General features: G+C 24.1%; 13 protein-coding genes and 1 long non-coding RNA gene across 24 annotated transcripts; 6 read left to right on the plus strand and 8 right to left on the minus strand.

Moving 5' to 3' along the window:
- Positions 1-21,576: 21,576 nt before the first annotated feature.
- LOC129615068 (eukaryotic translation initiation factor 4E-binding protein) lies at positions 21,577-25,894 on the plus strand. The gene is made up of 2 exons (XM_055530128.1): positions 21,577-22,273; positions 23,120-25,894. The coding sequence occupies exons 1-2, from the start codon at positions 22,129-22,131 to the stop codon at positions 23,341-23,343; spliced, it is 369 nt and encodes a 122-aa protein (XP_055386103.1). The 5' UTR covers positions 21,577-22,128; the 3' UTR covers positions 23,344-25,894.
- A 1,122-nt stretch (positions 25,895-27,016) lies between these two features.
- LOC129615494 (NADH dehydrogenase [ubiquinone] 1 beta subcomplex subunit 10) lies at positions 27,017-28,100 on the plus strand. Its single transcript, XM_055530747.1, has 4 exons — positions 27,017-27,108; positions 27,204-27,310; positions 27,524-27,799; positions 27,871-28,100. The coding sequence occupies exons 2-4, from the start codon at positions 27,223-27,225 to the stop codon at positions 27,993-27,995; spliced, it is 489 nt and encodes a 162-aa protein (XP_055386722.1). The 5' UTR covers positions 27,017-27,108; positions 27,204-27,222; the 3' UTR covers positions 27,996-28,100.
- A 144-nt stretch (positions 28,101-28,244) lies between these two features.
- LOC129615493 (ATP-dependent DNA helicase PIF1) lies at positions 28,245-30,658 on the minus strand. The gene is made up of 4 exons (XM_055530746.1): positions 30,436-30,658; positions 29,661-30,383; positions 29,446-29,606; positions 28,245-29,386 (listed from the first exon to the last, which is right to left on the minus strand). Exons 1-4 carry the CDS (start codon positions 30,494-30,496, stop codon positions 28,343-28,345), a joined length of 1,989 nt encoding a protein of 662 aa, XP_055386721.1. The 5' UTR covers positions 30,497-30,658; the 3' UTR covers positions 28,245-28,342.
- Positions 30,659-31,898: 1,240 nt separating this feature from the next.
- On the minus strand, positions 31,899-34,407 carry LOC129615230 (glutamate receptor ionotropic, kainate glr-3). Its single transcript, XM_055530337.1, has 8 exons — positions 33,939-34,407; positions 33,602-33,816; positions 33,313-33,473; positions 33,195-33,255; positions 32,791-33,005; positions 32,514-32,667; positions 32,226-32,454; positions 31,899-32,167 (listed from the first exon to the last, which is right to left on the minus strand). The coding sequence occupies exons 1-8, from the start codon at positions 34,405-34,407 to the stop codon at positions 31,899-31,901; spliced, it is 1,773 nt and encodes a 590-aa protein (XP_055386312.1).
- Positions 34,408-37,577: 3,170 nt separating this feature from the next.
- LOC129615371 (kinetochore protein NDC80 homolog) lies at positions 37,578-39,799 on the minus strand. 2 transcript variants are annotated; one of them, XM_055530534.1, is made up of 4 exons: positions 39,680-39,799; positions 39,539-39,614; positions 38,442-39,471; positions 37,578-38,366 (listed from the first exon to the last, which is right to left on the minus strand). In XM_055530534.1, the coding sequence occupies exons 2-4, from the start codon at positions 39,610-39,612 to the stop codon at positions 37,677-37,679; spliced, it is 1,794 nt and encodes a 597-aa protein (XP_055386509.1). In that variant the 5' UTR covers positions 39,613-39,614; positions 39,680-39,799; the 3' UTR covers positions 37,578-37,676. The 2 variants fall into 2 exon arrangements, with proteins under 2 accessions (XP_055386509.1, XP_055386508.1); XM_055530533.1 differs by having other exon boundaries at positions 39,539-39,787.
- An 864-nt stretch (positions 39,800-40,663) lies between these two features.
- On the minus strand, positions 40,664-45,016 carry LOC129615154 (sorting nexin-6). Of its 3 annotated transcripts, XM_055530244.1 has the most exons (8): positions 44,876-45,016; positions 44,269-44,694; positions 44,087-44,208; positions 43,582-44,026; positions 43,345-43,527; positions 43,226-43,243; positions 43,021-43,130; positions 40,664-42,969 (listed from the first exon to the last, which is right to left on the minus strand). In XM_055530244.1, the coding sequence occupies exons 1-8, from the start codon at positions 44,879-44,881 to the stop codon at positions 42,858-42,860; spliced, it is 1,422 nt and encodes a 473-aa protein (XP_055386219.1). In that variant the 5' UTR covers positions 44,882-45,016; the 3' UTR covers positions 40,664-42,857. The 3 variants fall into 3 exon arrangements, with proteins under 3 accessions (XP_055386219.1, XP_055386221.1, XP_055386222.1); XM_055530246.1 differs by lacking the exon at positions 43,226-43,243 and having other exon boundaries at positions 40,665-42,969; XM_055530247.1 differs by lacking the exons at positions 40,664-42,969; positions 43,226-43,243 and having other exon boundaries at positions 43,017-43,130.
- Positions 45,017-46,742: 1,726 nt separating this feature from the next.
- LOC129615404 (glucose-dependent insulinotropic receptor-like) lies at positions 46,743-52,266 on the plus strand. 2 transcript variants are annotated; one of them, XM_055530600.1, is made up of 5 exons: positions 46,743-46,887; positions 50,137-50,510; positions 50,667-50,804; positions 50,996-51,512; positions 51,601-52,266. In XM_055530600.1, exons 2-5 carry the CDS (start codon positions 50,303-50,305, stop codon positions 52,181-52,183), a joined length of 1,446 nt encoding a protein of 481 aa, XP_055386575.1. In that variant the 5' UTR covers positions 46,743-46,887; positions 50,137-50,302; the 3' UTR covers positions 52,184-52,266. The 2 variants fall into 2 exon arrangements, with proteins under 2 accessions (XP_055386575.1, XP_055386577.1); XM_055530602.1 differs by lacking the exon at positions 46,743-46,887 and adding an exon at positions 48,367-48,484.
- Positions 52,267-58,578: 6,312 nt separating this feature from the next.
- Positions 58,579-60,956, minus strand: LOC129615339 (L-2-hydroxyglutarate dehydrogenase, mitochondrial). Its single transcript, XM_055530485.1, has 4 exons — positions 60,624-60,956; positions 60,005-60,317; positions 59,239-59,783; positions 58,579-59,182 (listed from the first exon to the last, which is right to left on the minus strand). Exons 1-4 carry the CDS (start codon positions 60,716-60,718, stop codon positions 58,792-58,794), a joined length of 1,344 nt encoding a protein of 447 aa, XP_055386460.1. The 5' UTR covers positions 60,719-60,956; the 3' UTR covers positions 58,579-58,791.
- Positions 60,957-62,254: 1,298 nt separating this feature from the next.
- On the minus strand, positions 62,255-79,308 carry LOC129615496 (glycogen phosphorylase). The gene is made up of 5 exons (XM_055530750.1): positions 79,210-79,308; positions 76,572-76,870; positions 65,101-65,629; positions 63,411-65,017; positions 62,255-63,345 (listed from the first exon to the last, which is right to left on the minus strand). Exons 2-5 carry the CDS (start codon positions 76,815-76,817, stop codon positions 63,193-63,195), a joined length of 2,535 nt encoding a protein of 844 aa, XP_055386725.1. The 5' UTR covers positions 76,818-76,870; positions 79,210-79,308; the 3' UTR covers positions 62,255-63,192.
- Positions 79,309-83,920: 4,612 nt separating this feature from the next.
- LOC129615481 (uncharacterized) lies at positions 83,921-84,808 on the minus strand. The gene is made up of 3 exons (XR_008697460.1): positions 84,644-84,808; positions 84,467-84,581; positions 83,921-84,055 (listed from the first exon to the last, which is right to left on the minus strand). It is a non-coding gene; the product is annotated as an uncharacterized LOC129615481 (long non-coding RNA).
- Positions 84,809-87,236: 2,428 nt separating this feature from the next.
- On the plus strand, positions 87,237-88,375 carry LOC129615232 (early boundary activity protein 3-like). The gene is made up of 3 exons (XM_055530340.1): positions 87,237-87,541; positions 87,749-87,881; positions 88,082-88,375. The coding sequence occupies exons 1-3, from the start codon at positions 87,237-87,239 to the stop codon at positions 88,373-88,375; spliced, it is 732 nt and encodes a 243-aa protein (XP_055386315.1).
- Positions 88,376-89,201: 826 nt separating this feature from the next.
- LOC129615276 (homeobox protein 13-like) lies at positions 89,202-111,162 on the minus strand. The gene is made up of 2 exons (XM_055530403.1): positions 111,021-111,162; positions 89,202-90,835 (listed from the first exon to the last, which is right to left on the minus strand). The coding sequence occupies exon 2, from the start codon at positions 90,722-90,724 to the stop codon at positions 89,210-89,212; it is 1,515 nt and encodes a 504-aa protein (XP_055386378.1). The 5' UTR covers positions 90,725-90,835; positions 111,021-111,162; the 3' UTR covers positions 89,202-89,209.
- On the plus strand, positions 102,792-105,324 carry LOC129615275 (early boundary activity protein 1-like). The gene is made up of 2 exons (XM_055530401.1): positions 102,792-102,977; positions 103,508-105,324. Exons 1-2 carry the CDS (start codon positions 102,951-102,953, stop codon positions 104,417-104,419), a joined length of 939 nt encoding a protein of 312 aa, XP_055386376.1. The 5' UTR covers positions 102,792-102,950; the 3' UTR covers positions 104,420-105,324.
- On the plus strand, positions 106,899-112,832 carry LOC129615273 (uncharacterized). 7 transcript variants are annotated; one of them, XM_055530398.1, is made up of 6 exons: positions 106,899-107,049; positions 107,668-108,313; positions 110,001-110,766; positions 110,830-110,911; positions 111,045-111,161; positions 112,494-112,832. In XM_055530398.1, the coding sequence occupies exons 2-6, from the start codon at positions 107,854-107,856 to the stop codon at positions 112,554-112,556; spliced, it is 1,488 nt and encodes a 495-aa protein (XP_055386373.1). In that variant the 5' UTR covers positions 106,899-107,049; positions 107,668-107,853; the 3' UTR covers positions 112,557-112,832. The 7 variants fall into 7 exon arrangements, 6 of the variants coding, with proteins under 6 accessions (XP_055386373.1, XP_055386372.1, XP_055386375.1 ...); XM_055530397.1 differs by having other exon boundaries at positions 106,911-107,062; XM_055530400.1 differs by lacking the exon at positions 112,494-112,832 and adding an exon at positions 112,071-112,455 and having other exon boundaries at positions 106,939-107,422.
- The last annotated feature ends 543 nt before the right edge of the window (positions 112,833-113,375 follow it).

Raw genomic sequence — 113,375 nt, forward strand, 5'->3', positions numbered from 1 at the left:
TTTTCTATTATTATTTTTAGTAGAATGTAAAGTTTGGATTCTTTAATTTTCAGATTAACTGTGGTTCATTCCTTTTTAAGTTGAAAACAGAACAAGGGAGATTTTCCGCGACGAAATGTTAAAATTTATATAATTCATGTATAAAATAAGGCTGCCCAGAATGAAGCGAAGCTACCGGCGTGAATTCAACTGTCGGCGATAAAATATTCTGAATATTTTGCTGCCGGCGGGTTTTTTGACATCATTTGTTTCTTTGTGAGTGTGACATTATATGCAAAATATAGCAAAGTTGAAAATATAGTTTGGGGTTCTGAATTCTGGATATTTCCGTTTACTGCTTTTGTTTTATTTTTCCATTTCTTTTAGCTTCTTTGTACACATGCATCTGAAATGTAGTAATAACGTTTTACTACACAATTTCTGTACTTTGTAAGCTAAATTATCCATTTATACTGTGAGACTCCCGTCAAATTTCGGGTAATAAGTCCATATTTTATATATTTATTAAAATGTCTATAAAATGTAATTAATTCATGTAAAATTCTAAAATTGAGAATGTTACGAGAAAAACTTACAATTTCATTAATATTTGTTTACACTTGTATATTATAAAATATGGGTGCGAATACAAAAATATAATACATATACATATATTATAAATGTATCTATTTATTCATGTAATTGCAATATAATACTTCAATTAGTTTGAAATATTAGTTTAAGCTATTAAATGTTGAATGTTTGGTTAAGAAAACATTATGTGCATAATAAAAACTTATCACTATTTGTTAATATTATTAATATTGGCATACGTGTATTAAAAGTAAATAAAATTATAAGCACATACACATATAATAAATATTAAGTGTATACCGGCTACATCATCTATATGCACTGTAGAATTTATATTTTTATTTATTAAATCTTATTTTGAAATTGCTATAATACTTAAGTTAACTCTATTATGACCGGTTTAAAAAAAATAAGAAAAAAAACTGATAATTTTGTAGTACCTCTTCTGATGTGTCAATATAAAAGAAAAAAAATTTATAAATGTGACATTATGGCGTATTTGTATGTAATTAAAGTTTACAATACACTCTAAGTGTACCTGTCACTTTGGCACTTGAATTAGAATTTAAAAATTGAAACAATCTTTTTAAACATTTTAAATTGTAATCTATAATATTTTAAGCATTTTACAGTTTGAAAATTTGAAGAAATTCTCAAAAAACTTCCTTGTTCTCATACATTTTCATTACAATTGATTAATCAATCGTTGACTATTCTTATTTTTGCTACCTTTCCCAAAAAAAAACTGAAAAAAGGGCTTGTTAATTTCCTTTGTCTTTCAGTTCGTTTCTCCGGCTGTCCGTTCCTCCTTGTCTCTTCGCGACTCTGTTTACAAAATTTCTACCCCTTTTTAGAAAAAAACTGAAATTTTATAGAAGAAAAAGATTTTTATTAAGAACCTATTTCTGTAAAAGCAAATTTTTATCCCCCTCTCTTAAACACTTTTTAAATTCCGCAAAAGTAGAAAGGTATAGACACATCTTATACCGCGGCACATCATAATTGAATATTAAAAGTATACAATGGCCGTTAAAGTTAACACGTTTTCGTCAAATTTTCGATACTATATATTTTCTAGACAGCATTGTGTCGGAGTCTTAAATTTTAGCACATTTTAGACACCCCTGAATAAAATTCGTAAAATTTGAATTCTTCATTGTAAATGAGTAAGTTTCAATAAGTATGTTTACTTGCCTTAACTAACTTTATTAACCTTCGTTACGCTTTCAATTTTTTTCTTTTGATCATCCTAAATGTATGCAATAAATAGATATATGAAACAATATAATTTAAATTTAAACAATGTCATGTCGCAAGTAGTGTTTAAAAACAGTATTTTCACTTGTTCAAAAAGGCTTCTTTTGAATACTTGATTTGATTCAACTTTATTTCATGTGAATCTTGACCACGATTTAACATTTTAAGTGCTGCACATTCGAAGAACTTTGATTCGCTTTTGCGTACATTTTATCTGGAATATAATTAATTGTCCTTTCAATTATTTTTTCCAAGGCTGTAAGAAATGCTAGGTGGTCGATATACGTAGGAGAATTGTATATAGCTCTACAGAAAATAGTCGATAGCCGGTGGCTCTAATTGACAAGCGATCGAGTATGTCAGAAATGTTTCCCAAATAAAAATTTTCGAATTTTTTCAGAAATTTATGAAGCATTATTTTCTCAAATAGCTTCCAATATTTTTTTGAGTATACTATAATGAAAAATTAAAATTATATGAATCGTATATTTTTTTTACCATATGGTTTTATGACGCTAATATACAAAGATATTTTTTTTCATAATTGGATTAATATATGTGTTTATACATATGCATATAAATATATTATGTATGTTAATTAATTTTTTTTTAGAAAAAATTAGATCAATTTATTTTTCGAATTATTTTTAAATAAAAGAAATTTAAAGCCAATAACAAAACAATAGTATATATGTACATACATATGTGTATGTATAAGAAAAATTTAACGATGATTTTTAAATATTTCAAATATAAAAAAATGTTTATATAAAGTGCCACCTGTCGAAAAAATCGAACTTTTGAATAAAATAAATAAAAAGTCATAAATTAAGTAGTTTAAATTTTTTATTTGTTCATCTTTAGCTAATCAAAATTAAAATAAATACTAAAATTATCTATAGATATACGTTTTTAAAGAAAATTAATTAGCTTGAAATTAAATCTATTATAGGGTTCCAGCAGAGGCATGCAATTTTTAGTATTGCAATAATTGCTTGATTGTAAAATCATTGCGCGCACATCTAAGCAACTAAACTATTGCGATAATTAAAATCGACTAATTGTTAATGAAAAATTGTAATCAGTTTGTACAAAATTGCAACTGTTTAATTGTTTAATGGTATGCGATCACACAGCTGCATGTTAGTGCGTTTGAATATAAAGCTACGGAATACAAATACCTCGGGCCTTAGGTCAGGCCTTCAACTTGAATTTTTATTTTGAAATTTAATTAAAATTGAATTCTAATTTTAATTTAAAAATATTCACAATATAAAACCGCGTTAATTTTACCAGTTTTTACTAAAATTATGCAAGTAAGTTAGTTGACCTTACACAATATTATCCAACGACTTCATCTCATATTTTTTTTAAACTCTCAATCATATTTTGAACTGCACACAATTGTTATACTTTAAGATATCAATTTCATAAAATTTTTAAGAAAAATTTCAAAATTATACAATAATACATACATATGTGATTTAAATATAACTATACGTAGTTTGAGATGAACTATAATATTCTCTAGGAAAAATTTCACATCTACATAGAATATACGTACAAACAATAAAATTTTATTTTTAAAGAAATGAAAAAAGAAAATTTTTTTCAAAAATTTCAGCGGAAACTATTTAGAAATATGTAGTTCATGGAAAATCGAAACTATATTTATGAAAATTAATTATTAAAATTCACGTTTTCTGGCTCTTTGCCGTGTTAGAACACGCGATTTGAATAATATTATATTTTTTTTTGATAATAATATTTATAGTATATTATGGAGTAATTATATTAGTTTTTATGAAAAAGGATAACCACGTCATTTAATCATTGCGAGTTTTTTTTATGGGAAAGCATATAATTAGAATTTTCAATAATAATTCAATAATGATTATAATATGACATATTAAAAAACACATAATTTGTGATTCTTAATTAATTTGTGCATATTAAAGGTAATAAACGTTTTCTAAGTGATACTTTTGCGTTTTTCAATTCTAATAAGTTATGAAAATTAACATTTGAGCAATACAGTGAAAATGTTATTTATAAAGTGCAATGATAATTGAAGACAAAGTGAAAACGTTTCAGCCGGGTATAGTTCAGACTGAACTATACCCTGCACCTTGATAGTCTGAGTATAAAGACTTCTTTTTAAAATATTTAGAATTAGCTTTCATGGTTGTATGGCAGTTACTAGAACCTGCCATATTATTCTACAAAAACTTCACGAATATGTCTCTATATTGGACACACGACTGCCAATTCTCATAAATGTAACTTCGGTTATTATTCTAACTATATAAAATTAAGTTTTTGGAGTTGTACGGCAGCTACTCGAGCCATTGCAGCCATTCCATTAAAATTTTTAGAGCACATAATGTAAAATATAATTGAGCACACGTATGCAAAATATCATATTCTTTATTGGTTTTTGAAATATTTAAAATAGATTCGTCCTTGGTACAAAAGAAGCGACTTATGAAAGTTTGATCTTATTGACTTTGTACATTATCGTGCGATGTCTAAATCAATGCAGAATTTTATGCTGAATAAGAATATATATACATGTTCATTCCACCGATAACTTCTTTAAGTCAATATACCCTTCACAAAGGTGCATGGCATAATAAGTATTTCAACTGTTCATTAGTTTTGATTTTTTCAAAACTAATGAACAGTTGAAATTCATTAGTTTTCAACTGTGTTTTGCTCATTAGTTTTCAACTGTGAGCATTAGTTTTATATTTGCAAAAATTTTTAAGCTTGTATGTATATTTTGAATTTTACAAGTTTAATACAAGAATTTTTCATTTTCAGAAGTTGTATTATACACAATCATAACTTATTGCTTAAACGGACAAGCAAAACCCATGTGTTATAGTAATTAAATATTAAATAAATTAGTGGTAGGGAAAATAGATTCTCTTATATAAAACTTTTATCCATTTTTGTTTGTACGTGTGTACTATAAAAAAAAATATACAAAAAATTGATAATAATTTGAAAATTTAATACAAATAATTATTACATATCGAACATATGTATGTATACATATAAATTAAAACGTGTTAAATTCAAACCTGATTTTCGCTTAATTCAATCTGAAGTCTTCATATATGTAGTGTGATTATTAGCCTTGCGAAATCAACTCAAACTATCTATAAGTATGGATAATATTTCACTGAAGAAGGTTGGAGTAGGTCGGGTAGTATACACATACATACATTAACATCATATTATATTTATTTATACATACAATCAAATTTTATACTTATAAAATATTATTTAATATAAACTGTTAATTTTTTCAAAATGTGAAAAATAAAAGTTGTTTATTGCTTCATTTTTTTCTCCTAATGTCCACTTATTTATTGTATATTGTACGTATATATGTACTTATATACATAACGACGTATGTACATAAACGTAAGCGAATGTGGAAATGTGCATGTTGTGTGTAAATCACTTATATATATATATATGTATCAGATCATTGACTTTTTTCCAGTTATTTTTAATATTTAATTAAAAAAATTAAAATGATGGGAAATTTATAAACGTGGGAACGTTAAATGTTTTAAAACACACAAGTTTGTTATTTCTCTTTTTTTTATTGCTTTAAGCTAAAAATATTATAATATAAATATATATGTATATTAATATAAATTTTTCTTTTAAATACCTATATAAACAAACATATTTAATGTTCAGGCATATGTGTATGCGTATAATAGTGAAATTAGTGTTTGATCAACCTACTACCACGTGTTTTTCCATTTTTTTTTATTATCAAAATGTGCCGAAACTATTAAAAAAAAACTGTAATGAAATTAGATAGATTTATTAATTTTCAACAAATATACTCAGCCTCTACCATTTAATGTCATCATTTTTGTGAAGAATAGACAAAAAACAATATACTAAAATTTCCAAAGAAATTTTCAATTAATAATTAAATAGCGTGGAAAACACGCGCGTTCTCATTTTATACATATACTAGCGTTAACATATATACGTACATAATTATATACTAATTTTTTATTTCAAGTTTTTCGTGGAAAATCTTATTATATGTCTTATTATATCTAAATATATATTTATTTTAGTTTAATGTTCAAATCTATAGACGTAAGAAAAACGTAAAGTTAATAAAATAGAAACCAAAATTAGCCGAATATTGTCTATAGTGTTCATTTCCGCTTTTCATCTAAACTTTTTATAATTTTCTTTATTCTTCAATATTTTTTTCTTTAAATATTGCAATATTTCATTTCTAAAAATTAATTTGGGAATTTGGAATAAATTTTGTTTTTATTCAACATCCTATTTAAATAATAATATTTTTCCTTAATACAATTTATATATATTTCCTAATTAAATAATAATAAATCAAACAAAATAAAAATATTTTCAGAAATTAGAATGTCTACCCAAAAATGCACATTAAACTTCAAATTGATTTATGCAGCAATTAAATTTTGAAAATATTTTAAATTGTAAAAACTATGTCTGTATATTGTGGTGCTTTAACTCTCGTTGGTGAAAATTCTAATGAAGTTTTAAAAAAATTTTTAAGTTTACAAAAGATATTTGATTTACAGGTTGTTTTAAGAGGAACACAAAGTGAGCCATAAAAAGTTTTTGTTTTTTTTTTTGAAAATTTTAACCAAAATGATTTAAAATTGTTAATCGATTTTCTATTGTGAGATAGAAACTAAAATTTCGAAATAGTGTTCCGGTTTTTTATATTAAAAAGGGAAGCTAACAAAAGAAGATTGAAAAATTTTAAATTTTTAAATATATTTCTATTTTAAGGCTCTGCTTTAAAATTTAAAATTTGGAAGGAATTGTTATATTATAAAATAAAATAATTTTGAAAATCTCACTATAAAAAAAAAAACAAAAAAGTAGTGGATTTCGTTATAGCATATGCGAAATATCAACAGTCTTCCAGTTCTACTAATTCAACTAATCTCTTACATCAGCAGACATATCATCATAATTGAAAAGATTTCACAAACGCGATTAAATTTGGCATAATATCGCGATGAGCAATTTAATTTGATAATTAAGAAATTTAATGACAATATTAAAAATCTATGTCATTGTTTACCAAATTAATATTTACTATTATAATTTTTTAATAGGAATCTGTTTGTTTTCTATCTTTGTAAATAGAAACAAATTAAGAAATCATATTATAACAGTAAAGCTTTTAACAGTGTTCTAGAAAAAATTACATCATCATTATCATCATATCGTGAAGGAGCTGTTAATGTGCCTAAATAATATTTATTTATACATAATTTAATTATATTTAATATTTATTTTTATTTAGTATTTAAAATAAACAATTATTATAATAATACGTTTTCAATTTAGGTGAAAAAAAAATTTAGAAAACATACGTACGTGACTTCTCGCCCATAATTATCAAGTTATTTTTTTTTTTTTTTTGTGGCATTTTCAAAATTTTGGCAACAGGAAAATGTTTTCATAAATTTTCATTGAATAATATTTATAGAAATTTTTGGAAATTTCCGTGTCGTATGCTACAAGTCGTTCATAAACTCATTGCATATTGTGGGATGCGTAAATTTTATTACAAATTTATACTTTATATAATAATTTTTCATTTTAAAATAGAAATTTTTTTATAAATTTTGCCAATATGAGAACAATATTAACGTTCAAAGAACTCTAAAAATTTATTCTTGTTTTTTGTTTTTTTTTTTTTTTTAATTTTTACTGTAATACATATTTAAATTTTTTTTGCTCTTAATTTATCATGATTTGATTTACATATAGATGGCGCCTTGTGATCAAATTTAAACAGCATTAATATTTTAATCTTGTGTTTTGTTTTTAGGCGTTTTTTTTTTTTGGATTTGCTAAAAAGATATTGGATTATTGCGCAATTAAGTGTTATTTTTGTGTTCCATTTTTTCTTTTAGTATATGGACCGCGAATGGAAATTAAAAATATTCCCTCATGTAGTTACTTACATGAATGTTTACTTCAAATTTGCTTGAAAGTGAAGTGGATGAATAAATACTTACATAGGTCACAATTAGAACATCATACATATCAGGGGCAAAAAAAACTTGAGAAGATCACGACTAACATGGAGGAGGTTAGTCGCAAAGGGATTGAAATCGAATTTTGTTTTAAACAATATTATTTTTATTATTGATAGTTGGAAAATTAAGCTAATTTCAAAATATGTATGTAAACCGATTAACATTCATAATAAGTGTGGATGTATATATTCATGAGTATGCTAATAAATTTATGTACATATCTATATGAGTAAAAACATAATCTATACAAAATAACCCAGTAAACAAGATAAAATGCCACGTGCTGTCATTTAAATTAAGTTAATTAACATTTCAATCCATGTTTTAAATATTTTTCAGTTATTGTAATAAATTAATTCTCTATATATACATTTGTAGCCAATAGAATTTTTTAATATTTATAAAAAGTTTTGATGAAATATACAATTTACATAAAAATACATATGTATACGTATACATACTTCTTTATAAGTAGCAAAAATACTTGATTTTGGAGCTGCTGACCATAAAACATAATTATATTGAATTTGGAATAATGCAATTATATAATATGGTAGTTAAATTTTTTTGAAACATGAGCCGTTGTAATATGGTTTTAAAATAATTTGTTTTAATATGTTAGATTCTTTAGGATTTTAAAAACTCACAATTGTAAACAACAAAGTCATATGGACAAACAATTCTTCTTTTAGACAATAAACAAAGGAATTAAGATAAAAGTAATTTAAAATTAGGAGATATTACTTATCATGTGGAAAAAATTATTTTTAAAAGATATAAGTGCAAGATACTGAGTGGAAGCTCAATAGTATTTCAGAAGGAAACTTTATGATTTTTGTTTTCTTTGTTCATTTTTCTAAGGCAATTTCCTTAACATTATTAACATTATTTCCTTAACATATGCAAGTGAATTTGATTTCGGTTCCTCAATCATGATATGAAAAACAAATTTTAAAACAGTTCAAATTCAAACTAATTAAAATTGCAATCAATTAAAATATTATTTATTTTTCATGAAACTTAAAATTGTTCATTTTTATTGACTTCTACTGTACATATTTTTTTTAATTGTCTTTTCATTGTATTATAAATTTATGATGATTCATTTATGAAAACCAATTTGGCTAATTTATCTTCAAAAGCTCATAAAGTATATTTTAATACTTTTAATCTGATACTAAAATAAGCTCATAATTATTCATACTATTTTTTAGTGAACGAAAATCTATGAGTACACATCAAGGCTGTTATAGCTTAACTCTTAATATTTTAGATTCAATAATGTGAAGATTTCTTAACTTATTGATATTAAATGATTACTCATTATAATTAATATTTATGTATACACGTACTTATACTTAGCATTATATTATTATTTTTTTGTTTTTTCAATTTTTATTGTATACACGAGCTTTGCAAAACATATAGAGAACAATTTTTGTTTATACTTTCAGAAAAAAAAAAATCACCATTAGTTGATTTATTAATTTTCTATATTCTTCAGTTTAATTGTTTTACGATTGTTTTTTTTTTAAAAGCTGTTTTTAAGTAACGGCAAATAAAAAGGAAAAAAATAAATGTGTTTTTTATAAATCACTATTCTAAAGTGCTAGAAAATTTTGTTTTATCATGCAGATTTAAAAAAAGTATGTATAAAGTTTTTATATAACCTTAATATTGAGTAATTTTCAATAACATTAGGAGCTATCACATTCATGAAAATCTTTTTCAATATTAAGTATTTATACAAAATTGAACATTCAAAATTGAAGAAACAAAATATTATGTTGAATAAAATTTAATATTACTGTAATTTTGAAGTCAGGTAGGCAACTTCATTCTACTATTCTTAAATTTTAATAATAATATAATGTTCTTATTTTAGACTTTATGCTCCACCATTATTAAATTTTGTTTTTTGAGTTTAGTAATAATGTTTAGTAATATCTGACCATTGGTGCAGTGGTTATGGCACCGGCCCTTTAAACGAAGAGTCTCGGGTTCAAACCCCGGTCAGGTCACTATAAAAATTATATTCAATATTATATAACTTAATATGCAATACTAATAAATATTATACAAGTAATTTTCAAATATTCATAATATTCGATACTAAAGACTAAGAAAAAATAAACAGTAAAATATTAATAAATTGAAATATTTAATATAAATAAAAACTACGGTAGGCTAGTCACCTACCTAGCTAACTCTCTATGACTATAGAAACTAGGGCATGATAGATATCATACACTAGCCCTATACTCCTCCTAGGAGTGAAGAAGGAAAAAAAAAAAATAATGCGCCAGAAATGAATTGTATCATTTGGTTTTTATACCCGTACCTTACTGATCACCTAAATTTGCCTTACTGTTTATGTTTTTGAGTGTATGTTTTTGATCAGCGTCAAATTCTGGGTTGATTTAGCTTTGTCTGTCCGTCCGTCCGTCCGTCCGTCCATCCATCCGTCCCGACGATAACTCAAAAACTAATTGAGCTAAGTTCACCAAATTTTCACAAATGATTTATTGTGTGCCAGAACCCTATTTGAATTAGACATGATCGGGATACCGGTCCGGGTAGCTGCCATACAACTTCAAAATTTATTTGGCTATATCTCAGAAACTATAAAAGTTGTGGTATTGAAATTTCACAAGAACGAGTATATTAGTAGGGCTGATGTGCTTGATAAAATTCGTTAAAATTTCTTGGCTCTTTTTGGTAGCTGCTATACAGCTTAAATAGTAGTTTGGCACACACAGTATTTTGAAAAACACATAGTACTGAAATTTTGCATAAATTAATATGGTAATACGGCAACTTAAAGTCATAATCGGTCCCATAGTCAGTTATGGCATCTTTATTCGCCATAACTGACTATGGGACTTATTATATTTTTATTAAAATGAATACAGAAGGGAAACTGTCAAAAATTTTATTATGTCAAAAACTGATGGTTTTTCAGTTTTATAGCAAAAGATAATCAAAGAAGTGCTATAAAAGTTTAAGGATTCTTTTTCGAAACTTTTAAATAAATGGAATGATAATGGATTTTGGAAAATTTTCACACAAATTGTAATTAAAGTCGCTTGTATTCAACAAATTCATAATATCGTAATGATAACGTCACATACATGAATTTTTCTTACGTTATAATATTTTGATAATGAAATTTCTAACCACACTATACATAATATATGGAAATTCAATATTTTTTAAGTTGCGCAATATTTATAATAACTTATTAGTTATTAATTTTTGTAATTGCATTAATTTAATGACCAGCGAGTAATTCATTTACTATGCAGCAAGTTACACAATATCATTTCAATTAAATTATTATAAATATTCATTTGTTTTTTTTTCTTCATGTCGTAAAATTAGGTTGAATATGCATAAATTTATCAATAAGTATTTTCTTTTTAAAAACTTTTTTTTTTTATTATTATTACATATTATATTGGAATTCGGAATAAATTATAAAAGAAAAGGCAAATAGCGTTCATTACTTTATTTTCTATAACTTTGAACCTAGATTGTTGAACAATAATAATATGCATAAATAAACGTACGTATATACATATAAATATTTTGAATAGAAAATAATTAATAAGAAAATAATTGCAATATTGTATTTTATACAATATACTTGGTATACTTACTAAATAATTGCGTCATCAAAAGCTTATCGGATAAGTAATAAAATTGCATATTGATTGAAATTATTTTTAGTTTTACATTAATTATAAAATTAACTTTGTATCATCATGGCAGTGAATATTGTTTTTTAATTGGATTTAATAAATTAGAATAAATTTTTTTGATTTTTGTATTTAATTTTTTTATAAAGATGGGTTTTCAATCAAAAAATAATCGAAAAGGTACTTTAGATTTGAGTTTTATTCCGTTCCTTATATACGATTCCATGTATATTGTAGTCGCATTTACTTCAATTTCTATAAAAACAAAACATTCATTTTAACAGAATATGTAATATTAAGGCGCGTATTTTATTCTATTTATTTATGAATTCGGTGCCTGAAGCTAATGCAAAAATTTCACTAAAAATTTCTGTCAAACTTTATCACTTATACGCATATCAAAAATTATATTGCAAAATAACTTTACACAAAATGGATTAACTGACACTCTCTTGTTGATTTATAACACAAGGTAAATAAAGTCAACGTCATCAATTCATCAAGGAAATATTCCAAAATTTTAGATTGTACAAATATCTTGAATATGGCACATAACAGACATTTACTCATTATATAAACTGTAAAAAATTCTCAATTTTTTGACATGATAAATCTAATACTTGACATTTAGCAAGGTTAATATTTCAATTTCCAATGATTTAAAAAATATAAAGCAATTGACTTCTAAAAAAAAAAAAATAATAGTTTTAATGAATTTTCATAATGTCTTATACAAATTTATTGAATTAGATACAAGAATAGAAAGTGTGTGCTTATAAATAAAATTTCCTCCACAATAAAAATATTTATATATGTACATATACATAGTTTAGAAGTTAATCCAAATTGATTTGGAAAGTCAAGAGGATTAAATTTAAATTTTTATCATAAAAATAATATGAAAGAATGTTTATGTATATGCTTGTATGTATATATATTTTGTATTGCCATGACCTAAATTTTGAATTTTATGTTTAGTTCAGGTCAAATATTTTAATGTTTGTTTAAAAAGAAGGAAGTGATATTTTTAGAAAATGAAATTGTATTTAAGGCACTCTACAAATTATTTTATATAATGTATACCAGTTGTATATAATTTGTGTGAATTATTAATTTAAAATGAAAAATATTTTTAACAAATATATTATGTATGTATAGAAAATAAAAAGAAAAACTTTTCACCTTCATTTAAATTTCATTTTAATGCTCATCGTCATTAGAAAAGAATTATTTTTAGAAAATAGAAAAAAAAAGCAAACAATTTGAATAAAATAAAAATTATTTGGCGCATTAACTTTTGCCTCAAATACGAATAAGATTATTTTTCTTTGTATTTAAATGAAAGAGAAAAATTATAAATTTTTTTTTAAATTAAATAAAACAAGAACTATATAAATGAGATTTAATAAACTACTTTTGTTTGGAAACTCATCTCAATTTCTTTGTAATAACAAAAAATATTTAAATTTTCCTGTTATACACGTAATATGCAGAAGTGTTTCATGAGATTTTCCATTTTTCAATATAAAAATATTTTTGCTAAAAATACAAAATAATTTTTTTTTTTTTTTATTGTTTATTCACAATATTTTAATTTTGGCATAACGCTGAAATTTTCACAACTATATATAAATTTTGGTAAATTGTGCGTATATTTGAGCAAGATAGAAAAATTTTGGGAACATATGTATATGTATGTATATATAGGTATAATATGAAAATTAAAAAGTGCGTGCGTGCAAGCATTAGCGTTGTCCGTTTAATTTTACTTGAACTTTCGAAGAATATTACAAATTGTTTTTTTTTCTTACTAGCTATATTTATATGTACGTTTAGACTAATTTGAAGGCGTATATTAAAAAAAATATAATAGAAAATGAAGGTTGATAAAAAAAAATATAATTTATTTTGTAGTTTACTAATTAATAAGAAAATTGGGGTTTTGGTCTTTTACACGAAGCTGGAAAACAATATAAGTAAAGAAAGAAAAATAATTGTTGAAAATTAACAGGGAAAAAAATTTATCACGGTTTTAGTTTTATGCTTATTTAAATTTAAAATTCATATATAATTTGAAAATTCTATTTTATTAGCCTCCCCTTTAATACGGGCGGAAATATACAATAATTAGTGTCTTATATATAAGATAAAATTGATTTAGTTAAAGAGATGTGATTTATACAGATTTCGAATTTTAATTTTAACATTTCATTATATGACTTGGAAATTTTGCAATGTTTAATATACCACAGGAGTTTTGATCATAAATTGATGAACAGGTGTACATATATCTACATGTGCTCTTGATTATTTAAATTGAATTAAGCTATATGCTTAAGTTTATCATTTTTTTGAGATTTTATGTTGTGCGAAAATAATGGTAAACATTTTTTTGAATATCTATACATTTATATATAATTATACTTGTCCATATACATATTTTTATAAAATCTATATATAGAAAAATATTCGTTTATTTTTTTCACGTTTAATTTAAGTTCATTAACACAATTTATACTAAAAAATTTTTGAGTATAAATTTATAATGTATATTCACATATATTTATATACACGTATAACTAAAGAGACATGTTGTACTGTATAAAAAAAAATTACTTAATAGGAGATGTGAAGAACATCAACATATACTTATATTATATACAAGTACGAGCGAGTATATAGAATGTTCATAATAAATAAAATAGAATCATCAACTTTTTGAATGCCGAATTAAAAATAAAAATTGTTTTTACTCAAATATTTATAAAGCTGAGATATTTTTAAAAAATTTTATATGAAAAAAAAAGAGATACTTTACAGCTTTTATGTTGTCTCTTTTTTATTATTAAATAATTAAATTTTATTAATTGAATCAGACAAAGACATAAATAAAAAAAGAAAAACAATAAGAAAATAATAATAAGAACAAAATATACGAGAAGAATAAATATTTTAACAAAAATAATTTCGAGTGTAGCGAAAAGAAAAGCGTGCTAATTATCATGAATTACTAACCAGACAATCTTAATAATTGTATTTTGTACGACATTTTTGCTTTATTTCTTTTTTTCTTATTTTTTTTTGTGAAAATTTAAAATTTTTAAAAAGTATTAAAATAAAATTTTTCTGTTTCTGGAACTATTTGGGTCAATGACATTTTGCTATTTATGGGTTTTTCTTTTTGAAATGGAACGATGATCGAAGCTGATTGCAGTTGTTTATTTTTCACTACTATTTTTTAGAACACTTATTTAATTTAAAATGTAAAATAAAACAAAATTAAAAATTTAATATCAGGTGTACGTATGTTTATTTTACATACATATGTGAATTACACGGGTTAAATTTCTCACTTTATTATAATCACCTGTTTAATCAATATTAAATATAGGTAGTAGTTGCTTTTATTTAAGATTTTGTGTCACTTAGTATACATGTGCGTACTTAATTATAGGCTGATAGGCTCAAGATATGAAAAATTTTATAAAACATAACATGTGTTTCGATTATGTGCATTATAAAATACTCCGATATAGATCCGCACAAACAGTCAAATATTTGCTGTCTCGATGTACACCTGTTCAGGGGGTAATAAATTTAAAAATATAAACTTCTATATAATATTATAAATTTAAGTTAATTAACAATTAAATCATTTTCTAAGTATTCAGCAAATATAGTTTATAAATTGGTATTCATGCAGAATATAGTTTATAAATCTTATAGACTCTTGTCATATATTCCTGTACGATAACTAGAATTTTATCATAATTAAGAATTTTTTTTTTAAATTAAATATTGTTTATCATTTAAATTTTAATATTAGTTTAAATAGAATTATAAAATCAGTATCTAGCGATTTTTTTTTAACAATTTTTTAAGTGTGACAATTACTGCACTTAATTTTTTACTGCCTGGACCAATTCTGATTCAAGTGTATAACAACAAACCTACAAACACATATTTTGTATTAATATTTTAAGCAATAAATGTAAATGTGAAACTATAAGTATTTAAGCTCAGTGTAACTCCTATTTTTATATAAGTCCTTCAAAAATTAATCATAAAAAAAAATAAGTTTCATTAATATTTTTAGATTTCATTTGATTATTTTTAGATAAGCCCATTTAAAAAAAATATCAGAAAGTCTAGTCGATATAAGATTAATATAAATTAAAAAATATAAATCAAAAACAAAAGGTAACAAAAAAATGTTGTTCTAGAAGGTTCTCTTTTGAATACCCCCGATAAAGATAATTTTTTTTTTTTTTCTAATCTTGTTGATTTATCTTTTAATTCTACCCTATAAGTTAAGAAAGTGCGGATAAATTGTATGTGTACTTATTGTCAGATTTGATTTTGATTATAAAAAATACCAAGTGGTTACTTTTTGTAATCAGTTTTTAAATTCAATTTTCTGAAATGATTGCGAAAAAATATGTCACTAAAATGTCCGATTGAGACTATTTTCACTTCAAATGTTCACTAACAGAAGTAAAATGGTAGTTTCTCGTTCTCCAGTTGTTACTCAAAATATTCGGTAAACCATACATAATTTTTTTCTCCTCTTCTGTTTCCCTTTGGAGCATAGATAGCTTTAACCTATAATTCTTGTACAGGTATAGTCATATTTATTCCGGGTCAAATGTTGTGGTTTTTTCTATTCTATTTTGTTTTGATTTCTGTTACTTCTCTTTCGCCGTTTTTTATTTTTGAATTTAATAACATCAGTGCTCTTCGTTGAATGTTACTTTCCCGGCTTCCCAACGGATGACTAATTCTTGATTTGTTTCTATTTTTCTCCTATTTCTGTCCTAAGATTTGAGATACAAATTTTCCTAAACCTTTATTCTGCCTTGAGTGGCGTTTGTGAATAACATGACCATATTATTGATCATAAATTACGAGTATTAATTTCATTGAATATTTCTAAAATTATGACCAGTTACTGATTTACGACCATTGAGTATACGAGTTTATTCTGATATTCGTTATAAAAACCATATTGTATACATACAAATGTAAATGAAATTATATTTATTTATAACTGTGCATTATCTATAGTGAATGCGTTGTGTTATCTTACAATTTTGTAAATAAATTGATGGTCTTTTACGTGACATTACATTGAAATTTCTTACAAAAAAAAATGTAGCCCAAATTTAATATTTTTTAATACGGAAACATCTATACCTGTAATTTTGGTTTTATTGAACTTTAAGATTGAATTTAAAATTTACAATTTGTAGATTCGGTATAACATATACAATACTTACATCCATATGTACATATATATACTCATGTATCTGAGTATTATATATGTACATATTTATGTGTGTCTGCACGATGGTTATATTCAGTGGAAAATTGTTACAATAAATCTATAATCAAATGCGAAATTATCATAATCGCAACTAATAAAATATTTTATATAAGATTGTGTAATTTTATTAAGGTGATTTTGTTTTTTTTTCTTTCAATGTTTTTATTTTCTTTAATCATTCGTTTTTATATATTAATTCGAGTCATAAATTTTAAATTACGTGCAATACTTTTTGTTTACACATGAAAAATTTTTTAGTAAACATGTTTTTCTTGTTTAGAAAACAATAGACAAAAATAAAAAGATTATTTAGATTTTAGATGATAGCCATCGCGTATATAAAAGCACACATATGTACATCGCATATAAACTACTCACTTATATGTATATCGAATGAATATGCGTTGTATGCAAATATATCCGTTGTTTTATTGTATATATATATAGATAATGATGTGTTCTCTTTAAATACAAAGAGAAATTATAAAGTGAAGAAAAATAAAACTGCCACGTGACGAATACTCTTGATATCATCCCACAAAAATCAAACAGAAAACCATCAACACATTTTCATAAAAATAAATCTATACGCCATACGTTTTTCTTTTTTTTTTGTCTTTTTTTATCTTAAAACAAGAATTTATATGATGCAAAATAATATTATGTTTGTTTTGTTGTTGTATGGGTACATCTACTTTCATTGTACAATTTTAAAATTTAAATGATTTATGTAAGTAGGTACTTATTAATAGTAAGCTGTTACATGGCAGGATGTTCACTTTAACATTTTTACATTATTCATATTATAAATATGGTGAAAATGTATAGTAAGACAAGTACCAAAGTAAAGTTCTTTTTTGTTTTTGAATATTAAATTTAAAAAAATTTTCATTTATTTATGAAAAATTAAATTATGAAAAAATGCAAGAACTCGGAATATTAAAAATATTTAAATATTTTTATTTTTTAACCCAGTTAGGAAATTTCTTATAATATTACTATACAGGGTGTCCGAGACTCAACTGTACTTCCGTAGTAAGGTGATAGAATGGCTCCATACGTACCTTATGACATTTTGCTTTTCGGGTCCTTCTTCTCAAGGTGTGTAGGCATCAAAGTTCGAATTTTCGAAAACCGTATAATTTTTACTTTTTTATTCATGGAGGAAATACGATAAATAAAGCCAATTTTGTATATTCATTTTGAAGCTCACACAATTCACTTCTATATATCTATATATAAGTGCCGTCGAAGACTTTCTCATTTTCAGAAATATTTAAGTTCAAATTCGGAATCATATAGTCAATTACATAATCCTATGTTAAATTTTTTTTAGATTAAAATAACAACAAATGTTATGGTTTTATGCTTTCAGACATTAGATGGATTTCTACTCAATATCTGAGAGTCCGGACACAATTATTAACCAATCGAAAACTTTAATTTTATTAAAACATTAGGCAAAACTGGAAGTTCTTATTGTTTACTAAAACAAAATTAAACACAAATATTATTTATGCAAAATTATTAAATAAAATTTTATTTTTTAAAATAAATGAAACCAAAAACATTGTAAGAACATATAGTAAATTTTTCGGTATACTTATTCCAATAAATCTATTATTTTTTTTGGTAACCTAATTCTTATCACTTATTGGTTTTACTCTATCCGACTGTCTGTCAGTCCGCCTGTCCGTGTGACTGTTTGCAAAACTTCTACATCCTTGAAGTTAGAATGATGAAACTTATTACTTTACTGGAAACTTATTTCCGTAGAAAAAAACTTTTAACTATCTCTCACTCCTCTTAAATTCTAGCATTATGTTTAGGCCTCTTTAAATTTTTTTTCGTTTTACACAAAGATTGCATACAATGATAATCCTAAACGTATGCAATCTGTAAAATAAATTCTTATATGACTGGAAGTAATTTTAATAATGTAATATTGTAGTACGTAACTAGATTGTTTTTAAAAGCAGTATTTTCATTTGTTGAAGGAAAAAGTGCTACATTACATAACAACATTTGTTTGACCCAACTTTATTGTAATTGGATTTTACTCATTCTTTTATATACTTCTTTTACATGATTTTAAAATTTTATACATAAAATACTAACAATATACGACAAATCATTTAAATGTGTAAAAGGTCTAAACTATAAAAAGCTTTAAATTACGCAATACGTGAATAATTGTTAAATTTACAAAAAAAAAAAAACTGGTTTTGGTTATAAAATTTATTAATAACATTTTGTTTTAAATTCTTCATTTCTTTCGTTATTCTCATAAGTATGTAAATAAACCAATTATTAAAAAAATTTTTGAACTTAGACCTAAATAATAGTAATCTTGTTTACTGCCACTTCATAATTTTTCATTTATATTAAAATCAGCTGTCATTTCAATTTATGTATTTGTTATTATCTACTTAAATAATTAATAAAACGAAAAAAAAAAATAATAATCTTTAAATGATATCAAAAATTTGAACTACTTGAGGGCCTAGAAAATTTTAATTTATATATATGTATGTATGTACATTTTTATAATAAATAGAACGCAAATTTATTGTAATCATTTTTTTTTATTATTTTCAATTGTCAATTATTTACAAAAATAAAACAAAAAACAAAAGTATAACCTCAACAAGAATTGCATTATACCTACATAATAATATTATGAGTAATTTATAAAGTAGAAGTGTTATATCAGACGATGAGACCACTTTTTAAATTAAATTAAACAATTGTATATGTAGTGTCTATTATTTACCTTTCATTTGTTATCACTTTTTATACTAAGTATTTTTATAAGCTTTTCTATTCGAATAATTTAAAAATATGATCTGATAAGATATTTTGATATAATTTTTATCAGCTTGTAGTAATCAAAAACAAATACTAGTTATATAGAAATGAAATGTGTTTAATACATATAGAAATAAAAATTTGTAAAATAATTGAAATACTTTTTCTAATTATTTTAAAATGAAAAAAACAAAACAAAAAAAAAATACTTCAAATATTTTTAAGTAAATAATTAAAATTTAAAACAATGACTTATTTATTAGTCACCCGCAATTTTTAAATTTATACTAAATTTTTAAGTAAAAAATACGTATATACGAGTATGTATGTATATGTATGTATCCATGTATAGATATTTAGGTAGATATAATATTATATTTCTTAATCACAATCAAACTTTTCGTAATTCAAAACAATTTACTGAATATCAATGATTATATACAGAGTAAGATTATCAATTTTCTATATTGATAAACTAAATGAATCAAATTGTGAATAATATAAAATTTGAAAGAAATTTGTTGAATTATTTGTTTTTCTATAAAATTTTGCTAAAATTTTCATATCAAAAACAAAAAAATTGCATATGTGACGGCGCTAAGAATTTTATCCTTAAAAATTTTTACATGATAAAATTTGATTTTAAAATAAATTTTGGATAGTTTTTAATTTTTAATTGAATATGCCTGTAATTTTTTTCTAAATGAATTAAAACGAAATTAAATATTTCTAAATATTTCATAAATCTCGTAAAAAAATTTTATAAGTAGAATTACGCATAACATTTATTGAATATCATTTACGATTATACTCGTATAACAGTAATATTCAAATAAATTAAAAAATTAAATATTTTTTAATTTATTAATAAATTTAATTTCATTTTAGCCAAATTAAAATTCAATTGCTTACGAAATAACATACACACAATTAAATTAAAACAATATTAACAAAAAAATGTTTGTTATTAGAAAATTTTCAATAATTTTTTCGAAAAAACTTCATTTACAAAAACAAAAAGCAGAATTCTAATACCATTTCTCTAAGAATTTACACGTTCTTAAAAGTGCAAAAGCTAATAGCTAAATGGCAATAATTATAATCAAATTTTAATTGAAGAATTTCATCAGACAAAAATTTTAATTTCAACAAAATTTTCATCTACTTTTTTTTTTATTTCCTTTTATATACATACATATATAATATACAAAATACATACTTATAATAGAATGCCTCTTTATTTATAATGTTTTGCTTTAAAAAAAAATTTTATTAGAAGTGTAAGTGTACTTATGTATGTTATATTTTTTTCTACATATTCTTCGTATTTTTGTAGAATAGCAATACCGCTGCGACTAAAAATTTGATATACATACTATTTTTTTTATTTTATTTTCACTATCAAAATAAAAAAAAAAATTATTTATTCATCATTTTATAATATGCTTAAAGAAAACGTGGTCTACATGTATATTTTTCATAATATACTCTTATATACTTATAAAAATGGAGAATAAAAATATTGTAAATAATAAATATTAAAGCTATTAAATTAACATAATATCGCTACCTGTATATATATATATATGTCTATACTTATAAAATATGTTTACAATATAGAACTTTTAAAGCTTAAATATATACATGTATGTACACATATATATTTATACAAATTATATATATAAAGAAATAATAATATAAAAATATATGAGAATTTTGAAAAACAAAAATAAAAAAAAAAAGTGAAAATATTTAAAATACATAAGAAAGCTAGAAACGAATGCGCAATTTGTTTTCGTCAAGAATTCATTTAAAAGCAGAGCAGAGAATTTTTAATTTCAGTTCAAGTTAAAACGTTAAAGTATTAACAAGTAAAATAACAGAGAAAGAAAATTTTCCTAAAAGGCAATTGATTGAAAACCAGAATTTTTGAAAAAGGCCGCTAGTGAAGCTTTTCCAAACTTGAAAACTAATTAACAAGAACTCTTTAATATTTAAACCAAATAAGAAAAATCTTACAAAAAAAAAAAAAAAACGTTTTTTGTTTTTCGTTTTAAAATTAAATTAATTAAATTATTATTGAGTGTGTTCTGCAAAAGAAAATAATTGAAAAACATTACAATAGAATTTACAATATAGTAAATACACAAGTGCCATCATACTCGAATAAAATAAATAAATATATTTATAATTAAAAATCATATTAATTTTAATAAAATACAAAAAAAAAAAAATACAAATATAAGATTAAATTTGAATTAGAATAAAATTGATAAAATATTAATAACTTGACAAATTAGTTAAAGTTAAAAAATAAATAAAATTCAGTAAATTCGTCCAAGAATTATTTATAAAATATAAAATAAAATAAAATAATCTAAAAATGTCTGCATCACCAATGGCAAGACAAGCATGGTCTCATGCACAAACTATTCCAACAAGAAAAGTTCTTGTAACTGATCCAGCTCAAATGCCAGAAGTTTACTCATCAACTCCTGGTGGTACATTATACTCAACTACTCCTGGAGGTGAGCATTGTTTTTCTATTATTTTCATTTAATATAATACAATACTATAGCTTTAATAATTTAAAATTTCTCAAATCTCAAGATAATACAAAATTACAATTAAATCTAATTACATCTATTTTTCATGAATTTAGAAGAAAGAAATTCAAAATATGATTTCTTATACAATATAATTATTGACATTATGTTGACAAATAATAAATAAATTAATTTTGTTATGCAATTACACTATTATGCTATTATAAATTTATTTCTTATACAAAATTTTCGTGGTGAATCTTTTTATTATTAGAAATTTAAAATAAAATAACAATGTTTATTTTTCATTATATGCGCGTACAACACAACATAGCATATAAATTATACTGTATATGACGACATTGTATATATTGTTGTATGTGTTCTGAAATTTTGAATATAAGAGTATATATACATATAGAAATTACTACATATTTTGTTGATATATACTATTTTTATTTATTTATTTATATTTTAATGACCCAAATTTTTCACTTTTAATTTTATTATATTTAATTTGTTAAATTTCTTTAAATTTACTTTTAAAGCTTCTAATTTATGTTGACTTTTATGATAAATCTAAAAAAGCAAAATTAAATTTTAGAATTTCGTATAATTTCAACTTTTAATGTTATATACTTATTTATATGTATAACAGATTCTGTAGTTGTGTGTTTACAAGTATAAAAATATCTAAGTTTGAAAAAAGAAAAATTTTAGTTATATTATAAATTAATTTTGTTATATACACCGTATTTTTACATATATAATTTATATACCCTTATACTATAATATGTATGAGATTAATTTATTTATTTTTATTTTCAGGTACTCGTTTAATATATGAACGCGCTTTTATGATGAACTTAAAAAGTTCACCATTAAGTCAAACCCCACCGAAAAATATACCACAATGTCTGATTAGAGGACAACCAAATATTCCAATTAAAAAATGTTTAGCAACCCCAGTTGCAAAATCACCACCAAAATCATCATCACCATCACATAATAAACATAATGATCATGATGATCTATTTGAAATGGAAATGTAAAACAGGATGGTTCTTAAAATATTATTATTATTATTAATTTAATTATTATTATTATAATTTAATTTTTTTTTATTATTATTTGCATATAATTTAAAATAATATTAAGAATACAAAATTATATAGTTATAAAAATTATATTGAGGTTTTAAAATGTTACATCAAGTACATATATATATATATATATATATATATATATATAATTGTTAAATAGAGATATTTAATTTTTCACCTACTTTAATTAAGTTCTCATATATGCAAAGCAAAAAACAAAAATTTAAATGAAATGTGAAAAAAAAAATTATCTTTTTTATATACTTTTAAAAATTTATTTAAAAGGTTGTGGTTTAATGAATTTTGTGATATTTTCACATCTCATTTATTTTCTTTTTTATGCTAACAAATTGAAACTTAATCATTTTTTAAATGAATAATTAAAATTCATACATCTATTGAAAATTTTTGAAAAATGTAAAACGTAAAATTTTTAAAAGAGCTAAGTCCTTAATTTTAATTTAAAATCGCTACAAAAAAAAAAGTCAATATTTAAATGTTGAAAAAAAAAATTATATTCAATATTACACTTTTTATTTTATATAAATTATTAAAATTATGATGCATTCATTATTGGCAATAATCTAGAACAGAGAAAATAAAGCAAATTCAAAAATAATTTAAAACTGCCATGATTGAAAATAAAAAAATAACATTAATTAAAAAAATTGTTTCATAAATATTTTTACATGTAATTATAAATATAATTAGTTTTTTATAATCCATATAGAGAAATAATTTATATAAAAAAGAAAAAAATATAATAAAAATCAAACAAAAATTTTTGGGAAAAAAATATATATATATATTTAATATGTACAAAATTATTTTATTTTTTTTTTTTGTTATAAATTTTAGTCATATTGACTATTCAAACATTGTACACGTAAAATGAATTAATAAATATATATACATATATATATAAGCTAATTATAAATAAAAATAAAAATTAAAAAAATAAAACCAAAAAAAAATTTTTTTTTTATAAAATTTAAACTAAAAACTTTTAATATGTCCGCGTTCCCTTTTTACAAGAAATAAAAATATTAAAACGGAAGAGAAAGGAAATAAAAAAAATAGAATTTCTCAGTTTAAACAAAAATTTGATAATACACAAAATTAATAAATAAAATATAATAAAATATAATAAAATAACTCGTACAAAATTAAATGCTGCGAATGTGATAAAATTTTATTTTTAATTCTTACACACATAATAATTACCATTTTAAACACAAACCATATAAAAACTAACATGTTATGCCATAAATAATTTTCAATTTATTAATAATATACAATTTTAATAAAAATATAACTAATTTAAAAAAAAAATTTAATATGCCATAAAATTATTCAAATAATATTAGAATTTTTATATCTAATTATCATCATCTCCAAAAATCAATTAGATTGATTAATTTTGGTCTTTATGCATTATTTAAATAATATTAAAAATTTCCATTTTAATCCTAATGAAATTTAAATGATTTTAAAAGAAATAAAAAGTTAAAATATAAAAGATTAATTATATAACAATTTAAAAATATTTAAAAAAATAATAATTTAAAAATTTATCGGGTAAATTTCATAAAATAAAATTTTTTTAAAAAGCAAAAATTATAAAAATTAAAAACTAAGAATAATTAAATCTTTTAAAATACTCGTTACAATAATTATCACTATATAAATGAACAATATGTATATATATTTAATTAAATTTATTGTACATGTATAATAATAATAATGAGACGTGCACATACATATATGTACATAAATACGTATAACAATGATTTAAAAAGAATTCAGAAATAAAGAGTAAATAGCTAGTTTAATTACAATAAAAAAAATATACTTTATATTATTAATATTAATATTCAATATTTATTTTCAAATTACATAATATTTTATACAACTAAAATTTACATTATAACTCTCATTTTTTTTGTTTGATTTTTAATTTTCCATATGTGATATTTCTGTAGTAAAAAATGTATTTTAATATAACAGAACATTAAATTTGAAAAACTTGTTAAAATCATATTGTATTTTTAATAATAAAATATTTAGATAATTATAATTAGCAAAAAATATGGAGTAAAGAAACTCTTTCAATGGAAACATTAAGTTGGTATTAAACTAAAAATAAAAAATACTGATTATTATAGGAGAAAATATTAAAAAATATATAAGTAAACATAAAGAAATTTAAATTTAAAGAAAATTTGAGATGTAAAATTATTATTTTAAAAAATTGAAATTTAAATATGCTTCTCAATATTTTTTGTTTTTTTTTTTTTAAAAAAGAACTGAATATTATGGATATTTTTACTATGTATATAGTAGGTATTCATAAATCGATCTAATAATTAATTTTTAAGTTAGTAAAACTATTATAATATATAACATGATATAACATATTGGACAAATAACCTAAATATATCTTTAAGAATTTATTATTAGTAAATTAAATGAAAATAAATTTTTAATTATAAGAAGAAAATATTTGTTTTACTGATTTGAGAGCTAGTGTTAAAACAAAAACTTAAAATGAAAATTTTCAAAGTTTGGAAACTTTACGGATTTAAAAACGCGAAAAATGTATACATGTACATAATAAATTTTTTTTACAAATTATTTCTCAGCAAATATTTACTATCGGAAGTTACTACATTATAATATAATATTAACTAAATTTTTGAATTCATTTATGAAGTAACCAACCAAAATATATTCGCTTATTGTATGGATTGAGTCAAATTCATAAAATTTAATTAAACCAAAACTTTAATAAACTGTGATCTATAGTCATTCTAAACTTTATTCCGCTACTGTTCGTTACATACTAGAATAATACTTAGACGGGATCAAAATTGAAAAAACTTTGAAAAGAGAAACAATGACGAACTTTCTCTCAAGAAGAAAAAAAATTCTCATTTAAAAAAACAATAACCCAGACGGAAAACTTGAAAAAACTTTTAAAAAACTTTGTCTGTGATAACGATTTACTGTGATAAACGTCAAATTTCAAAGTATTTATAAAACATAAACAAATATTTTTGGATTATACCAAAAACGAAAAATTTTGATTTTGGATTATAAAAGTGTGAAACTTAGAAAAACCCAGTTGTACAAACTACTGGTGCACTTTTAACTTCCTGTTTTAAGTTAAGCAAGTTAAAATATATGCCAGAATTCATATAACATATACACATTTTCAGGGCTATTCTGATTCGCGAAGCGAACAGTTTACTCGAATATTGTCAAAATAATATTACGATTCGCGAATGGTTAAATTCGCTAAGAAAAAGTCGTTGCTATCGAGATCTTCAAAAAGCGACACTTGAAGCTAATAAGAAAGTAAGTAAAGTTATTAATGTAGTTTTTGCCACAAAAAAAGTAGGTTAATGACGTTCATTAGGTGCTACATAAATATTAATTATTAAAAACGTTTTTTTTAATTGCATTTACCTATTTAGTATAATATTAAATACAATTGCAATACTGTACAAATGATTTTGCTATCCACCGTTTTGGTTCTGTTTTTTAAAACTAGAGAGCGTAATGATTTTACTACTTCACGTAGCAAGAATCTATGACGTTTTTGCTATGTCGAAATTACTAAATTTAATTAGACATTTTATGTCTCAAAATAAAAATTTGACAATCAGTTGTTTTGCTTTCTCGTCTGTGGTGTTCTTATTTCCTATTAATTTGGTAATACACATTTAGGTTTTTATTTTGCAAATCTATTAATATTTAAAAAAGAAAAATAATAAACCCATACATTAATTTTGCTTATGTTGCCACAGGATCCAAATTAAATAAACAATGCCAGAAGCAGAAGGTCGGAGCCCTATGGCTCGTTTCGCAAATTGCGTTAGTAATATGATTGACGGACCCATAACGTGGTTTCGTGGTCAGTAATTTTGTAGATTATTTCTAAACCCGAAATATTTTTTAATATTTATTTCAAATAAATAATGATAATGAAAAATTTTTGTAAGAATGTTACATAATTAACCTATAACAATATCTAAGTTCAGCAGTGTTGAATATTTAGCAAATATTGTTTCAATAATGTTAGTTTATATACAAACATATAAAAAAGAGAATTTTCAATTATTTATAGAAAGCGTTGTTGAGCCTAACCACAAACATTATCCATGGTATCACCAAAAGTTTAGACGTGTTCCAACTATTGACCAATGTTACACTGATGACATTGTATGCCAATTCGAAGCTGACCAGCAATTTCGTCGTGATAGAATGGTTGATAACGAAGTCCTAAATATTCTCAGACAAAGATTTGAAGATTGCATACTATATGAAAAACCAGATCATGAAGTTAAATGTAAAGACGTTTTGGAACAATATCAAAAGGCTCAAGAAAATTGGTTTATCAAATGTAAGTTTTTTTATAATTTGCATTATGTTTTCCAAATTATCAATTTGAATTTAATTGTTTTAAATTTGAAGATGGTGATCTTGGTGCCTATGGTAACGCCAGAAGCTGTTACATGAAACAAAAACATAGAATGATTTGGGAAAGACGTCATGGACCGGTTGGTTCCGGTATGAAAACTAGTGAGCACGACCATTGAAACGGTCAAGTATTGTAGTTAAACTCCGATATAAAATTTTATTTGCTGTAGCGAAAGTAAAAAATTAAAGAAAAATTAAAATCCGTGGTGATTTATAAATCAATATTTAAATCTTGGTAGAATATTTATTTATTTTCTAATTTGAATTTTGGGAGGCTGACAAGAAAGAATAAATCAATTAATATATCGCAATTTCATGGAAAAATGAATACAAACCTCGCAATTATATATAAATAATTTATTTGTAAAAATTTTTGCACTTAGAATGTTATACGGTATGAGTCAATATGTTGAACTAAGTAAAATATTAAATCAATTTAAGAAAATTTGAACATATTAAATATTGATCAGCAAATTGATACTAATGGTTTATCCATCAAACTCTTTTTAAGTTTGGTTAAGGCAGTTTTCATCTTTTCTTTGTTTCCATTCGATGATTTGTTTCCCAAAGGAATTATTGTCAGATCATGTAAACGACGCCTAAACTGTTTGTAGAATTGTAATACTTCAGGGTTTGCCCAAACTTGTTTGGAATCAAAATCTAAAATTCTTATGCTGTCCAAACTTTTTGCTCTACTCAGCGCAACATACGCTTGTCCAGCCTCAAATACTTTTGACAGTGACATCTCGACACAATCCAATGTTAATCCTTGACTTTTATGTATGGAAAAAGCCCAAGCAAGTTTAAGAGGGATTTGTTTTCTTGTAACTGTAACACCCGAAGGAGTTTTTACTACCCATTTTTCAGGTTTACACAAATACTCATTATTATTTTTGAAACGAACCACCGGTAAGCTTTTTTCAAATTTGCATACAACACCGCGAGCTCCGTTTACCAAACCTGCGGATAAATTAATGTTTTTTAAAAGCATTACTTGTGCTCCAATTTTCAATACTAAAGATGATGGCACTTGGATTTGTGAATCTAACATTTTCAACATCGATGGATCGCTATCTTCAGCTTTGAAATTCATTTCAGCACCTGTTAATAAATTTAGCTTCGATTGATTAATTGAATCGGAATCACTTGTGTGAGAACATAATTGCGTTGCCAAAATTCCATTTCCCTCAATCTTTTGTTTTGAAGTATTTAGCAAACATTTTGTAACTTCTTCAGTAACATGACCGATTCGAATGTGGTTAAGAATTTTAATGAACTCTGAATCAGTTTGTCTATGCACTTGTTTAAGTTCAAAAACAACCTGCACACATTTTGCCCACGATTCCGATTGAAAGCAAAATCGTTTATTATTTTGATTAACCGCTACTCCATTTACAAAGTCTCGTTTAATAACCGGAGGTAATTGAAGAAAATCTCCACAAAGAATAAGTTGTATACCTCCAAAGGGCTTGTCATTACGCCGAATGTAACGTGCTACAGCTTCAATTTTCTATAAAAAAAAAGATGGTATTGTTTTAAAATAGTTATAAATTAATAATAATCCATTACATCAAAATATTGGCAATCAACCATTGAAATTTCATCTATTATCAGCGTTTTACATTTTCTCCAATTCTGAGCGGAAACTGGTTTGGAAGCCATCTCATAACATCTTTGCAAACTAGCTTCTCCACTTCCAATTCCAGCAAACGAATGAAGAGTCACCCCACCTTAGGATTAAATTATAAAAATATGGATAAAATTATATTTCTTTTAAATTATACCGACTAAGCAAGCTGCAACACCAGTAGAAGCTGTGGCAATAGTTGAATCAGGTGGTAAGGAAGATATAATTTTCCGCAAAAGAAAACTTTTACCCGTACCTGCAGATCCTGTGAAAAATACACTTTTTCCACTTATACACATTTGTAAAACTTGTTTTTGTTCGTCAACTAAGGCCAAATTTTCCTCAGCCAAAGGTGAGGTCTGATAAAGTTTTTTAGCTATGGGACCTTTAGAAGCAATGTCTTTACTTGATTTTAACTCCTCGAATTTTCGCTTTTTTGTCAATGGTGGGGAAGGAGTAGTTAAACTTGATTTTGGTAATAATCCAGCCTTCTTTTTAGCCATTATCATTTCTGCACTTGTTACAGGACTAATTTCTTCAAATTTTGTAGGTTTACCTGATAATAATTGAGTTCGTAGATTTTTCTGGATGGTCGCTTCATCAAGATTTTCATTCCCAGATAGCTTGAAGAACATTATTTTTAAAAAATCTACTAAAGATGCCGGTGGAGCATTTGATATTAATAACACACATTTTTCTGCTTTGAAAGTGATACTAGCTTTTCCTTCAGTCATAAATTTTTTATGAACCAAAACATCTTTTAATTTCAATTTTATTATTTGATTTTTCTCATTGTTTATTTCAATATAAACCTCCCTCACTGAGTTTCTTATTAAGCGTAACGTGGCAATTCTATACGACACCTTTCTTCCAGTCACACCTGTTAGAACATCATTAGTCTGTTTTCAGAAAAATAAACCGAATTTAATTACCTGCGTCATTTCTCCACTCCAAAGTGCATGCACAAGTAACGACGGCATCATTTAAATCCATAACTTATGTATGTATTTATATATAAATACCATAAGACTAACTTTCCTAAAATTTGCCTAATTTTTAGAAGTAATATGGTCAAATGATAGTTAAAAAGAAGCATCAACTACAGTACTCCTAATGGTCCAGTGAATACACTTTTCAAATTACATACATACTTACTTGCCCAGTTAACAGATTGGCGCCTTTTTAAAAACGAATTTCAAATTAAATTGCCAACTTTCAAAATATTGTGCCTGACAGTTTGTGTAATAAAAAGAACAGAGTTGCAAACAAGAAAAAAATTAAACAATAACAATTCACAATATTAATTTCCTAATAAAGAAAACGTTTTCATCGGAAATAACACTAGTAAGAGTTCTATTTAGCTCTTCCCCATAATATTTCGAGTCGCATTGAGTTCGTCCGGATGCAGCACAACCAAAATGCACAAAAATTTACAATTTGCATTTTAAAAATGCCTTACACGGCAATAATGTGCACATTCCAAGAGTAACGGCCTCTTTCAAAAATAAGGCCATTTTCATACAAAAAAAAAAGCAAAACTGACTTTTTAACAAAATTAGTCTCTAATATCCCACTCTTCTCATTTGTTCCCCTTTCTTGTTATTAAATTAGAAAATCGAATAAAAAAATAAGAAATATGAAGAGAAAAAAATGGCATACTGTGATAAGGAGTAAATATTAAATCTAAAGTATGTACTTATACAGTTTTTTCTTTAATATTGTGATATGTATGTATATTTGATATGTATAAAAGAATGTTATAAAATAGAAAAAGGATGAATATAAATGAAACAATAAAAATATTCAAAATTCTTAATGTTAATTATAAATTACAGATAACAGGTATGAATTGTAAGTCTGTTATATTCCTTTTTGAAGAAAAATCACTGAAAATGATGACGTTATCATTTTCTGAATATTTAAAAATTTTTCAAGTTTTGTAAAGTAAAATTTAGTGTTTTAAAAACTTTTAGCTGTGAAAAGATCAAACGTATGTACATATTTTATAAAACTTTTAACCTTCTAGTTTACTTTTTTTTAAATTTAAATTTTTTTTTGTGTATTCAAGAAATTAACTATGTATGTTTATATAAATTACGTCAAGTTTCAAAATATTTATCGAACATAGACAATACGTACAAAAGAAGAACATATCTTTCCAATGAAAATTGTACATTTTTGTGCATTTTGCTAGTGCTGCACCCGAACGAACTCTATGCGACCTCAATATTCTTTCGTTTAAATAGCTTACTTGAAAAAAATGTTTTTTTTTATTTACTGCTCATACATTTATTGTTTGCTGGGTTGTTAAAAAAATTACGTTAACAAAATAAAATTTCTCATAAGTGTTCTGATAACAAGTTTTCCATTTTTAATACATACAGAGTAGGACTCATTAGTATCTTTTGTTACTTGCTTGCTTCTTTCCTCTAACAAAATTATAATATTTTTTCGGATTAAATTTATCATACAGCGGATGTTTTTGAACAATATATTTAAAATGTAAGTGTTCATAAATCAGTGCTAAAAAAGCTAAAAAATACCCTATGCCTAACACAACAAAAGAACTCCAGAATTTATTTAAATCCATTAATGCTTCTTGAGGTGCTTCAGCTTCGACTGGCAAATCTTCTATTACTTCTTTTAACCATTTAGTTAAAAGACCTAAAAAAAGTTAATTATTCAAAATTGCTAAGCAGCATTATTTTTTAGTTAATCGAACCTCCTTCCATTAATCTTCTAATATATTTGTCAACTCTTGGTTTAAGCGGAGAATTTTTCTCCATCCCAATTGAGACTGGCATTTTATACACACAACTTTTCATAATATGCAAGGCATCTGCATTTAAGTTTTCTTTCTCAGTTTTTTCATTTTTAGTATTTGATCTAAGGTATCTTAAAAAGTATCCATTATCAAAATAAGCAAAATCACCTTTAAGAATTCTTAAAGTCTGAAAATAATATATTTCAAAATAGACAAAAGCTTATTATTCTAAGACCTAGAATTTACTACTCCTTCTGTTGTTTCTACGTGTTCCAAATAATTTCCAATTTTTTGAACATATTCATCGAACGAATCCTGAAATAAAATTTTATTATTAAAACCCAATGCTCCGCATTTAATTCCGCTTTCAGACAACTCCCTTACACTGTCAACGGTAATTCTGGAATAATAATTTAGTAATTAATGGCTTATGCATAAGTTACGTTTTAAAAATATTTTGAGAAAATTATCTTATAAGAATCTTATTTTATTTCAATAAAATTTATTATATAAAATTATGTACCTTGATGGAGGATTTGCCAAAATTGCCGTAAAACTAGCTCTATAAGTGCAGGCTATAAGTAGACAATAAGTCCAATACCATCCTGCTAATACTCTTAAAGACCAGCTTTTAGGCATTTTTGATAATGATACTAAAAGTAACATACTATAAGTAAGGAGAAAGCAGTTGGATAAATCGTCGAAAGTATCTTTCAAAAAGGCGCTTTGTGCTTTTAACTTCAAATTCGAAATTTTTTTTGATTTTAATTGATTCCTGGTCGAAAATTTTAAATTTGATTTTTTTAAAGCTTTCAATTTCTCTTTATTAGAAGTTAATAATTTTGATCTGAATGTATATGAGTCGTTGTTAATAGTTAAAATTGGTTTTTTATATTTCTTTAAAATATTTTTGTTCAGAAGGGAAATATAATAAAAAATTAAGCCTATTAAAATTTGTGAACTTATAACGCATGCCCACATTTCACCACTGAAATTTTAAACTCATTTTATTAATATCCAGTTAGTTTCAATGAATTTGAAGTACCTAAAAGGTGCAAATAATGTTTTCCAAGAATTATCTGTTGATGATTCCGGTGTCAGAAATGTCAAACATTCAATTGAATGTGCTATACTAAAATCCATAATTTTTAAGTTGAAAAGATTCGCGTATAAGTTACCAATAACAAAATGTGCTCTTCCATAAACCTGAATTTAATAAAAAAAATATTAAGCTATTATAAAAATTTAGTGTAAAGATATTAATATCAAATATAACACAAAGGCTATTAGATAAAACAAGATAACCTATAAAAACAATTCTTTTAAGTTATTACAATTTCACCAGCCAGTCCAGTAAAAGATTCATTGGGAAGTTGTCGACCCCATTTTTCAATTTTTGAATCCGAAGTTTCATAAATTTTCATTTTGAAGTTCATTTTTTTCTGAATTGCGTTTAAAATGTTGTATTCAATTCCTTTATATGGCTTGGAGTTTGAAGTTTTGATAACCATCGGAAAGTGTTCGTACATTGCAGTTTTTAAACGGACACCTTTTAAATAAAACGTAGAATATAATAAACATTTAAATAAAATCTTAAATACATGTATACATACATATATAAGTACATAGATGATCTTTTAATATTATGCAATTTTTAAATAATTCAATTACCTTGTAAATTTGTAGTTTTGTCGTTAAAGAAATTAACATTTCTACGCTGCATTTTTCCGTATTTCCATCGGTTTAAAAGTTTTCCATAAAATGTTTCTCTTAAAATGATATTTGGATATGGGACTGTCAATAATTCAAACCACGTTGACATATTTTCAAATTTACGATCTCTTTCAATTTTTTTTATTAAAACACAAGATAATATTTTGTTCCATATATGTAACATTTCTGAATTTAATATACGATAATCATGCAACATTATGTAATTAGCCTTCGTATTTAGAATTCTATTCTCATGGATAAAGTTTAAAAAATGTTTAACAGAGTATCCGTCCTGTATTATTATTATTATTAAATCACAATTAGCTTTTTTGATTTCCTGAAGAACTTTAACTGTTATATAATTTGGAGATCGTAAATTTTCATCATTCAATATTTGAATTAAAAACATTTGTCGAGGTGTTTCCATTGCTTCATATATTTTTTTAGTAAACAATTTAGCATGAATCTTATCATGAATAATACAGTAACATCTATAAATTTTTGTATTTTGAATAATTTTATATAGTAAATTTTCTAATTCAATGAAGTAATTATATTTTGGTGTATCACTTTGAAATTTCGTTATAAAGTTCGGTATCTTAATAATTGGAGAGAGTCTGAAGAAAACAAAAAACTCAATTCTAACATCTACAAAATATTTACAAATTAAAATATTTTTCAATTATAAATAACTTACAATTCAACTCTATTAAATAATATACTACAAAAAATGATAGAAAAATAAGAAAACATGAATTTGTAGTGAATTTTATTTTTAGTGTTTTCAATTCAACTTTCGTTTTAAGAATACATAGATTCTTCGGAACATAAAAAACAATCAAATATTTAAATTGGAGACGTCAAAAGGAGAATGTTTAAAGTAATTGATAATATACTTATTTAAAATACATACATTGTTCATATTTAACAAAATGCAAAATATCTAAAAGTTATGTTGAAAATATTCACCAATTTTGCCATACATACATATGTACATTTTTTTTGAAATTTTGTATATTTTTCTTTCACATGCAATTTTTCAGTCGTTAATGTAATTTTTTATTACAGTGGTCCCTTCATTTACCATAGAAGAAATTTTTAATCAAATTGATCATCAAATTATGATTTAAGAATTTTGTACAGCTACCTACAAAAAGGTAAATTTTTATTTTGTTATAAATTACTACAGTATGATAGTTTGAAGAAGGTTTTCACGATAAGATATCTTAATTTTCTGGTTTTAGAAATAAAAAAGAGCGTTATTACTTTAGTTGATCATTGGCAGATAAAAACTGTTAATGTGAGGCACGTACATACTTGCGTACATATAAAGAGATGAATAATTTGATATGATAAAATTATTCCTATTTAGTAGGTGTAACTTTATCATACCGAATAATAGTATTATTCCTATTTATTTTTGAGCCAAGAACCAAATTTTCCGAATCTATGTGAACTTTTTCGAACGTGTTTCGCGCTCGTCGTCATTGCAGATTTAGAGGACACCTCAAACCATCTACAATCTACGACCTCAAAGAAAACGTTATTCCCAAAATGAGAGAACAAAAAGTAGAATTACTGTTATATATTAAACTAGTAAATGACACCTGCGAGACACGCCTTCCATCCAGATAAATAAATAATGCTTTTTCTATATTACCTTTTGTAAAACTATTATGCATTTTTAATTTTAATATATAATTAAGATCCTAATAAAAAATGCAAATTCAATTACTAGCAGTACTTGGAAATAGTACATATGTATGTAAATGTACGTAAACGTGAATCTGTAAGGATTTTTTGAAGGTTGTTCAACAATTTTAATATTATTTTAATATTTACAGATTTAATAGGCTTACCAAGGCAGTATATTATAGTTTTATATTACTAACGTGAATTGAATAAACTTATATTTCTATATCTAACAATTCTTCTTTTATTCAAATTTTATTCTTTGATAATATAAGCTCTTAAGATTAATTTTTGCTTTTTGAAGTTGGTTATTCTTAGTTAGGAATACTTGTTTTCCTGATTATATATACCTTATGACTTCCATTCTTGCTTTTATGATTTTTCTGCATACATATATACATATATGTTCATATTTTGTTATATTATTAAATTAGATTTCAATGAACTCCAATTTTCATTGCTTGTTTTTGTTGTTTTTTTCTGTGTTCTCTTATCTTGTCCTTCTTTGAAAGTTAATTTCTATTTTTTAAAGGTAAAGTTTTTCAGGAATTTTTTCAAATATACTTAAGCCGTTTGTTGCTCAGTGTTATAATGTTATTTTTTCGTTATAGATGCGTTTGAAATAAATATGGAACAACAAAATAATTCAAGTCTTTAATGTAGTAATGCAATATTTATTTACTACGTGTATCCCAAAGTAGATTGGATAAACTTTTGTAAGTTTAGAAAAAGATTTTTAAAAGAATCTTATATATTTGATTCGTATTATTTTAGTACTATAAGAACTGTCCATTCGTAAACACGCACATTTAAAACCGCTCAGAATGCTTTTTTTACTTTTTTTTTTAATTGAAATAATGCCTATCAAAATGATTTCGAGTTTTGACCTGAGTAATGATTCCAAAGTTTTACTTGATCAACGTCAAACTGGTAAATATAATATTAATTTAAGCATTAAAGATGTTTCCATAGTTGAAATAGGGGCAAACGATTTTGAAGATGTAAGTATATGTACAGATGTATGTATGTAATTATAATGAGTAATAGTTAGTCATAGCTGTGTAATTCAATGTTAAAAATCCCTAAAAATTTAAAACAAAAAATTAACTAATTTTATAAGTATTCAAGTAATGACGAATATTATTATTATGATGATGCGATGCTAACTATTAAACCATGGGCAATATTAACTAAACCAACAACTGCATCGAGTCTTACATCACATTCAACGTTATCGACTGCGACATATGATACCACAATAAAAGAAAATACTTCAGATAAACGTGAGTAAACATGTACCATTGGAACTCTACCAATTGATATTAACATACTGACATTCATTAGCTTTATTATCAGACCTACAAAATAGAACAGAAGCAGATCAAATAAAATTTGATGAGACAACATTCCTTAAACCAAATGATTCCCTTTTTGAATATACAAATAATTTTAAAAGCATGAATAAAGGTTTGAGATTTAAAGCTTCCCAAAGAGATCCTTTTGATTTTCCTCTTCATAAAATCCATAAACCAGATTCACGAATAATAAATTTTCGCCCATATTCAAAAACTATATCAAATAAAAGGAATGGAAAGCGATACAGTGGAAATTGTAAAAGTGCATCGGATAAAATTTTATGCCAAATAAGAAAAAGAATGAATTCTTTACTTATGTAAGGGTTTTTTTTTATTTAATATCTAATATTTTGTAGTAAAATGAAATATAATTATACGATATTGTGATATCATACTATATTTTACCTTCTCCAGGGAGAGATTGCTTGATTGGTTTGCAAAACGTGTTACACAAAACAATTCTAAAAAGTAATTGAATAATACAAATTTTCAATAATAAAATATTTTATTAATGGTAGTTATTGTATAAGGAAAATGTAAATGAGTAGAAATACAGCACTGATAAATTCAAGTACTTTTCTCTTATTTTAATTTACTTCAATAACAAATATTTAAAATCAATAACAAACATTCCTTGGAAAAGAGATTTTTAAAGATTTTCCATTATGTTACTAAATTTATCAATATATTCCATAATTTCATCTACTTTCTTTTCTCTTTGTGTCAAAATCAGTTCAACCTCCTGTTCAAAATTTGTCCAGTTTTGTAAGTTGCACTTTTGTAGCTTTTTGAGGTTCTGTGTCCCCATTTGAAGTTCAGATGATATAGCATTGTTAGATAATCTAATTTTTTCTAAACGAAGTTCTTGATTTCTTACGTTTTCTTCAATTTCATCTAACTTAATTGAAGAGGTTTTAACAGCTTGATTAAGTTGTTTATTAAGGTCTTCTATTTGACTGCTATACGTTTCCAATTTTGGTTTGAGTATATTATCATATTCCATGTGTAATAAATCAATATGTTGTTCTAGTTTTTGTATTTTATTTTCGATTCCTGTAACATCAGATATCAATTTTTGGGAAATTTTCTTCAATATAACTTCAATATTTTTTAAGTTTTCAAGCTCACAATCTTTAGCCAAACTAAATTCTTCAAATTGTGATAAATTGGAAAGTTTAATTTCAGTAAATAATTTATGTATATATGTATTTAATTTTGATATTAATATCGTTTTTCGATGGATCAAACGAGCTGAAGCAATTTGATTTTCACTGCCCTCTTCTTGCAGCTGTGATATGTTATCTTTTTTTACTTTAAGTTCGTTATTAAGCATATTCATCTAAAAAACATATAAATATGTATAAAAAAAAATATGGATTAATAATAAAAAAACAATATTTATTCTGTGACTTACTTGAACTAAAAGACTGTCTCTTTGTTTAACACTAAGTTTTTGGCTTTTTACTCTTAGTTCAATGTCTTTAAATTCTTCTTCATGTGATTTTATTGATTTTTCTTGCATTTCTATTTGAGATTCCAGATGCTTTATTTCGTCTGCATCACTTCTACATGATTTAACTAATGTTTCAAATTTTTTCGATTTTTGCTTAAAATCTGTGTCCAAGTGATTAAACTCTTCAAAATTTAATTGTATTTCATCGTATTCATTTTTTAAAGACTTTATTTCATCATCTAAATGAATTAGACTACTTAAGCCACAAGCTTTTTGTATCATTTCATTTGTTAATTTAATTTTTGCTTCTTCTAAAACGTTGTCTGAACCGTTATTCCATGCTGAAAAAGCTTGACGAATGAAACTGAGAGCAAAACTTTTGTCCGGAAAATCTTTATTTCCTGGAGCATATATATTTTCAAATTCTTCAATTTGATCATTTGTTTTGCCTTGAGGCATAAATGTAAGAAGCCAAGTAAATAACAAAATTATATTTGGAAATGTATGAGGGGCTGACGGTGTTTTTAGCCAAGATTTAGCTATCGTATGTGGATATCCGATTTCATTAAAAATCTTTGACATGCTTTCAACATAATCCCCACCAACACATAACCGATTTCCACCAATTACTTTTAAAAAATGATTTACTATAACAATAAATTGCTTTGTGGACATATTTTTGATGCCACCCTTCTCGAAAAAACTCTTCTCTAGAATTTTTGGCTCAATTTCTTTCAGATATTCATTAATTCTTATTGATTCAGAAATGATCCAATTTTTGTCCGTTGATCTTTCAGATGTTAATGAAATTTTATTTTGACGAGTAGGCGTTTTTAAACGTAAAGGTGTTCGTTGTGGCGTTGCACTTATACTTCTTTGAGGACGTGTGGTTGCAATGGATAATAAATTTTTCATTTGTGCTGAGGACTCACTTGAATTTCTGGAACCTGAATTCCTTGTATGTTCTGATCTTGTCGGTAATCTGCTAATTCTGAAAATAAATATGTAGTAAACAAAAATAAGTAATAATGCTATAGTTTTTTTAAAAATACATTAACCTTGTGGGTTTACTGGTTGAAGCTGAGCCAACTTGTTGAACCAGTTCCGATATTCTTCGAGGTTTTTGTGCCATCTCTTGAATAATTAATTAAAGTAAATGTTAGTTCCCTTTCAATTTTCTTTTTACAAATTAGTTTTACGTATATTTAGAAGAAATATATTTTAATCGAATTTTTTATCCAATATATTTTAAATTTATATATTAAAAATTTTTATCCAATATCCCAATTTTCTAAATAATAATTGTACACTCCTCTTTCTTGTATAATATTCAAAATTTAAAAAATAAGATAAGTTTTGCCGTTTTGTTTTAAATTTTGACATTTAAATTGAATAAATTTATATTTATTCACAATTTCATATTTTGTATATTTTATTCACAATAGAAAATATATGATTTTTGCTGCATCTATTATCGCTGAATTAATATTAAATCTGTATGGTATAAAATTTTAGTATGCAAGTATTATATAATACTTTTTAGTAAAAACTAAGAGAAAATGACGTCTGCAATTTCACTATGTTTCAAGTAAAATTTAATGTTTAAAAAAATTTTTTAAATTATAAAACTGTCAAAATATATCTTTTTCTTAGTTACGTTAGAAGGTTTAAAAAAAACTTTTAAAAAAAACTTTCAAAAATAAATTGTTTGGTGGATGAAATTGCAATAATTGAATTTAAAATTTGTTTTTCGTTTTTTCAACTTCTGACTTATTTTCTTTTTAATATTGGAACTTTTTTTCACTTGCGACAAGTGACGTCATTGTTTTTTCATTAAGTTTTTTCAAATTTTATATCATACAGGCCTATTTGCTGTGAGAGGTGTTTTTCCAATGCAAATTGTACATTTTTTGTTCTTTTTGTCCCGGACTAAGTGTAGGCGACTCGTCTATCATACATACACATGGGCCCTTATTATGATCTCAAATCTGTCGAATGAAAATTCTGTGTGACAAGCTTGGAAAAATGAAACCAAAAATCAAAATAATACATAAGTGTTTTTTTTTATTGGATATTATAGTATTTATAGTGATATAATGAAAAAATCTAAACTATCTGTAAAGTAAGTTCATAAAATTCTACAAATTATTGTAAACAATATTGATTGTTAAATATTAATTTAAGCGTGAAAAAAAACGAAACAAAAATAATTCGAGCATTTAAATAAATTAATGGACAACAACTCCGACATTGGTAAATAGGAAAATTCAATTGTTTTTGCGAAAGCACTTTTAACAATGTAAATATGTGTAGATTAATCTCTTTATTTTTGGTAGGTTTTCTGATGCGGTAGCAACATTTTGCATCTGGCGAATGGAAGCATTCGCCGATCATAATTTAAAATGTCACTCGATTCGCCTGGTCCGTTTGACTCGCATAGCCATTCGCTTCGCCGATCATAATAAGGGTAATAAAGTATTTATATAAAAATGAAATGCTTTGCTAGCGTGACAAATGTACTAAATCACCGTTTTCTGGTTTCCCTTCCAAATTTGAAATTTCTACATATGTAAGAACACGAGAATCGATAAATGATCCTTTCAGCTATATGATGCCTATATTATTTTATATTTTTTTTCCAAATGAAAATTAGCAATTGTACAAATTATACTTTTTATTTATACGTATTTTTTAACAATAATGTAAAATAATACAATCAAAATAAAAAAAAATTATTTCATAGATAATATTATTAAATGTTTTTGAATATTCCATAGATTATATAAAAAATATATATATGTATGTAACAAACAATTTTTTGAATTATGGAAAAAAAATTAATTAAAATGGAACATATTAATAAAAAATAATAATAATAAGAAAGTAATAGCATGTTTTTAAATGATCTTATATGTAATTATAATTAAAGGAATGCTTGAAAGTTAATTCATTGTTAAATATTTAAAATTGAGAATATACAATTAACTCAAATACACGCATTCAAATGAATCTATAAATACAAACGAATATTTCATACAAGATTGCAAATCTATATAAATCTAAGCAAAAATATATGCATTTTGTATATATATATACATATTTTCGTTAATATTCTGATTATTTCTTTAATCGGATTATTGTATTTTTATATTTTAATTATCGCCTTTTTTATAAAATTTACTTATTTCTTTTATATATATATATATGTATTGAGGTACAAAAAATACGACAAATGTACAATATTTATTTCTCATAATACATATTAAAATTATAAATTTATAAACATTACTAACAGATATAGTTTTAATGGTAAACTGTTTTTCTTGTTGTTAAAAACAAATTCACTCAATAATTTTTTATTTTTTGGCTAGTACCTACATATTTCATTCAAATAATTACAAGAAATTAAAAAAATATAAAAAAAAAAATGAAATGTTCTCTAATTTAAATTTTAAAAAAATTTTTAGGTTTTATGCAAAATTTATCACAATTTTAAAAATTCAATTATTTTGTGCACTTCCGCATTTATGAGTAAGATATTAACAATATAACATTGGAATTATTAGGTTACGATTTCAACGAATTTGAATTGAGGTGCAATAGAAATTACTTTAAAAATAAAAAAATTTCAGAATACTTAAGCATATAACTATAAAAACAATGTTTTTGGCACAGTTTTATTTTTTTTAACAGAAATTACAATTCAAAAAAGCCTCACAAAATCTTTTTTCAATTGCAAGAACAATGTAAATTAAATATTATGTATCTTTTTTTAAATTTCTTGTATTTACTAGAATTTAACTTTTTTATACTTTCCTTAAAAGTATTTATATAAGTGAAAACCAATTTTATGTGATTAAATATTCTAAAACAATATAAGATGTAAGCATATAATGCCATTTACATTTTTTGTTCTGATGTAAACATTTTGTGAAAAAATATTAAGTATTATTTTACATTTTACCAGTACTTATATAAAGAGAGATTATGTCCTAAGGTGTAGAAAAAAATACATTAACAATGAATGTTAAAATATTACAATAAAAATTGGAAACTTTTAACTTATTTTCTCCCGAATTTATTACAAAATAATTAACTGATTACTAAAATGATCCACTTTTTTTGATATACAAATTTCTATTATTTTAATTTTATTTATTCAAAATGTGAGATTATTTAATTTATTCCAATTATTAATTCATGTGTTTTTGTTTTTCATAAGTTTATAGATATTAGATTTATTTTAAAACAAATTTGATAACAGCAAACATAAGCATGTTTATTTGCTAAGTGTATATTTTAAAAATGTTTTTAGACATTGATGTTAATGATGTATAAAAAGTAGTTTTTATAATTTTTAAATAAGTTAAAAATTATTCAATTTTTATTATTTTCTAGTGATAAATTTTCTAAGGTAAGTAATGATTGGCGAAGAAATTCATATTGCGCTTTAGCATGTTTTATTTCCAGTTCAGCTAGTTCTGTTAAACTAAAAATGAAATTAAGTTACTTTAAAAATATATGTATATATAAAGTTTACCCCTTTTTGAAAGCTTGTACACGACGGTTCCGGAAACCAACAAGTTCTTCTTTTCCACATGCTGACATTTTTTCAAATTTCTCACAAGCCTGTGCTTGTGCATTTTCCGCCTACAAATATAATTAAATGAAATTGTTTTCTGTTAAATTTAAAACAAAGAAAGAACGACGTCTTTATTTCAAATTGATTTTACTGAGCTAAATACCTCTTGAACTTCCAAGGGCTGCATTTTATTTTAGATAAAAGATAAGCAATGAAAATTGAAGCAATTTTAAGTAAAAAATTTACAGAAAGAAAAATACATTAAGTTAAAATTAAAATTACCGCATGAACATCCTTATTTTTTGACCGCGCTTTTTCTAAATTACGATTAGCCGCTTCATAACTAGCTAAACAACGTAAACGCCGAACTAATAAAGCTTTTGCTGCATGACTATCTCTTTGATAATACCTCAATGTATCTCCTAATTTTAAATCTTGATCGCTTGAAACTCTAGCTTCCATGTTCTAGAAATTGGAATTTATGCAAATTTTTATCATTAAGAATATAAAAAAAATTACCTTTAATTTTTCAAAAACATCTGCTGTTCTTGCTACAAATGTTTCCATTGGTCCTTGCTCTAAAGTTGATAAAATCATTAATACGTTTGCAACTTTTTGATGGTCGTCAGCAACATCTTTGTGCTTATTTGTCATTCTTTCAGTTCGTACCGCGCCCTCTTTCAGATGTTGATGATATTCAGTTAAGAATTGTAGTTCGTTCTCAAAGAAATCATTCACATCTCGAACAGTCGCCCCAAGGTATAATTCATCTGTCGTTTTTCCCAAACTTTTAACAAATCCACCGAAAATATCCATTTTCCTGCGTGGCCTGGCACATAAGTCTTGATCATATTCGAGGAACACTTTTAAATGTTGATCATTTCGGAACACTGGATGCGATGCCAGTCTTGTTAAGAATACTTCATGCATCGCTACTGTTTTTTTGAAAGTAGCCAAATATTCTCTAAATCATGCGAATTTAATAATATATTTAATATTTCAATAAGCCTTCTATTTTACTTACGCTTCGAGTTCCAGTTTCATTTTCTTAAACTCCTCCTTCGTCATATTTCCTTCTCCTTCACCTAATCTCTGTAATTTTTCCCTTGATGCATCAAAATCGGGCCGAGGCGGACATGGTGGAATCTTTTCCCAATAAAAATAATAAGTGGTAATTGAAAAAGTCAAACAAAAATATCAACTTACGATATAACCAGCATAATCTTCATTTTCTTCAAATCTATCATGTAACCAAACAAATTCTTCATGCTGTCTGACCACATACATGTCAGGTTTTGTATATCCTGGCAATGAAGTTTTTGTATGGACTGTAAATTTTACTTTATCTTTTTCACTTAAAGCATCTGATATATCAACTAGTAAACAATTATCGGCTAGAGGAATCGATCCAATTGATTGGTTAGACGTAGTCGCAGGTAACGTAACAGGTGGTATTGGCGATGGTGGAGGTGTTGGAGTGGTCGGTTCGGAGGCACTACCTAATGGTAATTTTGTTAAAGGACCTTGTTTTTCGTTTAAATCCACATCAGATATCACATTTTCACCGTTCTCCTTTTCATGATCTATGAAATTTTCTAATGGGCCAGTTGTTTCTGGTTCATCAGTTCCATCCTTAAAAACATTCAAATAAATTTCAGTACAAATATATTGCTCTATTTACAGAGATAAGATAAATGAGAAAAGGATATGTCAAATGACGCCCCTTAATCATTTCATATTAATTAAGAGCTTCCCGTAACACTACATTTCCCCATCTAATTCTCAATATAATTTAAGTTTTCACTAGACTTACCATCATTTTTAATCGAAAATTTTATCTACAAATAATTTTATTTTATATTTAAGGCGATTAGTCAGCATTAAATGCAATAAATTCCTATTTAACGGGTATTCGCAAATACGATAATGAAAAATTCACATCAATAAAAAAAACTATGACGTTGTAATGTCAAAGTAGTCGATCATAAGACTTCAAAATAAGAATGGATTAATTTATATGAGAGGAACTGATAATTTAATGTACCATACGGTTGTTGTATTTACTAAAATTTCAAACTCAATATTTCTTAAAATGGGATTTAGCCATTTGTACATTGTCTCTCTAAGTTATATACGTTTATATAGGGTTTTTCACATATATAGGTGGCAAACAATTTCAGGGATGTTCAATTTCCAGAAAAAAATTGTTAAAGTGGGGGGGGAGGTGGGGGGCTGGGATGCAGATATACTCGTTTCCGAGCTACAGCCTATTTAAAAAAAAGATTTTTCTTGCATATAAATGAATGCTTATAACTTCGGAACCATACAACATAGAGCTGTCATTGGGAGCTTGTTTTACAGGTGATTGATTTTTCTTTATTTTTGATATTTAAAAATATGCGAAAGGTGCATTTTGTATACATTTTCCATATAATCTACATTCACGAATATTTTTTTAGTTTAGTTTGTATAATTTGAAATTTTTATGAAATGTACACACATGTATGTTATATAAGTTCATACAAACATATCATAACAATATTTAGATACATAGTTTTATATAAGATTTTGATAGCTAGAACAATTTTTTTTAATTTTTATTTCCATGCTTTCTATTCTATGCTTTACAATAAAAATTTTCAATTTATACTACTCAGCAGATGAATTTGAATAAATCTGACATTTGCTGAATATAGTTAATCGACAAATATTTTCAATTTTGTATTTTTTTTTGACAAATTCCGGGCTAGACCAATAATATTATTAATTGTGGCATATTTATATACATATTTGAGCAATAATGACTAAAGCTACAAATATATAATTTATAATAAATCGTGATATGAGCAACAACTCTCTTAATTTAATTTTAAGAGTTTTATTTTGTTTTGCGTAGTCAAATTCACTAATTAAATGTTTTTAATTTTATTGTTTAGCCAGTAAGAAGAAATCAATAAGCCTGTGTTTTACATTTAAATCAGCAAATTTGGAGAGTTTGGAGAGATCCATTTTGTTCGTTCCCTTAAAATACTCGTATCGAAAAACTTTTTTCTCTCTAGTTTAATTGATCAAAACGCTTAAAATAATATTTTCATAGAAACGTAAGTATAATATCTTAAAATTAAAGCTTTTTATTCCGCAATTTTTTTCTTCATTTAACAACATTTTTTTCAAATTTATTTTTGAAAAATAGTTTTGAATTTACGTTTGTTAAATGTAGACTAGTACATTATGGATATCGTTTTTTTTATTTAAATTTTTTGACTGATAAGATACTAAAATATTTTTTGTTATAGTAAAATGTAAAACTTTGATAACAAAAATATGAAATTTGCCGGTTATAGTGAATAGTGTGTACATAGTTGAAAAATAGTTAAAATTAGGAGTGAAGTTACAATAAAAATTATTCATTAAATTTTGTTATTCGGCTTTAAGGACTCATGTAACCTATAGTAATTAAAATATATTAGCTATTATAATATATAATGTTGCAGATATAGTTTATTTATGATTATGATTTGGTATAATAAAAACTTAATTAGAAAATTTTATGTGCAACACTAGCAACATTTTCAATACATAGTTTCCGTAATTTGTATCCACATGACTTTATTATTTTTTTTTTCAAAATCAAAGGTTAATACAAAACAATTAAAATATCAAATATTTAGTGTAGAAAATTACATGAGAAAGTAAAAAATTTAATTTCGAAAAATACGTAATAACCTTGAAATTTAGAAACAGGAGTAATTAATAATTTATACTGTTATAATAAATAAAAGGGTAAAACAAAAACGAGTATCGATTCAGGAAAAAAACTTAAAGGTGGGGAACAATTTTTTATACGATATTTTAATAATTTATTTTTAAAAAGATTAAAGTCAATATAAAGTTTAAACAATAAATAACTTTTTATTGATAGTAGCATTTTAGCATTTACGACGATACAAATTTCTTTTTTCCACAATTATACGAATTTTTCTTATACCAATAAAATAAATATCAACTGATATTTAATTTGTGAAAGAAGGCAATCTTGACTTTATTGGTACTTATCATAATAAACTATTTGAAAATATGAAATTAAATGGATTTGGATCGTATATATTTTGCATTGAATTATATAAGACTTTAAAAAATATAAAAGTGATTTTTATATAAGACTGGACTGTTGGCAAATTTGATTAAAATGTATGAAATAACAATCTTAAACTATAAAGCATTTAATAACAACATTCCTGAAGTTTTTTGTTTTCCACCTCACCTTAAAAAATCCACTGATACAATATGATATTTAACAAATATTTGAAAAAAATTATTTAATAATTGTATGAATAGTCACAATTCTTATATATATTCTTAAGGGTATATTGCACCTATGTATATTTAGTATGGTCTTGATATATTTATATATGAGCAATTAAGTATACGCAAGAAATATCGTTTTATCTATATTGATTGTAAACAAAAACCTTGTTTATCTATATCAAAAGTTTAAGTGATTCACTTTTTTGTCGAATACGATCTTTTGGTTGTTTGATTTGGATTTTAAATTTATTTTATAATCAACATTGCATAGTTTGTAAAAGATTATTTTTTTTTTGATTTAATGTAAAACTTTGAACATAAAACGTAAAAAAAATCGCTTTTGTGATAGATTAGATACTATTTTACGCCCTTGAATTAAATTAGCCTTTTTCAATTTTAAAGTTCGGTAATTGTTTATAGGGGTCTAAAGCCTTTGAATTCTTTAAAAATTAAAATATGTATGTGTATACAAAAATTTAAATAAAATTTAAAATAATTAAAAAAGTTTTGTAAGAAATAAGAAGCAAGCTGTTTTGTGGGCAGAGCGAAGAGACAAGTGCTTTTTATGTAAATCAAAACTATCGAAAATAATTTCATTTTTGTTTAAATATTATGGGAAAGATCTTAGAAATTGTGTATAATGGTTTATTTTTATTTCTTTTGTTTTTGACCACATTAATAAAAGCTTTAAATACTTCTTTTCAATTTTAGATACTACGAGTATACGAGTATGTAAGTTTCTTCGTATAAAAGCATAGTAAAAGAAAAATTTCCTTAATGTAAAACAATATTTCATTTATTAAGACAACGACGTAAATAAAACTTGGAAAAGATCAATGAAAATAATTATTTATTTTATAGAATTATCTTTCTTAGTTCTTTTTCAAATAATTAGGCCAATAAAGTAAATCAAAATTAAAAAAAAAACCATAAATATCGTAAATATAATATGTATGAATATTTACGCTACTAGTCATAATTCTACAGCCAAGAGTAGAATTGGAATAATCGTGTTAATTTTTATTGGATAACAAATAATATTTTATAAAAACGAAGAAAACTAATAAATATTCAAAAAAAAAAAATTTATTTTAATGAAAGAGCATTTTAAAATGTAATCATTAGTATATTATGTACATAGTTTCCTTTTTCGGTGAAGAAATTTATAATTCTCTACTTAATATTTTTTATTAAAAACGCAGTCATAACAACAGCTTTACTTATTCAGCAATATAAACTATATTAAAAATACATATTAATAATAAAAGATAGCAGATTGTTTTTACATTTCTATAAAATTTTGAAGAGTTTAGTTAAAAGTATGTATATTGCTGAATAGATAAATTTGATATGAAATACGTATACATTTTAAGTAGATTGTCTAAGATTCCCAGGTTTCAAAATTTTAATTAGACTTAATATATTTATATAAACGGCTCCAAATAGAATTATTCTATGTAGAATTACAATAAATATTTTTTCTGCTTCTGTGAATGCCGAAAAACCATGCACATGTAACTATAATTTTTTGTGTACCATGCTATAAATTTTTGTGTAACTATAAATTTGCACAAATATAAATAAAATTTTTGTTGTAAGTTGGAGAGACTTTCAAATCAATTGTGTTTCCAGAGACTAAGTTGCAATAATAATCACAAAACATTAAATTTTTGTTAAAAAGAGTTACAATATTTTCATAAAAACTGCATTGGTTTACTTTTCTTACATTTGAAAACATTGCTTTTTATAATATGGTGTTTATACATAATAATAAGGATATACTGAAATTTGGTAATACCAATTAGAAACAGTTTGTCTATTATTATAAGTGTAAATACACTGGAAGTGTTATTTACTTCGCAGTTGCATGTCGAGCATGTCGAGTTACAGTATAATAATTGCCTTTATTTTGGTAATTAAAAGGAGAAAATTGTAATTTTAAAATGTTTAAAAAATTAAAATAATTAAAATTTTTACCAGGGTGTTTTAAGAAAGTTTTTTGAAATATTTGTTTACGATATCTTTATTTATAACAAAGTGAGAAGTTTTTTTTGCTCTCGTGAAAACCTGTGCTCTTGGGATACAATAGTTTTATTCGGAACCGTAATTTAATTGTACTACAGCATGCTATTACATAATTTGGCAACTACAATATTCGTAAGCTACAAATTGTGTTTTGCTGCATATTCGAAGTAAAACGTTATTCCTATAGCAGTATTAACGATATATGTATCAAATTTTTTCTAGAACAATAAATTGTTCATTTTGATGAATTTCAAAATTTTTATGTAAATTTAATTTTTAATTTTGTTTCTAAATTTGTGAAACTAATTAGTTTGTTAAATTAAATCAATAATTTGTAGTAAATTTAAGAGATAAAAAAAATAATGCTTCGATATGTTTTGCGATTTCAAACTTTTTGATACGTTTTACGATATCATTTAAGTTTGTCTTTTATGTAGAACTACCTGCTATTTGTTCTTCAAATTTGATTGAAACAGAATTTATCACAATAATAGATGAAACTTCTTAAAATGAAATTCAAGAATCTTCTACGTGGTTATACAAAAAAATTAGAATTTTTGTATGCAATTGTAACTAATATGAATATAGCTTCTATTTTTATCCCGCTTCTATGTGTAAATATTTTACAAGAAAAAAAAAATAGACTTTGTTGTTTATGTTTTGGTATTAAAAATAAAATTCCCAAACAATAACATAAAATTAATTAAAAAAAAAACTACTTATTTATTTTCATTTTTCTAGAATAACTACACGAGAATTAAGGAAATGCCTGGAACTACATATTTTCAACATGTTATTATGAAAATGAAATAAAAATGATTGAAATTTCAATATAATATTCCTGAACCAGTTCGAAAATTATTGCAATTCAACCAAAGAATATTTATAATCAAGAATATTTATAATCATGTTCCAAACCGATTCATACACTTCTTTCTCTTATACACCAGAACTTGAAAGTACACAAAACCATGAAGAAACAATATATACAACAAGACCAAAACATGTTGATGTTCAAATTTGGATGTTTAAAGTATTTATACCTTTGTGTGCTGTAATAATAATTGTAGTGAATTTTGTTATTGTTGTCTCCAGTGGCCTTATATTACATAGAGGTATGGTTATAATTATAAATATGAAATTGGCAAAAGTAATTAAAATTTTGTTTGATAAAATTCATTTTAAATTAGCCTGCATTTAGGTGAACGTCCTATGCATAATTTCAATTGGAATAATTTTTAGAAATCTTATAAAAATTTAAATTATTTTAGGTACTCAGCAACCTCGAAGTACATATATTTTTCTGGGAAATGTCGCCTTAACTGATCTTCTTATGGGAATAACAGTTTTATTTGGACTTTATTATCCAGAAATGCACAGAACTGAAATGATATGCTGTGTCATACTCGGTAAATATATCATGGAAAGCATGTTTTTTTTTAAATGGTTGCGTCCAAATTGTTACGTAATTTTATTGTTCAAATAGCTAAAGTTTTCGAAGAGTTTTTATAAAAATTTTTAACTAATGATTGGGTTCAACAAAATTTTATTTATCATGGACTATTTTTAATTCATTTTTATTTTTGATTTTTCTCGATAGGCTTTACAGTTGCATCCACACTTGTCTCATTTTATAGCGTTGGTTTGATTGCAATTGATCGTTATCTCTATATTCTGTATGGTTTACAATATCAACGTTATATATCGCCTATGAGAGCAAGATTAATGATATTAACTACTTGGATTTTTGGATTAATTATTGGATTCTTACCTGCAATGGGATTTCGTAATAATACAAATGATGGTCAGCTCTGTTGGTTCGTTATTCTATTTACATCCGAAATAATATTTGTAACAGCATCTGCTGGCATAATTCCATTGATTTGGATTATTGTGTTATATAGTATAATATTGAAACATGCATTAAGGAAGATCAATGAATTAAAAAAGGCTGGAGAAAATATTGAAGGATTTCAAAGTGGAAATTTAAGATTGTTTCGGGGCGGAAATAGAAATTATACTGTATCCGTTTTAGAAGATGAAAGAGAAAACTTTGATGATACAAATTCAATTGATTCGAAAAATTCCGGTAGAAAGTATTTTGGATTATTTAGAAGGTAAATATCTTTAAGTACATTCTCTTAGCCATACATTAGCCATTCATTGCAAATAATTAAATCAACACTTTATAATTTTTGTTTTTAGAAAACATAAGAAAAAGTATACAAAAGAAAATTCAGTTTATAATCCAAGTAAATGGAAAGCAATCAAAATTGTTTTGTTTACAACTGGCAGTTTTTTTATAACTTGGTTCCCATTTTATATAGCATCAGTTTTATATGCTGTTTGTAATCCAGAAACTACACCACGATATTGTGATAATTTACGTGTTGCTCTTGCTAGCCCATTATATATATTGGGATTAACAAATAGTATTTTAAATCCAATAATATATGCTTGGTGGCATAATGGTTTCAGAAATTCACTTAAAAATATATGTTGTCGTAAAAAATTGTATAAATCGACATTGTTACATAAAGCTTCAACTAGAACTAGAACGTCTGCTCTGTCAACAAATAGTTCATTAAATAGAAATAATCATAGTATAAGAGTTGAAGAGAATAATTCTGAAATACAACAAATCGAAAATTCTAATGTTGTTGGTAATTCAAGTGGCATAACTTCTGGAAGTGAATTAGAAAGTTCAGATATAGAACAAGGAACATCAGCAATATTAAAATCAAGGAAAAAGCAAATTAATAGAAATGTAAATCACAATATGGTTTAATTAATTTGCATTAAAGGATATCAATGATATTGTCAATGTTGATAAAAATATATTTATGAGCAGTAAATTTAGTAAAACTTATAAATTTGATGAATAGATTAAGTACATACATACATATACATATTTAAGCATATTAGAGTCTCATAATTTTTAATTTATTACTCATTAATGTTTTCTTTTTGTTAATTTTTAACTTATATTTGATTTGTTAAAAATAAATTTGTAATATGACAAAATTTGTAGGTATTTTTTCAAATTCCACAAACTATGTAATTTTAAAACCGGTCTATGTACATATATCGGAGATTTCTTTATTCAGCAATTTGATCAACAATTTAAAATAAAGTATTAAATAGAAAATTAATTACATTACAGGACAAAAAGAAAGAAAAAGTAAAAAGATAATAGAACATATTTGAATTTTAAAAAGGTTTTTATTAGATAGTAAAGTACAATAAAAATATCATTTAAATTTTTTTTTAGAAATTCATCTCGAATGGTACATACATAAAATTTTAATGAAATTTTTTATTCCGAAATACTAGATAGTTTTCTGAAATAGAAGAAAAATGTTATTTGATGTAAATTTAATAATAATATTGAATTTTGTAATTTTATAAAATAAATTTTTATAATTTGATTAGGTACAAAATAAATGAACATTTTCGGATTCTTTCGACTATGTAATTTGTCTTTTTTATACTTAATTATAGATAGATTTTATTTCTAAATACTTGCAACTTCAAAATTTCTATAGTATTGTACTGATACGCAATTCAGCAATTATAACTATGCAACTATGAAGTTGGAATATATTTTATATTTTATCTTTATAAAGTATTCCAAATAACAATAATAGAATAGGAGCTATTGAATTAAAAATTTCATTATTTGTTCAAAAATTCACAAATAATGCATTTATGTACAGGTGTTTGATGTGTTAAATTATTAATTAAATATTAAATGATTCTTTATAATTAATTATTTTAGGGATAAGAATATGTGGTTAGTTTTTAATAAATAATATTTTATTTTTAGTTATGAAGGAGATTTAGTTTTTGTTTAACTTAAATGCATTAGGGTTATTAATACGATTACTAATAATGTTAATATAAAAAACCATTATTCTATTTGTAAAAATTTAAGTAAAATAAATTTTGTTATAGAGTAATATCGTTATTATATAAGCAATTTTATATTATGTTCCAGAATTGAAATAGATTTTTAATTTGACATCCCTCAAAATTTAATATAGAACTTACAATTTCATGTTTTAAGTACGTTAATTTCATTTTCCAAACTTTTTATTATTTCATCCTGCTGTTTTCTTAGTTGCTCATTCTTAAAAATTTTTTCTTCAAGAGATTTAATTATTTTTTCTTGATTTGTAATTTCAGTTTGTTTATTTACCAATGTTGAATAAATATTTTGGAATTCATCAGTTTTTATTAATATTTGATTATTTAGCTATATTCAATGAATAATACTTTATTATTATTTTTTATTAAAATTATATTATTATGATAAGTGTATACTATTCACACAATTATTAATTGTTATTAACGTATATTTTCAGTTATTATACCTCAAAATATAAATTGTCCATTTTATTTCGTGTATTAACTTCTTTTTGTTGTAAGGAATCAATTAATTCAGTGCGAATTTTTAATAATCTTTGATGCATTAAAATTGTCTCTTCGTGTTGTTTAATTCCAATTTTACATTTATTTAGTTCACATTTTAAATTTTCAATTTCATGATTTTTCGAAGACTCAGATTCGAGTAATCTTTTAAGCTATTTGGAAGAAAATTTAATTTTAGATTTTGGATAGGTCCATATAAAATGATAATTATATTTAGTTGAATTTTATTAATTTCAAATTAATTGCAATTGCAATTAATTTGAAATTAATAAAAATTAAGTTTCTATAAATTAAACCAAATGAAATTATCATGTTCTATTAGAATACTATATAGATATATCAAATTTTGTTTAGATTTTTTTACTCCATTCATGTTATCATTTAAAAGTAGTTGCATTCTATTATCAAAATTAAATATAATTAAATTTTTATCAGAAATAATTGTGCATCTTTTCAAATATTTCAAAAATTTTAAATAATTGATAACAAAACAAAATAAGGGAAATAAAGATTAAAATATGGAGGAATTTCTACATTAGGAACATTTTTTATAAAGGAAAATTTTATATGAATTGTTCATGGTATTCTATTTGCTAAAAATGATTTAAAAAGATGTTCTATTTTCTTTTGAAATAATGCTATGTTATTCTTGTAAATGGTGCAACGCAATGTTGCTATTAAATGTCTCTTTTGAATTAGATTTATTCTTAAATAAAAATTTTATAATAAATATTTCATAAATAATAATAGCATATATGGACCATTAAATTATTAGAAATGCGTATAATTTCCGAGCAATGTAAAATTTTGAACAATGAAATTTTGAATGAAATGTACTTAAAGTCAATTTCTTCAATTTTCTCCAAAAAATTTGTTTTGATAACTTTCTTGAATAATTCATAGAATCTCATAACTTTCAACATATACTACTCGTATGTATTAAGGAAAAGTCTGACTAAAAGTTTTGTGCCAAAACGTATGAATTTTAATTTTACTCTTGCTCTCCAATTTTATGATTACTATAATTAAGTTTCATCCTTTGTTTATAATTACGGAGATGAACTAAGTATTAAACGCTTTTTAAGTTTTGGTTAATTATAATAAATAATAGGCAATGGTAATATTTGGTATTTTTTCAAGGAATTAGTACAGCTATTGTTAGTATTTATTTTATGTACAACAACAGATAATTCTAAGCACAAATCAATTAAATTATTCTCCGAAAAAAAAATATTTTATTATAATTATATTTTAGATAAAATATATTAAATATAAATATTTAATTACTAGATAATAGAATGCAATGTTAAAATGAAAAAATTCATATAAAATTCGAGAATTTTATAAAATATTTTACAAATATTAAAATTATTGTAAATATTCTAGTACTTATATTTACAGTTTGTTTTTCGGAACATTGTTTATTTTTTGTGATTTCTTCAATTCTATCCTCTAAAATTTGGATTTCATGTCTTAAATTTAATTCATTATCTTTTTGATTTTTTTTCTCTTGTATAAATAAATCGGTTTTCTCTTTCAGTAATTGTTCTAATTCTAAATATTTTAATTTTTGGTCGTCTAATTGTTGTTTATAAGTAGGTTGGTTGTCACAAATTTCCTTGGATTTTTGAAGTTCGTTTATTATTCCGTCTTTAATTTTAATTCTACAAAAAAAGAATATTGGAAAAATATTAAACAAAGTAATATTCTACTAAAAATATGCGATTAATGCCAAATAAAATTATTTCATAAATTTATAAGAATGTAAATTAGTAACACTCACTCATGTTTTAATGATTTAATTGTTTCAAATACATTTTTATCACAACTGGAATTCTTTGACTCGATATCTTTGTCCTTTAAGCTTTTTTCCAACAACTGAATTTTTCCTTCATAAATTTCGACCTTTGTCCCAAACTATAAACATAAAAATGGAACAGAAAAAAGTACAATCTTTTAATATCAAAGTTGCATTAGACTCTATTGATACACAATTCAGATTATGAATAATAATTGTTGAGTAAGATGTAATGATGCAGTATTACTACAATTTTAAAGTTATACGCATATTTGCCTTACATTTTTTATTAATATTTCTTTATTAATAATTTCCGTTTGTTTTTCATTTAGTTTTTGAGAAAGTTCCTTGATTTGTACTTCATATTCATCAAGCGTTTTTGTGAATTTATTCTCAAAATCTTTAAGTTTTTGCTTGTACTCCTACAAAAAATATATTTTATATTAAGAGTTTCTGTTATACTTAAAATTTCAGCGTTTAAATAGATAATTTAAAGATTATAATATTATAGTAATCAATTATTAAAATTTTAATTTAAATGTAATTTTCTACTTTTGATGACACTGCAAATAAATTATTTTTAATTTATTTCCCAGTGTTCCATTTAGGGCTCTTAAAAATGGGCATTAATTTGTGAAATAATTTTAATATAATTATATACGTAATTACTTTGACAGACTCTTCTTTAATTTCTGTTGTTAAGTTTTCCTCAAGATTTCCAATAAAATCATTCATAGATTGAAAATTCATTTTAATATTGTGCTATAATTACAATAAAAAGTTTTGGTATATAATTGAAATGAGACTCATCAAAATATAGTTCTAAGAATTTTTTTAGATAAACTTAAAATAAAATTATAAATTGTAACCAACTTGTTCTTTGCATTGCAAATCTATTTGATTTACTGTGGAAATTATTTTTTGAAGAATATCTTGTAAACTTTTGAAATTGTATTGATGTCCTCCCTAAAAATATATAGCAAGTTTTGGAATATATTCTATTACAACTTTAATTTGAAAGCGGTCTTATTTAATTTCACTAGAGGTTTCAACTGCTCATGATCTCGTCCTATTGGAACTGCAAAACACTCTCAGTTGGAATTATATAAGAGACCATTTTTTATTAAAATATTTTAAGTTTTGAAAAAAAAATATATATAAATCATTTGAATGCAGTCACCTCAAAATCATTTGATGACAATTTTGAATGCAGTTCCTTAACATCTTTTGTTAAAATTTCACAATATTGAAAATTCTTTTCTATACTGCTCAATAATTGTTTTTTAATTTCTTCAGTTTCTTCAAAAATAATGCCAATAAATAGATATGAGTGTAATTTAACATGAGTTTAAATATTTTTATAGATAAAGATTTTTACAAAATGATAATAAATTAATTTCTAAGTTTTGAATATTTGCAAATACCTTCATTTTTAGGTTTACACAGATTTTTTAAAATTTCTTCTTCTGTTGAGGAAACTAAAAGTTTACCGTTCATTTGTATTAATCGGAAATTATGAGCATTTGTATCACCAGCGTTCTGTCTATTATCTTGAAGTTTTCCAACAATTTTAATAAATTCATCCTAAAATTAAGGGGATGAATAAAGTCATGTCCATTTAATATACAATTAAAAAGAAAATTAATTTTTAAAAATGATAACAAGTGATGGATGAACCTATGTAAGTATTCAATTGTAAGTTGCAATAAAGTAGGTTTACTCAATTTATCTTAAACAAGCTTAACTCTTAATAACTTACTTGACATTGAAGTAACCTTTTTTTGGAAACTTCAAATTTCTTATTCAGATCTATTGTTCGATCTAATTTTGAAAATTTCATTGAAGCTTGGGAAAAATTAAGAGGTTGATTTTTTGGTGGCAAATTTGTGGTTATTGATTTTTTTGTTGTAACTGTGAAAATGTATCAGAACAATTTACCTATATTTAATTTTTTATTTCTTTTAATTAATTTTAATTTACCATTTGTTAAAGGTGCGCAACTTTCACTTGGTTTGAAATTTTTATTCGTCATTTTCCGAATTGTAAATTTTTTATCGACTGGAGGTGTTAGATCAAAACGTTTCTGAAAAATTGATTTAGTAAGAAGCTAATTGCAGAAAAAAAAATATCCATATGTATGCAGATTGTACAAATTTACATATGTACATACATGCACTAATTTCACAGGGACTTACTTGATTTGCGGAATTACTTTTTAAACTTGAATTTTTAGCATTGCAATTTGAATCGAAGGGTTCTAAAATAAAACAATAAATGGTTAATAACTTTCTGTAAGTATGAATACTTCCTCTAAGCATTTATGTAGCTTGAAATTGTAGATTTAATATTTACGATTACTTAATTCGGGCGTGCCAATCATTGAACTCATATTTGATTATTAAATATTCTTTTACGTAAATTATTTATAAAAATTAGAATATAAACTATATAAAACAGCCAAAAAATTTATTTAAAATTAAAATTTTTATTTTTGTTATTGATGACGGATAATTAAAAATTTATACGATTAAATTTTCTAAAAATTAATTCTATAATAAGCAAATTAAAAAATTTTTCTGACAGTATTAAAATCAAAATTTAATTATTTAAATTTTTTTTTAATTTTCTAAATCATACAGAAAATTTTAGCGTGGAGCTTCAATGCTATGATATTATTAAATTTTTAAATAATAACGACGGTGACTTAAAGTAAGGTTCGTAAGCAATATAAAGGGATCAATAAAATTTCTTAAAAATTTTTAAACAATAGGTCTCCAGAATTTTTAATTTGATCATCTCAACATGAATTTTAAAATGTTTTAATGAGATGTGTGGCTTTACGAAATTCCATGATACAAAACTTCATTTTTAATATTAATGTTATTACAATCATTGTTAGAAAATTAGCTTGAATTAAGTAAAAAATATTTATTCTTCTTTATAATGAAAAATTGTACATTTCAAAATTTTTTATTTTGAGTTTAACATATTACTAGAACAGTTATATAAACATTATATTACAAAAGTTATAAAAGCATAATATACAAAATATATAACAAGATTAATTAAAAAATTAATTTTATATAAAATTAACTTTTAGTTAACTTTAAAATATTGTTTTTAACCTTTGAGGTAGCTGTGAAGTACATTTTTTTTTGCAATTTTTCTTATAAATATTTTTTAATAAACTCTTCGTCAATCTTATTCGCAATCATTTTTGCAATAGCAAGTGAACTGGTTGCGCCTGGGGAGGGTGCATTACGGCAATGTAAAACACGTTTCGCAACTGCACTTTCGCCAGAACCACGATCGAAAATGAAATCATCAACTAAATTGCCATCTGTGTCGAGTGCTTGTGCGCGAACACCAGCTGGCCCTCTTTGAATATCCAACTCTGTTACTTCCGGAATATATCGTTGTAAATCTTTAACTTGTAAATTAATAAACACAGATTTCAAAAATTCTCCGACACCAAATCGAACATTTTTAACAGCCATTTTTAAAAAGCCGGGATAACGTATTGCGTCAAACAGCTCTATTAAATTTATATCACTATACCTGTGGAACAAAATTTTAATTGAAATATTAATTAATAATTTAACTACTTCTTGTACCTATATCCTTCACGCTGGAATGCAAGAACTGCATTTGGTCCTAGCCAAACACTTCCATCCATTCGTGGTGTGAAGTGTACTCCTAAAAATGGATATCTAGGATCAGGAACCGGATAAATATTTCCTTTAACCATATGACATTTTTCAGGGGCAAGAAGCAAATATTCTCCACGGAAAGGAACTATACGAGGACTTTTCGGACATCCTGTTAATTCAGCCAGCAGATCAGATTGCAGACCACCACATGTTAAAACATAACGTGCTTTAATTTTTTGACCTCTATAACTTTCAACTGTTACAGGGTAATCAGCATTTGTAGGTGTTTCATAAAATTTATTTGCTTTAAAATTAACGAAAATTTCTCCACCACATTTTTTAAAATGCTGCGCATAGAAATTAGTCACAAGTTGCCAATCAACAATTCCTGTATGTGGTGACCATAATGCTTTGATACCTTTACAAAATGGTTCAATTTCTTGTATTTTATCTCCTTCGATTATTTTAATATCTGGGCAGTTGTTTTTCTGAGCTCTTTCATAGAGATCCTAAAAATATAGTAACAAAATTATAAAACAAAAAATAACGAAATGCATGATATCTATTCATGCAATTATTTCTGAACATATGCATATACATTTTCGTTATGGCACCGCATTTATTACAATTTATAGCTCAAGGTCGTTTTCTTTAATAAAAATATTTTGTAGGTGGTTCTTTAAAAAAATATTTTGCGAACCTAAAAATATAAATATCCGGTTTCGCTTACCATAAGTCTTGGAATTTCAGACGGTTCCGTTGCCACTATTAATTTGCCCAATTTTTTATAAGGTACGTTGTGTTCATCACAAAATTTATATGTTAAATGCAAACCTTCAACGCATAGCTTAGCCTTCAGAGATCCAGGTTTGTAATATATACCCGCGTGAATTACTCCACTGTTATGACCAGTTTGGTGCAATGCTAGTCTTGACTCTTTTTCAAGAATTGCAATTTTGAGTTTAGGATTTCTTAATAAAATTTCACGAGCTGAAGCTACGCCAACAATTCCTCCTCCAACTACGACTAGGTCATATTCGCTGCTGAAATTGTTAAAAATAAATTTAAAAAACGTTATACAACTGGCTTCTTTATAATTTAAAGCGAAAATAAGTGTTATTAAAATCAATATGCATGTATGTATATAGATATATAATAATGTATCTAGTAAGCAAATAAAACAGTAAAAGCATTGCCATAGGTTTTGCTCAATGTTTTTTTGAAATGATTGTTTTTTTAATAGACAATGAAGGTCAAAGTTGTCAATTACTGTTGCCGAATTATCTAATTTGTTATTTAGTCATGTTTTTATTAACATTACTTGTCGCTAAAAAAATTTATAAACTCACTTTGTATTTGAACCATGTTGATATCTTTTCGGATTTATTAAATATGGTACAAATGCTTTTATTGGAATTCTATTAAGTTTCTGCACTAATGCCATTGTTTTTCTTAAATACAACTTTTTATTTTTTTCTAGTTTGAAGCTATTGGCAGAAACACTTGTTATGCAACTCTCGTGACCTATTCCATCCACGCACTATTCAGAACTAGATAATATTAACATGTTTATTTGCTATTCTCTTTAAAATTTTGAAAACAAAACTCATTTATTGCGCATTCCCCAACACAAATTGTATAAGAGCACTTTAAATATTTCAGATAAGTAACAAAAATGAAAAAAAAAACAAAAAACTCGCATCAAATTAGCTTTCTCAATTTTTGTGTTAATTTAAATTTGTAAACAAAAATCATATGTAATTATTTTTAATTTTCAGTTTTGACATTTAAACTTTCAAACAATAAAATCCATCTAGAAGACATGGCGACATCTAACAGTTCAAGCAAAAATTTTTTCTCTACCGATAAAATAAATTCAGCCTATTAAAATGAAACGGCTTAATTTTAATATGCTGAATGGTATTTTTGTAGAAAGTGACCGTCAACCGAAAAATATAGTAATTAAATTCTTTGCAGTTTTTAACCATACTTTTATCGTGTGGACAAACCTGCAAAAGGAAAACTTAAAATTTCTAATCAATATTCAGACCCATCTAGTGAATATTAGTAAAACCAGTACTAAGAAAATAATTTTGTCTAAAAATAAAATTCGAAAAAAATAATTTTTCGAATTTGATGTTTTTTTTTTTTATTCTGAACATATATGCTCTTAGATGCTCGGTAGATGACTCTGAGCACTAATCTAAAAATTTAAATAGCGTGAATTCGAAATAAGTAAATAAATAAATATTACTGGAATTGATATAAACTCAAACAGCATTTAAAACCGTATTAACGACTCTTATATTTTAACACTCATTAAAATTAAGTTTTAATGATTAACAAATTTTATTATAAAATAAAACATAATTTTGTTTCAAAACTAAACCAACGGAATATATGTGTATGTCAAAAGATTCAACTTTAATGCATTCCATAACTTTTTGCGCATAACTTTCCATTTAAAAAATTTTAAAATATTCTAAGTTCATACATACCTACTTACATAAAATGTATGCATTTGCATAAATACAATTTCCCTTAAGTTTTCTATTCAAATTATTAGAAATTCCTTTAATCTCTAAAATTTTGATGGTCGGTTGTTCGGAAAAATAAATATGAAAAGCAAAAATTAAGAACTTTCACATTTTCTCTTTTCTATTTTTATTAATTTTGTAGAACCTTTTTAAAATATCAAATTATCAAATTATTATTCAAATGTAAATTTATCTGTATTTTATTTTTCTTATTTAAACATTAAATTGCTTAATTTGCCTTGATTGCTCTAATTAGGTACAAGTGTTTTTAAAGAGAAAAATGTACATCCAATAGTATTTTAATATCATGTAAGGTTTCTTTTTCAATAATATCATATTTTTTTTGTAAATATTTTTTTTTAAATTTTAAATCTACATTTACGCGGAGAACAATAAATTTTTGGAAAATTTTTTTACAAATTTTAATCAAACATTTAAAATTGTTTTTTTGTTATTTAACAAATTTATTTATTTACTACTACATATATGAATTGTAAATAATTAAAAATAACTAACAATATATTATATAACAAAAATGTAAAAAAAAAAAATAAAAAATTAATTTTATTATATAAAAAATAGATAGATTCAATGATTAAGAAAAAAAACACAAAATTTTTGCCAATTCAATTATTTTTAAATATTTACATTTATTTAAAAATAATAACTAATTAATAGCGAGCAAAAATTCCGAAAATTGCGATTAATTTCATAACTTAGAAATTGACAACACTTTTTTTAAAAACAATTACTGGAGGAACTGAAAGCTAGAATAATTTTTATTGGGTTCATTTAAATTTAACAAAATTTCACAATTTTAATATTCAACTACTACTTGTAAACTTTAGCATATTTTTGTTTTACTCTTTCAATTTATTTGTGTTCAACATGAGAATTAAAATTTCTTATTTACAACTTAATTTTCTAAGAATAAGTTATTTATGTAATTATTTCGATGGCATAAAAAGTTGTAAGAGAATTTTTTTATTTATATATAAAACAAAATCTACACATCATGTAGATCAAGGAACTCCACAAAAGTATTATCATATAAAAAGTTTCTTTGATTTTCTCATAAGAAAAGATTATTGTATTTTAAGATTATTTCTATTTTAAAGAAGATTTTGTTTGTTCTATTAAAGAGTTTAAAATGTTGGCAGTTGTACAGGATTCAAAGTTTTATACTTTTGTGCTTTTGTTATTAATAATTATGTTTTTTCCTTAATATCTATTTATGCGTTATTTTAACATTTAGACAGTTTTTTATTTAATGTAGTAGTTATTTTTAAAGTGATTGTATAAATGGGTTCCTTTTGTATTTTATATTATATTGAGAATTTGAAATAATGATGATGATTAATATTTATTAAATAATAAAACTTTAGACAGTTGGTTCATGAGGAGCAGGTAATTTATCCCAAGAAGGTTCAACACCCCAGATTTCTCGAGCATATTCAGCAATAGTACGATCGGATGAGAATTTACCACTTGATGCAATGTTATTAATGGACATTTCGAGCCATTTAGATTGATCCTTAAATTAAAAACAAAATTTTGATTAGTTTTTTATAACATACTAGAATAATAATAAAAACATACTTGATAAGTTTTTGAGACTAAGTCTTGTGCTTTTATATAGGCTTCATAATCAGCCAATAAATAATAATGATCGTATTTTAATAAAACATCAGCAATATTTCTAAATTCATTTGGATTTCCTGGACTAAAGAAACCACCTTGAATTTGATCAATACATTGTTTAATTTCTGGATTAGAATTATAGTAATCATATGCGTTATAGCCTTTCTTTTTCAATTCATTGACTTGTTCAACAGTCATGCCGAAAATGAAAATATTTTCATTACCCATTTCTTCAGCCATTTCTACATTAGCACCATCTAATGTACCAATAGTTAAGGCACCATTTAACTGGAATTTCATGTTACCAGTACCAGATGCTTCAGTACCAGCTGTTGAAATTTGTTCTGATAAATCAGCAGCAGGCATAATTTTTTCAGCTAAAGTTACACGATAATTTTCCAAGAAGACAACTTTAAGTTTATCTCCAACAATTGGATCATTATTAACAACATTGCCAATAGCACAAACTAATTTAATAATTTGCTTAGCCATATAGTAACCAGGAGCAGCTTTTCCACCAATCATTATTGTACGTGGTGTAAAGTTGGCTGTAGGATCTTTCTTAATTCTATTGTATAAAGTGATAATATGTAAGCAGTTCAACAATTGACGTTTGTATTCATGAATACGTTTTACTTGAATGTCAAACATTGAAGCTGGATTGACTTTGATTCCATATTCTTTTTCGAGAAGTGCAGTTAATTTCAATTTATTTTCTTGCTTCACTTTAGCTACAGCTCTTTGGAAAGTTGCATCTTTTGCCCATTTCTTAAGTGAAGCCAATTGTTCTAAATGAACAATCCAATCTTCACCAATTTTTTCACAAATCAAATCTGATAAACCTGGATTACATAACAATAACCAACGACGTGGAGTAATACCATTAGTTTTATTTTGGAATTTCTCTGGTGTCATTAGATAAAAGTCATGGAAGAGTTCATCTTTCAAAATTTGTGAATGAATGGCTGCAACACCATTGACAGCATGTGAACCAACAATTGATAATGTAGCCATATTGATACGTTTTTCACCATCTTCTTCAACGCATGACATACGTCTCATACGATCAAGGTCACCAGGGAATTTCTTTTTAACTTCTTCCAAATGTAAGAAATTAATATGATAAATGATTTGCAAGTGACGTGGTAAGATTGATTCTAACATTGAAACAGGCCATCTTTCTAAGGCCTCTGGTAGTACAGTGTGATTTGTGTAGGCGCAAGTTCTAGTTGTAATATCCCATGCTGTTTCCCAGGAAAGTTTTTCTTCATCAATTAAGATACGCATCAATTCTGGAATAGCTAGAGATGGATGCGTGTCATTTAATTGGATGGCAACTTTGTCTGGGAAATGTTTAAAATCAGTTCGGACAGCATCACGTGATCCAAATTTAGATGATTTGTAACGTCTTACAATATCATGAAGGGTTGCAGCAACCATGAAATATTCTTGTTTCAAGCGAAGCTCTTTACCCTCAAAGAAATTGTCATTGGGATATAAGACACGAGAAATATTTTCAGCCAAATTACGATCTAATACAGCTTGAATGTAATCACCATCGTTGACTAAAATATATATCATTAATAGCAATGTATTCTTAAAATAACAAAAATATTTGCACTAAGCGCAATTGAAAATATTTACTTACAGAATTTCAAGTTAAAATCAATTGGTGATTTAGCTGACCATAATCTCAATGTGTTAACAACATTATTACCATAACCAGGAATTGGATTATCGTATGGCATGGCATATACAATTTGACAGTCAACCCATTTTTTACCTTCAGGTGTATCAATGACACGTCCATAAAATTGAATTGGAATCATAAATTCTGGACGGGCTTTCTCCCATGGATTACCATAACGTAACCAATCATCAGGTTCTTCAACTTGTTCACCATTTTTGATTTTTTGGGCAAAAATACCATATTCATAACGAATACCGTAACCATAGGCTGCCATACCCAATGTAGCCATTGAATCTAAGAAACAAGCAGCTAAACGGCCTAAACCACCATTACCTAAGCCGGCATCTTCTTCAAGATCTTCTAATTCTTCAATATCAAGACCAATTTGATACATTGCTTCATCGCATGTACTTTGAATACCCAAATTAATCATTGTATTTTGAAGAGAACGTCCCATGTAGTATTCCAATGAAAGATAATAGACACGCTATTTAAGAATAAATAAAAAAATAAAATATACGTAATAATTTAATAGTATAAAATAATTAATATGATTGTCAAATTTCAAAATTTTTTTTTTAAATTGAAAGCTTTTTGTAAAAATTTGTAAATTGAATAGAAATTGATGACTAGAAATTTTCACTTAAGTTTTGTACTAGACATGCATATACATATATACACGATTAACCACATACATATACTTTTGAATAACATGAATGCACATATTATGACTTGCAGCTCCCAATTTAAATTTAATGTTGACTCAATTATTACGTAATTATTTTAAAAACGAAATCAGGTGTTTTTTTGCATTATGTTAAAAAAAATTAATTATGTAAAAAATAATCTTTTATTTCTTCTTACAAAAGAACAAATCTTCAAATATTTTATATGGGGCCATGCATTTATGATTTTATTATCTTATAAAATTTAGCCTGGAGAACAAGAACTACGTCGGAAAAATTAAAATGTTTTTCTTTATTTTTGTTTTGTAAAATTTAATAATAAATCATGGCAATATTCCAAAATTAAATTACGATGCATCATAAGTGATTTTCTTTTGTTTTAAAATCGATTTATTTTAAAAAAATTTTTGTACATTCCAAAATCTTAATGACATGATGTTTCTTAAGATGTGAAAACATTTTATGTACATACATACATTCGTACATGAACTGGAAAAATATTAATTGTAAAATTTTGGAACAAAACAAAATATTGCATGTAGGTCATAGAATGGTAACAATAATTAATTTGTCTAATTTGGTGATAATTGTTATACGAAGCGAAGGAATTTTAAAAAATTTATTTTAATAAGTACTGCTTGTAGTTTTTGGAAATTATTACAATTATACACATTTAAAAATGCAATCTATCAACACATGGTTCCTAAAATAGCAAATTTCCTTAAAATAATTTAATCATAAAAATAGCATAAGTATTGGCTAAATGATGTTCTATAGAAATAAATTCTTCTACTACGAAATATATCATGATTTGCATATACACATACATATTTAAATGATATAGACTGGAGTGATAGTTTAAGATAAAGTTGCAGTATAGTAAAGAAATTCAATTTGATTGAATGAGCCTCTACTTTCGAGTATCAAAATTATGTTCTAGAACAAAAAAAAAATTAATTATTTATCAACACAACTCTTAGAAAGTGGCTGGAAAGGGAAAGACAGTACCTAAGCAATTTCTTCTACATTACCTAGACTACTGTACCTACATTATCCTAGCTTTCTATTTTTGTAGGCTATAGAACAAACGAACAGATAGGTTAAAACTTAAAAGCATATTTTTTCCTGATTTTTTTTTTGGAAATGTGCTTAAGGATTATTTTAATTGTGTATATACATATATATATATGTATACATAAAATATGCAACCATATATGATTAATTTTAAATAAAATCAATGTTAAAGTTCAAAGTCACCATTAAAATAAAAATAAATGTGATAATAAAGAAATTTCTAAATTTGTATACACACATACACTATATACTAATATACATAATTTATTTACTTATTAAAAATTGAATTAATTTAGTTAGAATTTCTATATATGTAGGTATATAAAATTATATAATGCGTAAATTTTTATATAACATTTAATAAGAGAGCATTGATATTATCCTCCTCCTATTTTTTCCCTTGATTTTCTTACTTCAAATCTAAAAACTTTCAATATCGTCAATTTTTAGAGCTTTTACAATATATTTTAATTTATGTTAAATTGAAAAAAAAAAAAACAAAATCAAATAAACTTGTTGACCTTGCCATACTTTCGTTTTCGTTGCTAATTTGAATTGGTGCTAAATTTGTGTATCTATATATATATTCTTATTCTCATGCAAGTTTGTTTTTATTTACAAATTATCGTGAAAATTCAATAATAACATTAACATTGCAATTTTACACTATGTTATCATTGCAATTTCAGATTTAATTTAAAAATAAAATTTTTATTCCGCCTAGAGGATTATTTTATGTTTAAAATGATAATGAAGTGAAGGAGTCCAAGTACATACGAGTAGAATGAGAGAGGTGTAAATTATTCATTTTTTATATTGTGGATTCATGTACTAGTATTAATGCACTAATCAATAAGCATTTTATAATGCTACAGAATAGAAATTAATTTGACAATAAAGGAGAAATTCAATTTACCAAGGCTTAAAAATATTTGAAAGAAATTTTGGTAAAAAATTTAAGCTAAATGAGTAACATAATTATTGGCTCAACTAATTTGTAAAATACATACATACATACATACATATGTATATAAGATTTTGCTATTATTTCAAAATATTGCTAAACATTAAAAAAAACACATCAGCATTTGAATTTTAATTGACATTACTGTGAGCAGGTGTTCAAAGCCTCATCAAAATAATAGTTTTCTATTAAGTATGCATTTTGTAAATTTAAGTAAAAATTAATACTGTTTGCTTATTATAATTAATTTTTATTATAAATATTTCCTTTGTTAAATATATTATATTTGTATACCTAGAAATTTTGGTATAAGTAGGTATTTTTTTACATTTTGGCAAACAAAAGTTTTTCATATTATGGTCTATATGATGAAATATATTTTAATTTATGAATAAATTTAGAAAAATCAGAGAAAAAAAAATGCTTTTATTTTGTTCTTTTGGTGACTTTAAATAACCTTCTAATTTTTTTTTTTTATTAAAATCTGTTGTATGCCCATGGTAGTGTGAATGTGTTTGTTCATAATTATCTCTATGCATTTTTATTTATTATGACTATTCCCCCGGTATAAGTATCTTATATACATATGTACGTATATGTGTATCTTATATCATTGCATTTCAAAACGGTTAACAGTTTTCGCTTAACATTTTTAAAAATTTTAATGGTTAATAGTTTTCTATAAAAAAACATTTTTAAAAATTTAGGAAAATTTTCAATTAAAGCAACTGGTCAAATATCGAATGGTCCAAGATATAATCAAATTGGTTATTGTCGAATTTGATCTTGGTATAAATAAATTACTAATTTTTTTAATGGCAATATCTAAATGTACAATGCAGTTTGTTGACAACTTTCATTTTACATTATTTAATGAGAGTATATGAGTCCAACAAAATCAAGTAGTGAATTTTTTTTTTAAAAAATAAAGAAATAATAAAAAATATTAATTTTCATAATTTGAGATTAAACATACTCAATAACTAATATAAGTATGCATACTCAGAAACATAAGTAATCAAATTCGAATTTCAACAACATTAATAAAAAATAAAACATGTGGCAATACCGTCCTAAATTTATCATGAATTTAATCAGTGATTATGCCGGCGTACATATATGTATGTACATGTTTATGTACGATAAAAAACTTTAATAATTTTAAAAAGACATTCATTATTTTATGGGGCTTGGGCTGTATTTAATTCTTATTTTATTGTACTGAAGTTCTTACGGAACATCTTTAAAATGAAACAACGAAATAAAATGACAAAATTTATTAAATTGTTTGTATGTATAATATAAATTGATACGAAAATTTTCGGTCCTTATTGTTATAAAATATTTATTTAATTGTCTTTTCTATTTTATTCAAATTATTTGTTAATTTTATTTCTTAATATCGTTATCAAATGAGGTGCTGTAATAAATCAATAAATAGGTATCATTTAGCCAAATTTTACCGACATCATAGTTATGTAATTCTTTTAGAACCTTATACATTGTAATAAATTTATTGTATTGCAATGTAAGCGCCTTGATAAATAAATAAATTAGACAATAAATTGCCATACAAAACAATTTGAGCACATGGTATAATTTCTGAGCGATATTTCTTAATAGGTTCCAATAATGTAAGTATATAGAAATTTTATTTTTGAAAACGATGACGGGACACGTTTAGAATGTAACAACGAAATAAAATGATAAAAGAAATTAAAAAAAACACATGATTTTACTTTTCCTTACGTTATGACTTTAAGTAAATAAATTTTCATGAAAAAAGCAAAAAGAAAGAAAAAACAAAAATAATAAAGAAAAAAAAGAAAATGTTATAAAAATATCTTATTTTCATTTTATTTTATATTTGACCTTTATAGAGGACAAATAATAAATATTTAGTTTTTGATGTTGGTGATCATTATTCAAGTAGTAGTATTTTACTAATATAGTGTACTAGTGTATTTGTGAAAGGTATAGCGACACTGTCATTCTATCACCCATTATAGCATAAATTTTTGTGGTTAAATTTAATTTTTTTAATTAAGTACACATATTATCATGTACATTTATAATATTGTATGTAATATCATTGTGTAACATGTAAAATGATATAAAATGAAAATATAAACATAAATGAGAATCGCTCCGAATACCGAGACGGAATTCATGCAAAAAAAAATAAAAATTGTAAGAATTCACAATACTATAAATACTAGAACAGTTGTAACGGAAAAATAATTTTCTTAAACAATTACAATAATAATTATGCATACCTACTCGAACCTGTATGATTCATGTTAGAATGAATGTATGATTGATTACAGAGAACAAATTAAAATATTTTTAATAATGAAAGATCATTTAACTGCGGTGGCCTTTCATTAAAAATTTTTAATGGTTATACAAAAATAACTTGATATTGTTTTTGTTTACACGATCATGTATTTTTTTTTTTAATTTTTATTGTGGATTAATGAAAATTTTAGATTAAAATAAAATAAGCATGAACACAAGTTGATAATGAAAGTTTAAGATTTAATTTGTTGCATTCATGCATTCATGTATGTATATATATATATATATTGCAAAAATCATCATAAGTTTAATCTAAAAATTTTATGTTAATTAAGATTTCATTTATATGTTGATTAAATTCAAAAATTAAAAATTTAATTAATTTTGAATTTAATTGTTTTTTTGCTTAATACATTCTAAGTATAATATTATAAGTTACAAGATCAAAGTTTTATAATATGGGATATTTAAACGATTTGCCCTAATATATTATTCATGTTGTTGTTAATATGTCATTTATATGTCATATTTTTCTATGCTATCCAATGATAGCAGCTATTTACGTTTTTGTAAATTAGCTATTATCATTTGTGTATATAACAGCGCCAAACAAAAAAAGTACTTCTAATGTATAATTACAAAAATTGTCTCCTGCATAACACTATAAACAATATACACAATGCTATTATGTACATATAGGTATGTATGTGTATTAAGATCAATATATAACGTATAACAGTATATTTTTATCGAATATTTATTAATAAAATACAAAATTTTAAAATAAAAAGGACTTAATATTTGAGAATAATTATTTAAATGAATTATCTTATATACATATGTATGTGTGTCCACTATGTAAATATGTACATTATTTAAGTTCCAATTTACTCTTGTGAATAAATACAAATTGGAATCACAATTAGCTAAAGCTTCTTTTAATATAGATAATGAATTTCTTCTCTTAAGAATTGAAGTAAAATTTCTTCTATGTCAAGAAATATTTGGCTAACAATAAAAATTTTTTAAGTATTCAAACTTATGACTATTTAACCATTTATGTACACATTATTTATTTACATATTCGTATCGTTACGAAATATAATTTATGATGTAAGCATGTATTTAATTCTGGAGGGGACAGTATCAATCAATGAAGAAAATAACTATAGAATTATTATAAGAATTTTGCTTTTAAAATGATAAGAGAAATTTTTAAAATAATATTGTTTTTAATTAAAAATTTATTGATATTTTCTTTTTAAAGAATGGAGAATTAAATTTATTTTTAGGCACAATGTGTGTGAGTAAATATATTTTATTTTATTGTAATATTGTCTACTTGTACATTTCAATGTACAGATAACCGCTGATGAACTTCAGAAGTTGTTAGTTATTTCTATTCTATTTTTACTTACACAATTCATTTTTAATTCAGAATTTGATTTCCGGTAGAAAAAGTATTTGAGCAGGATTAAGATTAGCTAAAGTAAATAAGATTATTTTACTACTTATGGAATGCGATTTTAAGAAATTTTTTACTATACTATGCAAGTGTATTATGCAAGACAGTGCAAAATTTTTATTTTTGTTTTGCAAATAATAAAACCTTTCATATCTGAATATTAAATATTTGTATACGAAATTTGAATAATATTTAAATATTAATTTTGTAATTTTTGAATATTTGAGTTATTTATATTATTAAATCTTATAAAGATTTTACAAAATTATTTAAAATTTCTAAATAGAATCTATTTTATATACACATACGAACACATATCTAATTATTTGCAACATATTTTAGAGATAAGTATATCTAAAAGCTTTGTTTTATTATTTTGAAGGTCAAAAGAACAATTGCTAAAACATGACATACTCATGCATATCTATAACAAGAATAACATCAAACATACTTATATTTGTACTGTATTTAAAATGTATATACACAAAAAACGCACATTTTTCTTCTATCTATAACAGAAAAGTGAAAGTTAAACTTTCCCTTTTTCGCTATTCACCCATACAATCAAGAATGTCAATAATATGAATAAAGAATTTTCTTTTTTGAAATTTTCTCTAACTGATTCTTCCACGTGCAGCTTATAATTATGTATATGTTACATAATGAAATAAAAAATAATAAATTTCAACTACTCATACTTATGTACATACATATTTATATGTATATTTACATCCCTAAATATGACGTATACTCAGGTATTGAATGGAAAATTTCACTTTTTAAAAAATGCAAAAAACATAAAATAAGGCAAAATTAATTTTGAAAAAATTTAAAAAAATTCTTTGACTAAAATTCTAGGGTTTTCTATTAGAACGTGATATATTTACATTTTTCCTATTTCGAGTCAATGCGCGATTGATATTTTGTAGGTTGTTTTTGTTTTACTAAAACATTAACTACATTAACTACTTAGTGAAGATATACCAAAGATGGTTAAAAAAGTTAACATTTCTTTTTACATACATATATACATATGTAGCTTTCCATAAAAAATAAGATATAATATGTGTAATTTTCCCTATTGCAATTGAAATCAATCGAAATTGAATAAGTTCTCTTATCTAATTGTAAACTATTTAAAACGTTCCTTTAGCTTATGTATGAATATTTAAACAATATGAACGACTTGAACATTTGAATATGTAATTTAGAAACGAATATGTGCATTACATTTTTAACTTGAAACGAAACGGTAAAATAATATACCACAATTGTATTTCAAAAGTGTATAAAATGACATATCTATATTTTAATACCTTCTTAGAAAATTTGATGATCCCGAGAAGTGAATAACTGTTGATATCCAATTTTGTCGGAAAAATTTTGTGCCACTTGTGTAGTAATAATGTTTTTCAAGGTTATTTATTTTTTACTGGAAAAACTACTAGAAAAATTAATTTTTTTTTCTTGCATTAGAAAGCCCTTAAAATTTTAAGTAATACTGCATTCACAACTATTTTTCCCCATAATATAGTTATCAGATTCTGATATAGAAAACTTTCGAATTATTTGTTTGCATATTACCAAGATTGTCATTTAGGATATAACCAAGTACTCGTATCATTTAAAATACATATAGATTAAAATTCACAATTATTTCATTGTGTATGGTAAGAAATTGAAAATATTTTCAACTGCATAAAATAGTTCAGAACTTCAATTTTTTACTGTCACATCGACCTTATTTATTTAATGTTGCTGCAAATCGGTAAATTTATAAAATAACAATTTATATAATTTTATGAATTATGTTGCATAAAAATTTATATTTAAGTATTTATTAACATTAAAATCTATATAATTTTTATTGTTTTGAATTGCATAATATCAAAATGATTTTAAGACTTTTAACCAATAAACTATTTACATATATTATAATAAAGTGCGTACATACGTGGGTCTACATATCAATATAATATATAGAATTGGTAAATATATACTATATATACATATAGTAACTAATATGTATACATATGTAGTAAATATTGCAAATGAACTCATTTTATCTCAAAATTTACATAAATTTAATGCATACTTATATTATTATTAATTTTTTTAGTACTTACTATCCGAGTACATGTATAAAATAAATCATCTATATGATGGTTTATGTCTTCCCACTCATTAAATTTTCAAGATTTTGAAATTTAAGTGTCATTATTTGTTATAGATTTTTTAAATTAATAAATAGCAACTAAATTTTAATTTGAATGATTCAGAAAGTCGTGTATAGGCTATGTATACTTTTTTAGAAAATATTAATGATTATAATTAAAAGTTTATCGATTCCATTATCAAGTATAAATTTATTTTGAAATAAAAATAAAATTATGTTAAAATTTTATATTATTTTGTTAGATAAGAACGTGACCAATGTGTGACAAAAAAATTTTATTATAGAATTAGAAATAATTTGGTTAACAATTTTACAAGTTTTAGCAAGTAAAATGATTATTAAACGGGAAATTTCCTATATATATCGATAAGCCGGTATTCAAGATAAGTAAATTGTTGAAGTTTCTAAAAAATTTCTTTGTAAATCTCAAATTTTCATTATTTATTTCAAATATCGACATTTTCTTTTCCAATTTTTAGGTTTTTAGGCATAATAATTTAAGTGTTGTTGCTTATTTTAGAGCAGTTGTATATTATAATTAATTTTACAAACTATACATATTATATATGCTTTTCAACAAGTTCATTAACCTATGCCTATGTACAAATATTACAAATGAAAATTATTCTAAAAAATGTAAGTAAAAATTATCCCAATATACAATATTATACCTGAGGTAATATTTATTACATTAGTTTAAAGTTATGAGAAAAGTATACAAATTATAATATGGAAAATGTTGCGTATGCATTTTGAAAGAGAAGAAAATTATAAACGAAAGTATGATATCGGAATTGTGCTACTGAGATTACTGTGTATTTCTCTTTATTTTTACAGAAATGTAATGAACCTTAAAATTTCAAATAATGACTTAGGAGTTAGAAGGAGATAGAAAAAAATTTGTAACAAACAGATTATTTTGAAATATGAAAAAAAATCACGGTTCGAGAAAAGTTTTGTCATAATGACGTTGGCTCATTGAATTTTCTTTACAACCTAACAACATATTGAGAAATTTTAAATATATAAAATAATATTAATAGCTAGAATGTTAAAGTTCACATCATCAATTTATATAGAAAATTAATGTAATTCTAGACAAAACCTTAAATAAATAAATCAATAAAAGTATCGTTTATAAATTAAAATTAATTTGTTTTTTAAAATAAAAAAAATTCTAAGTTTATAACAACATATGTACATGTAAAAGTGCATTTTTTATCCCTCTACATAATTGCAATGAAGATGTATACATGCTTTACCATATTAGGTATGCTTGACTTCCAAAACGCAGTGGAAAGGTAAGTTCCATATTTCAAAACATATATTGAAAGCTCTTGACATTGTACATTATTCTAAAATATATCGAAAATGCAGTCGAAACATAAAACAAAAGTAGAACGTGTAACGAAAAAATTGACACTGTTAATTCGAGACTGCTTTTTTTATACAATGCAAGGGTTTGAAAAGCTTTTCGTTGTTTTAAAATTGTATTTAAACGGCATTTAAACTTTTTATACTACGTTTTGGAAGTAACGGTATATTAGTTACTTTGGCTAATGCAGAACTGTGGCTTAACTAATTGTACATACTCGTAATGCATATCCATATAACATAAACATAAACTTAAACACTTAGCCTGTATAATACACATATATCAACACTTAAGCCTGTATAGGAGGTATTCCAAAAGGAAATACAGTAAGTACTTAGTAAGTATATTCAAGTAATTTCTAAAGTAAGTAATTTCTTTATTTCGAATCGGGAAAGAATTAGAGATATATTCGAATTAGAGAAACTAAAATGTAAGAAAATGCATATAGTAAACAGAATATGTGATTCGAGTTAAAAAAAAGCTATAGGTCTTATAGCTGAGAGTACCTACCATTATTTTAATTAATATAAAGATTATTTTAGTCAACTTTTTTTAAATTATATGTAGAACTTGTCTAATTTAAATTTTTTCACATGCCACTATTATATAATACACTATACAAATATTTAATGTGTAAATGTATATGTAAGTATGTACATACATATCTGAATACATGTTAAGGTCAAAAAACTTAATTAAATATTTTATAAACATTTCAATAAAAATATGTATTAAATATATTCATTAATTAATTAATAGCTTTTGTATTTAAGTATGTATGTGGAATTATACTTATACATAAACATATATGCAAAAAATAAATAAAAGTAATTGAAATGACCTTGAAAAACGCCGAAAATATAAACAGAAAGAAAATTCTATGTATGAAAGAATACATTCATACATACATATATGTACATATGTATATATGCTGCATACATACATGTGTTCGTAACTGATCCATATCAATCATAATCATTTTTGCTAAAACACACATTATGTGTATAACATTTTTAATCAGTTTGAACGTTTTTCACATAAGTTATAGATAGGATGTTTTTATTAAAAAATATATATATATGTATATATTATATATGTATATATACATTAATGTACATGCAATTGTAAACTGTCAGTTAATTCTTATAAGAAAAAAGGAAAAATATTTGAAATTTCAAAAATAGAAATGGAAACTAGACGAAAAATTTTAATAGAAGAGTGGTGTAATAATAATTGAGAATAATATTTTTTATTTGACCAAAATTTGAAAATTATAAAACCTATGACCACGTATAATATGTGAGTATTCAAAAAGCTTTCAAATTGTTATACTTAATTTAATACTATTATATTAATTTTAATGAATAAATAAATAAACTAAATTAACTTACTTTTGGATCCTTTTCGTACCAATTTTGTTGAGTTCTAATCCATCTTGAAACCAAATTATCTTTGACGGTATGTGCAAGAGCAAAATAATAATCTCTTAATGTTGCAACATTACGATCTTTTACCAATGTGTAATGCAAATGACGATTAAAGGATTTTTTCACTTCACCGACATTTTCAACTTGAGCAATACCGCGAACACTAATTTGTTTCCTTTTATCGGCATCGGTATTTGGTTTAGCTGCCATATTTCTTTTTTTTTTAATTAAAAATCTTTTGATTTTTTATTGCAATTTTAAGGCTATAAAAAAATAAATAAAAGATTCACAGATAACAAATAAGTATTGTGTTTACACACTTAAAACTTAAGTTTTCAAAAATAAAAATAAAAATCTGATTTTTTTTTTAATTTTTTTTTTGTATTTGCAATTTATTTATTGCGGTTTATATTTTTCTATTATCATTAATCAACGAATTCTACTTGGGAACTAAAAACTGAAGATATCCGAATATAAAAACAAAAAAATATAATTTGTAAAAAGTTTCGAAATGATATTTTTTTTTTATTTTTAGTAGAACAAATTTATGTGAATTGGTTGAGTTGATTATTTGAGCTGAATGAGAAGAGAAAAACTTAAGGTTTTTTAGTGTTTGAATTGCTGAGTAATTTTGTTTATTTGCTTATTTTCGTATTTTTCTTTTAATAAATTTTCGAAGATAAGATACAGAAACTTACTTGCAAACCTAATAATTAATAATATTTATATATGTATATTCAAACTACAAAGGTACAAACTTGAGTATGCATACATAAAAGTTTATAAAAAAATATTTGGCTATTTACTTGAGATTAAGTAGGTAGGTACATTAAAAATCATAAAAAAATGTTGAAATAACAAATTAAATGTTATTAATATTTGTGTTTTTAATTTTATTTGTTGTATTCATTGTAATTATTTAATTTAACGTCATCACTGAAATTTATTACGCGAAAATCGGTTTCTGTTTAAGTATACCTATACATAGAATATACTAGTGTCACCTAGTAAATTGTCCTAGTCAGTAGTGAATCGAGATTTAAACACGAAACAATGGCAAATTTTTAAAATTAAAAAGGTATTTTTTTAAGTTTATTACTATAATTTTACCAATGACAATTCTACGGTTATATTATAATATAATTTGTGACTTTTACACGCAATTTAATTTGTTTTATAAATTGACGATTTAAAAATTATTATAATAAATTATAAACGATTATTGCTTAAATATAAACGCTTATGTTAAATTTTGACGTAATAATACTGAAGATCAATTTTTTTTTACAGCTTGAGTAGTCAAATGATTTTCTGGGTAATAAAATAATTATTGTTTTTCAAAAAATAATTTCGTGAATAATTTTATTTAATAAAATTCAATTTTATTTAAACATAATATGTGAAAATACATAACATGTGCAGTTAGAAATAACGAACTGAAAATAAGATGCAAAATAATATTAAAGTTTTGACAAAATTTTTAACAAATGATTTTCTAAAAAGTAACTGCATTTTATTTGTTTAAAATTGTAACATACTACTAGGAGTCACAGAGTTTAAGTTTTATTCTTAAAACTTAACTAAATTAACATAAGTTTTAACTAAACAAACATAATCTGATAAATTATGTAATATTTTTTGGACTATTTTACAAAAGCAAAACACATCAATTTGATTTAACTGCGCTACTCATGACAATTTCACTATGTTGTTGATAATTTAACTATGTAAAAAACAAACTTGATTTTCAATATTTGTTTACGAATTGAAGTTTTCACTATATTTATCGCGGTATACTGTGCTTATGAATAGGCCTTCTGTATTAAATATTTTTATAGTGATTATTTATAAATAATTATTAAATAATTTAATATTCAACACTCCTAACTTAGTTTTATATTTAATACTTCTAACTAAATTATTGTTTATTTTTTGATAAATTAATTTTTGAACTTAAATATGCATATTGCAGTTTGAGAAGAAGTTCTTTTATATTTTGCGGCATATAACAGAATCTATGAATATAATATAGAGCTTTTTATAGTTCTGCCTCAATCAAAGATTTCAGTCATGTCATGTATTTTAAAAATAGTTATAAATTTTGAAGATCGAAAATTAAATTATAAATGCTTTTCTAAAATTTCGATGTTGCTTTTATTTACATTTACAAAATAAATCACCATTTTGTACTTATTTTTTTGATTATTACTGTACCACTCTCTTAATTTACTGTTGCTCTCTTCATATTATTAGCTCACTCTCACTCTTTAAGGTTTATACCGTTTTATGTATGTATAATTTTACCATGTGTTTTATATCTATTTATAAACGTTATGTATGCATTATGTTTAGAATATTTTTCATTATACTTATACATATATATATAATATTACATATTATTTTGCATGGATATAATATGCCTTTTACTTTAAAACTCAAACTTCACTAATAAAAAACAATAATAACAATTCGCTTTTTGATCAAATAACTAATAAAATAAATTCGTTTGAAGATATTTAAAATAATATCTTGTATTTCATATTAATTTCAATTGAAAATTTGATTACCGAACAAAAAAAAATATTTTCGATAATAAACTAACCGTTTATGAAATGCTCCACACAATCAGCTACCACTGAACTGACTGAACTCTGAATTTTATAATTTTCTTAACGTTGTTTATTAAACGCTCTCAAAAATGTGAAATTTCGAAATACAATAACTCAAATAAAAAAAATTCGGTCACCTTGTTGTTTGTTCTGAGGTCAAACATGCGTATGACAGCATCAAAAATGTCAGAATTTAACGCTATCTATTTTAATTTTCGGAAAACTTTTTTTTTCTAAAAAGCTTTAAATAGTATGCACTATGCAAAGTTTTTTTATTTTAATTTTATCTAGCCTATGTTTTTATCAGTTGTATTGGAAAGTTAATTTTGTTTACATTGAAAATATGTATGTAATTGTTTTTTGTATTTGCAATTTTTTTTTTTGTAGAAAGATGTGAATTACACGCAATATTTTAAGATTTTTCATTGTGATAGAAAAGTTCATTGACAGTCACTTCCCACAAAAACACGATTTGATGTTTTCATTCTTCAGATTTCAACTTTGTAGGAATTAAAAGACATTGTTTCAATTAACATTTATTTGGAAAAAGAGAGATGAATATTTTCTTTTTCTATCTTTTTCCTCTTTTATAAATATTTTCATCGTGAATTGGAACTGTGGAACTGGAATCTTTTTAAAAACATAAAGTATTGAAAATTGTAATTTATGTAAAGAAGAATTTAACCCTTTAGTTTTGTATGAGTAGAGATGTTCTAAATTTGATAATGACAATATTCCAATAATAATATAATTTATTATGTCAAGGGTGAATGAGATTTCTTATTGAAATTGGGTTTGCATGTTCTTGTATTTTTTTATGAATTTGATTTGCTCATTTATAATTAGTTATAGAAAATATCTGAATATTGAACTGAAATTTCTTAATATACAATTTTTGCAGTTTGGGCCTTCACATAGTTTTCATTGTTACATTACATTTTAAGTGCAGATATATGTATGTAGTTATAAGTACCACAATTATTATTACTAAAAGATATTAGGAAAAGATGTGCTTAATGGTATTTTTATATTTAAGTGAGCGTCAAGTACAAGTAAGTACACTACGGATAATTACGCCTTTGTATAAGCTGATCGTTTAGTAGTTCTATATTTGCACCTAGAGTCCTATATGCTTGTCCATTTAAATGTTATACATAATCATTTATAGTTTTGCGTTAAAAATTTGTTTTATTTAAAAAATTATGTATGTATATGTAGATATTCATCAATTTTATTTAACAATTTTAAGTCCCAGATTTTTTTTAAAAAATCGTATCAAAACTTTCAAACTCTCATTTTGTATCGTAGGGCTTTTTAAAATCCATAAAAAACTATCTTTGCCATGTTTCTTAAGAACTTTTCTGATGTTTGACGATAACGTTCTCATATTTTTTTTATTTATTGAATAAAGTACATTACGAACGGATATTAATGGTCCTGTTGAAAAATTTTATAATTTTACAAACAATTTTCTAGTAACATATATAAATATTTTAAATTAATATTGTGTATACATATGAATGTATATATTTCAGTTTTAGAATCTTACCATCGATATAATCTGAGTCTGTTATACCACTTCGTGCTGAACCTTAAATGAAAAGCAAAACAGAAAACTTTTAAATAAATTTTAATTTTGTATGGTTTTGCGAAGAGTAACATAAAACGTCTTAAGTGTTAATAAAGTCACCAAGTTCTTTACTAAAATAAAGTTTTTTACGACTGTTATCTGATTATAGAATATGTAAATAATTACTTAATATAAAATTGTTATTATATAATTATGCACACTGTATATACATACATATACGTTAGTAAGTTATTATTTATATTTTTTATTGCAATAATTAACATATTAGCATAACAAAATTGGCTTGGCTCGCTTTTGAATGAATAGCTCGAAAAGCCTTCGATCAATTTAGCAATCCTCGGATTTCAGCCTCAAGATTCAAAATAAAAAAAAAAAAAACCCCACATTTTAGTATTCGCTGCTACGCTTTGCGAAATTTAAAATTCTTTCCTAAATTTTGATCTAAAGCAAAAACTATTAAAGATAAAAAACTTATTTGATTTAATTTTATACACACAAAAATTATTAAATTTGATTGTTAGACGTAACGTATTTGAGGCTGTGGAAATAATTACATAAATATTTCCAAATAAAATTGTTGCTACCACAAGATGTACATGACTATTTTTAACATTTGAGAGTTAATAACCTACCTACATATCGTCGGCTAAGTGTTATTTAGATCCATACGCCATGGCTTCTAAATCGAGAAAATCACGTTTGAAGTTTAACAACACTTTATTTAAAAACTAAACGATGGGATTTTTAAATTTTATATTATAAGGAATAAGAATTTTTTATTTCTTTTCTATAAAATCAATGTAAGTCAATATTTAATATAAATTTAAGGATCAACTGGCCTCATATTGTGTCATTACTTACCATCAAATAAATATTTGACAAAATCAATAATATTATCGGATGACGAATCTGATAATGAAGATCCAGATTCTGAACCAGAATCATCATCAGAATTTCTATTATTGTCTGAGTCATCATCATCAGATACTTTAACAAATATTCCTTTTTCATCACATAAATTACCACAAATGCGTCTTAGTTCACTTGTATCATCAATTTCCATATTTTATTTAATAATTTTGTATCACAGAACAAAAAATTTAAATTATCCTACATACTATTATACACTATTGGGGTAATAAAATAATTTGTTTTTTATTAGTTGTAAATATTAAAAAAGAAGTTTAAATTTTTCACTACTTACTTAGAAATTATGCTATTTATTAGTTCAAGAGCAAACAAATACTGATCATCAATGAAAAAAATTTCATTTGAGCCACTCCTTTAAATTAAAAAAAAAAACAAAATCGCTCATCTTTTTTATATTTCTCTTCTAAAACTCAATTTTTTATTCTGAATTCTGATTTTTGATCAATTTTCTTCTTCTGGACTACTATGCTATATAAGTAAAGATTGAGAATTTTGAACCATTGTCCAGATGTTTCACTGAAATGAATAGCAAACAAGAGAATTGAAAACAATTCATTCAACTCAATTTTATTTTGTTTTTTTTTTTTTTATTGTTTTTGGTACCTTTATATAGATAATCACGGCTGACAGCAATACAGGCCTGAACCATAAGAGAGAGTTACAGTTTACAGCTCACGAATTTACATGCATTCTTATGGGATCTATAGAAGGCCCTTTTCAACGTCGTAAATGTCCACAAGAACAACTTTTTCAAATCTCTTTTTACTTTACTAGTGCAGTGCTTATATTCTTAGAGTAAATTATTTACATTCTTTAATTTTGTATTATTAAAACATTAAAAAATTTATGTCTCTCATTATGCATTCCTCTTATATAATCACATATATACATATCTATATAATTTTCATGTGTATACTATAATAATTAAATTTATATGCTTCACAATTCATGTAACTGTAATGACAATTACTAATTACAGATTGTAATTTTTTTTAATGTTTTTTAAAATTATATAGTACATATACATAAATTATAATTATTTTTTTTATTTTAATACTCAACTTTTAATACTTATACCATTTTTGCCACCTTGTGCTGAAATATATTACAGAAATGGTTTTGTGCGCCTTTAAAATGCTTAATATTTTTCCCTATAGTTTATTTACAAAAAAAAAGGGTTGTTCGCCTCTAAAAATAAAAAAGGTAGACATCTATTGTGTACCCTTTCTCTCTTCCAAAAATTAACTGTTTTAGTTAAGGCAATTTTTTGTATTTAAAAAATATTTGTGAGTGATTTGTGAGATAGGATTAGCGTGATGTAAACGAAGAGTCGAAATACTTGTTTATAGATATACTTTGCGAATTACTTATTAATAGATATACTTTGATTTTAATGAGAAGAAGGGGCAAAAATTGAGAGAATAGAAAAGTGATTGAGGCAAAACAAATTTTGATAATTTTTTTTGTATGAAAATGGCTTTAGTTTTGAAAAAGGTCGTGAGTTTTGGAATGTAATTATGAATAGTAAAAGGGGTTTTCAATCGCAATGTTTCCAAATTTCTATAAACGCAGAAAGCTAACGGTAAATTCTATGCCATTAAAAAATATAATTATTTTTCTTAACTCATGCATTTAACCCTTAAGATCGAGCATTATGTTAACCTTTCTTTCAATTTATTTTTGTTTTTTTAAAGGCTGCATAAATCGTTCATCCTAAATATAGGCAATTCTAGAAATATGAATGCAAGTAATTTTAATAGTGTAGTAGGTATACATAGATTGTTTTTAAAAGCAGTATTTTCACTTGTTAAAGGGAAAGGTGCTACAATATGAACTATTGGTTTGGCCCAACTTTATTTAATTTTATTTTTCCAAATAGTATTAAGAAATTCATTGGACCAAAATCCTTGACCAAGAAAATTTAAACTATTTTTATACATAAAATTATTAAAAACTTTAAAATACCAAAATAAAATAAATTAAAGTGCAATTAAAGTGCAAAAAATTTTTCTATAATTTTCACATAAAATTTACTTTATAAATTTCTAATTAATAAAAATTGTACATACATACATAATTAAACAACATAAAAACATAAATTTTTTACAATATATCTGGAAGAGATAATAAATACTATTATTTCACGGAGTTCATAGAGTTATTATTTCACGGTCCCTATTAGTGCTACGTTCAAGTTGATAAAATTGAATCCATAAACTATGACTTTCCTTATGCATATTCTCTTCCATAATATTTAATTTTTGTATAAGCTTTAATTCTTCTGACGTGTAATCAGGCTGTTCATCTAATAATTGAAACTAAAAAATAAAACAATTAACTAACAATTAATTTACTTTTAATTTTTAATTACAAATTAGTGTATATTTTAATTTTTAATTTATCAGTTAATAAATAAGATATCGTCATCTAATATCAGTACAGGTCTGTGAAAAAAATCATCATTTGAAGTAATTTTAGTTTTTAATGAGACTGTAATCCGTACACCACATAAAAGATTATTTTCCAAGATGGATCACACCACATAAAAGATTGAAAATGGTTTCAATTTTCAGTATTAAATCAATATTAATACTGAAATCACAATATTGTTAAATAACATTTTATCAAATCATTGTGTTGCGCCTTAGTAAATTTGGCGTTGTAATTAATAGTCTCAAGAAAATTTTATACACCCTTAAATTAAAAATTAAAAAAAATCAGAAATATACCTTATCTTTTGGCATTACATCCAACACCAACATTTAATGACGCATTCGATGGATAATAAAAATCAGTTTTAGGTGATCTACTAAAATTCAAATACTCAATAGTTTTACGTCATTCCTGAGAATTATAAAAAAAAATATGAGCACATATTTCGTAATTGAAAAAAAATTTAATCATACCAATTTGAAATCAATATTTGAACTTGATCTTCTTCAAGTGGAAATAATGAAAATAAAGATGCTGCCCGAATCGTTATGTTGTAATGATCTTTACAACATTATTGCCTGATAAAAAAAATATTTTTATTATCATCTCTAACATAAGTGACAACATTTGGATTTAAATTTTCACGTTTATAAATGGTATCGGATTCATTTACCATATCATATATGAAATTTGTATGATTAACAGTGTATTGTATCTTCTACATGGTTCAGGATCTTTAAAAGTCTTTAAAATAAAAATATAATTAATATTAGACTTTTATAGTTTAAAATTAAAAAAGAAAAATATGGAAAGCTACTTACCAAATTAAAAATTTATATTTATAAACTTAATTGTTTATATTTGATATTTAAAAACTTAATTGATTTAAAACAATTAAGTCACGATAAATTTGATGCATACAATACTATCGCTATTCGTCTATAATTTCCATCCAAAATATATAATTATTCCATCTTGATTATTTAAAAACTTAGTATCATTTAAATTCCATAAAAATTTACGATTGGTTCTTGTTGTATTAAATACCATTCTTTTAAATTATAATTCAATGTTAAAAATAATATTAGTGATGATAAAGAAGATGATGATGATGCTAAATGTAATGCTAGTGGTTCTGGGTACGATTCTGATGGTAGTTGTTCATGTGGTGGTGGTGCTATTGGTATACAATTAATTATATCTCTATTATATCTGTTTGACATTTTATTAGTTTTTTTGTTTGAATTATTATGCAAGAACGAAAATTTCATTATTTCTTAAATAATGTTTAAACATCAAATTCTAAAATTAAACTAAATTATTTTAACAAAATTCTCAAGTTTTTATAGCAATAATTTATATGAATGTACTTACATGAAAGAATATTACAGGTATCGTTATATTTTTTGCCGTACATAAAAATAAATAATTTTTATGACTCTTCAGACATATTGCAATTAATATGTCAAGAACTTGAATTCTGAAATTGAAGGTATAGATTTAATTCTATGTATTTACAGAATTTAGAAGCTAAAATAATAATATGTATTTAATAAGTAAGAAAGTACATTGGTATACTTACATACATAAATATGTATGTTATATATGAGCACATGTTACATGAAGTATTAATACTGTTGCAAGTATGTATACGAGGTAAGGGAATGTGCAATGTAAAAATTTTTAATACAAGTAACTACAATATGTAAGAAAATTGAAATTAATAGTTGACAACATTTAAATTATGGTTACACTTAATTGAAAACATTAACAGCCAATATTGTTTAACTTCTGCAATAATAATCTATAACAATTTTAAGACATCGCCTGTTTACAGCAAAAAAATCCTAAGTCCATTTTTCTCAAAAAAAAAAAATTAAGCAATATCCTATTTCAATTGCACGCTGAAGGCGAGAAGGTATACCTCGTTGATGAATATTATAAAGCCAAACTATTGGCTTAAAAATCATACGGTAAGCCAAACTACGGGCTTAAAAATCTTTCGCACGCAATATTCCTATATCTAGATATATTTAAATTATGTGGATTGTCGTCTAAAATTAATATAATTTTAGATGACAAATGATTTTTATAACAGAATATAATAGTTTTTTTAACATTATATTATTATTGTTTAAATAGAAATTAAATTTCGACCTTTGATTCGTAATTTTCGACATTCTCATGAACAATTTACAAATGTTGACATTGGAGGGTTTAGCTCTATACATCATTAAATAACTACAGAGAGCTTATATTAATGTGGTATATAAATTTATTAATAAATTTTCCGGGAATATTTTATTGATTTATATCAGTTACATCGGACGTTATTTTGTGTGGAAAATTTTTCATAAATTCAATGCGTATGTAATTTGAGATATTTTATCATCATCAATTTATTTCATTTATTCATTAAAAATAGGGTTCTTGGAGTTACAATAATTCTAGTAATAATAAAGAATTTCCATCCTATAAACCAGAAGAACAAAGCTTTGTATTGCATTTGGTAAGAAGTTATTTTAAAATACGAATAATGGGCCAAAATTTTTAGAATATCTTAAGTTTTTAAATACTCTTTGTTTTAATAGAGATTGAAAAAATTTATTAGAAAATATTAAGGATAGGTTATTTTTTTGAAAATATACGCTATATATGCCATATGGTACTGTTATTATACATATATGAAAACATTATAGTAGATGTTAAACTTAATGACATGTTACATAGGAATATTGTTCACTTTCAGTTACACGTTAAATTCTAGTCTAGATATATGTACACATATACCTTACTAGTCAATAAAATTAATAAACCAAAATACCTAATGTCTTTCTTAATATTTTGTAGTCACTTTCTAACAAATGTTTGTAACACATATATGTGGTACTATTCTAGGAAAACACACTTATACCAGCTATATTTTATTAACACATTTTCAAAAATATGCCATCAAATTCGTATATAAGGGCATATAAAGAAATAATACAGATTCATAGTTTTGAGAAATTATTAGCATAAAGTTTACAACAAAACAATTCATTTATATATTTTATACAAATTATTATGTCGTTTTATAATAATCCATATAAAAATCATAATAAAATTATATCAAACTCATCATTAATACCAGAACTGCCTTTAACATCATCACCATCGCCATCGTCTCCAGTATTACCTTTAACAATAAATAATTCTGGAACAATATCATCAAGATCATGTCGAATGTCATGGTTTCTTGTACAACAATTAGAATCAAAAATATTATCTATAATACATTCGGTTGATTTGGTACATGATACAAATGCTGATATTTATTTAAACAAAACAATAACATTTAATAGAGATCAATCAATAATTGAAGCTATTATGTTATGTGCTTCCGATAATAGACAATTTCTTGAAGATGAATTAAGAAAAAAACTTGCAACAAATGAAAAAATCCAACAAAATTCTAATATTTTAAATTCGTTGTCAACTGGAGAATTATTTTTTTTATTACAATTTAATAGAAATGAAAAATGTATTGTACATACAATTTTAAGAAAAACTGAAATACCATGGAATTTAAATGAAAGATATTTAAGCGGTAGAGAAATTTTAATTGAAGACGGCAATGAAAAACGTTTAGCAACAATCTTACATTTTTCTGCTAATGAAAATGAAATGATGAAGGAAATGCAATTACTAAAAGAAAAATCCTCTCATTTGGTAAGAATAAATTAAAATAATACACTGTAAAAATACTTAAAAATCCATTTTTTATACGATGTGGTTGAGTGTTTTTGAACATTTTTATTTTATTACCTTTCTAATTAATATTCACGAATTTTTTGATAGTATCAAGTAAATAAGATAAAATTATTATCGCTTTAATTTTCTTTTTTAATTTCTCTTTAATTTGAAAACAGGCTCTTGAAGAATCATCATTGAATAAAAACTTTAAATGGTTTCTTATACAATATAGTAATGGTTTGAATAATGTTATTTATTCAATTATAAACGAAGATGAAACAATTTGGGGTGAGGATAATTATTTTAATGATTTTGTTACATACCTTCAAGACGATACTTGCTCAGCAATATATCAATCTATAATATTAAAAAAATCTAAATATCGTGATGAACTTGAAATTGAATTGGAAAATATTAAAGAACATTCCTTAGTTACAGTTTTCCCTCTAAATGGAAATAATGAAATTTAGCATTTAGTTTTAAAAGCGTATAGAAATGTGTACAATAAATCAAAATTAATAAAAGTGTTTTTATTTTAAATAAAAATTTTAATTCTGCTTCTAATTTTAATAAACTTTACAATGATAAATATAAAGTGATTTCTATTAAGCATTTCAAGACTCCGTTATAAGAAAACATAGCGAATTAACACGAAATTATTATCCTATGAAATATGGGTCTATAGATCTCAGCTAAATAAAATTTAATTTTATCGAAATTTCAAATTAAACACAAAATAAATTTCAACAAAGTTCTGCAAAAAATTATTTTGATTTCTTAAAATGGGTCTTACTTAGAAAATGGGTCTTTTCTATTACTTTTATAAGAGAACCTTTATAAGAGAAAATGAGCGAGAATGGCGAGTACAATAATTAAACGAAACAAAGGATCAGAAGATACAATAAAATGGAAATAATTTTCGTATAGTATGCAATATCAAAAATACATACAAGTTATTCAATTTCAAAGCTGGTGTTATTGAAGTTTTTACGAAATTATTAAAATTAGGTATTGAAATTTAGGTATAGAAATTATTAAAATTTGATTAATAATTTGTTTTGCAAAGTTTCGTTACAATTAATTTTTCTCAAAATAGGTATATTCAGAAAAACACAAATGGAACGAGTTCATTGATATTTTTCTAAATTATTGAAAAGAACGGACAGAAAATTAATTGCTTAAAAGATTTAATAATAATTTATTAACATTTTATGGAATGGAAATAAGAAATACATTTTGTACTTAAATATTTTAAAAATCCAAATTTAATGCTAGTCTTCTCTTCGGTTTCACTTTTTCAACTCTTAATTTCGATTAATTGCTCCAGTCTTACTCAAATTTTCCTTATTCGATTCTTGTAAACTTCGTCGTTTTTTCTCTCTTTGTTTTAGCATTTTATTTTCATCTGCACATTTTGTTGTAATCGCAGTTCGAACTTCTTTTTCAGCTACATTACATTTTCGACTTACAGCAAATATGATATCTTGTACAGCTTGTGGATTTAGTTGATGTTTAGATGGAAGGTCACGTCCTTTGAATGCTGGTGATGGTTTACCGGTCATTGTATGAGTTGCTAATGTTTCGCGATCAAATATCGTTATTAAAAGTTTTCGTGTTGCACTTGTAACTGATGCCCAATCAATTGAATCATAAACTGCTGCCGGTATTCTTGTATTATTTGGCCCTAAAGAAACCTCAATTTCATTTAATTGTTGCGGCATAAAATTTGATCCAACACTGGAACGTCGACCATTTTCATTTTCATGAACAAATGGTTCTTTTTTATATTCAAATGATGACGATACTGCTGGAACGGTAACTTCATTACTTATTTCTGGTCCAGAACCATTGTGCAAATTCTCTTGACTTGAAATATATTGTCGTACATCAGTTTTTGATTTTTGTCGAATAGATTTTACTGAATCTATTGATAAAGGACTTATACTTGAAGGTTGTTGTGTTTGCTGATTTGGTTGTTGTTGTGCAGCAATAATTACATTTTGTGGCTGTGGAATATGATTAGTATTAGAATTCCCCAACATGTTTGAATGTACCACCGAAATATATTGTAAATTTCTATTATTATTTTCGACCGATTGATCTGCTTGTTGTTGTTGATGATGATGATGATGGTTTTGTGAATGATTAATGGTATGATAAGTATCACTTATTTGTGTTTGATATAATTGAGAAGATTGTTGTTGTGGTTGTTGATTATGTGTATTATGTAATGTTTGAATATGTTGTTGGTTGGCCGGACCTGGCAATTGTATACCTTGATTTTGTTCAATTGATGATTGCTGTGCATATTCATGAATGGTATATGTTTGAATATTAGGCTGATGTTGAGAAATTTGTCCAATATTTGATTGATTTTCCTCATTGTTCGGATATTCTTCCTTTGGTATACAAATTTCTAATCGATTTGAATCGCTACTATTATTCAAATCATGATCTAAATATGTTCCATCTTCTTCAGCATATTCTACTTCAATTGGTTCAATAATTTCCATACCTGCTGGACCAGCAACTATTTTATATGTAGCTTTCCCGGGCTGTCTTGATTTTAATGGTGATTTCTTGTATGATTGATTTTGAATTGTTTTGCCATTAATACAATTTGATGTGCCAGAATGCTGTTGGTGTTGCTGTTGTGACTGATTTAATTGTGATTCATTGCACAATGTTTGAATAGATTGTGATCTAAACATTTCTTCTAATTTTCGAATACGATCTTGTAAATCATCAATCAAATTATTTTCAGTAATTTTTATTTTAAAATCATCACTTTCAGTTTGAGTCCAAGCATTTAACATCATTGGTTTTTGACATTCTGTATTAGTTGCATTGTCCACTAAAATTTTTTGATTATTATGATTATAATTGGGTTGATAAGTTTCTCTATTAAGGAATTTTCTTTTAGCGGCTTGCTGTAAAAAAAAGAAAAATGAATTAGTTTTTTAGATATTTTAGTTTTCTTTATAAAATATAAAATTTTTCTTATTGTACACGAATTGCTAATTAAAAATGAAAACTTGACCCAAATTTAATATCAGCTCATTTTTAAAATATGTAAAGTACTTATTACATTTTGTTAATTTAATATACACAACTAAAAATGTATGTATAATTTTTTAATATTTCTAATTTAAGAATTTCACTAAATCTACTAAATAAAATTCTACCATTTCCGAAAATATAAATTTACGTATCCAATCACATTACATGAAATTTCCTGCTAATTTATCAAGTCTTTGAAAAGTAGGTAAGTATATAGGGTATAATAAAATGTTGATTGTTAAAAGTTTTAAAAGCTATTTCTATTCTTTAATTCTAATTTTATTTAAATTTTTAAAATTAATTAAAATTTGGAATTTTCTAATTCAATTAAAAAAATCACAATAAAATTTAACAAGTTATAATTATAATAAATTCTTAAAACAATTTCTATAAATATGATTTTTCTCTAAATCAAATTAGAATTAAAATGATTTTAATTGAATCACATTAAAAATTTCATTTTTTTCTTAATATTAAAACAAATTCTATGCCATTAAGAATATACTTACTTCCATGCTTAACATGATTTTTATACAAAATTTAAAATTTTATTTTAATTTTAATACTTTACAATTAATTTACTCTTTATACAATTTAATATTTTTGCAAAAAAAAAACAAATTTTTTTATTCCTTTATAAAAAAAGAAAATCGTTCAAACAACATTTCAACTAGAATTCTTAAAACAAACTAAATATAAAATATACAAATTTTTAAAAGAACAAGGAATACTGTTACGTTAGTATAAATTGAACAGGAATTGAAATTTAATTCCAAGCGGCGTTAAATTTTGTTTATATATTAAAAAATATAATGTTTAAATGTAAATTCATACACATTACACAAACACATATGCGATAATATCAATAATTTGCCAGTATGTGTATATGAGAGAGGATCAAAGCCTATTATATATTAAAAGATCATGAATTTCTCTATTATTCATAATAATAAAGGTATATTCTTATGGGAAGGGATAGAAAGTGTATATAACCAGGTGTAAAAGAATAATAAATTCATTTTTAAAATAAATTTTAAAATTATTATAATAAGTTTTTCAAATTTTGTACCTATAAGACTGTAATTATTGACTGTAATTTATACTTTAATAAAATCTAAAATTTTAGAAAATCACTGATAATTTAATAGCAACTTAGCAGTTGACACCAATTTTTAAGCTAAGATTGAGAAGCAAATATTTTCTAAGAGATGCGAGAGCAATAAAAAACAATGTCCAAGCCTTACATTAATTTTTTGTAATATTATAACTCTATAAAAACCTATACACATATATTATTTATACAGGTATATAGCTAGAATTATTAGCGCAATTTTTATACTTTTATTGTTCATTACAATAATATAATAGAATGAATGATTCTCTCCTCTGTTATATGGCTGGCTATAACATAAAAATGTATGTTTGGTATTTCAGTTTATTACAAGGGAATAATATCTCATAGCATTCGTATCATATACGAACATTTTCATACATGTAAATATACATATATACATACTATACTCGTATACATATATATATTGTCTTTTTATTCCCTTCCTATTCTTGAATAAACTTATAATCATAATATTATAAATGGGAATTAATACACATGCATTTACAAAGAACTTAAAGGGATCATTTTTAATGTACAAAAAAAAAAATAATAATAAAAAAATGTTATAGACATCCTTTGAAAATTCAAATGGAAAAATTATATTTTTTATCATGAACATCTTATGAATATAGATTTTGAAGAGAAAATATACATGCAATTCGAACATGTTGTTTTATTATTCTAGTTCAGATCATTTACCTGAATGTACATTTTATTATTTAACAAAACATAAATACATACATGCAAGCACACCTTTAACCATAATTCTATCTATACAATTTTATTAAAAATTTACCCCCATTTGAATTCCAATTTTATTATTATAATAATGTGGTGTTGGTATTATTAATAGTACGAGAGCATTTGCAAGAATATTTTTCGACTATAATTTTTTAACAACATAAACATTTTCATATTGATGTACATATAATAAGAAAAGGAAAAAATAAAATTGTAATTACTAAATTGTGATCGTCACACAAAGATCTACTCTACACACAAATTATATAGATATGTCGTTTCCCTGTATTTTTTATACTTCTTATTATTGTTGGTTTTTTCTTTTTTTCCCTTGAATTGAATTCTTAAAGAAACCGGCTTCAATTTTTTACCCTTGAATTACCTTTTAACTATTGTAAAAGAAACTATTTGACTGTATAGGTAGTTGAATAAAATAAGGTTTAAGAAAAAAAATTTACGAACAAAATTTCTTTTTTATTTTAAATATTTTTATTAAATTTTGTAATATTGTTGTTGTAAACAACATCTTAGACTAATAAAAATTTTGAAGAGTAAGACTTTAGAAATTCTTTCTAATCCAATTGATTTTTTCTAAAATTCTCAAAAAAAATTTCAATAAATTCCTTTATGATTTTTTTTTTGAAATTCTTTGAAAATTAGGTCCAATAGCTATGGGTATAAAATAGATTTTCCGTTTTTAAAAGTTCAAGAAAAACATAAATATTTACAAAATTACATACCTACAATATATGCATTCTAACATTTTATAAAATTTGTTTCTAAGAATTTTAAGATCAAAGGAATTTTTATTTTATCTTTTGTAAGTAGATGCACATAACATGTATATAGTGCAGGACTATGTATATTTTGGTATATCAGTTAACCTTTTCTATAAGTAACTTTCCATTTTTGATACTACAAATACTTGATCGGCTATATGGATATTATTATTTTGATATTAAGTTGATAATAAGATTCTAGAATGTAAATTCCGTTTTATTAATAATACATATGAAAGTCAAACTCCTTTATACGCTATGAATTTTTTTATTGATATGTAATTTTCTAATCAAATAAGAAATCGGTAAATGCACTGTGAGGATGTGAATAAATGTGGTCATAAAAGATGTGAATAAATCTGCATAATAAATGTGGCCAAAATATTATTACCAATGTCTTAACTAAAATCGGATACGCATTCTTTTATTTTAATTTTTGAGACTACAGACTATTATTGTAACGCAGAATTAGACTACAGATTCCTACGGTAGCAAATATATTTTTTGGGTCCATTAATCTTGTTCAGGGAAGCAAAGAGATTATAAAAAAATTTTGTATACATTGTTTTTGCTTACTTGATAATAAGGAGAGGAAATTTAATGCAACCTATTTGTATTTTACAGATTTCCTAACATTTTTTCCCATTGGAATACGCGATTTCATATTATTCGATAAAAGGAAGAATGCCATCAAGTGAAAAATGCAAAGAGGAATTTGTTGCAGATAGCCACATAACTTCTGAAATTTTGGTTTAAATTGACATTAGAAACTCTAGGATTTGGCATAAACTATAATAGATTAATCATAACCGTAAATAATATTATATAATTATTTGCATATGTTCAAAATTAACGAAGAGATAAATACTAGAAATAAAATAATTTCGCTGATAGTTAAAACTTTTTATTTTCTTTCTATGATACTCCCAATTAAAATCTTTCTAGTGAAATACACAACAACCCATTAAAACTTAACGCCCTTTGAATAATGTATGAATTTTTACTGCCAAGCCTAAACAGATTGCGGTCTTTTTCAATAATTATTTGTTAATGAATGCCAAAATTCGCCGGTTTTATAATATTTATACATTGAAATAATTCTTGTAATTGTTCTTGTAATTAAACTGTATAAACAATTGTGTCTAGAATTTGCGTGAGAGCTCGTATAAAGTGAACCGTTTTCAAAGTTTTTTATGTTAGAAATATTTTAGCCCAATAATCGTAATTTGCATTCCAAGTTTTCCTTTTGAAACTTTAAGATTTTCTGAAATGGTCGAATTTATACCAAGGAATTGTATAAAAGCTGATCTACCTTTTTCAAAATTTTTTATGTTAGAAATATTTTGGTTTTAGTGTTCCTAACAATAAAATTTAATTTCTATGGCTTAGGTAATTTTATGAAATAAACCTCCTTTGCGTTCAGAAATTGTACGAACCCTCGAAAAACCATCGAATCCACTGGGATTTCTGTACAAAATTTGAGAATGGTTGGGTTAGTCAAAGAAATAAATATTTTTAGTAAAAATTGTAGCAAACATTATTCTAATTAAAAAAAGTATTATAAGAACATATTTCGGAAATAATTCTATACAAAATTCATAATTAAAAAATAGACGTATGTATCAGAACATTTATTATATGCCAATAAAGAGCGCCTTTTTTAAGATTCCTAGATAAAATGAGATTCTAGATGTTTCATAAGCAAATGAGTAATTTGCTACTTTCATCAAATAAAATGAACATTCAATCTTCGATTATACATAAAACATGCTGCAGCTAACAATTTCAACCACATTCAGGCAAAACATTCAATTAAAGCACTAAAATAAAAATAAAAAATTCACGACTGTTTCATATAAAGTTGCTAGTTTTTATAATATCTACCACTACTTTACTTAATTTAAGATAATTTTCAATAACTTTCGGGAAAAATTCCAACGAAACTGCCCATAAAAATAAATCTTATATGATGTATTTTGAAGACATGTCATTTTACATGAGAGAATTGAATAGGTAGCCTCCTTCAGTTTATAACATCCCATATTGAATTTTATTATCCTTACCGGAGAATTTTAAAATTCAAAAATCCTTTACCTAAAAAACTATTTTTACCTGTTCGCTAAAACAAATTTCTACATTCTGTGTATAAAATACGAGCAATGCAAATTATTCTCGTTAATTTGAATTAAGAATTTGAAAGTATTGGAAATAAAATTTAAAAAAAATATATTGTTTTCTCCTTTAAACGATTTTGAAAAATATGGAAAATATTGAAAAAATAATTAAAAAAGATGAAGACGATTCTTCAATAATTAAAGAATCAGAATTGAATAAAGATGTAAAAATTGAAAGTAATATTAATAAAATAAACGGATTTGAAGAATTAACGAAAGCTGTTGGAACACAAGCTCAACTACAATGTTTGTTACCAGCAGATATGTATGCAAAAATCACTGCAATTGAAAATTCACAAAGAGAACATGAAATTCTATTTCGGCGTTTATCAGCTGTTATTGATGAATTATCTGAAAGATATAATGGTGGAAATTTCAGTCCTGATAGAATTTCATCAGAAGGATATGCATCAAAAAATACAAATACATCTGAATCGGCGGGTAAGTTGAATATTTCGTTGAAAACAAAAATTTCAATTTAATTTTAAAAATATATTAAATATTTGATTTCTATTTTCTCTTTTTTTTTACCAATATTATAGAAGACATATTTGAAGGTAGTGTCACTGAATCAGAATTAACTGAATCAATAAAAATTGAAAACGATGATAGTGATCATGCTAATGATGAAGATAGAATCTGTGACAATACTAATGTTAATGAAATCGAAAATTCAGAAGAAGAGGAAGACGATGATGATGAGGAAGAATTTGATAATAATGATGATTCAACAATTAGAAAATCACAAAGAAAAATTCGACCAAAAATGTTCTCTGACATGGTATACGATAATTATGATGATAAACAATCAATAAAATCTGATAATGATAAATCATTTGATGTTACATTATTGTCGTCATCTCCTGATCAAAATAATATCTCATCAACATCAATTTTATCTGATATATCATTAAATAAAGGACGAAGCAATATTATGCAATTGGGACCACATGGTACTCTAATTGATATTATGGATTATAATTCAATACCATGGGAGTCAGCATCAGCAGCAACAAGAAAATTATTAGGTTATGTATTTGATGTTGAAACTTTAGCTACACATTCATTAACCGGTCGACCATCACCAGCATTTTTTGGTCGGGAAAGACCATTAAAGAATCAGTTAGATGCAGAGAAAATTGCTGATATTATACATGCAGTTATGACTAGAACGGGGGCTTCAGAGCGTGATATTAGGGCATCAATTACAACAAAATGTGCTGATACAACAAAAATGTATAAAATAAAACAGAATCGAATAAAAAGAAATCATTCAATAAATAAAATTTAAATTCTCAAATTTTCTAATTTATTTTTATTTTTTGACTAATAAAAAGCAGTCATAAGTTGTCTTGGAATAAAATCGCATTTTTAGGGATTTTAGTTTAATAAAAATCATTCCATATTGTCATAGCTTTATGTGAAATGTAGATGATGCAAAATAAAGATGATGGAGGAAATGGCATTTTAAAACCCGAACCTCATTGGAACAGTATTATGATCTAACAAATTCTGCATGATCTTTTACGTCCTGCATGATCTTTTGCATCCTGCATGATCTTTTCTTCAGAAAGAATTGAACAAATTTAGACACTTATCTACGTGAATGCCCAAGAAAAGGGCCCTAAAAATAAAATAAGTAGCGTTTTGTATTTTCAAGTTAAGTATTATAAACGATATAGGAAATGTTTTAATGATACCGCATTTTGGGATTTAAAAAATTCATATTAATTTTGGGCATGTTTCGAGAAATTATTTCATTTTTTCTTCAAAATTTTGAATTAAATTTAAATAGTTTATTAACAAATTTTGAGGAATATTGAGGCTGCTAACATAGTTTTGCTCTTATATCGCAGTCTAAATTCATAAAATATTTTTCCCGTGTGGCATAGCAGTGAAGACTTTGCTAAGTTCTAAAATTTTCTGTGTAGTAACATTATTTGGGAATATGCGATGCAAGAGGCAAATTAAGCAAGAGCGATTTATACTAAAAAAATTTAATAATATTTCTTCACTTAATCTCTAAACTAAATATAAAAAATAATTTTTAAAAATCTCAAAAATCAAAATTTTTTAAAATTTTAAGCAAATTATTATGCAAAACACATGTTAAACGCTTTAATTATTTACACACAAACATATCATAAGTGCAGTGTATAAATTAAACTGTTATAAATTGTAATAGTTTATTTTTTATTTTAGGTAGGATTTAACTAAATAGCATGTAAAATAATATAAAAGTTTTAAAATACTTTCAACAAGATGCTTTAAAAAATTTTGGAAAAACCGAAAAAAAGGCAATATAACCATAAAATATCCTTAAAGATGTGAAATAAAAAAAGATTTAAATATTTTACAACCTTAAAAATGGTTCATGCTATAAAATATATACACGGTATACACGGTATACCACCACATACACAATTTACAATTAAATTTCCACAACTTTCTTGAAATAAAAAAAATCTTAGAAGAAAAAAGAAGAACCAGTTTTCTGAAAAGGAAACTCTTTTTAACATAATATCGAAAAATATGCACTAGCTTTTTTTTCTTTAAATAATGGATGGATGTAGTAATACGAGTAACATAGGTAAAATTATTTTACGGATAATAAAGTATGCATTTTGCATTTAAATATCCTTATGTTCTATATGCTGCTATGAATCCTTTTAATGGTTCATATTTTGTTATTTATTTTATGCCATATAGAATTTTGTTGTTTAAATTTTAGGGGACATTTTAAATTTCGCAATTATATCTATTAGTTTATAAAGATCAAAATTACTGCCACAATATTATTGCAAAATATTGGATAATTTTAATTAGAATTGCATAATATTTAAATCAAAATGAAATTTTTATATTTTATGAGAAAAATTTTTTAACATATTACCGTAAAACATACTATAATACAATATTAGAATATAACAATGAGGGTTAAACTTTATATATTATGCAATTTACAGACATATTAAAATTTAAATGGAAATTATTACGAAAATTAAATTTTACAAAATAGAAAGTTCCATATTTTCTTATTACCCCACTCTCCCCGTTATTAAGTCGATTTAGATCTTTATTTATTTTCCTGGAAATCGTCTAATTTATAATCGAATTATCTCGAAAACGGGGTTTCGTGAAAAAAAATTATTAAAAAGTAATTTGAAGACCAATTCAAAATTTTTTAAAATTTTGAAAAAAAATTGAATAGGGTAAATTTTTTTGTGATTGGCCACTTTGCAAAAAATTTAGTATTTTTTTTTTCTTTTTTTTAACTTATTTAATTTTTTAAAGCGATTAATAATTATGGAAACTATAGCAATTTAAGTCGATACACCGTTTTGCCAAAACCAAAAATTTTAAAGGGATTTTGTCGGTTAAACATTCCTTTGAAGCCTCTTCCTACCAGGAGCAATTGCTTTCATAAAATTGTACCCCCTTTCTACTGCGGGAGATTATACTACGTTACAAGTTCGCCCTGCACACGTACAAGACTCGTACAATCTCAATGAATTGTTTCGAAAATAATAATAATATTACTACATTCGTTTATGCGAAATGTCGATATTGTAGCTTCAACAATTTCTGAACCAGATCCGAATAAATTTGGAATTTGTATGCAGTTGTATGGCTGTAGCTTTGATAGTTTCTAAGATATGCCCAAATAATTTTAGAAAATGTATATACAACTAAATTGTATAGCTATATATATAACAATATACATAAGAAGATATACCATCTCAACGATTATTTATAGAAAATAATGACAATATTACCATATTTAATTATGCATATTTTCGACACTATGGCACAAAAATTGTTTTTTTTTATTGTACTGTTTGCGAAACGTCAAATACAAGTATTATGATAATAATATATTCTATTGAAATAATTTACCTATTACTATATCGTATTGCATAAGTTTAGGCATTTTCAAGTATTTACGTATGTACATACATGTATATGTATTATTTCAACAAAAGTTTTGCAATAGAATGAAGATCAGATTAGAATCCAAATAAATTTAGTTAAGTAGTATGGGTATATTTTTAGAGAAGGAGACAATTATTCTTTTTAATGAATTTGATGAAGTTTATATGGAGTGCTTAAAAAATGGGTAATCGAAAATTTACGTTTTGCAATAGTTTGATATTAAAATTTTTATTGAAAATACATGACAATTTAAAAAGGAGAAACAACAAAAATTAAAATTTTTGCATTAGTCTTAAAATATTAGTCATATACGTTATTATGATAGTATTATGGTCGAGAATCTGCAAGATGAATTTCATTACGCCTCATTATATTTACATACAAGAAAAATATTTACTACCTCAAATAAGCGGATCCTTTTAAATCACCCAGATTTTACTTTTGTTTTTACTATTAAATTTTTTAAAAAGGCATTTTTTTTAATAGTATAGCATTTTTATAGTATAGTGCCCAGCAATAGTACAGGTCCCAGCTTGAAAATTTTTATTTTAAAAAATAATATTTTTAATGCAACGATTCTAGTTCTACACAAAAAATACCGTAAAAATTATGCAAAATTGGTATATGTTAAGTTAGTGAAAAAATCATTTTTTCAAAGTATTTTTCCTTCTCATATGTAATGTCAAACATAACAATTTTTTAAACTTGATTTGTAATTTTCTGGCCTGTATACTTTCCTATAATAAAGGAGTTTCACTAAATTAACTGTGTTTGGATTTTGATTTTTATAAAATAATTTTACAAAGTCAAATATTTGGTAGTAATATATTGAAATTTAAAATCTTTTACATTTACATGTAATCAAAATATTTTTGAATCATGATAATTTTCTTAAAAGTATGATTCTTATCATAATTTATTACACCACCCTTATCTGTAGCATGAATTTCTTTTAAGTTTTTTTTTTCAGGAAACCACAATATGTTTGTGGATTTTGTATTTTGAGACCCTTGAGGAATGTTAGACATTTACAGAGACAATTTTTTTTCTTTCTCCTGATTAATAAACAACTTCATATGAAATTTGTTGTTTTATTAGATGAAGCGAACCGAGTTCAAAGTTATATAATTTTTTATTTGTAAAATTATTTCAACAAACGAACAACAAAATATTAAACAATTCACTAAAAATTTGTCTACTCATTAAATTTTCCATATTGCAGGTATTTTTCAAACATAGATCAATATTAACACCTGGCTTCTAAAATAAAAATGCAAATAAAATAGTGTTTAAAAGGAAGTGGAAAAAACATTTTCTTGTGTAAATTCTACAAAAAATTTAATTTTTTTTTTTTTGGATTGAGAATCTCTTCTCTAGATTTAAACATAATTGATGCTGTAATTGCAAAAAAAAAAATAAAATAAAATAAGCATGCTGATCTTTTATTTTTCATTGAAAGTCATTACACCCACATGTCTACTTCTACACAACATTCATCCCTGCATACACAATCTCCAAAACTACTTATTGTTGATTTTTTTTTAAGAATACAAAGATAAAAAACAATTTAAAAAAAAAAACAAAAAAACTGAATTACTACGAGTTAATCGTGTTTGCTCTGTGACACTAGTTCGAATGAATTTTTTTTATTTACTTTAAATGTAAAAATTTTGTTACTTTAGCTATAAGTTATTGTTGAAACGCAAAAACATAATTGCATAAAATCAAAAATCAACCATGAATAGGAATGTACATTTTTCTATCGTCACAATTAATTATTTCAATTCATAAATGAACTGAACAAATTCATAATATTACACGATAGCTTCTTTGATCGTCGTATGGTATTATGGATTTATGGACGGCTATAATATAAGAAAGTTTTCCAAAGTAAATTTTATATTTAGTAAATTGAATAAATTTGAACGAATTTCCTAAATGTTTTGTTTCTCTTTTTTTTCTCTAATGTGGAATAAGAAATTAGATACAAATAATATGCATCCGAGAATTTCTGTATATGTATGCTATAATCTTAGCATGTATTCGAAAATATCAAGGAACTATATTGAAAAATTTCTAAAATAAAAATTTAATGTTGAATTACGGTGACCATATTCTATGAAATTTTAATTCATGACATCTCCGCTTTTCGTAAAAGACATTAATATGGTCCTTTTAAAACTTGCAATATTAAAAGAAGATTTTCAATAATATTCGAAAATTTTCAAACAAAATTCGCCTTAATTTAAATTGTGAATGCAAAAAATACGAATAAAAGATAATAGTTATTATTTAATAGTATTATTTAATAGAATGAATAGTATTAATAATTTTAAGTAACTACGTATATTTATGTATTATAAATTTAATATTGTGTGTCATTGATTTGAAAATGGCTTCAGTCAATTTATTTCGTAATATATGATTTTAATAAATAAAAAATCTTATCTTATTAAAATTTGTACAAAGATTTTTATTCTTAATCTTAATCTTTAGCCAGTAAAATGAAATGGTCACTACATAACTTAAAAAAAAAACTGCCTTAGAAAATAATTTTCTTTTTTTCATCTTGTTATTTCAAACCAATTGGTTCTAACCAGGTAAAACATATTTTTTGTAGGCACACATTGTTCTTACAAATACTTGGAAAACAAAATAATAATGTATCAGAGCTCAAGATCTGGTAAGGAAAGGATAATACTAAAAATAATAACAAAAATATGCAACAACTATGCATTCATATATTTAATCTTATAATACTTAAATGGGTTCTAAATTTAGAGAAGGGAGAGGTTTAAGAAAGAAATGGCAAAATGTAAATCTCTTTTCAGCACATGTTTAATTATCAGTGAATTCACTTACCTTCAAATAAGTAGGTATATAAATAGTTTTAACGCATTGTTTTCAAACGCTCGCATATTTTTATAGAGAAAAAATAAAACTTTTATTATGGTAGGTACCATTAAAATTTCAGGCTGAGCAGGCAAGTATTGAAAAATATTGAAAGAGAGAATTTTGTACATATATACTTATAAAAATGATGTTTTAAATCTCAAATATTATCATTAATCAAGTGTCTGTCAAAGTATTTAAATCAAAAATTTACATTATTTTTTGTTGGTGTTTAACAAGTTTTTCGTTCAACAATAAAATATATAAAAATTTCTTTCGTTACTGAAATTTATTTAAAGCATTTTTGCTATTTGCATAAAGGGAATATTATAATATATAAATTGGGGACAAAATGACTATTATTAAGGCCGCATTTTCAGTAAGTTGATTATATTGTTTTAAAAAAAAAATCAAAACATTCAATTTAAGTTTTACTCAGAAATTAAAAATAAGTTAGAATTCTAATTTACAATTAGAGAACACACAAATACAACAGGAGCTTCGAATATTTCATACATTCATTTCAATTTGCTTTTAAATAATTTGTCAAAGACACGACAAGTTTAAGAAGAAGATTAAATGAGAAACTTCAAATTTTTATCTAAATACATTTTAATAATTAATTATTAAAATACATTTTAATAAAAATTAACAAACAATTTAAATTAAAAATTAACAATACTATGATCAAAATTTTATTAAGCTGCTATTATCTAGTCTTGATAAAGGAATAAATAAGTTGGTTTCCAAATATTTATTGTTAAAATATGTTATATGACATTCTTACAAAATTTGCGAACTCCCCATATAATTTTTGTCTATATTTTCTTTTAAATATTTCAATTTTACTATTTTACTATTCAAAATAAAATTTTTCATTTCTAATATAAAACCTTTATTTTCGTTTAGAAAAAGCGTCGTTTACTTGAAGCCTTTATTGATGCTGAAGAACAAAATCAAAATTCAAATGATACGATTATTGAACCAAATTCAAAAAAAGTTCATATTGGTGAACCAATAAATGATAATATTAGAATGGATTGCTCAATTGATACATCCGATTTCGAAATAAATAATCCAATACAACCATTATTGTCATCTAGAGTTTTATATTTAATTAAAGTTAAATTAGAAATATTTGAACAATGGGAATTAAAAAAACGTACAGCATTAGAAAAAATTTATGAAAGTGTTGATTTATTAACAAATAAAGAAGAAAAGCTAGAAAAATTACGAACAATGAAAAAAGAAAAAGAAGAAAAACGTAAATTATTACAAAATTCGCTAATAACAAATACAAATGATCTTATTAAATCTGAAATAACTTCACAACTTTCATTACAAAATATTCATAATTTGAATAATAATCAATTTGGAAATCCAACTGTAAAGAAAGAATCAAATCAAAAAATTGAAAAAATGATTCCAATTGGACCAAATGGTACATTGGTGCCAGAAAAAGTATTACAATTAATTAATTGGAATCAACCAACAGCTGCAACACGTAAGCTTTTAATGACAGTATTTGATCGAGATACCTTAGCATTTCATACATTAACTGGTAAACCGTCACCAGCATTTATGGGTTGTGGCAGACCATTAAAAGATCAATTAAATCCACAAAAAGTTGCTGATATTATTCATATTGTTACAAAACGTTCAAAAGCACCAGAACGAGATATTCGTAGTGCTATAACAACGAAATGTGCAGATGAAAATAAAATGTACAAACAACGTCAACAAAGAAGAGATAAATTGGCAACAATATATCAAGCAAATAAAGAAAATTTTAATTATTTTAAACATAATATGACATTTTGAAAAGGAAAAGCAAAATTTATTATGTTAAATTTAAAGATAACAACTTCCTAAATCGAACATGAAAATTATTCTACATTACTGAAATCATTTTCTAGAATCAAAAGTTCCATAAAATCGTATAAGATAATATACAATTAATTATGAGACAACACCTTTAATTTTTAAACCTATTACTTATTATATTTGCAAATAATATATTAATTGATAATAGGTTTATTAAATTTATTTAATTGAATATTTAAAGGTACTAATATTTTTTAATTTTGCATATTCAACATTTAAAAAATTTAATTTGCAACATGAAACAAAAAAAAACAAAAAAATTCTAATTTTAGAGATAAGATTTTTAGTTTATAAGAACTGTGATTAGTAAAAGAAACTATTTTTGAGAGCGAAAATTGTGAAGAAGTGATAAAAAGTCAAACTTATAAAATAAAATTTTGTACCTACAAGAAAAACCAAAACTTTTACTTTTAATGCTGATTTTTTTTTAAAAGTTTCGGTTCAATATAATTTACAATATTTTACATAATATGTGAGAAAAGTCTTCAAGACAAAAACAGTTTATAAACACAAAACAATTAATTTGATTGTTTACAATGAAAATTGAATTAACAAAATTTAAAAAATTTGGTAATCGTTATGCGTTTTGATGAGAAAAAAAATGCCTGCTACTAATGCAATTCAATATGGAAAACAGTATTCCTTCGTGCGAGAATAGAAAACTCAATCTAGAATCGAGTACACACCGAAAAGAGATTTTATATTTATAAACGTGAGTCCACAATACTTTTTTTTAAGAATATATCCAGAAAAACAGGAAAAATATTTCTAAGAAATACTAAAAAATTTAAGAGAAAATTTCTGTTTTATGTTAAAAAATACACATTTAAAATTAAAATGAGTACCAGATATGTAACAAAAATAAATGAAAAAAAAAACTGAAGTTAATTTATTCTTATCTACTTTGATTGTACTACCCACTTTATATAAGAAACCTTTGTACATGCATTTTTTAACATTTTTTAAACTGCTTTATATGCAAATACCCTTACATAAATTTTTAAGTTTCCAATTAATCTGGTTTTTGCTGAATATAATATATGAAGTTATTTTGATAAAATTGATTTATGTCAATGTTTAGCTCCCATTTTAAGTTATATTAAACACCATTACATTGTATGAGAATTTATAACTCCTTTTTCATATTATCAGTTCTATGACAATAAAATTTGGGTATTGTTCAATCCTTCATATTTATATATTCTTGTAGTTATTCCAAATTATCGATTTCTAATATTTTTGTTTGCGTGATGAAGGTCGTTATAATATTCATTGTTTATTATGATTTATTAATGAATGTCTTCTAATGAGAATCAAAGAGTTCTAACACAAAAGTTTTTTTTGCACAAAATGATTTTATTGTAGATTTTATTTGATTTGGCTATGTCTATTAGGAAAATTGATATGCAAATTTGCAACGAAATTCCTTTCGGGCGGCCTTATCATGATAACGAACGACTGAACTTCGTGAACTCAGTATCATTTCAAATCATACCAGATCCTGCTATTTTGAAAATGTTGCTATTTTTCCAAATCAAAAATGTGGCTATATTAATGGATCAAAAATGCCTTTACCATAACATTAAAAAAGTTTGTTTTAATAGGTCTGTCTAGCATAAAACTTCAAAAAACTTTAAAAAGAGAAACAATGACATAATAGCAAAAAATTTCATGCGGCGATGATAGTTAGCCGATTGGTATTATGTCTGTATTGAACACAAACTCTGATTAAAAAAACTTCTTACAATATTAAACTGAAATTTTATCTTACAAAGTCATTTTAAATTGCCCATTATCAAGATATGAATTTCAGAAATGTTAATCCCCGGAACTATTGTTTTTATAATGGACTAGAAATCAAGAGGATTAATGTAAAAATTTTTCACATGAGGCAACAATATTCTTCGAATTATATTAAAATAAAAAATGTAGCTATGTGCAAATAAGTGAATGTTGTATGTACAAATACTATATTAATTATATCCCCAATGTATTCATTCGTACCATAATAACAATAGACAAAATAATAGTAGAAAGTCACAATAAAAAATAAATTGTATTTTTATTAGAAATAGTATGCATACATGCATATATAAAAAAAATGTAATTAATAATGTAAGCATAAAATACACGAAATTTATAAAACAGGAGACAAAACAATAAAAATTATTTACTACAAAATCTAAAATTAAATTATTAAATTAAAATTATTGAATTTTTTTTCCTTTGTTTATTTTGCAAAAAATGAAGAAAAACAAGAGCGTAAAATATTAGAAAATAAAGAGTTTCCCATTTAGCGAAACTTTGCAAAACACAAAAAAATAAAGAGAAATGAAATGAACGAGAAAGAAGTAAAATTGAAAAAAATATTTATAAATAGTTTTTTGGTATATTTTGCAAAATTTTTTTACAAAAAAAAATTCGATTGAATGAATTGAAGAGAAGAAAATTCATTTTCAGTTTCATTTCTAAAATTCAAACGTGAAAAGCGCAAAAAGAACGGTTCGCGAAAATCATTTTTAATTATTTTTTTTCTTTTTTTTTTTAATTACGTATAACGTTATAAAGTATATTGAAAATGTATTATAATAACAGTGACTTGAAATCTAATATTCAAATGTTATTTATTACATTTAAACTATATAGTAAAATTGAAAATACAATGTTAAAATATCACAATTTTTAATATTCAAAAATGCAAAATATTTCGATTTAAAGCGAAAAATCAAAAAATTTTAAAGAAAAAAATATGAAATGTTTGGCATTCTGCCAAAAATCAAATACATATTCTAATATTTGAAAAGGAAATTTTATTATTTCAAATACTAATCATAAATAAATAGTTTAAAGTTATTTAAAATTAAATTTAATTTGAACCAAAAATTTACACATAAAAAAAAGAGTTAAAAAAATATTTAAATAAAAATATTTTAGAGTGATGTAACGTGGAAATAAAATAAAAAATAAAAAACAATAAAGAGTTTCATTTTCTTGTTCAATTTATCTAAAATTCTTTTAGTTTTCTCTATTTTGAGAAAACTAAAAGAAAATTTGAAAATTTAAAAATAAAAATCAGCTGTTTTTGAAATTATTTTCCCAAACTCAAACAAAAAACAAAAACATAAATTTTTATATTTTTGTTTATTAATTTGTTTTCTTTTTCTTGTTTTTTTTTTTTTATATAGCATTTAAACTTAAATTATTATTAAATTTGAAATTTTTGAAAACAAAATCACAATAGAGAAATTCGCCTAAATTTATAAAAACATCAAAACTTAAAATACTCACATTTATTAATTACAATAAGCTGATATAGCAAAAATAAAAAAAATAAAAAAAAACGGAAGAAAAACAAATAAAAAGGCACAAAAATGGCTAAAAAAAGTCCTGTACGTTCATTAAGTGATAGTTCTCTAGCAGAACTAGCAAATTTAGTTGTCTCAGCTATTGGTTTTTCTTTACATAGTATCGCTGATAATGATTATGTAACAATAACAATGGTTGAAGTCAATTCATATTTATCAGATGCTGGTGCAACAAGTGATATTTATCAAGATCTTTTGCGTGTTATTTTAGCATCAGATTATTTAGAAGCATCAATGCGTTTTACATGTTTACAAATGTTATTAAATGGTGGTGTTAATACATTAATAACAGATATATTTCCATTTTCATATTATGAAAAAATTTTACAAGTAATTGCTGCTCAAGGTGCTGGTCTTAGAATATTAAATTTAAAAGGTGTATGGGTTAAAGAAGAGCATATGCATTATATGATGGAAATAATTAAAAAATGTCCCCATTTAACAAAATTATATATACCATATATTGGTAAGTAACAATTTTTATTTTTGCAAACATATACATACATATGTATATGTAATTCATTGTATAATGTCATTTAATGTGCAAGGTAATTCTATTTCTACTAATAAAAAGGGTAAAACATCATTTGTAAATAGGTGTTAAATTTTAACTGTTCGTAAAAAGGGTTTTTTTTAAATAAAAGTTAAAATTTTATGTATTATTCGGTGTTGCTTATCCGAATCAAAACAAATCATCTTAATTTGATCATAATAACAAAAATAATTAAAACATAATTACATATCTTTCATTTGATGGAAAATTTTTTGTAAAACAATGAGCTTTGTTGCTGTTAAACTACTTAAAAAACTTACAAGATTATAGTAATTATTTAATAAATATTCCTTTATTTATTTATTTTAAAAAAGTAATAAAATAAAAATTGCATTCTCCATAAATGTTTAAAAAATATGATGACCGGTAATTTCCAATTGTAAGATTTACCTAATATCGTAAATAAATTCGATATGGTAATTTAACAAAGAAACTATAATGCGCAGTTAGATGTTAATTATTACGTTTAGTATAGAATCCGGATTATAGTAAAACAAACATTATTTATATTAAAGAAAAAATAAATTTATAACAAAATATTTCCTAATAATATTTGAATATATTAAACAACCATTAGATTATTAAGATGAATATAGACAAATCTTTAACTAAACAGAAGGTATATACTTATTATATTAATTCAAGTAGAACTAAAGAATTTTATTTTTAGTTTAAATAAATTTTATTGCGTCTAATTTTTCTTTGTTTGAAAATAATATGCAATTAATCATCTTGAAAGAAAAGAAAAGTTCATTTTGTAGGCATAAATATGTAGATTATAATATTTTTTTTCTAGAAAACTTAGTTTTTACACTCAAAAATTATAAATACTAATATGTCAATGTTTGAAGGAAAATAATTTTTAAATTTAATTTACATTTTAATGTAATTTTCTTCATTTAAATTATTCAAAAATGAAAGTAGCAATAATAAATAAAGATAACGTAAAAACTCACAATGTGCTAAACTTACACGTATTTCAACTATGTATGTATTTTGTCGACACGATCATTTACATATAAGTGCATACTTAAAAAAAACAAATTTTCATTTATGTATGAGAAAAAAAAAATTTTTTCAAGTTCAAAGCCTTTTGATAAAAATAATAATTGAATTATGTATATAAGAAACGATTTAGTAAATTTTACTTTGGCAATTTGAGCGAAAATAATATAAGAGATGAGCATTAACCAAATTCAAACAAATCTAGAATTTAATTCGAATTGAACTGCAAACTCCATTCAGTTTACATACATAGTTTAATTAAAAGAAAAAAGCATGGTTTTTGACGAAAAAAATTTTACGGTTTCACTATTTTGTTTAAACTTTTCAAAAATTTAAAATTACTATTCCGGAATTTTCTTAAAATTTTTTCTAATAATTAGGATAGCTCAAGTTACTTATACATATAGCTTAGGTCAATCTCAAGTTAATTTATATAAAAATTTACAAGGACTTTAACAAAATTTCTTTACATATTTTAAACACAAATTCGAAAAAAAATATACATATGTATATATGTATTATACTTTCATAATAAATTAAAATATTCCGTTCATTTCTCAATTTTACTTATAAATTCACTATTTTTTTATTTTAGCGAACGACGAACTGTTAGAATGTATTGCAAAATCCAGCTCAAAATTACGTTTAATTGATATCAGTGGAGAAACAGACATTACGGAAAATGGTGTTGAATATTTAAGCAAAGGTTTATCTAGCGCAAAATTAACTGTTGTAGATATTGGTATGCCTGGAGAAGAAAATATTTGCCACTCAGATGTTGCAATGCTATTAGAACGATGTCCTAATTTGGAAACTCTAGGCACATATTCATTTGTTGGGCAGGCATTAAAGTTTGTTTATGATAATGTTGATTCAAATTTTAAATCAAAATTGAAATATTTACACGATACACATACTGATGGTGAACAATTAGAGATAATTGTTACAACATGCCCAAATTTAGAAACATTATATTTGGATACACCAAAAGAAGGAATATTAAGTAGACTGAAATATACAAAATTGAGAAAATTGAAAATATATAAATTTCAATGTGATGAACTATTGCAATTATTAGAAAATATTGGCAAAAATTTATCTCATTTAACTGTGATTAAAGGACGTGGTACCATGGAATTGGGTAAATTAGCTAGATTATGTCCATCATTAATTGATTTAGATTTTTATATGATGGATCAATTAACATATAATATTCCAATAAAATTTGATAGCTTACATGGTTTAGAAATGTTAAATAGTCCATTATCAATGGTATCATTAAAGCATTTTATCTGTAATAACACATCGTTAAGAAGACTAGCAGTTGATTCAGTCATATTTGGTGATGAAGATTTAGAAAGGTGAAATTTTCAAATTATATTTGAACTTTATTTAAAATTAATAATATTAAATTGTATTTTCAGTATTTTCGTGCCATATAATTTTAAATTTTTAGAAGACATTTGGTTTACTTCAGCACCAAATTTAACTGTTGCATCTATTGAAGTATGACTTATTAAATTGCAATTAAATTATTCCTATTATATTCCTATAATTAAATTACCCCTACTTATAACATTATGACATATTATATTTATTAAAAATATTTTCTTACCTTAACAAGATTTATTTATTTTAGCTTTTGATAGATCGTTGTCCAGAATTACAATCTATCGGTCAAATTAGTGGTTGGGCATTGACGCCAGATGATTTAGCTTTAGTTCGGGGAATACTTAAAAGTGGAAATTCATCTCTTGTACTATCCCCAACAACTTTATTTACATAAAATCTAAAATAAAAAAAATATATAATAATATATAATATATATAACATACATAGACAAAATGATAAATCTCAAAACAAAAAATAGTAACTTTTTAAGCGTTCAAAATTGATTGCTTTTTGCGCTTTAATTTACAAAAATTTGTTTTGCAAACAAAAGAAATTTGTTTTTGTGTTTAATATTTATTAATATTATTATTTATTACATATATAATAAAAAAAATTAATTGTTGTTGCATTTTTAAAATAAACTACTTAAAGCAGAAAAATTTATTTTATAGAAAATATTTCCCTATTTAAAATTAATAAAATAAAGTTAAATAAAAGAAAGGGATATTAAACAAAAACAAATTTTTAATCCAAACTATAGATGCACTTTAGGTTTGAGTTATAACCAAATCAGAAAAATGCAAACTTTTATAATACATTATAATGTTTTAAGGATATCTTTAAAATTTAAACTCTGCGTACAAAATTTTTTTTTGAATTCGTATTAGATTTGTTGAAATAAAATTTCCGATTTATTTGTAATTTACTATACGGAATACATTAATTACATAATGTATAATAATGATACAAAATTAGATTCTATTTAAATACAAAAAAATATTTTGTATTTAAATAGAATCTTTAAAATACAAAAAACAATGTATTTCGGTTAAATTAGTTTGAAATTTAATAAAAGGTTACAGTTCTTAATAACGAGAATTTCTATAAATAATACTTACAGTTTTTGTCCTTTCTAAAATTTAATTTTATTAATTTTTCTTTACACAAAGAAAACACTAATATTTTAAAAATGCAACTCTTGCGAAAAATAAATTTTTTTTTAATAATCAAAATATTTTTAAATTAGTAGCACTAATATATAGCTATTTAACAGAACTTTTACTTGTTGGTAACGCGAGATACAGCTACAGTTATTTAAATGATTACAAAATTTAAAATAATAATAGTAATTTAGTAACAACATAAAATAAAAATGCTTAAAAGTTTTGAAAATAATGCCAAGAAACACATTACAAAACTCAAAATTATAAAAAACAAAACCAATTTAGTTAATTATTTAGTTACTGCTTTACATGAACTATTTGATTAAGCAAAGAATATTTAAAAAAAATTAAAATTAAAAAAAGAAATATATTATACAAAATTGTAAATATGTGCTATTTTTGTTCTATATACATATTTCTAAATGTATGAAATATTAATTAATTTTAATATACATACCATAATATATACACACATATATATATATGTATATGTATAATAAAATATTTATTTTTATTTTCTCTTAATTTTTCAGTATCTGTCAACAAACAATCGTGATATACTTCTAATACCATCAGATGACACCAATGATACATGATATTTTCTCAGGTCAATAAACATTTAATTAAATAAATAATTACCTTCTCAAAACTAAAAAGAAAAGAAAAAAAAATTAATAAGACATTGTTACAAAATACTCAAATATATAACAAGTAACAACACTCTTGTAAAAATTAATATACATATTATGTATTATTTTTTAAATTTTATTTTATACAATTTCAAAAAGAAAATGAACATATAAAAATGGAAAACTTGAATGTGTCGTTTTATGTATGCAAAGAAATACATACTGTTAATGTTGATAGATGTACATATGTATGTTTATTTATATTATTGAACAATTATTTTATAACACAATATACATACATGTAAGAAAATTCAAAGTAACAAGTTAACAATTTGTTTTGATAATCTAACAAAAAATTTTAAGTTTTTGTCATATACTCGTATTTAGGAAAATGTCTTAAAATTAAAAAAAAAAAAACTTTAACTTTATTAACTTGCTTCTGTATGTAAAGAGCCATAGTAAATGTATAAAAGTTTTGAATAACATGATTTTTATTACATATTTGTTAATTATTAATACTAAAAGCAACTTTGTATATAATTTTTTCCATAATGTAATGTATTAAAAATTATTAGTTCAAAATTTAAATAGCCGCATTTGCTTATAGCGAAAATAATATAACATGTACTAAAAATATTAACGTAAAAATTTGATTATATCTGCAAATGGATCGCGTTTCACCCATTGTAACACTAACAATTGTAAAAAAAAAAGTAAGCATTCATAACTGTCTTGAAATAATAAAAGCCACTATTTCTTAAATGTGGTTAGAAGATTAAAAATTTG

Source organism: Condylostylus longicornis, unplaced genomic scaffold (genome assembly GCF_029603195.1).
Source record: "Condylostylus longicornis isolate FDR11 unplaced genomic scaffold, ASM2960319v2 ptg000135l, whole genome shotgun sequence".
NCBI lineage: Eukaryota > Metazoa > Arthropoda > Insecta > Diptera > Dolichopodidae > Condylostylus > Condylostylus longicornis.

Coding starts and splice junctions, on each gene's coding strand:
- LOC129615068 (XM_055530128.1), top strand. CDS start 22,129: ATGTCTGCATCACCAATGGCAAGACAAGCATGGTCTCATGCACAAACT. Junction 22,274..23,119: donor ATACTCAACTACTCCTGGAG/GTGAGCATTGTT, acceptor TTTTATTTTCAG/GTACTCGTTTAATATATGAA.
- LOC129615494 (XM_055530747.1), top strand. CDS start 27,223: ATGCCAGAAGCAGAAGGTCGGAGCCCTATGGCTCGTTTCGCAAATTGC. Junction 27,311..27,523: donor ACCCATAACGTGGTTTCGTG/GTCAGTAATTTT, acceptor AATTATTTATAG/AAAGCGTTGTTGAGCCTAAC. Junction 27,800..27,870: donor AGAAAATTGGTTTATCAAAT/GTAAGTTTTTTT, acceptor TTAAATTTGAAG/ATGGTGATCTTGGTGCCTAT.
- LOC129615493 (XM_055530746.1), bottom strand. CDS start 30,496: ATGGATTTAAATGATGCCGTCGTTACTTGTGCATGCACTTTGGAGTGG. Junction 30,384..30,435: donor GGAGTGGAGAAATGACGCAG/GTAATTAAATTC, acceptor ATGTTCTAACAG/GTGTGACTGGAAGAAAGGTG. Junction 29,607..29,660: donor TGTTGCAGCTTGCTTAGTCG/GTATAATTTAAA, acceptor TTTAATCCTAAG/GTGGGGTGACTCTTCATTCG.
- LOC129615230 (XM_055530337.1), bottom strand. CDS start 34,407: ATGGAAACACCTCGACAAATGTTTTTAATTCAAATATTGAATGATGAA. Junction 33,256..33,312: donor ACATTATTTGCACCTTTTAG/GTACTTCAAATT, acceptor TTAAAATTTCAG/TGGTGAAATGTGGGCATGCG. Junction 32,668..32,790: donor TTGGCAAATCCTCCATCAAG/GTACATAATTTT, acceptor TTATTATTCCAG/AATTACCGTTGACAGTGTAA.
- LOC129615371 (XM_055530534.1), bottom strand. CDS start 39,612: ATGGCACAAAAACCTCGAAGAATATCGGAACTGGTTCAACAAGTTGGC. Junction 39,472..39,538: donor TCAACCAGTAAACCCACAAG/GTTAATGTATTT, acceptor ATTTATTTTCAG/AATTAGCAGATTACCGACAA. Junction 38,367..38,441: donor GAGACAGTCTTTTAGTTCAA/GTAAGTCACAGA, acceptor TATGTTTTTTAG/ATGAATATGCTTAATAACGA.
- LOC129615154 (XM_055530244.1), bottom strand. Junction 44,027..44,086: donor ATGAAACTGGAACTCGAAGC/GTAAGTAAAATA, acceptor CGCATGATTTAG/AGAATATTTGGCTACTTTCA. Junction 43,528..43,581: donor ATGTTTTTGAAAAATTAAAG/GTAATTTTTTTT, acceptor TCCAATTTCTAG/AACATGGAAGCTAGAGTTTC.
- LOC129615404 (XM_055530600.1), top strand. CDS start 50,303: ATGTTCCAAACCGATTCATACACTTCTTTCTCTTATACACCAGAACTT. Junction 50,805..50,995: donor GATATGCTGTGTCATACTCG/GTAAATATATCA, acceptor TTTTCTCGATAG/GCTTTACAGTTGCATCCACA. Junction 51,513..51,600: donor TATTTTGGATTATTTAGAAG/GTAAATATCTTT, acceptor TTTTGTTTTTAG/AAAACATAAGAAAAAGTATA.
- LOC129615339 (XM_055530485.1), bottom strand. CDS start 60,718: ATGGCATTAGTGCAGAAACTTAATAGAATTCCAATAAAAGCATTTGTA. Junction 60,318..60,623: donor CAACATGGTTCAAATACAAA/GTGAGTTTATAA, acceptor TAACAATTTCAG/CAGCGAATATGACCTAGTCG. Junction 59,784..60,004: donor CTGAAATTCCAAGACTTATG/GTAAGCGAAACC, acceptor CTATATTTTTAG/GATCTCTATGAAAGAGCTCA.
- LOC129615496 (XM_055530750.1), bottom strand. CDS start 76,817: ATGGCAGCTAAACCAAATACCGATGCCGATAAAAGGAAACAAATTAGT. Junction 65,018..65,100: donor TGATTTTAACTTGAAATTCT/GTAAGTAAATAT, acceptor TATATATTTTAG/TCAACGATGGTGATTACATT. Junction 63,346..63,410: donor TAGTCTCAAAAACTTATCAA/GTATGTTTTTAT, acceptor TTTTAATTTAAG/GATCAATCTAAATGGCTCGA.
- LOC129615232 (XM_055530340.1), top strand. CDS start 87,237: ATGTCGTTTTATAATAATCCATATAAAAATCATAATAAAATTATATCA. Junction 87,542..87,748: donor TCAATAATTGAAGCTATTAT/GTTATGTGCTTC, acceptor TTTAAATGAAAG/ATATTTAAGCGGTAGAGAAA. Junction 87,882..88,081: donor AAGAAAAATCCTCTCATTTG/GTAAGAATAAAT, acceptor ATTTGAAAACAG/GCTCTTGAAGAATCATCATT.
- LOC129615276 (XM_055530403.1), bottom strand. CDS start 90,724: ATGATGTTAAATGCTTGGACTCAAACTGAAAGTGATGATTTTAAAATA.
- LOC129615275 (XM_055530401.1), top strand. CDS start 102,951: ATGACTATTATTAAGGCCGCATTTTCA. Junction 102,978..103,507: donor TTATTAAGGCCGCATTTTCA/GTAAGTTGATTA, acceptor ATTTTCGTTTAG/AAAAAGCGTCGTTTACTTGA.
- LOC129615273 (XM_055530398.1), top strand. CDS start 107,854: ATGGCTAAAAAAAGTCCTGTACGTTCATTAAGTGATAGTTCTCTAGCA. Junction 108,314..110,000: donor ATTATATATACCATATATTG/GTAAGTAACAAT, acceptor TTTTTATTTTAG/CGAACGACGAACTGTTAGAA. Junction 111,162..112,493: donor AAAGTGGAAATTCATCTCTT/GTACTATCCCCA, acceptor TTAATTTTTCAG/TATCTGTCAACAAACAATCG.